This window comes from Chanodichthys erythropterus, chromosome 8 (genome assembly GCF_024489055.1).
Source record: "Chanodichthys erythropterus isolate Z2021 chromosome 8, ASM2448905v1, whole genome shotgun sequence".
NCBI lineage: Eukaryota > Metazoa > Chordata > Actinopteri > Cypriniformes > Xenocyprididae > Chanodichthys > Chanodichthys erythropterus.
This window is the reverse complement of record NC_090228.1, coordinates 1,678,644-1,807,698: the sequence shown is the minus strand read 5'-3', so window position 1 is coordinate 1,807,698 and position 129,055 is coordinate 1,678,644. Positions and strand designations below refer to the sequence as shown.

At 38.8% G+C, this 129,055-nt stretch overlaps 3 protein-coding genes and 1 long non-coding RNA gene across 15 annotated transcripts in view; 3 read left to right on the top strand and 1 right to left on the bottom strand.

Moving 5' to 3' along the window:
- ptn (pleiotrophin) overlaps positions 1-1,432 on the top strand; it is a 46,127-nt gene extending 44,695 nt beyond the window's left edge. For both annotated transcript variants that reach the window (XM_067391372.1, XM_067391371.1), the window contains exon 5: positions 816-1,432. In XM_067391372.1, coding sequence (XP_067247473.1) covers positions 816-871 — 56 coding nt within the window. In that variant the 3' untranslated portion in view covers positions 872-1,432. The remainder of the gene's footprint in view (positions 1-815) is intronic.
- Positions 1,433-7,372: 5,940 nt separating this feature from the next.
- Positions 7,373-101,314, bottom strand: chrm2a (cholinergic receptor, muscarinic 2a). Of its 11 annotated transcripts, XM_067391361.1 has the most exons (5): positions 101,058-101,314; positions 95,138-95,255; positions 93,799-93,863; positions 15,464-16,536; positions 7,373-9,071 (listed from the first exon to the last, which is right to left on the bottom strand). In XM_067391361.1, the coding sequence occupies exon 5, from the start codon at positions 9,018-9,020 to the stop codon at positions 7,527-7,529; it is 1,494 nt and encodes a 497-aa protein (XP_067247462.1). In that variant the 5' UTR covers positions 9,021-9,071; positions 15,464-16,536; positions 93,799-93,863; positions 95,138-95,255; positions 101,058-101,314; the 3' UTR covers positions 7,373-7,526. The 11 variants fall into 11 exon arrangements, with proteins under 11 accessions (XP_067247462.1, XP_067247469.1, XP_067247461.1 ...); XM_067391368.1 differs by lacking the exon at positions 15,464-16,536; XM_067391360.1 differs by lacking the exon at positions 95,138-95,255.
- On the top strand, positions 72,421-93,760 carry LOC137024159 (uncharacterized). The gene is made up of 3 exons (XR_010895650.1): positions 72,421-72,545; positions 82,993-83,067; positions 91,618-93,760. It is a non-coding gene; the product is annotated as an uncharacterized lncRNA (long non-coding RNA).
- On the top strand, positions 78,070-80,935 carry LOC137023747 (uncharacterized). The gene is made up of 4 exons (XM_067390801.1): positions 78,070-79,003; positions 79,560-79,652; positions 80,099-80,191; positions 80,349-80,935. The coding sequence occupies exons 1-4, from the start codon at positions 78,855-78,857 to the stop codon at positions 80,653-80,655; spliced, it is 642 nt and encodes a 213-aa protein (XP_067246902.1). The 5' UTR covers positions 78,070-78,854; the 3' UTR covers positions 80,656-80,935.
- Positions 101,315-129,055: the final 27,741 nt, after the last annotated feature.

Below are 129,055 nucleotides of genomic sequence, written 5' to 3'. Positions count from 1 at the left end.
CCTAAATAGGAATATTTAAAAATAATATTAATAATACAAATTATTAAAAATTCAACTAAATTATCATACCTTTTTGAAAAATTAATAGCTAATTCAAAATATTACTAAAACTACAATGAAAAGTGATTTTTCTGTCAGTGTCATATTTTCTTGTTATCATGCAAAAACAAATTACTCGAATGTATATTGTATGGTAAAATATTTACATCACAGTAGCATTTTGATTTAAATTAAAATGGTCATTTTTAATTTACACAATGAAACAAAATACTGTAATATGAAATAAAAAATAAGAAACTATGAGAATCATAATGAGAATTATTCAAAAGCAGCACGTTCAGACGCATTATCCATAATTAACAGCAAAGAGAATATGGGGTTAAATTGACATTAGTGTTACAGTGCAAAACACTTTTAATGTGCATAAAACAGGCTTCATTTTCTTAAAGCAGGGTTATTATGGTTATAACTAAAGCTAAAATCATTAAAATAATAAAATGAACCTTAACTGGAATAAAATAAAACATAAAAAATGTAACTTATTTTATTTCCGCTAGATGCCAACATTTCTCATTATCATTCAGTTTAACTTGATGTACTAAAATCACTCAAATTAAAAAAAATATAGACATTTAATATTAAAATGACCAAAACTTTAACTAAAATCAAAATGAAAACTATTAATAAAAACTGTAATAGTATCTCAATGATACTAAAATAATGCAAAATATTATTTCTTGTGTTTTCTTTTGATTTTGGACTGAAACACGAGCTGGACGTGTTTTCATGATGTTCGTGTGTGTGTCTCTCCACAGATTCACAGAAACCAAAACGAGACGGGAAGAAGAAGGAGCGAAACCCGACAGACTAGAGCAGAAACTTCATCCTGAAGCGTCTCTCCTTCTGCTCCTGGATGTGAGCGGAAGAGATGATTTCTAACAGAATATTTTTAGATCGTTTGTAGCTTTAATTTACAGCTCACAGAATAATAAAGCAATGATAAAAGAAAGACAAACGAGTCTACTAAAATCTTCAGATGAATCTTCTAACAAAAGACACAAAAGATCCTTAAAAAGAGTATAAATGAGTGCGTTCTGGGAAATTAAGTGTGCTTCCACTGTCCAAGCAAAGAAAGATAATAAATACTTTTTATGATTTTTTTATATGTAGCATTTTAAACAGTGATCATTTGATGTTTCTGAAATATCCCATATGTGGTGTGAATGAGATCATATTATTAATGTATATACTAAGAAATGAAATAATGTTTCAATAAAAACTGCACTTACATTTAAACTGTACTTGAATTCTAATTAGAATTCTGTTTGGAACCACATTCAAATTAAAAAAATCACAGTTAAAGACATTCTCAAACAAACTAATGCTTTAAAACTTGGATGTAACATCATTTCCAGTGAATAAAGAGATTAATTATTCCTGCCCATCCATAAATGAGCATGTTCCTGTGTCATTTCTTCAATGACTAAATGCTGAAATGAGCAGAACAGGTGAGTTATTATTCATCATAACAGCTTTATTTGCTAGAACTCTTCTCCAAAAGTATATCGCACATACAGCAAATCTTATAAATACACTTCATTTTTCATCAGAGATCAATCCCTTCATTGCCCTAATAAAGATCAATAACATTCATATTCATTAATAAACACATGTATTTACACGTCATCTGTGCTACACATATAGACTATTATATATTATAATACAAACGTTAAGCTGATAAACCACATGTCACATGACTGATGGAAGCCACAACTCACAGTGAATAGAAGCACGTGACACAGAAAAAGAAGCCATACTGAGTATTTACATCGTCATCTGTACAAACATCGTCACTCAAACCCAGCTGGATCATGATCAACATTTTTGGTATAAACCCGCTTTCGTGTGAGTTCGACGCTCTTTTGCGTCGCCTCTTGTTGTTTTTTTCAGAGTCTCAGGCCACGAGTGTTGCGTTTGTAAGTTACTATTTCACATTAAAACACGTCTTGAGGCTCTTTCCAAGTCCATTGCGCTACTTCTAGCTGCTTTTACGCATTACAGCCGAAACATACTCGACACAAGTACAAGTCGAACACACCAAAGTCCCTTTCAAGGAAAGTCTGTTCACTCGGCGGCCATATTTGCAACACCTCCGGGCATCTAAGACCAAGTCCTATCTATTTAAATGGGGGAATCCTGAAATCTCAAAAACTGCTTGGCGAACTTACAATTAAATAACACATTTCAAATCAGCAACAAATTGTCCCATAAATGTTGTTTCTTATGTTGAAATAGAGTTTGTTTTTCAGGCTAGACGAGTCAATGCGCGAGTCTCAGGTTTTATGGGAACCGGAGCCTCTAACGGTTGCTGCAGTGACGTGATGACTTTATAAATCAGCGATTGGCTCTTTTACTTAGAAGGCGGGAAGTATTCCGCCATTTTGCGCATTGCAGTTTTCTCCCATTCATAACAACACACCCATTCTAATGTGCAGATTTGCTGCTCAAGAAACATTTCTTATGATCAAATATGTTGAAAACAGTGTGCTTCTTCAGATTTTTGTGGAAGCTGTGACAGCTCTATATTTTATTAGGATTATTTGATGAATAGGTGTGTGTTTGCTTTGTGAGATTCAGATCAAGTACTGGATTCATAAATGGCACAAACTCTATCGCCCCCTTGAGGACTGAGGTTTGTTACCGCCACAAAAAGTTCAATGGGCCACATTGTTGGCAAAGCATCCGCGTACTTGTGTGAAGTATGTTTGCAGTCTCAGTTCTTAGATCTATTTCTTTCAAACTAACCATTAATAAACCAAAAAAGGGAAGAAAAAAACAACAACTTTGAAGTTCGCGAGTGCACAGACGTCTGCTTCAGTTGCTATGGCCACCAACACCTTCCATAAAGTCATCCAGCTATTCTTGTCTGTCGGTTCATGTCCATGTATGGCTTGATTCTTCCTCGCTGAATCCCACCGGACTGAATTTCCCACCTCATACTGTTCCTATATATAATCAGTTTACATGTCGATTAAAAAAACGTTATAGAAAAGCATCTGTGAGTAGGTAAGTCTTCTGTATGTTGTTCTTTTGTTGTTTATATCTTGATGGGTTGGTAATTGTGTGTCTTTGGCAGCCGTTCTGCTGTCAAACGGCCCGTGTGCGCGTGATTTCACACGCTAGATTTGAATTTCTCTCTCACACACTCATACATTGACTCTCCTGATGATTTAAAAACCACAAACACACAGTGCAGTTACATACAACATTACAAACACACACATACAAGAGGCTCGAGGTGCTCCAGGGACGCCCGTTATAAAACACACTCGGGCTGCGTCCGAAATCACTTACTCTTTAGCTTATTTACTTACTCTTTAGGTACTTAGGTACTTATTTTGAATAAGTAATTACTTGGTTAGGTTAAAGAGTATGTTTTATATAGTATGAATGTAATCTAGACGTTGTTGTCATTATCACGTGCCATTGCCATTCACAAATCCTCTCCCGTGGCCTCATGGGATAGTAAAGTGTCCGTCATATGCACACTTCAAAATCTTAGTAGTCATCAGTAGGTTCGCCTACTATATAGTAGGGAAGTATGCGATTTTGGATGCAGCCTTTGTATAGCTAAGTGTGTATAATGCGCTTTAAAGTATATTTCTGCACTGACCTCAGGGTCATGAGCCTGCAGATCACACACACACACACACACACACACACATACACACACACACACACACACAAGATCTGCACACGTTTGTGTTTGTCTTTCACAAAACTAACAAACAATCACGTGCACACAAACACTTTTAAGTTGTAAAAATGGACGTTTCTAAAAATTAATACAGAGAAACATAAAGGAACACTAGAATAGAGATTTGATTATATTTCGTAAACTTCAAAAGATTAGAAAATACATTCAAGCCCTTTAATGTTAATTGTGCTGTCAGTTTGCTCATGATGATGAAGATGGTTCTGGAGTTCTGAACACATACAGAAACTTTATGAAGACTGTTTTTTGGGGATTTCATATATATACAGGATTGGCCACTCTAGGTGTCACTCCAAAACTCTAAACTCTGATTGGCTATTTCTGAAATCAGAGGGCGGACCTTCAGTAAACCAGGTAGAACTTCTTTGCTTAGCAGGAACAGTCCAGAAAAGACTTCATTAACTGGATTAAATGGATTTTAGCCATCCAAAATTAACAGTGTACGTATATATTTTTTTCTAAATACCCTACAAATAGCAGTTTTCATGACACTCACTTGTTTATATGTAAGTGTTTACTTAGTTTAGCTGGACTTTGTGTGCAAATGTGTCTCCATAAATGACCTGAATCTGACAAATATTACTCATTATTTTAAAAATGCAAGTTTTCTTTGATTGGTTGAGTTTAGTTTTCTCTTTTAAATGATGAGGCTATAAAGAGACTAGAAGTCTATGGAATATCCTTATTTACAGAGCTAGATAAGTGTGTGTGTGTGTGTGTGTGTGTGTGTGTGTGTGTGTGTGTGTGTGTGTGTGTGTGTGTGTGTGCGCGTGTGTGAGTGAGTGTATGTGTGTGTGTTTATGTGCACACTAAACATGACAAAGCAGGTCACCACCAGCGGCATCACTGAGATCACAGTGGCATCCGTCCGTCTGTTTGTGTTCCCTGTGGAGTGTTTCTGTAAAGATCATCTTATCACACACTCTCAGTGCTTATCCCTCGCTGAAGGACAGACGGAATGTGAGACCAGCGTCGGCCCATTTAAGGCCCGGATTGTGCCGAACGCTCACTCTGACACCTGCGCTATCTGTCCTGCTCGCAACTAATAACACACAGAACCCGCGCATCTCTCGCGACCTCTGACCTCCACACACATGTTGGGTTTTCGTGTTTTATGGGGGCTTTCCATAGAAGTTATGATTTTTATAGTGTACAAACTGTATATTCTCTCCCCTGACCCTAAACCAACCTATCACAGAAAACTTTCTGCATTTTCAAAACATATTCTGTATGATTTATAAGCTTGTTTCTTCATGGGGACCAAAAAAATGACTGGTATTACTGTGCTTGTGGGAACATTTGGTCCTCATAACTACAAAATAGGAAATACAGACTCTCACACACACACACACACACACACACAGATTTTTCATCTGTCAGCATATTTTTTGAGCTGAATACTAATTATTAACAGTTTCTCTGTATTTTACACCCTGTCACTCATCCTACAGTAATCACTAACATTAAAATCTGCCGAAGAACAACAAAACATCATAATGCATGATAGTGTTATGTTTATGCATGTGTAAAATTGTATGTGTGAAAGTTAAGTATATGCCAAGTGAATAGGAAAGATTGAAGAAAGAGAGATAGTGCTAAAAGTAAACATGGATTATTTGGAAACAGGTTTTACTTTAAATGTGTTTTGAGGGATGGACATAACAGATGGGATGAGAACGAATGTGTCTAATATTCATATATGGCAGTATAAATACAGGACAGCTCTGTGACAAAAATGTACCATGGTAACTGCAATTTTCCAATATGCCACAGTTACAACCACGATTCCCAAAGGAAAATGCCAGATTACATCTTGCACAATTTGAATGAGATTCATGCTACTTTACTATGATTTTACAACAGTTACTGTGGTATTTTAACTGAAGCTTCGCTTACCATGGTATATTTATTAATATTGATGCAGGGTTTTTATCGTAAAAAAAAAAAAAAAAAAAAAACTATTATTAAAAACATTTGTTAATTGAAATAAAGCTCAAATAAAATAAAACCGATATTAGTAAGAAAAAAAATAAACTAAATTATAGATGTTGCTTTGGCAATGAACTGAAATAAGTTTAAGTTGAAGCACTAAAATTATTAAATTGGAAAAAAATAAAAACTAAGACTGAAATAAAAATAAATCAAACCTAAATAGCGATATTAAAAAACTAAAAATAACACTGATGCAAAATTAAGCTCGAGCTCGATTCCCCCAGCATGCATCACTGTCAAATTTATGAGCTGCATCTCTGTGATCGATTGACTGACATTTCCCATGATCCTCTGCTTTGAGCGAGGATTCTGTTAATCTGTTTTAATGATTCCAAAACAACTAATGGCGTCTCATAATGAGATGAGGAAGCTTATGCACTTTAGCCCTTTAAATTCACAAGGCATGAACCTGTGAGTTTTAATAAACCCCTTTCCGGGGTGATCACACACACACACACACACACACACTTTCAAACACATCGCCTGCAGGCGTATCATGAACGGGTCGTCAGGACGTTGCACTTCACAAAAACATACGTGTCAGACGTGCTGAATGTCATTTACAATGAGGCAGAAAGCAAGCGTTTTGGCCTTTTAATAAGATTTTTTTCAGTTTCACAAGCAGGTTTTGGAGTATCTGATGAATTAGCGCTCTCTTCATTATTCTGTACGTAGCTGGTATTTTCCTTTTTTTCTCCCAAGTGTGAGTGAACTGTTTTGTGTAAATGCAAAGCAGAGGTGAGGTGGATGCTAATGGCTGCGTGCCTGTGAGAGCCTCTTTATCCTGCGCGTCTGTTCACTTTAAAAGGTTTAGATTTGCATCCCTGGAGACCCCGAGCACTCAAAACTCATCCACTTTAACATACGGGCACACCGGAGAGCCTCTTCAACCCTCTTATTGCTCTCACAGAGCACACACACACACACAAACCCTGCAACCAGCTACCTGTCATCATAGACACTTCCATTTAATGAAGCTTTAAAGTTAACATGAGCCCGTTTACTTCCTTTACACATGTTTCTGACCTTATTTTACATAATTCATTGGTGCACATTATTAAAATTGTTTCTTTTAATGATATGGATGAAATCTTGTTGAATATTCCTGATTACACATCAGTAAACGGGCTTCATGTTGGACTTTTAATGTCGAACACACGCGCACCATCATCCAGCATGCAACCACACACACGACACGGATACAGTACATGATTATATACACGTATATACAGGTGTGATTTTATACTGAAGCTCAAACGCGTTTGGTTTGGATCTTCAGTCAGCCCTGTTGTCCCCTTATTTGTGTATTATTGAATAGTACAGACTCCAATCTGATCTATATGCTCGTATTTTTTTGTACGTTTAACATTTTTGTTTATAAATCAGATATTTTAGCACTTCTTTTCCTCCTTTTGTGACATGCATCACATCTATGTTTGCAAAGTGCTACAACAGACTATCTATATATAAAAAAACAATGAATGCAAACACACACCTGCCCAGACACGATCTGAGGACTGCATTTTCTGCACTTATTTTAGAGGAAAATCTGACTTAACCGTGTCTGATTTGTATCTGACAAAAAAATTAAAGTAGGATGACGGGTGTTGTTGGGCCAGTTTTATAATGGCCGACGACTTGAATTGGTTTTACTTCCTTATGACCTCTTCACACATACAAACACATCCACACATATACCTTAGTCACAAGAACACACACATGTAAAATATAACGCATGCACACACACTATGTTTGCTGCTCATCGGGTGGAGCGAATGTTCTTGTACTGGCAGAGCAGCAGCTGTTTGAAGGTCTTTTTGAAGGTGATGTTGCAGAGGGCGTAGCAGGCGGGGTTGATCGTGCTGTTGATGTAGCAGAGCCAGTATCCGATGGTCCACACGGTGTTGGGAATGCAGCTGGAGCAGAAGGTGTTGATGAGGACCATGACGTTGTAGGGCGTCCAAGTAGCCACGAACGCCACCAGGATGGCCATGATGGTGCGCGTGACCTTCTTTTCCCGAGAGGACGGCGCCTTTTTCTTCTTGGGCGGCTGCTTGGTCATCTTCACGATCTTCCTCGCCACGTGGTTCTGCCTCTCGGTCGCAGGGACGATCTCCACGGTCGCGTTCGAAGGCGCGTAGCAGTCTCCTTTTGGCGATTTGGTGATGATCTTGATGCACGTCAGTTTGGAGCCGCCAGCTTTGGCGCAATGCCTAGCAGGAGCCTGGTTGTCGTCCACTCTGGATGGTGCCGCGTCCTCCTTTTGATTGGTTATGCCGCCGCTGCCAGAGGTGGAGTCATTGGAGCTTTCTTTCTCCTCTGCGGGAACGCAGTTTCCTCTTCCGCCCTCTTCAGCCTCCGCTTCTCCGCTCGCTGTGGATGGCGCTTTGCCATTCTGGAGTTTGGCATCGTGCTGGTTGGCGGCGTCATCTGTTAGCTGGGTCTGTCCTCGGTCTGTTTCTTCAGCTGTTAGGTTGTTGTTGGTGGGTTTGTTGGCTGCGTTCTCACGGATCTGATTGGAAGAGGCCACATCGAGGTTGCCACCCGATGGCTTGCGGTTGTCCTTCTTGACGCGACTCTTGCTGGCGCGGGATATCTGCCAGTACAGCACCATCATGATAATGACAGGCAGGTAGAAAGCAGCTATGGCTGTGCCGAAGGTGACCGCGGCGTTGGAGAAGAACTGAATGTAGCACTCCTTCTCTGGCACTGTGCGCCCACCAACGATAAACTGCCAGAACAGGATCGCCGGAGCCCAGAGGATGAAAGACAACACCCATGCTGCGGCAATCATCATGCCTGCCATTTTGGTGGTCCTCTTCACCGGGTAGCTGAGCGGCTTGGTGACACAAAAGTAGCGATCAAAGCTGATGATCAGCAGGTTCATGACGGAGGCATTGCTAACCACATAGTCCAGCGCCAACCACAGGTCGCACACAACCGGACCTAGTGGCCAGTATCCAATCACAATGTAGACTGTGTACAAGTTCATAGAGCAAAGGCCAATGATGAGGTCAGCACAGGCCAGGCTAAACAAGAAGTAGTTGTTGACAGTCTGCAGGCTTCTGTTTACCTTGATGGAAAGCATGACCAAGATGTTCCCGATAACGGTCACCAGACTTAGTGAGCCGGCCACCAGTACAATGAACACCACCTCCACTGTCTTATATGGGCTCTCGTCCACTGTCTCCATGGTCTCGTTGCCCTCAGAGGCGTTCCAGAAGGTGAAGTTTATTGTATCCATGGTGTCCATGCTCAGGTACAGCTGGTCAGTTCACTATGGGCAGGATGTATGACTTCTGACCTATACAGGAGAGAGAGGAGATTTAGTGTTGCAAATTATGAAAAGTGATAAAACACTCTAATTGTGGTTGTTAAAAAACTCTAAAAAACTGAAAACAAACCAAGTTGGGTTGAAAATGGGCAAACACAGTGGTTGGGTTAAACAACTATTGTTTAAAAATCATTGTGTTGCTTGCTTAAAATGAACCCAAAATATGTTGGAAATAGCATTTACTGTATTAATAAGTTTAATGAATAATAATTGAGCAATAGACATTTATTAAATTGCTTATTAATAAATGTAATCCTTTTGATTATTATTGTTGCCTCTAGTAATTATGTGCCTGATTTTTAATTTCCAACCAATTTTGGGTTCATTTTAAGCCAGGCATATAGTAATTAAAAAAATAAAAAAATAGTTGGGTTAAATAAAACTACCCAGCATGTTGGGCAAACATTTAAACAACAAAAACCCAATTGCTGGGTTTGTCCATTTTCAATTCAACTTGGGTTGTTTTTCAAACCGGCATTTTTTTAGAGTGTAAGATAAGACAAATAATGCACTGTATGTAATTTACATAAATTAATTTCACAAACAGTACTGTGACTGTGACAATACCTTTGTAAAGTGATGGTATCAAAAGATAATAAATGTTATTGTTACAAATGTTATATTTACATGATTCTGAATGATTGCATGATTCCATAAGAGATTCCATTTTTTTTAAAAGGCATTAAACAAGTAGCCTGTTCACAATCAATAATTTGTCTTTTTATCACAATCAATAATAAGTCTTTTTATTAATATTTAAATATGCCTATTTGATTCTTTTAATTGTTAAGTGCTAAAATAATAATGTTTCTGCACTAGTTTTTAGAAAATATATTATGCATCAAAAAGTGAAATTATAATATTTTGGCGCTGAAATAACTGGCGCGCGCCTGTAAGGAGAAAGGGCGGGAAGCGCGTGAGGTGAGTGAGCGCCGCTCAGAGTTTACCTCGTCACAATAAGTTTATAAAGTAATAATTCTGATTTATAAAAATTAAAAATAACCGAATAACCACCTAAATAAACCCGATGAGGACATCTGCCAGTCGCACTTGTCAACAGAAAGTGATTCAGCATGGAGACAGACAGCGTTCGCCTGAGGGGATTCACGGATGTAGTGGCTCCCTGAAAAAGCTGCATAATCTCCCGTTCCAGAGCAATACATATTACAGTAAGTGTGTGATTTAATACGTTCCAGCTGTGTATTTCGCACATAGTCCGTCTAAACTTTACAATTTGAAACTAAGAAACTAATATTCAAGTCATATTTCAAAGAAACATGTGGTAAACTGGTTGGTCTCCATGGAAACAGCGGAGTAAGTTAGTTGGACCATATAAATTAATGTGATTTAATATTCGGTGTCTTCGTGTAATTGAACATTGAACCAATTATTTTTGGGCATTTTCGATGATCACACACTCGTAAAACATCTAATATCTGGTTAGAGTGCCAATTCATCATGTCAATTAAAACGTGAAGGGTATGATTTCAACTAATGTGAATAATGAAACGGATGAAAATAAGTGAAATTTTTAAGCACTGCTCGAACTTGAAAGCGTTCGTGGCTTTCAACTTCTGCTTTAAAGTCAACAAGCACGCGCACCGCGCTGTCTGATTCATCTCCAGCATTCAATTACACTGCGAGTGCGCGCGGGCGCGCACACGTCCGTTTACTCCAGTTCTGCTTTATGTACGCGCTGTCAAGAACCACAGTGGCTATGCCTATGTAGGGTTCTCGAATAGACTTATATGGTTGTTTGAAGATTAAATGTTTCATTATATGTTGCGTATTTGGTTTCTGGGTTCTTTACAGCATCAGAATCGAATTACTAAGTTCTATATAGAACTTAAAGTTATAAAAACACGTCCAGGTTACATTTCAGCCCAAAACCAAAAGAATTAGAAAATATATTATGCATCATAATGATTATGACCATTTAAGACTTTTTTTTAAAAATATAATTCTCATTGCATCTAATTAAAAATTACAGTACAAAGCTTTAAAAGTAATGCATACCTTAAAGGCAGATGTTTCCTTAAAATTTACAAAATTATTTTTTGTATCATATAACATTATATTATGTTATATTAATAACATTTTCTTCTTGTTTTGCAGTGAAGTAAGGTGATTTAGGGTGGAAATGTCTTATTCAGTTTCATGAAAATAGTGTCGGAGGGCAGAAAAATCTTAATGGTCCTAAAAATAGAAGACGCTGACATCTGTGCATCATGGATGACTGCACACAACAGGTTGTATGAATTCAGACTTGGTTCTGTAACCTTACAGCTGTTTGATCCTTTAGACTGAAAATATAAGAAAAACGACAAATTGGGACTGTCAGTTTAATCTCCCGCTTCTGGCTCAGTCGTGCCTTTCCTCTTTGTATTAAAAATCAGGATTAGAGCAAAGGAACGGTTCCCATATGAGCGCCATGGGGCAAAATTAACCTAATGCTTGTCTGTCTCTCTCTCTCTCTCTCTCTCTCTGTCTCTGTGAATGTGAATAGATACGAGTCCGGTAATGGTGATTAGAGGGAAGAGGTTATCAGTCTTACAGAGCGACAGTTCACTCTGTTTTTCTCCATTAAAACGGTGCCTTATTTGCTGCTTTTCCCCTGAACAGCCTCTGAATAACCAGAGAGAATTCACTTATCTCCAGTGCCAGAAAGCCCTAATCATGGCGTTAGCCACGGCACTAAGCCAAACTAATCCCTATAAAAACGCTCCATGTCCAGCAATCTGTGTTTTTAGAAGAGGCAAACAATGCAGACGGAGCCCGCTGTGTCTGCGGGGAGGAGTCAATAACCGCAACACGACACATCACTGCCCGCTACAGGCTATCTGCACTCCAGTACGCTACACAGTCATGTGTACACAAAGGCTCTGTTCCAAAGCCCAGTGAGCTGCCTTGCTGTCTGTATAGTCAGCTGCCTTCTAATGCATCTTAATTAACACAACAGTTTAGGGATGCTGTACATAAGCAGCAACTGTGTGCATCATATAAATAACTGTTTCCTAAGTACTCAACTCCATTAGAGTTTTATGTTAGCTTATTGATAAGTTAACCAAAAACTATTTATGTGTGTGTGTATATATATATATATATATATATATATATATATATATACACACACACACACTTTTGAATTTCTCCCTCTGGAAAAGCAAAAAAAAAAAGTTTATCTAATCTAATTTATCATTTTTTATTATAGTTTTAAGATTTCCAATTACCTTTTATTTTTATATTTGTAGTTGTCATGTTATTTTTAGTTACATTTTTATGTGCTTTTGTCATTTTATTAGTGGTTTTTTTATATATATATATATATAAATATATTGCTATTTTGGTTTAATTTATTTTTATTTCCGTTTTAGTTTTAGTTTTTATTTATTTCCAGTTAATAGTTTTAGTGCTTCAGCTTAAACTTTTTTCAGTTTCTAGATTTCATTTAGTTTATTTAATTTTATTTTGGCTTTATTTCAATTGGCAGAAATGTTTTTAATAGTTTTAGTTTTAGTTACCGATAATGACCCTGGCACACGCAAATGCATTTATATTTCAATTGAACTATTTTTTATTGATATTTCAGTATTGAATGAAATATATAATTTGAACAGTTCTCTCATTTTGACTGCCATCATGGTTCAAATATTTTACAGAGCGTGTTGCAATGCATAATGGGATCGCCTTATCCGTGAAGGACGCTGCTTCAGATTCGGCTGAAACATGAATCTTATCAGGTACTTTTTGCACACTGTAAAAAATGTTTTTTTCGAAGTTGTAAGCAAAGATTATTGGAATATGTTTTACAAGAAAACATACTTTGTTTTCTACATGCCTTTCATTTGTGAAATTTACTAGCAATTTCTGAGTGAAAACTGTAAAAGTAAAAGCAAACCCTACATCATTTTCAGTGTAGAAACCTGCATTTTTCAGAAGAGAGCTACTGTGCTGTGTTTTAGGAGACATCCTTTCTTCTGGCTTTCATCTACTTTTGAGCGCTCTCCTCTTCAGGCTGTTTGCAGGGCTCGTTTCGTTCGGCACATGTGAGATATTCTGCTTTTGGAGTCCTAAAAGCTTGGACCTGCTTGACTAATCAGGTGTAATGGAATGCATTCGAGTCATTTAAACGTCCGTATATTCTGTTTTTCAGCGGCCGGCTGTTTGTTTTATAATGACAAACTGCCCTCATTTCCACTCAGAATTATTCCACCCGATACCGCACTCATATCCCACCGCTGCCTACTAATGGAGTTCTCTGATCTCTGGTCCAAATTTGAGCCGACTGAAGCCTTATGTTGAATGACAGAATGGAGGAGTTTGCCGTTATGAATAAGTTTTGTCAGTCTTTCGGACTTTAGTCATTGAGGAATTGGCTCAGTAGAGCTGAAAATTGCCTCTGCCCTATGGGATGCACCGAGGACTGATCTCCAACTTTTACCCCTTTTCTCTTTCCTCTTTTCTATGCATTGCTTACTGTTTTCCTCTTCTATTCAGAGAGAAGGTTGTGTCTGCAGTGCAGCCGCTGTGATATATCAGTTTCTGACCACACTGATGCATATATTTACATAAACACTCAAAGCCCAGCGGCTGTCCTGACCTGTATAATAGATCAGCTCTGGTGTTTGTCTGGATTAAAGCTCTCTGGACTGGAGCCACAAAGAGCTCTTAACAAAAACAATCAGCTGATCATATTGCTCAAACCAGCATGAGCCCAAGCTAATCATAAATTTACTTCTTCTTTTTTTAAAATTAGCATTCAACAAAAGTTCAGTCAGAGCATGCTTATCCATTCATCCAACGTTCTGTTGTTCCATCCATCCATCCATCCATCCATCCATCCATCCATCCATCCATCCATCCATCCATCCATCCATCCATCCATCCATCCACCATACTGTTGTTCAATCCATCCATCCATCCATCCATCCATCCATCCATCCATCCATCCATCCATCCATCCACCATACTGTTGTTCAATCCATCCATCCACCGTTCTGTTGCTCCATCCATCCACCGTTCTGTTGCTCCATCCATCCATCATCCATCCATCCATCCACCGACCGTTCTATTGTTCAATCCATCCATGTATCCATCCATTTTAGCAGTCATGCATAGCTATTTATACATAATATTATATACATAATAATATTAATATTATTTAAATGTTTTGTCTTAATCATAAACACACTGGTTTGTAGGTCAAACTGCACTTTATTCTAGTTATTTACCAAATAATGAAGTAATAACTCTCAGGAAATAGCTTACTTCAACTTTGCAAATTAAGGTGGTTATAAATAGCTGCTTATCTCACGTCTTTGGTATCCCTTCCATTTTTAACCATTTCTAATGTATTTTAAATAGTAGATTCATACATTTTCTGAAGATTATTATAACGTTTGGTTGCCTGCTAAAGTGGTTGTTGGTGCTTTTTGGGTGGTTGCTGGGTGGTTTCTTACTGTCCAAGTCAAAAGATCTCTGATATTATCTAGAAATGACTTTCATTGAATGTTTATGGGATTTTTTTTGTCTGTATTATCAGGGAAAAGCATTAGTCCATTTACAGAAAACATGTTTATCTGCATCTCAGTTCAGGATGAATGAAAAAAGGAGCTTGTTAATTACTGTTCATATAACCTTTGCTTCCTTAAATCTGGTTTTGTCTCTGACTCAGACTGGACCCCCTGTGGCCTCAGTCTGCATTATGTTGTTATGGTCAGTGTAATCGTACCATTAGAGTCCAGAAATCTACAGTGATGTTGACTGACACACGGCACTGAGTACAGGACCAGTGTCTGTATCGACTGCAACGGTCCTGCAGCAGTCTCTGATTAGATAGTGGCATGAGATTTCGGTCTAAATGGATGAATGGTTCCTCAATGCGATTTTAATGATGTATTTCTTCTGGTGCAGAGATTGTCTTTCCTGTGCAGCTGACGGCGGTGTAAACAGGGGGAGACAATGTTTTCGGGTCTTTTTGGGTGTGTGGGTGTGTCATTTTATTGATCAGGAAACTTAATAATGTCTTCTTATGATGTTTCACAAAAAGGAAGAAATGCAAAAATGTGTTTGTTTTTTTGTTACTTTAATATATGTAGAGAGAGCTATAAAACTAACGTGGATATCAGCTCAGATCTTTTTCAGCACAGTTTGAGACATTGTTGAGATCTTTTCTGAAACATCTGGAGAAAAAAGAATCCATTTGCTCTCTGCGTAATGTAGTTACTGTCTAAGAGAAACAATTTAGATATTAATGAGATCTTTAATGTGATTTTTCTTTCCTTTAGGTCTGTGAGAGGATGTTTCCACCCTGTTATGGATATCTGACATAGATGGACACGGTTATATCCAAGTGAACTCACAGCAGGTGTGTGTGTACGTGTGTGTACAGACAGGCTGAAAGCTTAATGACAAACTGAGGAGAGGCTCTTCGAACTCAAACCTACAAAAAAAAAAAGATTCCACACAAGCTTGTTGGAAACTGTAATATTAAGTAAATATTCAAGTGTTTATAGTCAGCAGTGAGTGTTTGTGCCCTAAAACGGATGCTTGATTGTGTGTGACAGGCCACAGTAGTGTTTTCGACGTCTTCCATCTGCTGCTGTCACTCTGGACTTTTAGTGTATGACAGTGCGCTGACAAACACACTTAACGTCTCTGAATCATCCAGGAGTGGGCTGCTCTCAAACGTTTCATTCTGACATGCCGTAACTCTAACCTGAAGCCATCGAGTTTGACCTGAGAGCATCATTCCTGCTGTGCAAAAAAACTCAGGTTGTGGTGTTCACATATATTCTTTAATGCAACGATACTGAATAGATTCTGCATACTTCATCATCAGTAATAATCATACAGCAGTAATGCTAAGAAAAAGAGAAAAATCCCTCACTATCCCTTCACTGTCTTGAAAACTTAGATACTTAAAGCACTCTCAGATAATGAAAGCAATTTTTGTTTATTGCTTGTAATGTGTTTCTTTGTTCCCCTTTATTACTTTATAGTTGCCATGAACCAAAGCAGCCAGCTACAAGGTGAATAATTACTAAATTCTTAACAAAAGTACACAAGTAGTTTAATAAAAATGCACAAACAAATTTGATATTCAAAGTCAATAAACTTATTAATTAAAAATAATTGGAATCAGACTGTGAGTTGCCTAAAGATTCTCACCCCTAAAATGCATATCTGTAGAGTGTGTTTTGCTTCATACGCTGTGTGTGCATGTATGTCTGTGTGTGCATGTATGTCTGTGTGTGTGTGTGTGTGTGTGTTACGGTCTCTTGGACAGGTTAACTCAGCCCTGGGTTGTGGCGTGGGGTCTCAGCTGTGAGTGTTGGCAGATGGAGATGGTGCTCAGCAGGGGTCTGTGGACGCTGGAACAACCCATTACGGACACATGGAAACATCTGGCGGTCTGGATATCGGCTCAGGACATCTGATGCAATATTAACACACATGCACATATGTTTTTTGTTAATGCTTCTTTCATTAGATGAAATTCTTTTAACCGTTAGTCAGACGTGATTTTAAGTTGTGCATTCTTGTTTGCTATAGAGCGCATTAACGGCAATCAAATTAAAAATGATGGTGAAATATCAAACTATTCATTTAAACCTGAATTTTGAACCCAACTGCAGGTATTTATTGAAACACGCAGTGCAACAGGTGAGTATAGCAGAATTGACAGTTCAATGGCAGAATATACAGTACAATAATAATGCTATATTTTCACTAGGGAACGAGGAGTCCAAGGGACACACAGAGAATCAGACAAAGACATTGGAGAACAAGGAGATTGCTGGAGATGGACGAAGGAATATATGCTGGAGACTGGTATCACACAGAGACCTTGGCAGGTAAGTATCACATGTAACTGAGTTGTATTCAAAGGGTGGCCAGATGCTGACTGAGGGAAGGGTGATTGCAGCAGTGATGAGGGACAGGTGAGGCTGATGAGTACTCTGGGGATTGTGATGTGTGTGTGTGTGTGGAGGGAGAGCCTGGTGACTTCATCCACCCCCTCCATGGCCAGATCCAGGATGTCATCCTGATCCAGATCTTTCTTCAGGTCCTTAGCCTTCCCAGTCAACTAGGTATTCAAGATGACTCCTACACCGCCGGGAATCTAGGATCTCTCTGACTACGTACAGGGGCCCATCCTCCAGGAGCAGTGGCAGAGAAAGTTTGTCAACCAGACCAGGCTATGTGGAGAGAGATGCCTGGTTCTGGAGAGCCGTTAATTAGGGACTAGCAGTTGAGTGGTGTAGGCTTCAAGCCTGGATTTTTCACAGAGGGAGTGTTTCATTTGATGAGCGACTGGATGGAGAGTTGGATGAAATGTTCAAGTCCCATTGAAACATCATAAGTGGAGAGATGCAGCCGTAATGCTGGTTAGAGTCCTTGACAGTAGGTACTCAATGGTGCCGGCTCATTCCACTGGTCGTTAGCCAGACCAGGCTGTGTGGAGGGAGATTACTGAGGAGGATGGTGAGGCTTAAGGAGGGAGAAATGGATTTTGGAATAAATTCGGCAATGAGGTAAGAATTACAGTTGGCATGTGACTGGTTTTATCTGTTTTGTGATGGTGAAGGGACGAGTAATCGATGCAGGGCCTCAAGTCTCCATCATTTTTTGTGAGGAAGAAAAAGCTCAAAGCAGCAGGTGTTATGTATGGATGGATGTAGACTTGCTGAAGAGCCTCCATGTCATTTTACTTGGGTAGGGAAAGTTGATAGATCTTTCTGCAGGGCACTGGCTCACCAGGTAAGAGGTCAATTGCACAATCCCATGGTCTATGTGGTGGCAATTGTGAGGCTCATTGGGGCAGATGTCGTCCTGTAAGTGGCCATAACATGATGGGATTTCCAAAGACGTTGTGCTCCTGGGACTCTCAATGGTAGTGTAGTTAACAGCTAGTGAAAATGGTTTCTTGATGGGAACAGATGATGCAGGAAGAGGTTGAGTTGGAAAACAGCCAGGGAAACATTGTGAGCCCCACTTCAGGACGCCTCCAGTGGACCAGGAGATAACAGGAGAGTGATGGATGAGCCGTGTGCCCCAGAATCACATGAGCTGTGGAATTCTCCAGAACCAGGTAATTAAATGAAGAGGAAATGACATTAATGCTAGTTGCATAACTCACCAGTGGACATGGAGGTTGAATGCATCACACCACAGTACAGGCACAGTCGCTGGGTCAGCTGTTGTTGGAGCTCTGCCAGAGATAGCCAGAATGCATCTATTTGCGTAGGTTCGCTGTCTGGTTCTAGAGAGTTGGTGATTGGGGACTAGCAGTTGAGTGGTGGAGGCAGCATTTGATGAGCGACTCAGTTGGAGAGTTGGATGAAACATGTCCCATTGAATCATGAGTGGAGAGATACAGCGGCAATGCCGGTTCGAGTCTTTGATGGTTGGTAGTCAGAAGCGGTGGCTCATTCCACCGTCGTCAGCTGGACCAGGCTTTGTGGAGGAAGAGGAGTAAGGTGATACTTCGAGAAGGAGACGTGGAATGTGGAATGAATGCGGTAGTGAGGTAGGAGTTGCAGTTGGTATGTGACTGGGTTTATTTGTTTTGTGATGGTGAAGGTACCAGTAATCGATGCAGGACCTCAAGACTCCATCATTTTTTGTGACGAAGAAAAAGCTCAAAGCAGCAGGTGATGTCAATGGACTGATGTAGCCTTGCTGAAAAGCCGTCATGTCATTTTACTTGGGTAGGGAAAATGGGTAGATCTTTTTGCAGGGCACTGGCTCATCAGGTAAGAGGTCAATTGCACAAGCCGGAGATTGGGGACTAGCAGTTGAGTAGCGGCGGCTGCAAGGCTGGATTTTCATAGAGGTAGTGTTTAATTTGATGAGCAACTCGGATGGAGAGTTGGATGAAACGTTCAATTGAAACATAAGTGGAGAGATGCAGCCACAATGCCGGTTCGAGGTCCTTGATGGTAGGTAGTAAGTAGCACCGGCTCATTCCACTGGTCATCAGCTGGACCAGGCTTTGTGGAGGAAGATAACAGAGGAGAATGGTGTAGCTTCAGGAAGGAGACATGGATTTTAGAATGAATGCGGTAGTGAGGTAGGAGTTGCGGTTGGAATGTGACTGGGTTTATCTGTTTTGTGATGGTGAAGGGACGAGTAATCGATGCAGGGCCTCAAGTCTCCATCATTTTTTGTGACGAAGAAAAAGCTTAATGCAGCAGGTGATGTCGATGGATGGATGTAGCCATGCTGAAAAGCTGTCATGTCATTTTACTTGGGTAGGGAAAGTGGGTAGACTTTTCTGTAGGGCACTGGCTCACCAGGTAAGAAGTCATTTGCAAAATCCCATGGTCTATATGGTGGTAATTTTGAGGCTCATTGGGGGCAGAAGACGTCCTGTAAGTGGCCATAACATGATGGGATTTACAAAGACATTGTGCTCCTGGGACTCTCAATGGGAGTTTAGTTAACAGCCAGAGAAAGTGGTTTCTTGATGAGCACAGATGATGCAGGAAGAGGTTGAGTTGGAAAACAGCCAGGGAAACATTGTGAGCCCCACTTGATGGATGCCTCCAGTGGACCAGGAGATAACAGGAGAGTGATGGATGAGCCAAGTGTGCCCCAGAATCACATGAGCTGTGGAATTCTCCAGAACCAGGTAATTAAATGGAGAGGAAATGACATTAGTGCTGATTGCATAACTCACCAGTGGACATGGAGGTCGAATGCACCACACCACAGTACAGGCACAGTCGCTGGGTCAGCTGTCGTTGGAGCACTGCCAGATATAGCCAGAATGCGTCTATTTGCATAGGTTCCCTGCCTGGTTCTGGAGAGCTGGTGATTGGGGACTAGCAGTTGAGTGGTGGAGGCAGCATTTGATGAGCGACTTTTCGCAGGGCACCGGCTCATCAAGTAAGAGGTCAATTGCACAAGCTGGTCATTGGGGACTAGCAGTTGACTGGCGGAGTCTGCAAGGCTGGATTTTCATAGAGGGAGTGTTTCATTTGATGAGCGACTCGGATGGAGAGTTGGATGAAACGTTCAGTTGAATTATCATAAGTGGAGAGATGCAGCCACAATGCTGGTTCGAGGTCCTTGACGGTAGGTAGTCAGTAGCAGCGGATCATTCCACCGGTTGTCAGCTGGACCAAGCTATGTGGAGAAAGATGACAGAGGAGGATGGTGAGGCTTAAGGAGGGGGACATGAAATGTGACATTAGGGCTGGTTGCATAACTCACCAGTGGAGGTTGAATGCACCACACCGCAGTACAGGCACAGTTGCTGGGTTAGCTGTCGTTGGGGCTCTGCCAGAGATAGCCAGAATGCTTCTATTTGCATAGGTTCCCTGCCTGGTTCTGGAGAGCTGGTGATCGGGGACTAGCAGTTGACTGGTGGAGGCAGCATTTGATGAATGACTCGGATGGAGAGTTGGATGAAACCTTCAAGTCCCATTGAATGATGCAGCGGCAATGCCGGTTCGAGTCTTTGATGGTTGGTAGTGAGAAGCTACGGCTCATTCCACCGTCATCAGCTAGACCAGGCTTTGTGGAGGAAGGTATGCTTTACGAAGGAGACATGGAACGTGGAATGAATGTGGTAGTGAGGTAGGAGTTGCAGTTGGTATGTGGCTGGGTTTATCTGTTTTGTGATGGTGAAGGTCCCAGTAATCGACCTCAAGCCTCCATTTTTTGTGATGAAGAAAAAGCTCAAAGCAGCAGGTGATGTCAATGGACGGATGTAGCCTTGCTGAAAAGCCATCATGTCATTTTACTTGGGTAGGGAATATGGGTAGATCTTTTCGCAGGGCACTGGCTCATTAGGTAAGAGGTCAATTACACAATCCAATGGTCTGTGTGGTGGAAATTGTGAGACACGTTGGGGATAGAAGACGTCCTGAAAGTGATCATAACACAAAGGGATTTCTACAGGTGTCGTGCTTTTGGGACTCTCGATGGTAGTGGAGTTAACAGCCAAAGGAAGTGGTTTTCTTGATGGAACAAATGACGTAGGAAAAGGTAAAGTTAGGAGAAACACTGTGAGCCCCACTTCGGGATATCTCTGGTGGATCAGGAGATAATGGGAGAGTGATATAAGAGCCAAGGGCACCCCAGAATCAGATCAGAGGTGAAATTCTCCAAAACCAGGTAGTTAAATGGAGAGGAACTGACATTAGGACTGGTTACATAACTCACAAGTGGACGTAGAGTTTGAATGCACCACACCACAGTACAGTACAGGAACTGTTGTGCGTCAGCTGTCGTTGACGCCCTGCCGGAGATAGTTGGAATGCAGCTGTTTGCATGGATTCACTGCCTGGTCCTAGAGAGCCAGTGATTGGGGACTGGTGGTTGGCTGGTGGAGGCAACTCTCAGATGGAGAATTGAATGAAACATTCAAATCCCTTTGAATCATCATCATAAGTAGAGAGATGCAGCTGCAATGCTGGTTGGAGTCCTTGACGGCAGGTTGTCAGTAGCTCTGGCTCATTCCACCCACTTGTGGCTGATATAGCATGAAACTTCAAAGCGTAGTCAGTAATAGAATTTTTGCCTTGTCATATATTATAAAGTTGTTCACTTATGGAGGAGCCCTCTTATGGATGCCCGAAGACTTCTCGGAAATGGGAAATTAAGTTCTCGATGGACTGGATGGCTGGAGTGGCTTGATGCCAAATTGTCTGTGCCCATTGCAGTGCTCTCTCGGTAAGTAGAGATAGGACAAAGGAGATCTTAGCACGTTCAGTGGGGATGCAATGTGGCTGCATCTGAAGGGTGAGAGATCACTGGAGAAGAAAGCAACTGCAGTCCTCCACTGAGCCAGAGTTAGGTGGTGGATTGGCCATGGGACTGGTGGCGTAGATTGGTGGTGAAGGAGAGCTGGTGGGAGTTACAGAAGTGTCAGGTGAGATGGAAGTGGATCCAAGTATAGTGAGCACACAGCAGAGGGTATCAACCAATTCTTTGAAGGGGCCCAGTGGTGGGATTCCTGCTGAGTTCATGGTGGTATGGTCTGGCTTTCTGTGAGGATGATCCAGACTCAGTGAGATAGCGGTGAACTTAAGTGATTGAGTAAAAACAGTAATATTGTGAAATATTACTACAATTTAAAATAACTTTTTGACTTCAAATAAAAGTGCTTCACAGGAGTGGACGTTCTCTGCAAGCTTTTTTGGTGTGATTTGCTTGCCGTGACTCTCTGATTGGTGGAGTTTTCTTAATAGCATCATGGGTAATGTAGTTTTTCACCACAAATTTAGCTGTTAAACAGGTTTATGTTGAAATAATTATGCGAACTGATGGCTTTGTCAAAAGTATATACCATTGATTAACAGCCTTGTATCTCACAGTAGGTCTGTTGTTAAGTTGTAGTTAAAAATCAATTCCCCTGTGGAGACAAGAATAGAGTTTTTACTTCCGGATCTTGACTGTTGCACTATATTTATTCGTGCCCTGTGGTACACTTAAAATGTATTTTGAGCCAATGTAGTTTTTCATAATAATTTTCTAACTTTTCTATGTGGTTGCGGACTTTGATAGGTCATTTGATGAGGCCAGGTGCCTTTTTCCCAGCAGCTTCCTGGATAACGGCTTCATCCTTTTTATAAACATGCATTTCAATGTGAAGAAGGTGAGTAACACATTTGATCTTGTAGATCTAGCCTGTTGTCATAATCTCAGCATTACAATGTATATAAAAACACAGTACATCAAGAGAGTGTGGGGTGTTACAGTGGATGTGTGTGTTTGTCTCGAGGGGTAATGCTGTAGTTTGAGCCATTACAGCCTGACAGCATGCTGGTTAGCAGTGGGTTTCGCTTCTGCTGCAGCCTGGCTCCACATAATGCATTGCAATGAGGTCCACACACCCGAGCATGTGTGTGTGTGTTTGTGTCCACAGGGTCTAATCGTCTCTGCAACTGCCCACGACCTGTGATAGAGAGTCCAATCTGAAATGGGAATCTGCATAAATAGCCCTTTTTTTCTTGTTCTACTCGATTAATATATATTACACCCACCACCTATAACTTTACCAACTCATTAGATACTTCTATTAACACATCGACAACCTTAATTAACACTGCCATTACTGTAACTAGTGTATGAGCAGTTTGTTAGGCCAGAAACGTACTCTTTGCAAGTACACGAAAGCAGAAGCGGCCCGTGTTACTGTGGCTTTAAGAAACCTCAGTCCTTAAGGGGGCGATAGCAAGATATAACTTCGACATTTCATCTGCAGCATCCGTTCATATTGTCAGTACTTTTTGAGAATTGTTTGCTTTCTCTTAGAACAAAACCAACCAATATGTAAATCTCTTAATAGAACAAAACTGACCAATATTTAAAGCTCCTAATAGAACAAAAACGACCAATATTTAAATCTCTTAAGCAAACAAAATCATCCGATATTTAAATCTCTTAATAGAACAAAACCGGCCAATATTTAAATCTTTAAATGGCTAAATGTGGAGGGTCACTTGTTTTATTGTTTTATATCATCATATGGCCCTAAAACTTGGTCTATGGTAAATCACTAAGTCATTATAGACATAACAGTATGTCTGTAACAGTATGTATGTCTTTCTGCTTTGAAACTATGTGTATTGTGAAAAGCACTTCCCAAATACATTTGACTATAAAGATGTTGGCGCTTTAATTGTAGCTTGAAGTATAACGTATGTCGTGGATGTTGCTGTATATCCTGCTGTCAGCCACCGATGATGAATATTCTGCGTCTGTGTTTGAGAAGGTCAGAGGTGTGGTGTTGCGTGCCGACTTCACACACATCGAAAATACAAATCTGTGTGTTTGAGATGCACCACAGACCGTTACTGTCTAGACGGCATATATACACGAACACCAACATCGGGCGGCATGAGTCAGATGTTTAAAGAGAGGAGAAAATGTTTTTTTCTAGATTAAATGTCTCGATTTCTTAAACAGAGAAGACATGCGTGAGATTATGAGGGTGTTTTTCTTATGCACCAGAGAAGCAGGATGCTTAAGTACAAATCTCTGTCCTGGAGAATAAATTGAGATGTTAAAGAGAACTCATTTGTGATTGTTCCTTTCCTGAGGGTGTTTTCATACTGTGTTTCATTCTTCCCTAAAAACAGACGGTTGCACAAAAGCACCAGTTATGCTGCACAGCATCAGGTCACAGGAAGGAGTTTCTTCTAACGATGCCCTTGAAAAAGAGCTGCATGGAGCCGAGTGTAAGTGTGTGTTTGTGCATGGATTCGTCTAGTCATTGTTGCTGAGTTGTGTTTTCCATGTCCCGTCTCCCTCCCATCCTTGGCGAGTGGTGACGTACGGCCTGTGTGCCGCTGTAGGATGGACGACCGTGGTACTCATTAAGATCGGGAGCGATAGAGAAAATGGGAAAAGAGAAAGAGCAGAGAGGAGATAAAGCGTTTGCTTTTTGGAGTTGTTCTTCTTCGTTATTTTCACTGACCTCTTATTCTTTTTCTCTGTGTTTCTCCGTTTCTCTCATCTTACAGCGTAAATATGTGATGCATCACTTTAGAGCTGAATGTATCCAGTGCCAAATGAGATTTCAGAGGACACTGGAAAGGTAAAAAAACTCTTGCCATTGGCAGATGTTTAATAATATTAGCTGACACTTTTTATTAAAAGCAACTTCATTGTCTTTACACGTCAAAAAATAATTTTCTTACTTGGTATTTCCAGAACAAATGTCTACACTTTCTTAAATCAAGACATAAAATGACATATAGTTAAGCAAGTTTATATTTAGAACAAGAAGAAAAAAATCTACCTTTGGGGTCAAGAAAAACAACAAGTTTTGTTTTTCTGACCCCACTGGCAGATATTTGTTCTTGTTTTAAGCATAAAGTCACTAAATTTTGCTTCTCAAGTAATGTATCTTGATTTAAGAGATTGTTTAGATTTTTTACTGAAATACTAGACAAAAATGTTGAGTTAGAAAAACATTTTTTATTGTCACTTTAAGGCCAGCATGAAATGAAAATCTTCCTTTTCCTTTTCTAAAATCATTATTGATCTTATTGTGAATGATTCATCCATATGTTTAATTTAAAAACATTTTAACCTCGTATTTATTTAAGTTATAGCCATTGACTTCTCTCTGGTGATGTTTTCTGTTCTTCTCCAATCATTTATTCCAATTAACCCCCACCCCTTTCTTATAGTCGATTGCAAGCTTGCATTCAGAGTCAAAAACCAATACATATAAAGGCTGTTTCATTTTTTTGCATCATAATAAAGAAGAAAAGATCTGCCACTACTTCAGTTTCATTGTTTTTTTTAATCATTTTTTGATATGCTTTTTTGTGGCATTTTATCTTTACACACACACAGAATTTGGTGGCACAAAGCTGCCTTAAAGGAACATTCCAGGTTAAGCTCAGTCAACAGCATTAGGTTGATTACCACAAAAATTAATTTCCATTTGTCCCTCGTTAGCAGAAATCTGTGTTACAGTGAGGCACTTACAATAAGCGAATAAGGCCTGTAAATACGACTGTAAAAATGATGATCCAAACACTTTACAGTTCAAAGAATTAACAGAAGTATTAATGTAAGTACTTTTATAAATATTTATAAACTTTTATAAGCTTCATGTTTCTGCTTTTAAATCCTCCACAAAATTGCATTCACTGTATATGGTGCATTTTTACTTCTTTTTTTTTTTTTAAGGAAACGAGGGACGAGTCAACATTATACGGAGCCCCGCACGTCACCTATAGGAGAAAAAAAAACAATCCGTGCCGATGGTTTTACAATCCGTCCCCTCAGTTTATAAACTGTACCCACGAATTCTTAAACTGTTCCCTCGGTTTAACAAATCGTGCCCACGGATTAATAAACCGTACCCACGAATTTTCAATCCGTGTGCTCAGATTTCGCAAACCGTACCCTCGGTTTTTCATAATTCACAATCCGTTCCCACGGTTTTGTAAAAACTGCCGGATTTGTTGCCCCGCCTCCAATCTTTGCCGGTAGATTCAACCAGGCCACCTATTTAGGTGCGGGATGCATGCTATCCTAAATAAGTAAACTTTATTTTACCAAATTCATTTGAGAATTTCCATTATTTTTATCTTTTAAAGTCTATTTTGGGTAAAAAGCTTAGTATAATAAAAAGGTTTTTTTAAATAAAGCATTCATTAATTATTTTATGATAAACATTCTGTCTAAAGTGCACTCATTTATATACATAAATAATAAAAATAATGAATGAATAAAAATAATTGATAAAAAAATACATTTAAATAATAAATACAATAAATAATAATAATAGTTGTTGTTGTTTTTATTATTATTAGCCTATTGTTACATTTAGGCTACATGCATTTAGAAGAAAAGAGGAGCAAATTTAAGAAATTAAAAGTCAGTCACAATGGCAGGTTTATTGGGCAATAATAATAAAGTGCTAAGATTATAATAAATAAACACAAGATTTTGACGCACATTCTTATTATTCCGCTACCCGTTGATAGAGAGTCACTGCAGTTAATATAATTTGATGAAAAATACACAATAAAACAATAAGATTCATTAACACGTACCTGGCCCATGTGGAAAAAATACTATAGTAATTTTTTAGTAAATATTATAGTGTTTTTGAACCATATATAGTAGCCTACCTGAATTAATTTATTGTGGTAATTCTATTGTTGTGATAATATAACAACTAGCCTATAGTAATATAAACAAATTACTTTACCCAATATTGCACTAAGTTTTCTACAATATACACTACAGTTTACTGTACTAAAGTATATGTTCTTCTAAAATGAATCCGTGAGTACAGTTTTTGCAAAACCGTGGGAACGGATTGCGAAAGCGTGCGCACGGATTATGAATTTGTGGGAACGGATTTAAAAACCGAGGGTACGGTTTGCGAAATCTGAGCGCACGGATTGAAAATTCGTGGATACGGTTTATTAATCCGTGGGCACGATTTGTTAAACCGAGGGAACAGTTTAAGAATCCGTGAGCACGGTTTATAAACTGAGGGGACGGATTGTAAAACCGTCGGCACGGATTGTTTTTTTTTTTCTCCTATAGGTGACGTGCGGGGCTCCGTAACATTAAAGTGTTAGCTCACCCAAAATTTCATTTTTAGGTGAACTAACCCTTTAAAGGGAACCTATAATGTCCATTTCACAAAATGTAATATAAGTCTCTGGTGTCCACAGAATGTGTCTGAAGTTTCAACTCAAAATATCCCACAGATCATTTATTACAGCTTGTCAAATTTGCCCCATTTATGTGTAAGCAAAAACACACCGTTTTTGTCTGTGTCCCTTTAAATGCAAATGAGCTGCTACTCCCGGCCCCCTTTCCAGAAGAGGGCGGAGCTTTAACAACTCACGCTTCGGTTGCACAACAACAACAAAGAGGGAGAATGTCACGTAGCCAAAATGACGATAACAACTGGATGTTTCTGAATTTATGTGATAAATTTATGTAGTTGCTGTGGAGTTGATTCAACTCATCCACTAGCATGTGCCGTCATGTTTTATCTTTTGTGCAAATCCAGTCCAATTTTTCCAGTGTTGAATTGCCCCTCGTTTGTGAAGCAGCCGCCGTAAAATGACGCATGGCAAAAACACTCTACTACAACAATTCTTCCTCTTCTCTAAAGCAGCCCAACATGGCCCCGCCCCCTTTGTTGCGTGTTCTCGGGGGAGGGGTTTATGTAAAAAAGGAAGAAGCTCCTTGTAGCCGTTTGTTGTAGTCCTTAAACAGAGATTTCTTTAAAAGACAGTATCTCCCTTTGCATTGAACTTTGAGCATCGTAACTTTGCAGATGTTGTTTATGCTCAAACAGCAACATTATGCACTAATCAAAGATAAAAAAGTGATATCATAATAACCACCCCTTTAATGTTAATCAACATTATGCCACAGATGCTGTTTATTGAGCTTTCCTTGTACTGAACCATGAATACTCGTTTAAATCAACAATGAAAAGATGCCTTTGCAGTATGACCTATTACAGGGAAAGTGGCCCTGGATCGACATCATTGTAGATGTTTTTACCACTTCCTCCGAACTGTAAGTGCACAGCAGCTCGTATCGCAACTCACAGATGCTTTTGTTTGGAGGAAGACTGCGATATCTAGCACAGAAAGTTGCCAATGTCCTCGGAAAACCTGTCTGAGGGTTTTGGGATCAGCCCGTCCTGATGACAGTTAATCCCTGGAATGGAGTTTTGAGCTGATCATTGTATGCATGACCTGCAGCAGTCATAACACGGCTCACTTGATCCACTATTAACCTGACACCTTATCCAGCTCATCTCGCCTGTCCTCCTCAAACACACTCATACAGGACACATCACATTTTGAGTGGCTTAACCTTTACCACCAGGCCCGTGTCTGACATAGTGGAGTGTAAATGGAAGCGGGCAGGTCAGTAATGAGTCAGCCGTAATAAATTAATAGCCTGCTTTTGCTCAGTAACCCTCTAATGTGCTCGTGTCTCTCTGTATTCCCGGCATACGAAAATCAGCCTTGAAAATCTTTTTGTTCATCAAATGCTGAACAGAAAACTTCTCAGCTATTCACAAACCGCACCTCAATTATACTCTCTCTCCTCCTCTCCCCTCATCAATTATGCATACTGTATATTAAATACCTCACATTTGCACATCCGCTCATTTGCATAATTTCCCAGCGTCCCAGTTGACAGAAGAGCCAGGGTGAGGGGGTGATGCCATTGAACTCTGTTGTTTCCTTCACCTCTGTCTTAGTAGTCTTAAAGGAATATGCCTGTGTACAGCATCTGTGCTGTAGACAATCGATTTGACGTGTCCCTTGATGCATTGGTTTTGATGCTTTTAAACCAACAAGGAAACACAATGACATAAACAATAGCAATAAACATTTGAAATACGGAACTATCACACGTATAATCCTGACACGTGTTAGCTGCTCTAAAACTGTAGCTTTCCATGCCACAAGTGATTCATCATTTATAGCAGTTAAACTACCATTTCAAAATGAAACTGTTTTACGTCCTTAATATAATGTATTTATGAGTGAAACAGGATTTTCAGTGAGAGAAAATGTATGCAATTTTATTAATCAGGAATTGTTTAGTCAATAATGTGCACTGAATCATTCACAATAACACCAGGATCATGTATTAAGAACGTTTATAGGATTGGTTTTCATTCCATATCGACTTAAACCCAGAATATACCTTTTATTTTGATGTTGTGTGTGCTTGTGAATTCTGTGGCTGTCGTTTCATGTCCTGAGAGAGGTTTGGTATTACATTACTGCGCATAAACTCTTGACATGAGGACAGTGTTGTGTGTGAATGACAGTATTGTGCTGCGGTGAGAGAGATTTATTGGCTAGATAAAGAGGACACAAGAGAGGCTGAGCTGACTGAAGTCTGTAATATGCTCAAGGGTGATTGGTTTTCATTTTCTCTCCTCCCAGCGAAAGCGTGGAGGAGTAATGGCTTTAAAATACTGCTGTATGTTTGAGCCAGTGAGGACTGTGCAGCCCGGAGCCTGTCTGGATCCCTCCGCCACCATCCATCTGAGATCTGAGGTACTGGGGAACACTTGGGGATGCTCAAACATGGAAAATATGACACATGTGCTAACCACCATCGATAGATCAAATACTGTGCAAAGCAGCAAGATCACAGCCAATTTGAACATATTTATCCAACACAAAATCTTAAGTGTTTGCTCATTGTTTATGCCAAATCATCATCTGGTGGAAAATAAAATGATTAAGAAAAATCCTATTTTCATCGAAGGAGTCATATCTCTTATCTAAACTCAGATTAACATGGTAGGGATCATATTTATCTCTTTTTTTTCTTTACCGTCACACCCGGTTGGGACTCTGTTTATCAGAGCCTTTAAAGGTGTTTGTTTTATATGAGCTACTGACAGTGATGATGCATTACAGAGCTAGCGTGCTGGTTTTCTAATGTGAGTATTAGCATGCAGTGATTTTAGCATCCCTGAGATGCGACTGAGGCAGAGTCAGAAAGCGAGCGCTTGTGTTGGAGAAGAGGACTGGCAGCTGTCCAGCAAATAAAGTCATTTCTCAAAGCTGCTGCCAAAATAAGCCCACTAATACATGCTCATTAGGAGCCGTGCAAATAAACCAGGACAACAAGACTCCAGGGCTTCTGGGAATCAGGTGGTGTTTAAAGTCAAAATTTACTGTCTTAATAGTCAATCAAGTCACCTTTGATTTATAGGGGTGTCACGGTACACAAACATGACAGTTTGGTACGTACCTCGGTATTGAAGTCACGATTCGGCGGAAGAAAACGAAACATAAATTGCTTCTTTTTTATTAAACAGTGGTTTACTGAACAAATTGTGTCTCTCTCTTTAAATAAATTCAATTATAATTAAAATTTTCTTGGATAAAAGAAAAAATCTCAGTTAACACTGTAAACTATATACAGGGATCCCTTTCTTGCACATTATTTTAATAAAGGTTACAGTTAACAAAACTATTATATTTAGTTGCTATTTATTTTCAGATATAATAATCAACACTCAAAAATATGTAAATTGCACATAAGGCAGGTTTTGAATTAACTAATAATTTTGTAATCATTTACACAGTTACCGTCATAACTTGTTTTCATGGCAAATTTATATTAAATAATTGTATATGAAATAATTAAGACATTACTAACAGGTAAAGTAATTATAATGAATATATAAGCTTATTTAGTACATATATTTAGTAAAATGATCCCTCTAGAGTTCATTTCTCTAGTAAACTAACATGCTGTGGGCACTAAATGACTTGCCTGAAGTAAATGTAATGCTGCGTGAGATATTATTCTCAAGATGTTTTATTGATGTCTTTTTGCGGTTGAAACACTGATTGAGAGATTACACGTAAACATATCTATGCATACATAGTGGCGGTTAGCAAACAGCATTGCATTACCATGTGTGCCCCCTTCTGGATTGGAGTGTGGATCGCCTGTGACTGACTGTATTCGTCGTCTGACTGTATGCACCGAACCGTGACGTCCATACCGTGACATGTATCGTTACACACCTACTTAATACAATACAGATTGTTTCAAAGCAGCTTTACAGTAATAAACAGGAAAGTAATGATCAATGATGCAAACAGACTTAAGTTCTGCTGTAAAGCAACTCTAAAAAGACAATGGACCCTTTTCACAGACTGATGACTCGTTTCAATGGTTATCAGCATCGTAAATCCAGCAAAGTTTTTTATATTTAATTTTTTTTTCTCACTTCTGACTACCATTACTACTTTTTGAAAGTTGTAAAAACACTATGTAGTTTTTCTTCTGCTATTTAAGCAAATTGGATCACAAAAAAATATATTTAATGTACTCTTTCATTCGTCGCTCAAGAAGTTTACCCAACTCTGGTTTACCCAACTATTACGATTTCCGCTTCTGAGAAACTCAGATATGTGAAAAGGGTCAATAGCGTTATTATTCAGCTGAAGGCAGTTCAGTGTTGATCAGTTTTCGTTCGGTAATTGTGTAAATTTCATCGATTATAGAATGAGTTCAAAGCAGTTCTGTAGAAACAGTGATGTCATCATCCAGCTCAGTTCAGTTCACATCCAATAGTGTCAGTGCAGTCAAGTCAATAATATTGCTGAATATTAAGTGTCCCCAACTAAGGAAGCCAGAGGCAGCAGTGGCAAGGAATCCAGAATGGTGACAGATCAGGCGACAGAATGGAGAGGAAAAAAAAAACCTTGGGAAAAACCAAGCTCAGTCAGGGGACTAGTTCTCCTCTGGCCAAACAAACGAACATGGTGTGATTATGATTCAGGCTGCATCACGAGTCAGACTGTGGATTGATATCATTCAGAATATTTCATCCAGTTCCTTCTGGAATATACAGTCCTAGTCTTGTTGTGCAAGATTCATGTTCATTGTCCGAAGGACAAAATATTTGGCCTCATAACCTTTCATCAAAGTATAATAACTTGCTTTGCCTCACAGCTATTAATACGTCACATTACACAAGTAAAAAGAGTTGCGAATGATGTTTCATAGCTACTGTTTGAGGCAGTGTTATTTAAGTATAATAAGATACTATAACAGTTTTCATTAATATTTAGATTTTGTAGTTTTAGTTTTAGTTGACTATAATAACCATGGTTTGAGGATGGTGTTTCTTGTGGTACTTACAGTATGTCGGGCAGGAAATCCAAACGTTCGCCTATCATTCATCAACCTCATTATGGCTTATCATTTGAAATATGGCTTATCATGTAAGTAGTAGCTTGCCTGCTCGGTCTAATGTTAACCTAGATAAATGTATGCTATTATTAGACACATATCTAAGTGTTTGTGCATGGAGGCTTCGGCTTGATCACTTGCATTTTTTACCTGATTACAGCAGAAACAGGTTAAAATACATACAGATAAGAGTAATGCCTCATTCAAAACTGTAAAGGGTCTTCTTTTATTTGTGTAAACTCAAAATAACAACAAAAAGTTGTGCCTTTGTAAAATAAAGAAAATAAACAGGATGCGCTTAAAGTTTAAAGTTGCTTTAAAGTTGCACTTCAGCCACTCCTAACCAAAGCCTGCAAAGAGAAACATTTACAAGTGGGTTTTAAAATACATGAAGACTCATTCACTGACTAATGGCGAACTACAATAGATGGTCTAAATGGACGGATTTCTGTATGGTTGGTGAGTGGCCACCACATTCCAACAAGATTGCGACATCAGCAGGGAGCTAACGGGTGATTTGTGCTGGAATATTGGGATGTGAGATGGAAGATCCCTTTAGGGTCTCTGATGGTGTCAAAATGACTTATGCAAGATATGTGGAGTTTATAACTGACCATTTTCTGCTATGGTAGAAAAGGAAGGATTTCTTGTGAAATAAAAAGATTTTCATTAAGGACAATACACTATCCCATGCTGCAAAAAAACAAAAAAACACCACAGCAATAAAACTGTTTGAAAATGTATTTCTAAATAAACTGTAAATGTTTTTCTTTGTGGGCTTTGGTTAGGAGTGGCTGAAGTGCAACTTTATGCACAACTGCCAGCCTGCATGGAGGGCTTCTTGAGACTCCAGAGACACCAGCAGCTTCAAATACCTGTTCACTGCTCAACACTGGATTTTTTATATCTGTCCTTTTTATACAATCAATTTTTTTTTGACAGATACTTTCATTAATAAGCCTTTATCTGACCAAGTTATCTTGTGCTGTAAATTATTCACAAATCTTGTGATAGTTCGATAATCTCCAGTTTTCACACAATACTAGTTGTTTTCATGCCTTTTGCACAACATTGCACCATTTCATGCTTTTCATCTTCAGTAAGATCTTTCTTCCTCACCATATTGCATGAGAACTGTTACTTGCTTAATAATGTGGAACAACCTCTTTAAGTAGGGTTTCAATTTACCTAAGTAGACCTGGCAAACTACTGTCTGAGACTGATATGGAAAATAAAACAAACAAAAACACTTTCTTTGAAACGTGCATATAAGCGTGTCCACTGCTTTCTACTTTCTGCAGCCCAAAACACAGAAAACATTATCAATAAATTATTAAAATATTTAGACTCCTTGCTGTTTTTTTTACAACACATTCATAATCATTAATTTTGCCGGTGCGCTGTTTCAAGCTTTATGTGTGCGCCTGAGTGCTGATTAGGGTTTGTATTATAAATATATATAGGCAGTGTGTAAATTTTAGCGGCATCTAGCAGTTGGTTGCGAATTGCAATATAGAGAAGCTATGGTGTCCAACACAGGACAAAGATGTCATAGTCTGAGACAGAAGAGAGTAGCCAGTCAAGCAAACATGCTCTGTAGAGCAGTTTGTCCATTTAGGGTTACTGTAGAAGCATGCCGGTGCAAAATGGCGACTTAACATGTAAGGGGACCCGTGGTGTATGTAGATAGAAATGGCTCATTCTAAGGTAATAAAAACAGAAAGGTTCATCATGTAAGGTCTTTATACACCACTGAAAACATAGTTATGTATATTATATTGCATTTCTGTCAATAGATCCTCCTAAAATAAACAGTTTAAAACAAGTCCTGGCCGGAAAGTGTTTTAGTCAGTGCGGCTGGAGTATAGCACAGTCTTGATTTGCAAAATCAAATTCTCTGATTAAAGCGGCAGTGAATAAGCAGTCAGGCAGCACGCTTCATAAAAGCTCAAAACCTCGGCGAGGCTGATAGCGTGAGTGGGGTTTCATTTGAGCAGAGTAATGAGCTATTAATGGTGCTTTAAGGGCTTTCTCGTGGTGTTTGCTTTACGGCATTTGATTTGTTTGTTTGTGTGGCACCCGACCGCCTGCAGAGCTGAGACCTGTCTGTCACACTACATACTACATCTATCCGAAGTGTGTACTAAAGGAGTGGGGATGACTAGTGCAAAGAAATTGCAGTTAATATTGAGATTTTAATTATATGTCTAGAAATGGAATGTCAAGTTGAGTGCAGTGCATTGTAGATTACGGTTGGACATTTTGGCAAATCCTGGGTATTACGCCGATACTGTGCACCAGTCTTATTTTAGTATCATTGAGATACTATTACAGTTGTTCTGTTAGTTTTAGTTAACTACAGTAGTGTACAGTATGCATACTGCACCAAGTGTTGTATGCCATTCGGAACACAGCCCGTGTTATATACATATGAAGTGCACTCGGCGAGGGACTGAGTGTGAATGATTTGTATAAAGCTGTTAATGTAAATTGCGTATAGCGGGACCCTCAGGAGGCGTGCGCTCACTCTGACAGCAGGAACGCTGGCCAAGCGAGACAGGAAATCTCTTATGGGAGGGAAAATGATATTAGCCTTCGCTGCTGTGTGCTGCTGTGATTATCATATATATTAGTGCATGGTGGGTTATGGCTGTGGGCTGGAACAGAGGCTGCTTTAATGTGCAAGCGTCATGCACACTGGGGCAGATATTACAACACCAGAACTGCAGGAACAGACCTCACTCACCAGAGGTGGAGACCTACACGGCCATTAGTTAGTGAGCTGCCTATGTAGAGAGCATTTTATGCCGCAGTCCAGACGTAATTAGGATACTAACTTTTGGTCAGCATTGCATGTGCCCTTCATAGAGCGAGAATGCACTGCAATAAGCTCAGTGCAAATATTGATTATAATCATACATTAATTCAATAACAAAAACATAAAAATAGTTAGATCTAATTTTAAAAAAGCATCCATTACATAGTGTGTTCTGGCAGTATGCTGCACATTTGGCAATTGCAGGAGACCATCTGGCTATTCCATGCAGAAAGTGCACGTACACACTACATACTGCAAATATGGTATGGTAGTTTGCCAGTCTGAACATACTCAAAGTGTTTGTGTATATACTAGCCTTCTGCTTACTGCATTGTTCAGTATGTACTGTATACTGCCATATATTTTTTTAATAGTTTGTGAAACATTATGCTATATAATATGATAAATGTTTCAAACTGTAGCATGCTGTGTTGTTGTCACATGACCTTACTAAATTGCATGTTTCTGTTGTGTTGAAAATATGATTATTCCGTTTGTGTTGGGGTCATATTGAGCCACACTGGTGTCTATGCAGTATGCCAAAAAATCAACACTCAATCACATGTCTTTGATGTTTTTGTACTTAGTTGTTCTTAGACTAGTAACTGAGATTTGTTCCCCGATCTTTTGATCTAATGGACAAAATAAGCTCACACAATTTACATATGAATGCGGCCAGGACAACGGAAGAACATACGGAGAGCAGTAGCTTCTCTTGACAGCCACAAGATCATCCGAACGCAGTAAGTGCACGTTAGAAATCAGGAATGGTGAGAGAACATTGTGCTTGGTTTTTCATCTTCAAACCCAATTTGGGTCTTCGGCCTACACAGTTTAAATCCTGCCTGGCTAGTACGCTTCCCATAACGTTTATGTGTTTGGTCAGTGGTCGGAGAGTAGATGGTCTTTAGTGGCTGTTTGAACACATTGAATCACATGAGCGTCTACACTACAAAAGCAGTCCGAATGTGTTTTCGACTACCTCTGGAAGGGGTCAAAAGTGGACAAGCTCAAAACATTTTACACCCCGTTTACACTTGTATTTAGCGTTGTCCACTTGTGATCCGATCGACCAAAATGCATCTTAATACCAGGTGGAAACAGGGCAAGATTTTAATTTAAAAGATACTTTGAGACTTAAATTTTATAAGTTCTCATGTATTCATATTTTAGTTTTTGAACTTTTTTGACTCAGTTTTCCAAACTGTTGATTTTTGGTGACCTGCCTGGAAACCAATTTGGGGTCAATTTTACCACTAACACAATCATATTATAATCACAATCTTATTATAGTGTCGCAGTGTTAACTTAGTGACATGCTTATGAAAAAACGTCTCAGGTTATGACTATAACCATAGTTCCCTGAGAGAGGGAACAAGACACTGCATCCCGAAGGGGGCATTCCCATAGCGTCCCCTTTGGGGCGCAGTGTAATTTCCCTCAAAAGGGAACGTCTCAGGTTATGACTATAACCATAGTTCCCTCGAAAGGGAAATTGGAATTAGTTGTGCGCAAATCTGTCGCTTTTCACCTCACTGCTTATTTGCATAAATTACAACTTTTTCATCACTGGATACGTCCAAATTGCATTTCCAAGACAGCACTCTTGGTTTTGGAACAGAGCTACTGCATGCATGCCACTCTCTGTAGAGCTAGCACACCCTCACACACATACTTGCAGTCATATTATGGTCACCGTAGCAGTAATGATGGCTCAGGGCTGGTGGGCAGCTGCAGGCTGTGGTTTTCATATTTTCTGTGTGTGTGTGTGTGATGAGCAGCTCCAAGGTTTGCGCTGGGTCACTGCACACTTTTAGCAGAGTGCTTTCAAAACTCTCTCCTATTCTCTCTCTCTGTGACGTGCAAATCAGAGGGAAATCAAAGACAGGAGGAAAAGAGGCCTGGTGATGCTGTTCATCGTCTCCAGTTGCTGTCTCCTCTGTAATTTTTGCAGTGCCAGAGGTGTGAAGCGTAGAAAATATGCTGTTTTAAAGAAGTCGATCTGCTGGAGGCATGACTGTTGTGCCACAGAGAGGGTTTTGTCATTTATCAGAAGAGTTAGTTCGCCCAAAAATGACAATTCCATAATTTACTCACCCTCATGGTATTCAAACTAATACAGCAAAAAAATAAATAAAATTATATAATATACAACAGTTCGTTCTGGTTCTTGAATCTGATTAGCTGAGAGGTTTCACCGTTTGTATCAGTCTGCTTGAAGCAACTGTCATGGCGGCCGATCAAATCCACTGTATTTTTTTTTTACAAATACTACACTTGTTGTACCATGAACTGTAGTTTTAAGAGTAGTTTTTTGTATTTTTTATTTTTTTTGGCAAGAATGTAGTTGTTTAGACCTGAAATATGTGACTCATATTTAATCATAGCGCCTGTTTTACAATTTGTTTAGACGTGTTTGGAGATGCGAGCTCCAGGCTGTCAGCAGCTGTTCAGTGCTCGTGTACCCGCCGAGAACAGCTTCATCTCAACTAATGCTTCGGGGATTTGCCGCTGGCTCTTATAGTGGTTAAACATGAGATATGATTAATTTTTAGGTACATAAAATGGGCAATCTTTGGTCTTATTTATCTATTACTTCCTGAGATTTTTTTTTTTAAGCCTTTAAACAAAATTTCTGGTAACACTATGTATAATGCATTATATCTTTTCATAAATAATTGTAACTAAAGTTAAAAAATGCATTATAATATTTGCAGATTCCATGTTACATCTTAAATTGGCTGTTTGTCATGTGTTTTAGTATATTATTCTCTCTAAAGGTGTAATAATCAATAGATGGTTACTATTGTTCATGAGATGCATTACAAGGCATAATTAATGCATTAAAAATACTTTATAATTCCATATACATAAAGGCTTTAAGTGAACTGTTACCTCATTTTATTGATGCATTTGCCCTAATATGGTGTAAAAGGCCATACTGGCATGAGACGTAGAAGGATTGCAAAACCTGTCTAATGACATCTTTAGGAAACTTAATGATGAAATAAAAAGCACATTAAAATCATTGTGATATTAACAATGTTGTTTCATCAGCATGAATACATTTTGTCGCTTCTAAAGCAGCATGACCACCATCAAAACAGTGCTTTTGAAACAAATCCAGCATCTTAAACAATACATTTTAAAATGACCGTCAGATGTGTTTGGCCATTGCATCGAGTCTTGCTGTTTTTGTTTTTTTTCCAGCATATTGCATATTTGAGCTAAACATCTTATTATCTTTGTTTTCTCCATCGTCTTTTGTGTTTACATTCAGGTCTTGAAAAGACATGAGGGTGAGTAAATCATGACAGAATTTTCATTTTGGATGAACTATGCCTTTAATGCCTGTAGATGTGAATATCATGACCCAGTCTGCATCAGTGACTGCGATTACATGTCCAAGGATAATCCCACATTATTCGCCAGATCTCAGTTCTCAAATCCCATTTATTCCCACTGATTGAGTAATTTTGGAGAATAAGCTGTTTAAATGCCCTTTCAGCGTCCCTGTTATGAATCAGCCCTTTATCCGGGAAGAATCTGCCTATTCACAGCACTGAAAGATGCCAATCTTCATCAGAACCAGCTGCTGTTCTTCTTTGCTCTGTTTTAGTGTGCAGAAACATATATAGTACGTCCTGTTCGTTGTGCTAAAATGTCTTTGACTTTAAATGACCTCATCATGTCAAGTTCATCAATGTTCAGAATGGCATTCAGAATCCACGAGTTTCCGTTATGAGAAATAGCCATGATCTAAATGAGAGGTTATTCAAATACTGTAAACAGCACGTTGGCACCACATGAAGCATGTGATGACGGATATATTGCAGCATGATGTGATCAGAATATAGATGTGCTCATAAATTCATGCGCTTTGATTTTGTGTGCGTGTGAATTGTTTTTACCTTTTTCACCTCCAAAGACTTGAATGGGGTTATGTGTAGAGACTGTGAGCATTCAAACCTAATGCATCCATCCAAACACACTCTAAACACATACACACTTATTTTCACTGCGTTCACTCTATCCACACACACACATAGGCATTTCATATCTGTCTCTCAATTTGTTCTGTAAGGCACATTAAGAGTTTGTGTTTTGGAAAATGCAGGATGAAATCAGATTTGGGATGCTGGTCTGTTGTATCTTCATTTTCTTTACCTGCTCTTTCTGCTACATCCATCCATCCATCCATCCATCCATCTAGTCTAGTGTAATCTTTCTGCCTTTCCATCCATTCATCCATCTAGTCTTTCTGCCTGTCCATCCATCCATCCATCCATCCATCCATCCATCCATCCATCCATCCATCTATCCACCTAGTCTTTCTGCCTTTCCATCCATTCATCCATCTAGTCTTTTGTAGTCTTTCTGCCCATCCATCCATCCATCCATCCATCCATCCATCTAGTTTTGTCTAGTCTTTATGCCTGTCCATCCATCCATTTATCCATCTAGTCTTTCTGCCTGTCCATCTATCCATTTATCCATCCATCCGTCTAGTCTTTCTGCCTGTCCATCCATCCATCTAGTCTAGTCTAGTCTAGTCTAGTCTTTCTACCTGTCTATCCATCCATCCATTTAGCCATCCATCCATCCATCCATCCATCTAGTCTAGTCTAGTCTAGTCTTTCTGCCTATCCATCCATCCATCCATCCATCCATCCATCCATCCATCCATCCATCCATCCATCCATCCATCCATCCATCCATCCGCCTAGTCTTTCTGCCTTTCCATCCATTCATCCATCTAGTCTTTTGTAGTCTTTCTGCCCATCCATCCATCCATCCATCCATCTAGTCTAGTCTAGTCTAGTCTAGTCTAGTCTTTCTACCTGTCTATCCATCCATTTATTTAGCCACCCATCTATCCATCCATCCATCTAGTCTAGTCTAGTCTTTCTGCCTATCCATCCATCCATCTAGTCTAGTCTAGTCTAGTCTAGTCTAGTCTAGTCTTTCTGCCTGTCCATCCATTCATCCATTTAGCCATCCATCCATCCATCCATCCATCCATCCATCCATCCATCCATCAGTCTAGTCTAGTCTAGTCTAGTCTAGTCTTTCTGCCTATCCATCCATCCATCTAGTCTAGTCTAGTCTAGTCTAGTCTTTCTGCCTGTCCATCCATTCATCCATTTATCCATCCATCCATCCATCCATCATCCATCCATCCATCTAGTCTAGTCTAGTCTAGTCTAGTCTAGTCCTTCTGCCTATCCATCCATCCATCCATTATTGTGTCTAGTCTATTCTTTCTGCCTGTCTATTCATCTATCAGTCTGATCTTTTATCTGCTTATCTAGTTTGTCTGTGTAATTCTCTCTGTCTCTCCCATATGCAATGTGTGTTGAGGGTTGGAGTTGATCCGTTCGAGGCGTGCAGTAATCATCCACAGTGAGGGGCAGTCAGAGGTGCTTGGAGCTCAGCGAGGGGGAAATGAAGAGGTCTCAGGCTCTCAGCAGCTGCATTCTGCGGCTGCAGGATTAGCTAATGCGATTAGTTGCGTCTCACAATCAGCCGTACTGAATGCATGTTGTAATTACTGCACCTCAATGAGAAAGGTGTGTGTGTAAGATTAATGCAGGTGAGTGGCAGGCTGTGATAGATACGCTCTGCTAACGTGCTCTCGACAGCCAGGCATGTGTGTTTGCGAATGGGACTGAATGGTACTGTAGCTCATTTGCAGGCATGTGACCCAGACCCAAACTCCACATATATGCCAAATGAGGTCTGAACTGACGTTGAGGGACAAAACTGCTTATATTTTTCATGTTAATGTTATATTTTAACAATCCTACGGATACTTGACCTGCAAGATCCATAAATCAACATTACTAGTTGGCATAATTAAATTAATGGCATAAGTTAAATTAAGTGACGTCCTTTATCACAAATTTTTTTTGAAGAGCTTTTGTGACTCTTGTTATGTTGATATCATGAGACAAACATGAAAATCAGACAGAAACCAATAATAATGCACAGCCTCTCTGGGCTTCGGTCATTATTTTTGCAAAATTCTGCTTTGATGCCAGTATGGATTTGAAATCTCTGTACTATTCTACGTCTTTTGTCTTGTAAAATCAGCTCGACATATTTCCACACAGGATTTCTCACAGCTTCAGTTCCATACTGAAAATCAATGGACATGCGTATTGACTCCAGCTGAAGCGCTGCCCGTTCATTTAGCTCTGATTCAAGACATTTCAAGCTTTTTTCCACACAGTTTGAGTCTGCCTTATGCCTTCACATTTTCTTTTGGTCTGTGATGGAGCGACATCAGACATGCGCAGCTGAGAGGGAACATTGGCCGTGAATTACAAGGTGGCGTGATTACAAAGGCAGAAGAGGCCTAAATAAAGAATAAAAGAGCTATGGAATTATGTGTGTAATAATTACATCAGAAATTTTGGTGCGACAGTTATATAGGACCCTAAGATTTCTGTAACGTGGAAAAAGTGGACAGAGTAATGGAATCCAGCCATGATTTATTGTATAATGTCATGGAATTTGGCAAAATTTAGATGAATAAATCAAAAGTGGGGCTGAACACTTAATCAAATTATGATATGGACTAGTGTCTGTGAATATTAAAGCGCAAGAAGAAGCGTTTGCTAAAAAAGTCTATATGAGAACGTGAACATATGAACTTCATCTACAGAGCTGCTCTAAGAGTCACTTCAGCAGCAATTAACCATTTAATTTCAAATGTTTGGTTAAATTTAAAATTATGAGAGAAAAAAAATACTATTGAGCAGTGCAATGTACTTATCAAAGTTATAATAACAATATAATACAAGTATTTATTAAAACATATTTTTAAGCAATATCACACAATATCATAAAACATTTGATTACATTTAATGTTAAATTTATATTGATTGCATTAAAGTTTCAAAAATTAATTAAATTGCTATACATTAATTTGATTAACACTATTTTTGATAGTACATTTGTATTACATAGTAAAACACAGAATCTAGAAATATTAAAAAAGACTACACAGTATTTCTGAAAAATTAAAACATTTTATAGGGCTCTATTATTGTTAAAAAAACTAATACATTATTAAACAGGTAAAGTTTTATGAATTCAATTGATTAGGCACCCTTTTTGATTATTAAAATTGAATTAAACTAAGAAAATGGAAAACAGAATTTGGGAAAGCTTGATATGAAGAATCTCCACTGAATTATCTGTAAATCACATTAAATTGATTTTGATGTGTAATGAACCGATGAACATCTCAGATGCTCTAGCTTACTGCCGGAAAAGTCTCATCAGCATAATCTTTAATTTCGCCTCGAATAATAAAAGCAATTGCCAAATTAATAAATTTACTCAACACAGTTTTTCTAAAACATCAAGCTGATGTCCTGAAAGCACCTCAGTTCTGTTTATGAACAACACAAAGACTCATTCTGATCACCTTTCATAGAAAGGTGAAACATTTCTTTCTTAACACACTTTGCGTTTCCGCTTTCAGATCTTTATTCCCCGCGTGTCATCAGCGCACCGCCAGAAGGCCGATAGCCAACCGCTAACATTTGATTGAATTATCCCTCAACATGATGTGGCAGTAAACTGTTATTCCTCCATCTTACCAGCCCTCTGCTGTCTCGCCCCTGAGCGACGACTTTCATCCTCTCTCATTTCTCTGCTGTCATACACATACTGGCATCGTCTGCCCCTGCGATGGCTTTGGCCTTTTGCTCATTTACGTCTCTGTATTCCCGACAGGCCGTCTGGTTCCTGAGGGGAGGCCCGTGGAGGACGCTCTGCCAAATTTACGGTTGTATATAAATATATATGAGCATGTGGTTCTCTTAGATTGAAAACATATACTTGCGCGGATTGCCTGCTATGAACTTCATTCCAGGGCTAATGCTGTTTTGCCTCCCCATCTCGTCTGCTCCTTCAAAGAACGCATCCTATTTTAAGGCATGAGAGATATATGGAAAGGAAGAGGGTAAATATTTGAGAGTATTGCAGGTTTCATTTCTTGGATTAATTCAGTCGGCTGGCTGTGTGGAGTGGATTCACAGCTGGTAAGTTCATTCTAGTCCAAACAACCTAGACTAGCTGTTGTTGGCTGTCAAGGAGAGCATGCTTTTTCACTCACTCAACAGAACAAAAATATCCATGAAGTGAGTTTGGAGCATTACATTTTGAGAAACCTTGAAAGAAATGCCATTTTAAAGTCCAGTATGCATCAGACGCAGGCCGAGACTGCAGTATGTTTGACTCATACAGGCACGTGTGTCGTAGCTGCAGGCCACCTGCACAGTCGTCCTGACTCTAGAGCATCATTACACACTCGTTACACACCTGCGGACAGAGTGCAGGTCAGAGATCATGCGGTCATCTCACATGAAAGCTGCTCGTCTGTCTAGGGCCAGAATCTCTGTGCTCCCGTCCTACGCAGCATCGAAATGGACAAACTAATGCAGTTTGTGTCGCCGCCTTTATTTTGTCAATTTGGGCTAAAATAAACTACTAACCTCTAACTAAAGCCTGAAGATCTACCTGGTTATCTTTAATGTAAATTCTGATTGGATGTGTCCCGTTCGAGTTGCGCACAAACTTGCTTTATGTTGTGCCTTTGTGCGTTTTTTTGCTGCCACACGATTAAAGCTGGTGGAATTTATTTCTGTGAGCCAAACTTATGACAGGGGCTGTCCCTTTGCAGGATCCTGAGGTCAAGGGTCATGCTCAAAGATCAACCCTACTGGGGATGAACCCAACTACATTTCCATTACTAACTGGGGAAGAGCAAGTTTTGAGGAGGGGTAGTTACAGAAGCGTTGCCTCCCCCTTGTGTTTGCTCTGAAATGTCACTTTAGTCAATTAATTGGTATTTATCCCTTTTTTTTTTCTTTTTTTTTTTTGCAAAAACCTCCAAGTCCAACTGTTTGGACAACAAGACATAGTAAATCGTCAGTTTCTGCAGCAGCAAAAGGAACATTGTTGTGTTTGCTTGTTACTCTTGAAATCCTATCATTGCCACTGTAATGATGAACAAAAACATGATAAAAACTTGCAGCTCGGCAATTGAAAGCCGGCTCATACACACACGTCATTCATCTTGAAATCTTATGATTCGATATGCGTGTTCTGATTGGTTCTACTGTGAACTTAGAGGCTTTTTCTGACAAAAGGAAGTGGCGTTTAACGTTTTTTGCCAACGAACAGGTATTTCTGAATGGGCTGACGCTGGGATTTAGCGGATTTGAAAGTATTTGATGATTGTATAATATGTGCGGAGAGCATATATGATCTAATTTTTGACAGAGGTGGCATTTAGTGGCTTTTGCATCTGAACTCTTCATATATATATATATATACAGGGCTCAACGCTAAGGATTTTTTCCCCGACCGGGCCAGTGGTTCAAATTTTTGGCCCCACAACAAAAAATTAATAAAAGTAAAAGACAAGAAAATGGTCCTATAAAATAAGCATAGTTATTGTTTTCGTTGTCTTTTTTACATTTAACCTCAATAAATAGGGTTATGACACCAAAAGCTACTAGATTAACTTATTTTTTAAATATTGTTATACAAATAAAAATTAAAAAAATAGTAACAAATAATCAAATAAATTATGAGTAATAGCACAAATAAATACAAAAGAACAAACATATAAATGAAATAAATGGTGCTTTTCAAGTTTTTCCTGTAGGTTTAAACAGGAGATTTTCAGGTACAGAAATTGTAATCTAATGTTTAACTATATAACTATAGAATAGATTAAACTGTATTAAAGTTAATCAGTCAAGAGCAGTTACAGATGGATAAAAATACTTTTAATGTTAAAAATATAAAACATTAAATACTGTTATATGTAATTATATATATATATATAAAAAAAAAAATGAAGACACTTTAAATGTGAAATTAAACTCGCCAGTAGGTGGCAGCGAATCACCGTTAATGAGCAAATCGTTGAGATTCAACCGATTCATTCAAGCGGCTGATTCACTCAAGAAGTGTTGCTCAGAGATGCAAAACAATTCTGTGGACTTTGGAATTATTTTCGTTGGCGAAATAGAGCGAAACAGGCGATTTGGTGTCTTAAATGTAAGTCACTTGAGTTAGTTCTTGTTCATTAAACTGTAAGCTGAATAAAATCAATATCACATTTGTAATCATGCTAATAGACTAATAAACGGTGCTCTTTGTGTAATATTGATTAAATTTAATTAAATTATATAAATATGAAATATATACAGGGGCATGTTTGCCCCTTATCTTGAATTCTGGGTCATTATAAAAGGCATTTTAGGAGCCTAAATCACGCAGTGAAAGCGTACAGTCTAAATATGCACGCGCACTAGTCTAACCTACTAGACGTACTGCATGCGTGCACTCAATTAGTGTGTTTTTGTTTGTTTTTTGTAAAGTGAGGGACTTACTCGATAATATCAGATTGTTAAATCAACAATTACGATATCATAGACAATATATAATGCACACCCTCCAGCACTGGTCCGATCGGGCAAGTGACCGTTCCGTCTACTGTCCCGAGCGTCGTTCACATTGGCCCCGGGCCATCGGGCAGTCCTTATTGTTGAGCCCTGCTATATATATATAATTATTGGTATCATCTTGGTCACTCTCAAGATGTCAACTAATCTTATACCATTTTAGTAAATTTTTTCTGAGCACACATCCTAATGCTTAAATGCAAATATTTTGGGAAATAGGATCTGTAGTATAGTTGTGCAATAACATTGACATTAACAATAACATAATTTAAACTATTAGCATTATCCAGTCAACAGCACATTGATTGGTGTCTCCTTTCTTAATTCAACCTGGTGCTGTGTGTTTGTGATATGTATGCACTTAAGAAAAAAATATGGCTTTAGGTGTGTTTTATTATTAGCCCAGCAGGGGCGGAGTGTGTTGTGTTTTATCTATTATTCCGGCAGGTTTAGTACAGTCCCTCAGGCTGAACACTAACATCTTGTAAGCCAGCAAACAAATGCACGGCCAAACAACACATATATGTTTGAGTATGATGCATCAAAATCTCACTCTCCTTTACATACTTAGGTGTGTGTGTTTGTGTGTGTGCGTGTCATCACTAAAGGCTGTAGAGATGAATTATGGTTTTGTGTGATGAGCAGCCTCTGGGAGATGTGTGTTATTCCAGCGTGTCAGGAAATAGAGTGGGTGGACGGGTTTCTGATTAGAGCCGGAGCTAAGATAGAGAGACAGATCTATGGTTTCTATATCCGTCCCTGAACAGAGAGAGAGATGTGCCTTATCATAGACACCGACAGACACCCCGTACACTCGACTCTGTCCGTATCAGTCAGCTGAGGACCACACAAACACACACACACACACACACACACACACGTGGTGATAGCACCCATTTATCAAGCGCTGACAACTTGCATTCGACTCTGCAGGACTGCACGCTTTCTCTTTATTTTTGTCCGATGTCTCCATCGTGTCATTGTCAAAAGGGTCTGAGCTCTTGGTAATACGCTGAGTGTGTTTCTGAGCCAGATCCATCGGTACGAGAAAAACGGTAGCGAGTTACGTAAATGCATAAAAGGAGACAGATCGGCTCTTTTTTCGTTCTCAATTTTCTCCTGCTTGATTAAACTTGCTGCAGGATCAATCCTGCACTGAATCTCAAGTCAATTTTGATAGTGTCTGAAAAAATGAGCACCCTAAAACACATCAACCTCTAGGAGGCTAACTGTGTTACAGAGAAACAGAAAAATCTCTGAGACTGCAGAAACATCTCTCAGTACCTGGTTTCTTGTGAGACTGTAAAGCTTTGGTTATTAATTTGCAACTATCCCCTGATTGTAAAGTCAGCGCTCAAATCACATTAGAAATAAGCAAGCTAAAACGCAATACAGAAATCTCCTAAAACCACTGAAAGATGTTTTTCGAGAGGCAAAAGTTGCTAGAAACTGTAGACGGAGCCACAAACACCAGCTAAAACTATAAAATCCTGCATACTTTATTCTCACAGCGTAGCCTTGATTCAATCCATCACAAACTATCAGCTCAGAAATCATTGGCCACCTTCATCAGACCTACAGATCTCATTTTCCTGTCGTATTTTTCACACTTACAGGACCGAGTCACTTTGAATAATTTCAACAGACCATCAGGCCACATAACACAGAAAGGATGATGGGGGAAAAATTTGGATTTTTATGAGGAATGCATATATTATACATCATAAAGGTGTTCTTGAGGCATTTACAGTTCCTTATTATACACAACGTCATGTATTGAAAATAATTTTAATCACAGTTATGATATGCAACTATTTATATTTATTTATTTAGATATTATAGTCTATTAAAATACACAATTTTAATTCTTATAGCATTATACTTAAACCCTTTGCAACCTCAGGGTTTGTGTGATGCAATCTAGCAGTGAGGATTTATATTCAGGCTCCGTAAATCAAATCCTGATTCAGGAAGTTTGTCCTGAAGGTCAGGGCTCAAAGCTAAGGATTTCTTTTTAGATTTTTACTTGCCCTGACAAAATTCTCACTGGCTCCATCACAAATAATAAACAAATTTCAAGCTATAGCACTGTTTTCCACTAACTGTTTATGCTCACTTAAGAGATGAATGATATAACAAGCAGTTGAGATTTGCGATCTAGTACACATCGCCTTACGTGAGTGTACTGTATGTATGTGGATAAAGCTGGGTATACTAAATATTAGGGGTGTGACCGATATTTCTCGTTGAGGTGAAAAGCTGTCCATATCGTATTCAGCATCAGAAGGAAATTAGCATAGAATACGTCACCGCTACTTTTACCTTCCACTGTCGTTTTGCATTTTTTTGAAATAAAAACCATTTGGATAACAGTCACTTCAATTGTAAACTATAGACCCCTTAATCGCCTACGTCACTGTTACGTCACCGCTCTAGCTGGAGGCAAAACATAAATAAGAACTAATAGCAGGTGCGCTAAAAGTTTGAGGTTTTGACTTTAAAATGTCGTCTTCTTGTGTTTTTGGCTGCCAGAATAGAAGGAACAGCACTTTTGGTTCAAAACTAAAGTTCCCTTTCAAGGGAACTCGCGTTGCGTCGAGAAATTGACGCTGTGGGAACGCAACGCGTTATGTCGTCATGAAGCACGTGTGAAATCCGTCCAAAGGAGTGACGAGACGTCACAGGCGGGTGACGTCACGACCAGGAAACTATAAAGCACGCTCAAACAAAGCAACGCTAGCTTCTGTGTCTTCAGTAGCGCTTTGTGTGACTTGTCTGTCTTATTTGGTGTTGTTTGTGACTATCTATATCTATTTATCTATTATGGCGGAAAAGCAATTTAGATCGTGTGTGCATCCCTGCCCTCGCTACATCACGACTGGGGACACACACAATCTTTGTGTTGCTTGTTTGGGAGCGGAGCATGCACGGTCAGCACTCGAGGGTGCTGGCTGTGAGCATTGTGAGATGCTTCCTTTACGGACGCTCCGCTCCCGCCTGGCGCTCTTTGATGAGGGCGCTCAGGCTCGCGTTCCCCAGGGTTCGGGTCCCGCTGCACAGCGGCGTTCTCTATCCTGGGGCTCGCAAATGGATCTATCAGAGGGGTTTGAGACGGGCCCAGCCTTATCTCAGCCCTCACCTGATAGATCCAGTGCTTTTTCTCAGTGTCTGGAAGCACGCTCTGCGGTTCCTTCCACACTGGGTCAAGCACCGATGCTCAATATGTCCAGTTCCGAGGAGCTGGATGTGGAGAGCATCGATACTGTTGAGAGTGAGGACTCGCCATCCCACTCGCCTGCTTTTGAGGAGTTGGTGGAGGTTGTGTCTCGCGCTGTTGCCAGATTAAACATCGACTGGCCAGCAGAGAAGCAGGACGTTCGTCCTAAAAGCAAATTGGATGAACGTTTTCTGCCCTCTAGAGCGCAACCTCCGCGTCGGGGTCTCCCGTTTTTTCCAGATCTCCACACCGAGGTGGCGAGATCTTGGAAGAAACCAGCCTCATATCGGGTGCATAGTGCTCAGACCACGCACTATGCATCGATCGTGGGGCTTAAAGAGCACGGTTATGGGGCGATGCCAAAAGTGGAGGAGACGCTCGCGAGCTATCTCCCTCCACAGTCGGCGTCGTCCCTAAAGACCCCGACGCTGCCCACTAAGCCAGTAAGAGTCACCTCTGGTTTAGTGGGCAAAGCTTATTCGGCTTCTGGTCAGGCGGCAGCATGCCTTCACACTATGGGTGTGCTGCAGGCCTATCAGGCTGAGTTATTAGGTGATATTGATGAGGGCGGGGGAATCACTCCCGACGTAGTCGATGAGCTACGTCGGGCTTCAGACCTTTCTCTCCGTGCCACCAAGGAGACGGCCAGATCCGTGGGTCGTGCTATGGCAGCACTGGTGGCTACGGAGAGGCACTTGTGGTTGAATTTGAGTTCTATTAAAGGCAGTGTAGGTAAAAAATTTTTTAACAACTTTCTTCCAAATTTGTTTAAACTTTCTATATATTTCAATGCATAATTAAAATGTAAGTACTCTGATAAAAAGAGTATAAAAATCGATTGACTCTAGACCGTTTAATCTGTATTAAACACAGCTCATTATTTCCATTCGGGACGAAACATAGGATTGGCTTAGGCGGCTGTCACTCTCTCGCAACCATGGCAACCACCCTTTTGCCACACATGACCTGCCCACTTGCGCGCGCACGTTTGATTTGGGGAATTCAAGAGGAATAACGTACCAAACAATGGCAGAGAAACATCAAGCAGAATTCTCTGTACCGGCCTATGCAGTTACTGAAGGCAAACCGGGCAAAAAAAGGAAGACGGTAACAATACAAGAAAAGGCAAGGAACAAAAACATTTTGGATAAACAAAGAAATAAAACAAGAGTTAATATCGGCGTGGCTTTCCAGCGATGGCGAGAACTGAGGGAACTCAAGGGGCTGAAAAGTGACTCGTTGATGGCCTTATTTCTGCTGGACAGGTAAATCTTTCTTTTTGTATTTTAATCGTACATATTTTTTTGTTTATTTTTTCATGAAGCATGTGTCATTAGCACACGTAGCTGCGTAATATAGCTAACATAACATTACTTAGCGAGCCGTAGTAGAGACGATAAATAATCTATAGCCTAGCTCAAGATGATGGCTATAGTGTTGAATTGTGCATAATTTTGCTTTAGATAACTAAACACATGTTTAACAGATAGTAGGCCTAACGTTACTCCGCATCTAGGAACTTTTCTTAGAACTATATTTACCCTCTGTCTAACTCTTTTACCATGTTCACCTGTAAGTTTACCTGCACGTTTTTTCCGCCTTTGTTTTGTTTTTATATTCTCTACCTATGTTTCCTGATGTCTTTATCTTGTATCTGTGTGTGTCGTACACACTTTGTTGTATGTGTGTGTTATTATTTTGTGTCTGCAATGCAGTTGTGAGTTGATATTTGAGTGTATGTTACTCTGTTTATCTGTAGAACAACGTATATGTTATGAATCTTACACGAAATTCATCTTCATCACAGTGTAAATGATGGTAATGGAAAAACGTGTATCATGCAACCTGTTTTTAGCTTTGCCTTCTACATAACTAGCTCGTTAGCGATTCAAAAAAATATATATTTTAAACTTTACCAATATCAATATGCTAGCTTGATTAGTGAGTACTAAAATACATCTTGTTTGTTTATCTTCATAATTATAAAGTTATTTTTATTACATGTGATTCTGACATGATGTCATGCACTGTGCTCCTTCCTCTCCGCTCGTCTCAGGTAAATAATGCGTCTTCCAGCTCAGTGGTCGGAGTCGCGCGTTCATGTGTTTTGGGGGCGTGGCTTTGGAAGGAGCCCAGAAGGGAGGGGGTGGAGTGAATAGAAATAATGAGCTGTCTTTAAAACAGTCGTGAGAGGTCTACAGACACTCGATTTTTATACTTTCTTTTTCAGAGTACTTACATTTTAATTATGTATTGATATATAAATAAAGTTTAAACACATTTTAAAAAAAAATTTTTCATACAGTTCTTACCTACCCTACCTTTAAGGACAAAGATAAGAACTTCTTTATGGACGCCCCGCTTGCGCCCCCTGTAGTGATGCGCGGGTCGTCACATAACCCGCGGACCCCGCGGGTAACCCGCGGGTCGGGTTGGGGCGGGTAAAGAAATTGTCACTTTATTTGCGGGGCGGGTTGGGGCGGGTCATTAAAAACAAAATAAATAAATAAATCCATGTTTGTTGCGTGCAATTCCCTATAGCCTATATTAAATATTTGGGAATATCGATTTTCATATTTTATTAGGTTCTTTGATAAGGTTACAATACGAAGGCCGTAGCAACATAACTTGCGTGATGTCCCCAAACCTTTGGCGTCACGTCATGAAAGCGGCGCACCAAGCAGCTCCCGGCGCCAGCCACGACAACAAAAACGGAGAAATAAATGTGCAGATGGAAGACGAGGTGTGGGAGAAATTGAGGTCGGGAATTTACATAATTAAAAGAAAAAAAATTCAGGCTGCTAAATCTAATGTTTTGGGACCGGTTCTCAGAAATAGCTGCAGCAAGAGACAATCGAGACAGTACGTGAAGTGCAACTCGTGTGAAACTCGTGTGAAAAAATATACAAACACGAGAGCCACAAAATGAGCACTTCCAGCATGTCAAGACATATTTTCCGTGTGTTAAATAAAACAAAAGTGCAGTGGTTATGTAGCTGTAAACTGTTGGCCAATACAAATTTGAAATAAAAAATTATTAAGCCTGTTAGATGAATACAGACGCTGCTTTGTAAATGTTGAAAATGTTTATCATTATCTTGTTATTAATATGACCTGATTTATGGTTCATATTCATAATCGTGTGTTGTTGCCTGTTTACAGGGCGATGTTTCCAAGCACTTTCAGGCTGAAATAAAGGCTGTTTTCATTTATATTACAATGCCTAGTATGTAGGGTGACCACCTGGCTATTGATCTGTTGCAGGACAGTAGATGTGATTTTGCTGGACAATGCGAGACACCACGTGAGACAGATACATTTGTGAATTAAAATGTAAATAGTGATTTACACTTGTTGGCAAACTTGGCATACGCGCCGATTAATGTTTCTGCCGTTGGGTGCCCACACTACAATGTTGCTCTTATGGCAACATTAAATTCAACAGAATTTAATGTTAAATACAACAGAACATTAAATACAACAGAAAATTCTAGATTCACGGCTACACATGCAGGATGACAAATTTTGAGCGCGCAGATGTAATATCTGAGAGAGAGCGCGGGCGCGTCCAGTTAATCCGCCTGTGAGCGGAGATCGCTCGTGCATTTGATGCGCTCTCGTGATACAATAATGCGCTCTCAACATTTTTCATTATAACAACGCCATATATAACCCGCATTAAATGAACTATAAACATGAGAAGAAAGTCGTGTCTGAACGTCGCAATTTTGTATTGGTTAAAACAAATGGAGAATATCTCGTTTTTCCGTAGGTGCTCGACCATTTCCGTGTGTGGCGCTTGATCGCTGCCGTTCGTTGGAAATATTTGCCATCAGAATGGATGATTACATGCTTTAAATCATCGATTTAGGCAGCTTTGAGCAGCTCCTGAGGTTCTTATCTAGTAGGCTATGTGAGATAAATCCTGGTTGTTTACTGAGTAAACTGAGTTTATGTCCACTCTCTCTATGATTGCATTGGTTAGTTATTTTCACAGCTAGAATATGACGGCTGCACAAACAGATTTTTAAATGCCTGCCAGTCATAGTTTTTATTATATTTCTTACTGTTGTGTTGTAATTTCAGGGATAAAAAAAAAAAAAAAAAAAAAAAAAAAAACTACAGACGTAAATGAAATGCTGGACACTACTTAAGTCTTGCGGGACGCGGAACAAAGCTCCCAATTTCGGGACTGTCCCGCGAAATGCGGAACGGGTGGTCACCTTACTAGTATGTATATTTAATGGCTGCGGGTGCGGGGCGGGGCGGGTTGTAAAAATGGATACAGTGGTGCGGGGCGGGCTGGGGCGGGCCAAATAATTTCATAAAAGCGGGACCCGCGGGTTGGAAAAAAAGCCGACCCGCGCATCACTAGCCCCCTGGCCTCTTCGGCGATGCTGTTAACACGGTCGTCGAGAGGTTTCAGGAAGCCAATAAGCAGGCGGCGGCGTTCCAGAAACTCCTCCCCCGTCGCTCTTTCACCCCTGGGGCTGTTCCACAACACCATTAGCCCCAGTCATCAAAAGCCAGCTCCTCACAGCAACCGTGCCAATCAAAAGCGGAGCGTTTCTACCCGTACCCCTCCTCAGAGATTCGGGGGGTCGGGAGGGCGCTCACAGCCGCAGCCTTCAAGGGGTAAGACGGATCTGAGGAACGTCATTATCGCCAAGAAGGCTGCAGCAAAGAAGTCCTGACGCTGTGAGTGTCAGGGCTCAAATGAGGGCAGCCCCCGCTGGAGAGAAGTGGCGCACACCTCAGTATACGGTGCCCAGTTCTCTTCAGTGCCCTCAGGGGGCCGTTCTGCCAACCCTGCCACCTCGTGTGCTTCAGGGCGCGGTGGTCCCCAGCGAGCAAACACCCAGGTGTCCGCCCGGAAACGTAGCGGCCCTGGGGCGCTCGCCCCCTCTAAGGAGGGTCTCCGAACAGTCAGCTCGGCTGCCCCCTGCTGGTGCGCCGCTTCAGGGCACCGTTTTGGCTGTTCAAATTACACCAGAGGCCAGTCTCGAGAGACTGGTTCCCTTAGTAGAATATCTGACAGCATGGAGGCTACTGCCAAATATTTCTCAATGGGTCCTGCGTACAGTCGAAAAGGGGTATACTATTCAGTTCGGGTCTCGCCCACCCAGGTTCGCGGGGGTCCTGCCCACTGTGGTGGGCCCCGAGCAGGCTCTGGTTATGGAACAGGAGGTAAAAACTCTGTTGGAGAAGGAAGCCATAGAGCATGTACTTCCTCTCGACAGAGAAAACGGTTTTTACAGCCGTTATTTTATCGTTCCGAAGAAGGATGGGGGTTGCGTCCCATTTTAGATCTGCGTCTGCTGAACCAGTCAGTTATGAAGCTCAAATTCAAAATGTTAACGTTGAGACAAATCGTGTCACAAATCAGGTCCGAGGACTGGTTTGTCACGATCGATCTCAAGGACGCGTATTTCCACATCTCCATCCTTCCGCATCACAGGAAGTTCCTGAGGTTCGCTTTTGGGGGCAAAGTTTACCAGTATCGGGTTCTTCCGTTCGGCCTAGCGTTATCACCCCGCACTTTCACCAAATGCATGGATGCAGCCTTGGCGCCACTGCGTTTACAGGGCATTCGCATTCTCAATTACATCGACGATTGGCTAATTTTAGCTCAATCGCAACAACTTGCGGTTCGGCATCGAGATGTCGTTCTCGCCCACATGAGAAGGTTGGGGTTAAGGTTGAATGCCAAGAAGAGTGTTCTTTCTCCAGCTCAGAGAACCACTTTTCTGGGCGTGGTTTGGGACTCTGTTGTGATGCAGGCGCGTCTTTCACCTGCTCGCATAGATTCAATCCTTTCTACCGTAAACCGGATAAGGCTAGGCCAGTCACTCACTGTGAAACAATTTCAGAGACTGTTGGGTTTAATGGCAGCAGCGTCCAACGTGATTCCCTTTGGCCTGCTGTACATGAGACCCCTGCAGTGGTGGCTCAGGACCAGGGGGTTTTCTCCAAGGGGAAATCCATTTCGCATGATCAAGGTCACGCGGCGATGCCTACGTGCCCTCGACATGTGGAAGAAACCTTGGTTTTTATCCCAAGGCCCGGTGTTGGGAGCTCCTTGTCGTCGCAAGATGCTAACGACAGATGCCTCCCTCACGGGTTGGGGGGCGATCCTAGACGGACGCCCAACTCAGGGTCTGTGGAGCGAACATCATCTCTCCTGGCACATCAACTGCCTGGAGATGATGGCTGTGTTCTTGGCTCTCAGAGTCTTTCTCCCAGATCTCAGGGGCCACCATGTTCTTGTCCGGTCAGACAACACATCGGTGGTTGCCTATATAAATCACCAGGGAGGTTTGCGTTCGCGTCCGCTTTACAAACTGGCGCACCAAATCCTCCTGTGGTCCCAGGGGAAGTTGCTGTCGCTTCGTGCAGCATACATCCCCGGGGTTCAAAACATAGGAGCAGACGTCCTGTCAAGGCAGGGGCTGAGGCCCGGGGAATGGAGGCTCCACCCCGAGGTGGTGGAGCAAATATGGGGGATGTTTGGCCGGGCTCAGGTGGATCTGTTTGCGTCTCAAGAGACGTCTCACTGTCCACTCTGGTTCTCCCTCACCCATCCAGCTCCTCTCGGACTGGATGCTATGGTGCAGACATGGCCGAGGCTTCGTCTGTACGCTTTTCCTCCGATTGCTCTGCTCCCGGGAGTCTTAGAGAGAATTCGCCGGGACCAAGTCCGGCTCGTCTTGATAGCCCTGCGGTGGCCGGGCAGAGTTTGGTTTTCGGACCTAGTATCTCTCCTAGATGGCTCTCCCTGGGAGATTCCAGTCAGGAGGGATCTTCTGTCTCAGGCGGAGGGCTCAATATTTCACCCTCGCCCGGAACTTTGGAACCTGTGGGCTTGGCCTCTGAGGGGACCCAGCTCATAGACTCTGGTCTCTCAGCCGAGGTTGTGGGTACCATCCTTCACTCTAGGGCTCCCTCCACGAGGAAGCTGTATGCTTTTAAGTGGAAGCTGTTTTCTACTTGGTGCAGTGTTCGTCAGTTGGATCCTTTAAACTGTTCGGTTGGGGCAGTGTTGGAATTTCTGCAGGAGAGGTTCACTGCAGGGTTATCTCCGTCCACCTTAAAAGTCTATGTGGCGGCTATTGCGGCTTACCACACACCTTTGGCTGGTGGCTCTCTGGGGAGAGACCCTCTTGTCACTCGCTTCCTTCGTGGCACACTGAGGCTGAGGCCTGCAGTACGCACGAGGGTACCGGCTTGGGATTTGGCTGTGGTGCTCCAGGGCCTTTCCTTAGCTCCCTTTGAACCCATTGAGGAGGTTCCTGTTAAGTTCTTGACCTTCAAGACTCTGTTCCTTCTTGCTATCTCCTCTCTTAAAAGAATAGGAGATTTGCAAGCTCTTTCGGTTGCCCCATCGTGCTTGGAATTTGCACCCGGTATGGTGAAGGCTTTCCTTCATCCCAGACCTGGGTATGTTCCTAAGGTCCCCACCAATGTGGTGAGGCCCATAGTACTGCAAGCCTTCTGTCCTCCTCCCTTCAGGGATTCAGACCAGGAACGCCTTAATCTGCTTTGCCCAGTTCGGGCGTTGGATGCTTATGTCCACAGAGCTGCCCTGTGGCGTAAGTCGGAACAGTTGTTCATTTGTTTCGGGTCCCCTAAAAAAGGGGCCCCGGTATCTAAGCAGAGGATGAGTAAGTGGATAGTTGAGGCTATCTCACTTGCTTACGAGTCGGCCGGACTGCCATCTCCTTTGGCAGTTCGAGCCCACTCCACTAGGAGATTGGCGGCCTCTAAAGCTCTGCTCTTCGGAGCATCTTTGCAAGATGTTTGTGATGCGGCAGGCTGGTCCTCACCGCATACATTCATGAGGTTCTATGACCTTGATCTGAGCTCCACTCCTGGGGCCAGGGTTCTGTCTGGTGTTGACGAGTCACACTAGACAGGCATTGGTCATTATGGCGGCGTGGGTATTAACGTTCCCACAGCGTCAATTTCTCGACGCAACGCGAGTTCCCTTGAAAGGGAACGTCTCGGTTACGACTGTAACCTTAGTTCCCTGAAGAGGGAACGAGACGTTGCGTCGTCCTGCCATACTTCCTGCATGCTTGTCAAGCGACTACTTCAGACACTTGAAGCTAGCGTTGCTTTGTTTGAGCGTGCTTTATAGTTTCCTGGTCGTGACGTCACCCGCCTGTGACGTCTCGTCACTCCTTTGGACGGATTTCACACGTGCTTCATGACGACATAACGCGTTGCGTTCCCACAGCGTCAATTTCTCGACGCAACGTCTCGTTCCCTCTTCAGGGAACTAAGGTTACAGTCGTAACCGAGACGTTTTACCAGATCCCGCCAGACATTCCTGCACAAAAATCAAAAAGATAATTGTGGTTGAAAGTAATACGCCGTACAGACTGGACTGACACGATCATAAATAATGCTAGTGTTTGCAGTGTACATATCAGGTAAAATAATCAATGCATATGTAATGGTGTGTTGGTTTTATCTAGTACAAATCAGCAAGTTTCTGTTTTATAGGTGAAAAGTCGCCCACTTTCAGCGCACTAGCTACCTTAAATGTTAAACAAACATACAGCGACAGATGTGTGTGCCATCCTTTGAATGGTCTCTTAAAATAATCCACATTGCTAGCCATAATCATAGTTAGCCCAGCGTTAGGTTACATTAGACAAGCCTTGACAAAATTCCCTGAACCACCCGAAAGTAATTCATATGTTGTCTAGGAAATATCCAAAGCTTAAGTTAATTTACAAAAATAGCTGTCACGGTCCCGCAGAGTCAGTGACTGTACATATTCGGACAGTTCTGAACCTTCTTCTGCATCTATGTTTAATAAATCCCTCCTAAAACATGCTATCTTACACTTGTCAACATTGAGTCCAGCGTCTCTTTTTGCCTCCAGCTAATTAATGTATGTTTACAAACTTTTAAGGGGTCTATTGTAAACGAGCTGCAGAGTCGCACACAGTGCAGCAAGAATCACAGTTCACAGATCACGTGACGAGAGTAAGGCGAGATGACTAACAAGACCATGGCAGAGGATTTGTTGCGCAACAGAGCCCAAGCATCCGATAAATGTCTTATCTTGTAGAATGCGCACTCAGCACCGCCGCTCCCTATTAGTGAGTAAAACGCGAACTCCCTGATGCACGCAAATTAGGCTACCTGTCTCCCAATATCAAACCCATCTTAGGCTGGGCTGTGGTTGTAACCACCTCTTAGCTCTGGTCTCTGTTTTGGTCAGAAGTTATGGAAGCTCATAATTCATGTAGAGTTAGGTCTGAAGAGACTCGTGTGAAATCATACAGGGGAGAAGCCAGACCGTTAAGTTTGTGGCAAAACCTTTTACAGTGCTTGTATATTGTTGTCTTTCAATGAATTTGATAATTCATACTAAGAAAGTAGAATTGAAATGATTATTTTTCCAGACATGAATTTTGTTATTGAGGATTTCCTAAAAATACTGTGCAAAAATATCGCCTTGTCTTGTTCTCGTATCTTGACTCATCACACTCCTACCAAACATCCAAACTTATGTTAAAAGCTGGCTGATAATATAGTTATATTTGCCTCATACTCAGTTTAATCAGTGATGGAAGCTGTAGGAATTGACCTAAGTGCCGTTTGAAAGAGAGAAGGCCGTTAATGATTTATATAGATGTGTGCTTGTACGGCGAGCATCCAACTGTGCCACTGTGTTTCTCTCTCTTTCATATTTTTACCCTTGTAGAGGGTGAGAATGCCCCTTTTGTATGTGTGCTTTTGTTTGTGTCTGTGCGAGTCGTGATCTTTCTTTACCAACATATAGATCTCCCGTTACTATGGTGATGAGCCTCCCTTTAGCCGCGTACCAATAATGATGATGATGGAGATGATGTCATAAAAGCAGAGGCATCTCCAGGGTCCTACAGCTGCTCTTCAGAACTCAGAATGTGCTATAAACCTAACATTATAAATGAGGACACTATAGAATGTGCTTTAGTTGGCCATGTTTCAGCGTTGTTGTTATGGGATGAGTTCATCCACAATGGGAGTTACACGTTCTGACTAGCAAATTCATGTGTGCATTTGCGTGTTTTTGTGCTGTTGTAAGTTGTAATATTACTTTTATGGTGTGTATTTCATAATAATCTCATATAAGATGCATTTGAGTTCATTAACCCGCTAGCAAAGCACCTCAGTTAATCGATTAATTGTTTTACTGAGCATGATGGTTCGGTATGTACCTCGGTATTGAAGTCATGGTTTGTTACAGCAGGGGAGGAAACTAAACATAAAATAGCTTCTTTTTTCTTCTTTATATTAACCAGTACTTTATTGAACAAACTGTCTCTCTTTAAATAAATAAATTCAATTATAATTAACATTTTCTTAAATCTATCTCAGCTAATGCTGTAAACTGTATACAGGGAGCCCTTTTTTGCACATTACTATAATATTCAAGTTACAATTAACAAAACTATTAAATTTAGTTGCTATTTATTATTGTTAGATATTATAATCGACACTCAAAAAAATGTAAATTGCACATAAGGTAAGTTTCGCATGAACTAATTTTTGAAATATAGTCATTTACACAGTACTGTCATAACTTGTTTTCATGACAAATTTATTTAAACATATATAATACTAACAGGTAAAGAACATAATATATAAGGTAATATAGTGCATATATTTAGTGAAATGCTCCCTCAAGAGTTAATTTCTCTAGTGAACTAAGATGCTGTGGACTTGCCTGAGGTAAATGTAATGCTACATGAGATATTATTCTCAAGCAGTTTAATTGATGTCTTTCCACGGTTGAAACACTTAAACATGTAAACAAATTGATCAATCATCTCTTCTTCTTCTTCTGAGCTTTTTCCTGTTGTGGCAGTTAGCAAACAGTGTTGCATTACCGCACACGCCCCCTTCTGGTATGTGGATCGCCTGTGACTGACTGTATTCGTCGTCTGTCTGTATGCACCGAACCATGACATCCGTTCCGATTTAGGATGAATACATGTACGTTACACCCCTACTATGGAAATACTCGAAAGGAAAAAAATGCCCATCCCTGACTGTAACTAGATCTATTTTTGATTTTTTTCAACCACCTTCAAATAGAGACACATTTCATCCAATAAATTTGGATAAATGGATGAAATTCCCATATCACATCCAACTTCATTTTTCTTTTTCTATGAATGTCTGATTTCATTGGACATGTCAAGTTAAATGTGTTGCGGACAACGTTTCGAGTTGAATTTGAACTGCTGTCTTGGTGGACAGAGATTGAGTTAAATGGTCTTTGCTCACATGTGGATTTTGCTGCAGTCAGCAGATACTGCGACCACAGGTGTGTGTGATTTGTAAGACCCTGTATACTGAATTAAACACGAATGACTAATGACTCGTGACTTGTTCCTCTTTAGTCTTAATTACTCTATACTTGCATTCACACACACACACTGCTTTGACATCTTAATGAGATGTTGCTAAGATGCAAAAATGTTGATTAATTAAGAAGATGTAGGCACAGAGGTCATATTGTCTTGAAGTTTCTTGTCTTTGTGCCTTTCGGTCTCTTTTTTCATATTTTTTTCCATTCATGTTTTTTACAAATTTCAAACTAGGGCAAGAAAAGACTGAGCTTCAATTACACACACACATAAAGAGTAACCAAGACAGAAAGAAGTTTCATTTTGACATTTCAAACCTAATTAAAGGAGAAAGTGAAGTGATCCAAGAGAGGTCAGCAACTCATTACTATCACACACATGCATGTTTATTTTCTGCTGTAGTGGGGACTTTCCAACGGCTTCTTCATTAATAACTTTATCTGCGGGCTTTATCTAAGTAAAGGTCCATTCACACCAAGAGCGATAGCTATAATGATATCTGTAACTATGAAAATTTAATCATTGTTCTAATTCTATGAGAATAACAAAATCCACACCACAACTATAACAATAACTATAACTATAAAGTTTATAAATCTTATTTCTGAGAATAGCGCTGTCCACACCACAACTATAACGATAACTATAAAGTTTTAATAATCGCTCTATCAAAATAGCAAAGTCCACAGTGGATCACGGGCACCCAAAACTTGCAATTTATTCACATGTTTTTGATTTCAAATATAGCTATAGTTGCTCATCTTGGTGTAAATGGGTGCTAACCCAAAACTAAACTCCTTCCCTTTAAAAGAAAATGTTTTATAATACAAAAATGAACTAAAATCTAAAATAAAACTTTATTTATGAATCGTTTTTCCAATAGAGAGTTGTGTGTGGTCAGATTTAGCTCACTTGTGGAGTCAATTCTGTCCTCATAACTGAATTAACCCCCTCGCACTCACCTTATCAGTCCCTCTTAACCCCAAAATGTGTCTTTCTGGTTCATTCAGCCATTATACGACATTCATTCACCAAACACTCATTTAACAGTAGGAGAGAGAAAGTGTTCTTCCTCCTCCTCTGCTCTCTAAAATGAGAATCTGACGTTCACACATTCTTTTCATGAGCACAAAACACCATCCACGTCATTCACTGATTTACACACACTAAATTTAGACGCACAAACAAGCAGTGAGCTCAATTGCAAAGAATAATCCATATTTAGACCAACACACACACACATACACATTTATATTTACCTGTGTGTTTACTCATTTCATGTCTTAATAATCTACTTATTGCTGTGAAAATGGCTTTCATGCATATTTCATTTGCATAATGTCGCATGCACGTGATTATAACAGTGTGCTAATTAGTGCGGTTTGATATTGCAAGTATCTCTATTATGCTTATACCAACACAAAGTGTTAAAGTTTGTTGCCATTTTCTTTCAGACTGTGTAAAACTCACATCAGTGAGATTGAAAATCTCTAGCCTTGTGAGCTGAATGAGGATTTTATGGCCAACTGAAGTAAGCGTGTGCGTGTTTGTGTACATGTTCTGTTGTGTTTGACCTCTTGTGATTGACAGCTGTCAGAATTGTGCACACAGGCTGCAGGTGTTCCCTAAGCATCAGTGTGTGTGAAGTGACCTGTGGGCGTGTTTTTGCTATACTGCCTGTCCTGTAGCATTTCTATCAGGCCAGAAATGGAAGAACATGCCACTACAAGCTCCTCAATCTACTGCTGTCACAGAAATCAATACTGGCCAACACACACATTCTGGAGAACATCTCAATTTCTCTATAGACACTCTGAGATATAAAGACATCTACAGAAAAACAAGACAAAAGTAAAAAGGATCTTAATTTGAGCTTCAAGTTCATCTAAAATTTAGTAAACTAATGCCGGGTTCAGACTACACAATATTTTTGTCAGTTCCGATAGTCACTGTTTCAAATTATACGATTTTGACTTCTGAAATCTTGTCGTGTCAGACTACACGTTGCTACCCGTCCATTAATCGCTTGTCATCTTTATCAACATGCATATGCAGTCATTGAGAAGGCGGGACTATCGACTGACAGAAGGTGCCATGAGCGTAAACAAACAATGGCTAGTAGCGTTTTGCTTGTTTTAATGTTTTTCTTGTCTTCAGAAAATCCCAAAAGTGAATACATATCTGGATCTCATGGATATTTGAATTTCCTTCAAAGGGAACTGAGGTAACATTTGTTTTATTTTCCTTTTTTCACTTTGTCGAAGCAACCATAATCGCCATCATAAACACATGAGTATTGTTGCCATAGCTCCACAAACATTTCCTTTCCATGGTCTCTCTTTCGTTTCAGCATGTTTTAAAGCATGTAGGAAGGCACTTCTTTGCTCCTATTGGCCAGTGTCACATATGTGACGGAACTCGTTGTGGACGACCAAATAAAAAGTGTGTCGTTTTTATTCTGTGGCAGATACAAGCTTCCATAGATACTACACTCTAAAAATGCTGAATTAAAACCCAAGTTGGGTTGAAAATGGACAAACCCAGCGATTGGGTTGTTTTAACTCAGCAGTTGGGTTAAATGTTTGCCCAACCTGCTGGGCAGTTTTATTTAACTCAAGTATTGATTAAAATGACTATATGTCTGGCTTAAAATGAACCCAAAATAGGCTGGAAATTAAAAATCAGGCACATAATTTCTAGAGGCAACAATAATAATCAAAAGGTGAACATTTATTCAAAAAGCAATTTAATAGATGTTTATTGATTTAATTATTATTCATTAAACGTATTAATAAATGTTTGTTTATTAAACATATTAATACAAATTTTGAGTTCATTTTAATCCAGCCATATAGTAATTTTTAAACAATAGTTGAGTTAAATAATACTACCCAGCAGGTTGATCAAACATTTAACCCAACCGCTGGGTTTGTCCATTTTCAACCCAACTTGGGTTGTTTTTAACCCAGCGAGAGTACAGTAGATTTTATGCAACTTTAAATCAGCCAATAATTGTGCAGATTGCGTGACCACATGATCATTCAGTGAGTGTCCACGATTTTTAAATCAAAAGATGTTTAAAATTGTATGCCAGGCTGTCTGAAATCACAAACTTTCTAAGTAGATACTTCTTTTGAATAAGCAATTGCTACTAAAAATGACCACTAAAAAAGTGTTTCTCACTATATTCAAGAAAGTATGTGATTTCGAATGCAGCTTTAGTGTGCTTTTTCAGCTTTTCCTGCAGAAGAGAAGTGTGGGATTGTTTATGTCAACTTCTCCAGTTGTATAAATGTGAGGCAGAATGCATTAAAGCCTAAAATAAGCATTAAGCTAGTTAATTTAGCTAGATGCTAATCCTTACCCTATTTACGCTTACTTGTCTTTCTACAAAACACAAAAGTATGAACGTTCCCATCGCCACTGAAGTACATGGTATGCAAATTAGGATGCAAATCTCGTATACCTGTTTACTACATTGTTCTGTGTTACAATATTCAGAATTTATATTATGCAGAGAATGTGCCAACACTTTGCATGTTTATTCATCTGCTTTATAATAGTAAATTGACAGCAACTTACTGTGCATTTATCTTTAACCACTATACTACTACTACAAATAATTAGTTTGCATTGTAATATAGAAGAAAAGCACTTGTTTATGTTGCCAAAATGTTACTGTGATTTATATTTAGAACATGATTGTGATTTATATATATATAACCAAATGACCGTCTCACGGAGTGTGTGTGAAAGTATTTTTCTCTCCACGGTATAAAGTGTGTGTGGACGGATTCATCCATTATGAATGTCTCAGAGAAACACTGTCACCTGGACTGAGATACTCAAACACAGTCGGTCTGGTGTGTGTGTGTGTGTGTGTATGTGTCTGTGAGGTGACAGTATCTCCACCTTCAGGAAATCTCACTTTTACACTCAGCGGGTTTCGCCTTAATAAGAGGTTTTTATGACATGCACATTTTACAATATACCAGCCGTTAACAAGCACGTGTGTGATTCTAACACAAATGTGTGCAAGCAGTGACATTGCGAAGGGCAGAGTGAGTGTTGGGTAACATCCAGTTTGGAATATTCAATCCCTTTGGGTTTATTAAACACAAACACTTGACTCATGAATCTCTCTGCTGCTCTCGCTCGTAAACCTAACATGGTATTGATACTCTCACTTTTCTGCTTAATTGGTTTTATGTTCTTTAATATTATTTCTGCTTATTTCATGATTATTTGCATAAAATCTACTTTATGCAACAGCCATTTTTTGTCGAGTGAGAAATAGAGTAATGGAATTTAATTAGTGCTTCAGAAAAACCCATCAAAAAAATAAATGGACAAAGAATGTTTTATGTTTTAGGACAAAACTGGTTGTTCATGATATACAAATGTAAATTTGTTTATGTATTGTTTATTTACTAAAATAACAAAGACACATAAAATATATGCCGTTTAATGAATCGATGGAGCATCTATTGTGTTTTAGAAATAACCATATTTATTTATTTATTTATTTAATTTTAACAGTTTGACATTTAGGTTGCAAAGCAATTTTGCATAAATAAAATCAATTAGTAGTAGTAGTAGTAATAATGATAATCAATTGATGTTAAGTTTATTTTGTTATTTTGTCATAAAGCAGAAATTGAATTAAATAGAATAATTTATAATTAGTGTCATTGTAGTATAATTTATATACTATTATAGTTTTTGTTAATATTTTGAATTTATTTTATTTTTATATTTTCTGTTTTAATTTTAATTAAGTTTTAGTAATTGTGTTTTGCAATTTTTATTATTTTTTTAACATCAGTTTTAGTTTATTTCATTTTAGCCAAGTTATATATTTTATTTTATTTTTAATGGTTTTAGTTTTAGTTAATGATAATAACCCTGTCTAGAATTTGTGGAATTGAAATTGGTTCTGCATTTCAGGTATCAGTCTCTTAAAATCAGGATCAGATGATTTCTACACTTTTAGAAGGTAAGAGTTTATAGTACACTCTAAAAAATGTTGAGTTTAAAACAACCCAAGTTGGGTTGAAAATGGACAAACCAAGCGATTGGGTTGTTTTGACCCAGCAGTTGGGTTAAATGTTTGCCAAACATGCTGGGTAGTTTTATTTAACCCAACTATTGTTTAAAAATTACTGTATTGTTTGCTTATAATGAATCCAAAGTATGTTAAAATGTTCAATGAATAATAATTAAACAAAAAATCATTTATTACATTTCTAATTACATTATTATTGTTGCTTCTAGTAATTACGTGTTTGATTTTTTAATTTTCAACCTATTTTTTGGGTTCATTTTAAGCCAGACATATAGTAATTTTTAAACAATAGTTAGTTAAATAAAACTGCCCAGCATGTTGGGCAAACATTTAACCCAACCACTGGGTTAAAACAACCCAATCGCTGGGTTTGTCCATTTTCAACTCAACTTGGGTTGTTTTTAACCCAGCATTTTTTATAGGTTTATAGTTTTAGTTTGATTGTTTTTTTTTTTTTTTTTTTTTTTTTATTTAATTAACTGTTAAAAAAAATCTGGTTCTTAACTTCATTACTTCTCGCTAATGTCCGCCGTGCATATTACATTCTCTAACATGTTTTAATAAAGCCACATGTTGACACATATTGCAGTTTATTAAGTTTGTATGCAATTAAGGTATATTAATTAGGGTGTTTTGTGTATTGCATGTGTCCCAGTTCAGTTTTTTGAAACTTAATTGAGATTAATTTTCATACAACATCATGTTCTGGGCTTTCCCTGCATGTTGAATATGACTGTGACAAATATTCATGAGGTCTTGGACGTGTTGCCTGCATTACAGTTTTGCAGCTGAAGCACCCGTACAGATGGTTTTTGGCTCATTTAGAGTCAGAAACGGACAATCGAGAACTGCTTAGACTGTCTCATTGAGTGAAGGAGTCATTAACTTCTCAAACTGATTCACAACACTAACTATTGATTCCAATTCACAAAACAATGATTCATTCAATCAGTTATCAGTGTTTTGTAAACCCATTAGTGGTTAGTTCATATTGAGATCTTTGACTTTTGATTGCAGACGTCTTGGTAAATCTGAGCTCATTTTGAGACATTGTTAAGAAAGATCATAGAACCAGTAAACAGTCTCCATTAGCTCTCCGTCAGATCAGTGATTTTTCTTCTCTACCGTAACACATCTACCAGGAATGTGCTCTGAAATGTCGCATGAATTTCCTTCTGTCTTTTGGCGAACGTCTGGAATTTGATATTGGGAATGTCAGCTTCTTGTTAATGTCAGCGCTGAAATGTTTTTACTGGAGCTGAAACATGTGACCGCGGTTGGCTGAAATCCTGCAGCCGCAGGACATTAAAGGATGCCGGTCTGCTGTTTTCTTTCAGGTAGTGTTGCTGTTTTGTGTAAACACCGTTTCAAAGCGCCTTGCATTCGTAGCTTTGGTGGAGGAATGTTCCAGGTTCAATGCAACTTAAGCTTTATGGATGGTGTTTGTGGCGTAATGCTCATTTTTCCACAGAAAATTATTTGTTTATAGTAGTCCTGCTGCTAAAAGGAGGATTTCAACACTTTACTGCTCAAAAACACACTTAGTTTTTTTTAAGAAACAATTACTCTAAGTGCTTTGAAGCAAAAGTGGAGATGCACGTTAAACATCTTGCATTAATCTAAATGCATTTATACAATCTGAGTGACAAGTTGAAGTCATTTTTCTGTGGCAATCAACAGATTGAAGTGTTTTTTTAAGCCGTAATGTTCCTTGAAGAGCCATGGTAAGTTCTGCAGCTCTTGCATGTAATGCTGGTAAATCTTCTTTCCACAGAGCTCAATATGAGGGGCTCAACGCAGCTGTTTGGATAAATCTGGATAGAATATTAAAGCACAGTTTAAAATTCTGTGCATTAATCTCTCTTTCAGCGCTGATGTAAGCAGCCGCTCTGTGGGGATAAATATAATCTAATAACACAGTGGCTTTTACAGTCATTCAAATGAAACCAATTAAAAAGCCTGCGTCTGCGCAGATCGCGTCCCCTGAGTGTAAGTTTACACAGGGTTTAGATCCGACTGCTCCTACCTAAGAGATCACAACCGTCTGTCTCTCTTTCAGGGACTGAGAGATTGAGAAATCATTTAAGAAGGTTGGTGGACCTTGAAACGGAGATATGTTGCATCTATAAGCAATCTGTCATGACTTTCCACCAGCGGGAGTTATTCTCTATATCAGTGCGCACTGTTTATGAACTACCTGAAACGCCCTTCATTCTTCTGAAAAACGAACATCACAATATTCCTATCCCGCCCAAAAGGTCAGGGCCTGGTTGAGTTAGTTAGTAGTGTGTTGAAACTGGCGGTTATGGTAAGGGACGGGACATTTCCCAAACACACTCAAAGCACTTGACCAATCACAACACACTGCTCCATTCAACCAATCAGAGCATATTGTGCTTTTCAGAAGGAGGGGCTTCATAGAGACAGGAACTATGGTCACTATAGCAAACTATGGTCGTAAGTTCCGTCATTACCAATAGAGTGCAATGGGGCTTTTGGGAAACACACCCCAGAGCGTTACTGACAGACTGGGAGGAGAGGAGCTGCAACAATGGAAAATAATGAACATTCAAGCTGGAAAACCTGTTCTAGTAGAGCACAAAAACAAGACTTTGTAAACATAATAAGTCCTCTTTAAAGGGGACCTATAATGCTGCGTTCACATCGAACGCGTCTGAGGCGTCTGATTTACATGTTAAGTCAATGTAAACGCGCGTCTAGGTGTCCTGCGGTGCGAATCAAGCGTCTAGCACGGTGCGGCGCGAATTGAGTGTTCACGCGGCTGACGCGCGAATTGAGCGCCTGACGCCCAAACGCCCGAGTTGAAAAATCTGAACTTTGGCGTAAATTCGCGGCGCGTTAACCAATCAGGGACTCTGCTTTGGTAGTAACGTGTTTATGATGTGATCAGTGGTGGAGACCAGAACAAAGATAAGAGTCGCAGTGTGTGGCCACCCTGAGCTTTATGATGTGTCATCATATTTTTATCGAGACAGGAATAAAAAGGACCTTGCCTGGAAGAGAATGCGCGAAGAAATCGGACAATCTGGTTAGTTGTAAAACTTTTTGCATGATTTTAGCCGTTGATACTAGCCCACCTTCTAGCTAGCAAAAGTCGGCCGGCATAACAGAGTTAAATTGCCGCTACAGGTTTCCAGCTGACGAGATTATGTGTTTGTTCAGAGGATCTGTGCAGAAAGAGATGAAAGCCCCTCCCATGACGCGAATTCGCGTCTGAACACACTTTGTTTAGACGCGCGAATAGAGCGAATTTTACGCGCGTCTGAAGCGTCTGACTTCAAAATGTTCAAGCGTCCAACTAGACGCGTCTGGGCGTCAAATTCGCGCCAGACGCGTCTAGTTCGGTGTGAACGCAGCATAAGGCCCTTTTGACAATATGTAATATAAGTCCCCATAATGTGAAGTTTCAGCTCAAAATACCCCACAGATATTATAATAGCTTGCCAAATTTGCCCCTATTGGTTGTGAGCAAAACCACGCCATTTTTGTGTCACTTTAAATGCAAATGAGCTGCTGCTTCTCATCCCCTTTCCAGAAGAGGGCGGAGCTTTAACAGCTCATGCTTCAGTTGCTCAACAACAACAAAGCTGGAGAATCTCACGCAGCCAAAGTGAGGATTGTCAGTAACGGTGTTCAGCCTTACATTGTTCAAACCGGAGTCGACACTGATGGAGAGACTCAGGAAGAAGTTACAACTTTTAGAATGAAACTGGATGTTTCTGAATGGTTAGTGGATAAATTTATGTAGTTGCTGTGGAGTTGATTCAACTCATCCACTAGTGTGCATGTGCTGTTTTTGTTCAAACCCAGAGTTCGTTTGTGAAGCAGTCCGGCGTAAAATGATGGCATGACAACAGCTCTTCCTCTTCTCTAAAGCAGCCCAACATGGCCTCACCCCCTTTGTTGCATGTTCTCGTGGGCGGGGTTTATAAAGATTTTAGGGTAAGTGATGTCACTAACCCGGGAAGAAGCTCGTTGTAGTCCCTACCAGCCATTTGTTGTAGTCCTTAAAAGGCGATTTCTTAAAAAAATATCTCCCTTTGCATCGAGAGTTGTAACTTTGCAGATGTTGTTTATGCTCAGACAGCAACATTACACACTAACTAAAGTTAAAAAAGTGAAATCATAATCAAGGACCTCTTTAAGGCATGATGAGTGTCTGGAAATTTGTCTTGGTTTCTATTTCTGAGACATCAAGCTCATTGTTCCAATCCAATTTTCGCATTCAGTGTGGCAAAATTGTATGCTGCACTTACCACTAAAAGAAAACTTTCTGCATTTTTAGAAATAAGTATATGATTGATTTTATGTATGAATGGATTTTCCAACAAAGGACTTCCCCTTATGTACCAAAGGGAGGTCTTGTCAGATTAAGCTCACTTTTGAGGACAAATTTGTTAGCGAAGTAAACACAAACACTGTGAGCATAATGGTTTGTGTTGCTCAGATTAATGTTAATGCAGAAACTTTATATTGTCTTGAACCCTCAGAGGTGTTTAAGCATGTTTGTGTGTGTTGATATTTCCACGAGTTCCCCGGAGAGAGTGTGCCGTGCTTGTGTTGACAGCCATTCAATGCTTTGTAAATCCCCAACCAAACCTCCTGACGAGAGATCGTGCTGTGTGTCACAATTATGTTAGCTCTTATTCTGAATAAGATGAATAAATACTGGGCCTGAATGCTTTTCAAGCTGCTCGGTTCCGTCTTTTAGTCTGCATTTCTACCGATGCATATAGAACACAACCAGTGTTGTCTGTTTTGCGAACAAATGATTCAATGAGTCAGTTTTTTTGTAATGAATCTTTTCTCAAGATTAAACTCTAATGACTCACTCACTGAATCAGAACAAAAGAATCCATAGTGGAATCTTTAAGGAGAATCAAATTAAGAACCATTACATTCCTCATTTCCCATCCCTAGTCTTTTATTTCACACACAGATACAGATGCCCATTTTATCACTCAATTAAAACTGCCCTCTGTGACTTTCCTCTTGAGGAGCGGCTCTTATGGTGAGGTGAGGAAGTCAACGCAACGCCTGGATAATTTAATTGAAATATTCTCATCCTTAACCGCAAGTGTCACTTCAGAGGTCATTCAGGTTTCCCCACCCGACAGGTGTATAATAACCAGCGGTTCTTCAAACCACGCCAAAGTTTGTGCTGCTTTAATAGAGCAGTGTTATCTGCAGTATATCTATAATGATTGTACTGCTCTCGTGTTATATTTTAATTAAGTTTGATTTAATGTAATTGTGAGGAGTACAAGTACAGAGACAATGCAGTTATCATCTAACCAAACGTGCAAATAGCATATGTTATATATTAAATATTATTATGGTTCTATAAAAAAGATTTGAGGTAATGCCCTAGAATTCAATGCAACATTAACACGAATAACATGAACGGGCCTTTAGAATTAAACAGGCTGTTTCTGCCAATGCCTCTTTAAGACTTCTATATGTAAATTGGATTTTTATTAATCTCTAACCTGTTTCAGCATAGTTCATATTCAGGTCAAGTAGCTGAATATGGAATAGGTGTTGATATGTAAATGTGGGCGGTCATATGCTAATGACCTTTAGATGTGTTGTGAATGTTAATATGTGATGTTACTGCTCTTTTTATTTACAGGAATTAAATAATTAAAGGATTAAAGTCCCCCTGTAGTCAATAATTTTATCCCTTAAAACTCATCTTTGATCACCAAATTGACATAATTAAACATTTTTTCCTTCATGCCTTAAAATAGCTTGAATGTAACTCGACACCCTTGCCTCATTTAGTATACGCGGATCAATGAATGTGCAAATTAGCCCCACCTCCACTCGCTCACACCAGCTCAGAGATCCACTCGATCAACTTACTCAGGTAAACGCTGCACAATGGTATCGCTCTTTACAACATCAGACACATAACAGTAATTAATATGATTAGCCTTTTGCTTGACTATGTTATCAAACAGCTAATAATGTGTTGCTAATGTTACACAAACCATGTTCCCGTTCTTCATCGCAGAGTCAGGCAGCTGCCTTCTAACAATCGGTATCCTTACAAACGCTTTAACAACTCAGAACGTCAGTGGAGAAAGGCATATAGTTCATCATAACATCGTAATACACATCATACACCCGTCATATTGCTAAATCTACCGGATTATTTCATATAAATGACATAAAAAGTTGAGTAATTTGCATCATTGGTGGATATTACTGTCGGTCACAGAACATTTCTAACGTAAAACTGTTGTCAACACACTCTTTCACTGCTAAAAGTGAATTTGCGCTCATCTTCAGTGAACAGTAAGCCCCGCCTCCTTTCATTTGATTGGCCATCTCGATCATTTTGACATTGATGAGCGCAGTTAGACCACTGAGGCAGAGCAGCCTAAAAATATAACTTTTAAAATTTCTTGTCATCTTACAACAATCAGCAGTGCGTAATTGAGTGCACCATCAAGAATATCAAATATTGGGGGAACAATTTTGCCATTTCCAATTATTGACTTGTCCCCCTCACTGTCTATGGTGGTTACGACCCTGCAAGATATTACATTATCTTCATATAAATGTTTTTATTTTAAAAGAACAAGAAACATCCTTTTTTTCTCTGTTGTTCCATTACATTGTTCCAAGCAGCTTGCTAAGAAAACCATTGTCTTGTTTCCAGCGCAGGAACATTTGTGGGTTAATGAGGTGACTTTGGGATTCATTAGCATTTTCCATGTCACAACAGTGGCGCAGTGTTTAGTTCAGGGCATCACCATGGCAACATCTGCTCTGGGCCAGGTTATGGGATGCAGTGTAATGGTTAAAACTCAGCGCTTGTAACCAGAAGGATGTTGGTTTGACCCCAGTGAGGGGCGAGACACGAACAATCACCACTGTGCCCTTGAGCGAGACCCTTAACCTCCGTACAAACCTCTATAATGATATCACGTGCTGTTTTATGACCGCATTGCCTGGACATGTGGTGATAAAAAGAGATGAAAACTCTTGAACTGACCATGAAATCCATTTAGAAAATATTAGTCTAATAGCCTGATGTCCTTGACATCTGTCCATGACAGAGCTAGTGCTTCTCTGTACTTGATAGTGTTAAATGACTCATTTGTGTCTCTGATTTAGTTACGAGCGCCTTGGTGACATTGATGTCAAGAGTGAGATTTGAGATCAGCTTATGGTCAAAGCATTAACATTCGGATGAACGTCTCCTTGTTGCTTCAGTGGACAAAAGAACATCCTACAGGTGTGGAATGAACATGAGGGTGAGTAAATGAGAGGATATACACTACCAGGCAAAAGTTTGGAATAATTAAGATTTTTTTATGTTTCTGCTCACCAATGCTGCATTTAATAAAAAAAAAAACAAAAAAAAAACAAAACAGTAAAAACAGTGAAATATTATTACAATTTAAAACAGATGTTTTCTATGTGAATATATTGTAAACTGTAATTTATATTCAGTGATCAAAGCTGAATTTTCAGCATTGTTACTCCAGTCTACAGTGTCACATGATCCTTCAGAAATCATTCTAATATGACTTGCTGCTCAAGAAATATTTCTAATTATTATCAATGTTGAAAAGTTGTGCTGCTTCATATTTTTGTGGAAACCATGATACATTGCCATTCAAAAGTTTGGGGTGTGAAGAATTTTTTTTTAAAAAAATGATTATTTTTATTCATTAAGAATGCATTAAATTGATCAAAAGTGACAATAAAGACAAAAGATTTCTGTTTCAAATAAATGCTGTTCTTTTGAACTTTCTAATTATCAAAGAATCCTGAAAAATTAAACGTATCACAATTTCTACAAAACAATAAATACATTCAGAATTGATAATAAACAGAAACGTTTTTAAAAACAAAAAAAGAATGACAAAACAATACAATTACTAAAACTTTAAAATTAAAATCATTTAAATTAATATAAAATAGTTTTTTAACAAAAAACTATAATAGTATATCAATGATACTACAATAAAACTTATATTTCTGCTTTATGACAAAATAAAAATAAACTTTAAATAAAAAATATTATTAGGGTTAATTCTTCATGTTATCTGTGTTAATGTTGTATATTTATACAATTGTAATAATATTTAAAATATATATATAAAAAATTCTGTTATTTTTATCAAATAAATGCTTGATGAACGTAAAAGACTTCTTAAAAAAATATGCTTTATTTCAAACTTTCGACCTTTAGTGCATTTTTCCCCCTAAAAAGTTTGGAATGTTTTTGCCATTTGTTTTAATTAAATGCTGATATTGGAGAGTTTTGAGAACTGAAGTTATGAAATGTTTTCTTAGTACAATGATTTCTTCATTGGACATCTGTTTTCCCATGACACAAGGCGTTAATAGGTCGTTGGCAATAGTGAAGAACCAGGATGAGAGTGTCAGTATTGTCAGACAATAGCTAGAAGAACCTCGACTGGTCTCCAGCGGCTGTGCGTGTGTGTGCGTGTGTGTGTGTCTGCGTGTGTTTGAGAGCCAGGCTGAGGTCGGGGTCGAGGGATTGCTCTGCGAGACATAATTAAATCAACAATGAAAGATTTGCAGGGAGCAGCCCTTTAAAATTTAATTTTCTTCTTCAAGACTTTCCGCAGCAGGGAAGATCCCAGATAGACGCTGGAGCAGAAATGTGGGTTAACCAGAGGTTAGCACTAGGAAATGGTCTTCTGTTTAACCCACAACAAACAGCTCTGTTTAGGTGAACTGACAGACAAATACAGCTGCACTTCTAAACACTCGTGGAGAACGTGTGGTCCATCCTTCACAAGTTTACACTTCAGTTTAATGTCTCTGTCATGTGTTGAGTTACGCTGGCAGTCAAAGGATTGAACACATTTACTTATTCTTTATGACTAATTTCTACATCTTAGAATATTATTAAACTGTTAAACTCTGAAATAACACAACTGGCAGTCTGGGACAGGGTTATTATTGTTAAAAGAATTACTTGAAATAAAATAAATGTTAAAGGCAACATTTCTCATTATAATTACATTACTAAAATAACTAAAAATGAAATAAAAATTAATAAAAAAAAACTAGATATTAAAAAATAAATAAAAAAATGACAAAAACACACGACACAATTATCAAAAACTTGAAAATGAAAAAAAAAAACTATTCAAAATATTAATAAAAACTTATATAATTGATATTAATCAATTATATTAAAATAACACTGGTATGGGAATGATGTAGTGATCAAAATGTGTGCTACAAAAATGAAAACTTTCTTAAATTTGAGCTTCTTCTTTATCTAGATTCCAAATTCCACATTATTTAAAGTCACAGTTTGTCTGTAGAACTGATTTCAAGCATTTAAGCTGAAGTTTTTCCAGATGTGTCCAAACGTTGGCGTATTAATGAGATTCTAATGTGAGGCCACATTATCCTAAAATTAAAAGTCAACACACGACCCTGCACACTAACAGCCGGAAGAGATGACAGATAAAGCTGCTGTCTGACATCTCTGATTTTTGTGCTGAATTATTTTATAATACTTTATTGAGTCTGAGGGTTGGATGATTCAGAGATCTGCCTATAAATGAGCTCAAGACTGAACCCAATACAAAACCGCACACTCTTTTCGGCCCAAAAAATACATTGTAAGATGTTTCTAGCTACGCAAGCATAATTTCATGCATCATTCTGATAGTGTATGTGCTCAATGCATTCTTAACTTTGCCATAAATGAACATTGCATGAACTTTTTGGTAACACTTTACGATGTTTCATTTGTTAACATTAGTTAACATGAACTAAGAATAAACAATACCTCTACAGCATTTATTAAAGGTCCCATGACATGCTACTTTTTGGATGATTTTAAGTGGTCCCTAGTACTGTATCTGAAGTGTCTTTCCCGAAATTCAGCCTTGGTGCAGAATTTCAGCCACTACAAGCCCGTCCCACAATGAGCTTTCCTCAGGACGTGCCGTTTCTGGGTCTGTAGCTATAAATGCTAATGAGGAGGAGAGAGGCGGGGCAAGGTGAAGGGTGGGTGTGGCCTTAACCAGCTTGCGGCTATGGTACCATGCGCTAATGTTGACAGTGGATGTATCGCAATGGCTCGTAGAAATGCAGTCGTTCAAGCGTTTCAGTTTAAAACATTGTGTCTGGATACGGTACTTTAGTTTGTTTATGTATGCTGTTACAGTTATTATCATGTAGCTAATGCTAGCCTACGTTGTTGGCTCTTCATGTTGCTCTGATTTGCTATCGTATCTATATTATATATATAATTATCAGCTATAGACACTAACCAGCGCAACTAAATTAGTCAGACCTCTGCCATTATTACAAATACCTTTTCGGATAGGTGCCGTTGTGGAAAATGGAGACTGTCCTCCAAAAAAAATGACCCTAAAGGTAGTTTTTTAAGCACCTTTTTACGACCTATATTTACGTTTTGAAGTCATGCGCCCTCTAGTGGACATAAAAATAATGACAGTGTTGTGTTACGTCTGTCGTCATGAAATGACGTGTTCATTTAAATGCAATGTGTGGACTTTTTACACCATATCTCCTATTTCCATTTAGCAAAACTAATTTTTTATTAACGACTACTTCCACCCCCATCCCTAAACCTAACCTTAGTGATTTATAGTGCATACACACTTTATGAGCACATGTGTTCCCTGGGATCGAACCCACGATCACATGATCACAAGATTGCATACTGTTATTGCAATGCTCTGCCAACTGAACTACGCGAAACTCGAAATATGGCGCTGATAAAAGGGAACAATGCATTAAAATTAAAGTGTCCTGTTGTCGAAAGGGGCGCAATTTTAGCAAACGCTCCTGTTAACATTAGTTAATGCACTGTGAACTCACATGAATAAACAATGATCGATTAACTAACATAAACAAACTAACAAAAAATATATTGCTCATTATTAGTTTATGTTAGCTAATGCATTAATTGAAATGTTACCAACATTTAAATATTTTTTTATTGTCACTTTTCAGTTATGAAGAGCTGAGAGTTAAACTGTAAATAAAGTTCAACTGTACCTGAAAATAACACATCAGGTTATTAGTAATCTGGTTATTCTTTACAATGGTGTTGCCTAATTTTTATTTCAGTTTTATTAATATTTTGAATTAGCTTATATTTTTAGTTTTTAGTTATTTTATTATGTGCGTTTTAGGGATGTGTCACGATTTTCGAATATTCGATTAGTCGATTTAATTATAGAATATCGAATAGGTTGTGCGATTTCGTCTTAAAAAATCCTCATGTTTCCAATGGTGACACGTTCATGTAACCAGAGGGAGGCGCGCGCGCTGCCAATAACGCACCTAAAAAGCTGTTAACAGCAGAACATAGACAAGCGTGGCATATAACAGAGACGTTAAAATCAGTGTTCACACGACACACGTGCCGTCATTCAGGCTGTTCACAATGATATAACGAGTTTGGGCAGACTAAAATCAATATGGCTTGAGGTAAGCTTGCTGCGATAGTCGGTGTTGCCGGTGTTCAGGAACAACATCGGTATCATAACTTGTCACCGCTCCCGAATTGGCGCTAATTTGAAAGTGAAAGTAAAATCCCCTCAGTCATTCATGGTGCGTGTCCACAAAAAGGTGCCGGACTGGACAAAAGCGAGGCGAACGCCGCGAGCGACACTGATGGTCCACACTGGCGGAGAGCGAGCGTTTTCAGTTTATTCCTCCGGAAGCTCAACGTAGGAATTAATTGAAAGCGCTCGCTCTGCTTCGCACTGTTATGAATGGCCATGCAGATTTTACTTTCACTTATATTAACGAACATATTAATATGTTTTAGCAGATTATTATCATTATATGGCTTGAGTTAAGACAGCATATTCTCCAATGAATTAAACAGTTTATCAATATCATACAGATTGAAAGCGTGAATGGTCTCTCTCCCACTGTTTGTGTGTTGATGCGTGGGTGCGGGGGAGGGGTGCGATTTTCGAATAATAATCAAATAATTCCCAGCGATTTTCGAATATTATTTTTGCTTGAAATGCCCATCCCTAGTGCGTTTACACTGTAAAAAGTAAGTTACCTGGTTGCCTTTTGAGTTCATTGAAATAAAAAATTTGAGTTAATACAACGAAGGCGATTGGTTTAATCAACAAAAACTAAAAAATATTATATTATCTGAACCACATTAATTATTGAATTATTGATTTGACAAATGATGTGATAAATCATGAAAATAATTTATTCATTTTATTCTTTTTTAATATATTTTTTAATATTTTAATTTATTAAAATTTTAGGTGTAGTTTTGATTTCCAGTTTATAATTTTAGTGCTACAAATTAAAATTATTTCAGTATATTGCCAAGGCAACATTCCTACAATATTCATATTTTATTCTATTTATTTGTGTACTTGCCTTAATACATGGATTATTGGTGCAAAATTAATAAAACATTAAATATTTATAGTGATAACTTAATATTTTCGTTCATTAAAAACCAAAACTCTACTAAACCCCAGAATTATGCCAAAAAAACTCATTATTTTGACAGGTTTCCCAGTTCAGGGTCGGACTGCTAGGAAACACTCGACTCATTTTGTGCTCATTTTGTTCACTAGATGTAATTCAGTTTGTAAATGATTCTGGGAGACTGAGGACGCCGGGCCGGAGCACAGTGCTAAAATACAGATAACACAATGACACACGCTCTCATGCACACAGAAGCAGCTAATACTTCACTTCCTCTGAATTAATCAACTAGACAACAGTATCCATCAGTATGCAGGGAGCACGCAGTGACCTGCAAACAAAAACACGGATGCTTGAGCCGTATTGCGTGTCTGCGGCGGGATTAATCCTGCGTGCTGCGCATCTATGGGCGGCGGGCGGGGGAAATCAGGTGCGAGAGCGTTCTGTGACTGTCTGATAACTCTCGCTATTGTCCGGCCTCACGCGGTGTGACGGCTCCAATCTGCCCAGAGAACACAGAAGGTCCACGGCCGCTCTTAACACTCTGAGGTCGGAAGGTATCGCCGGCGATACCACCCCGTTTTTTTCTTATCAGTGTGAAAGAGACTCAAAATACTCCGTCAAATTTGATCATGCATACTAGTGTTATACATCATTCTAAAGTGTTAAGTGTGTACTTTTATTTGTGTACACTTACAAAAAAAACAAAATGTTGTGCTTTTCGCAAAATAAAGAAAACAAACATGATGTGTGATCTGGTGTCTGCCTCTCAGTGAAGTCAATTCTGAAATGCGTTTTAAAATGATCTGAAACTCAGCAAATACTTGTCACACAGACATGAGAGACATATCTACATAATGCTTAGAATGTCTACTTTTAAATGAAGTAAGTCAAATCAAAAATAAATATTCACAGTTTATGTAATTCGTTTGAAACCAAGGAGAGGTTCCTTCTTTTCCTTCTCACTTCATTATCTGTAATGAGCTGAGACCGCCACACCCCCGCGCCGTTCACATGGTAAATAGTTTAGGTGTAATATATGCATCGCACACGCCCCCCGGTCAGTGCCACAAAACACGAAGTGTCAACATCAGATTCACTCACTGACCGTTCATCGCGTTTTGAGGATGGCACGCTACTCCGACAAAGAGGCTCTTCAGATGATTCTGGACAGCGAGGAAGAATTCACCTTTTCCTCTGAGGAAGACTGCAACTCAGACGACGAACAGTTGCATTTCCAGCAGCGAATTGACCCCGACGAGGATATAATTTCAGAGTAAGTTGTTTACTATAATTATTTTTCTGATAATATAAAACTCGTATTGCATACTATATTGTGTCTAGTTTTGGCTTGCTTGCGAGAAATTGCCTCACAAATACCTCTCTTTTTGTAATGTATTTCGCCCAGTTTTAGTTATGCTAAAATACGGTCTTATGCCTAATGTAACTTGTTTGTGAATATCTGCTTAGGTGTAATATGATGTGATTTAGTGCAAATATATTTTAGTCTACAGTGAAATAATGTGATAGTGTCTAAACACTATTTATTTATATCGGTTTGGAGTTAGTTATCGTGCTAAAATACAGCCTAATGCCTAAAATACAGATGTTTGTGAATACAGGTGTAAATGTCTGAAATGCACTGAAAACGTGCGGTCTATGGCCCATCAACAGATAGTACTCGCGGCCTACGGCCAATCAATAGATATTTGTCTGTCCTATGGCCCATTGTCAGCACATATATATATACATACATTGTGCACCCATAATCGCTAATTGCCCATCAGTTTACTTTGGAGAATGTATGCTAATAGTTTTTTTGCTTTGTTTAGGAATGTGGCTGCTTCACGATCGCCGTCACCAGCACCGCGCAGAGGGGCACGCAGATCTCGGTCTGTTCTCAGTGCGATCGAGAATCATACAGAGTAAGTATATTTTACAGACATAACTGTATACATCATCTCATTTCAAAACGTATATGTACCTGTATGGCATTACAGAAACTGGTGTCTTTTGTTGTGCGTGGTGATAATATAAAACTCATGAGTTTTCAGACTATATTTTAGCTAGTTTTGGCTAGCTTTTGACAACTTACAGAAAATATTGCCATACAATATCACTTACAAATGTTTGTATATATACTCAAGTGTAAACACTTGTAATGTGATATTCTGTAAACATATTTGTAATATATTTCACCCAGTTTTAGTTAGTTTATCATACACATGGTCTACAGAACATCAATAGATAAAGTTTGTCTGTCCTTTGGCCCATCATCAACATGTAAACATACATTGTGCACCCATAATTGCTAATTGCCCATCAGTTTACTTTGGAGAATGTATGCTAATAGTTTTTTTGCTTTGTTTAGCAATGTGGCTGCTTCACAATCGCCGTCACCAGCACCGCGCAGAGGGGCACGCAGATCTCGGTCAGTTCTCAGTGCGATCGAGAATCATACAGAGTAAGTATATTTTACAGACATAACTGTATACATCATCTCAATTCAAAACGTATATGTACCTGTATGGCATTACAGAAACTGCTGTCTTTGTTATGCATGGCTATAGTGATTGTGTTATCAGCATGCTCACGTTTTTTTTTTTTTTTTCTCTCTACAGATGTGACAATGAAAATATCCAAGAACCTGTTCCAAAGAGGCAATCCACTCTGTCATGGAAAACACAGACGGATGTTGATATGGTTCCACATACGCTGCGATTCCTGCCCGCCCGTGAAACTGGACCACAACTGAACTCTGCTGAGTCACATTCTCCAATGAATCTGTTCAAACTCTTTTTTTACATGGTAACATGTCCCATAAAGAGTTCATGGAGCAACTTGTCACAGAGCTCTGTGGTGTGTCACAGAAAGCAGCACGAAAACGGACCAGCAGTGACCATGTACCAGTTCCAGGAGCTGAGCTGACCTCCGATGGCAGGAATGTTGCAACGGCTGGTCGCCGGAACTGTGTGCATTGCAAAGAAGTGCGTGGCAAAAAACAACTAACACCTTGGAAATGCCAGGCATGTGGTGTTCACTTATGTCTTCAGTTGAACAGGAACTGTTTTCAAGAGTGGCACAAAGATGAGTGACTGTGTTCAGATGTGTGTGCTCTGTTGACCACTGCACCACTGACCATTGAGCTGGCAAAGAACATTACTGTCCCTGTCCCCTCCATCCTGGACATTTTTCCTGCATGATCAGCTCTTACAGCTCTTACAATGGGCCAAACCACCCATCCTAGACTGTAGATTGTCTTCCACTAAATGTTATTTTATGGTAAAAATATAGTTTGTGTGTTACATAGGTATAAGTAGAATTATATAGGTTATATATTTCTTTGTTTCATGCACTACCAGTCAAAAGTTTGTACACATTTTTAATTTTTTGAAAGTCTCTTATGCTTATCATGCTCAATAAAGCTGAATTTTCAGCATCATTACTTCAGTCTCCAATGTCACATTATTTGTTCAGGCTGCCTCACAGCATTCCACTTTGATGGGCCGTTAGCCACTGGGGGAGTGTCCTTTGTCTCCCCTGGTGTGAATCACATAAATATTCATGGCCATCACCACTCCCACGCATACAGCAGTGCTGACACAAAAACTGACTTAGAAAATTCAAATCATTATATTGTTGTTTGTGTTAAAGTATTCAGAATAATCTTTACATAATTGCGTAGTAAAAATTCTAGCCTACAAGCTTGATAACTCAAAAGTCTTATGAACAACTATTCAGAATATGTTTTATGGCCTTATTGCAAGGAGATTTTTTTCCCCAAAACGTACTAACCACGCATAATCTTTATTTAAAAAAAAATGCAAACATGTATATCTATATTGCTCACATATTATTGTAGCAGAGTTTGTGCTGAATACAGCAAAATTACATGTTGGGCAATAGTATGATATAAGTAGCTGAAATAACCACAAATGTCAGGGCATGTCAAAACATCTCAAGGGCCCCAGAATCACTCAGACCTCTGGGGGTTAATATAAGCACAAACTCTTTAGAGACCGTCGTATCCATTGTGCGGCGATGCATGTCCTAGTGTGTGTGTGTCCTGGGGGAAAGTTTTCGGCTATGCCTTTGAAAAAGTGAAATTCTCATTTTGGTATGAAAAGCTGATCTCACTGTATCACCAAGACAGCAACTTTCCTGATGAAACTTTCCACCTCGTTCAGCACTTTCTATGGTGCGCTGATAGATTAAAGCCAGTCGAGAAACATAGACAGTCAGTCAGCTCCTGTTTGAGAGATAGGTGGGTGTTTAGGTACAATGCACCCAGAAATATCTGGACACTTACAGGGATACTTCAACCTAAAATGACATTCTGTCATCATTTACTCTCCCTCATGTCATTCAAAACTGTAAGCCTTACTTTATTCTGAATGCACAGTGTGAATCTTGAGCACTGGGACTGTAAAGATTTTTAAAAACAATTGAAAGCACCATATATGATTTGAATGCTTTATTCCAAGCCTTCAGAATTTAAATGAGAACTCTGTGTGAAGAACGCACCAAAATTCAAGTCATCACTTGATTAAAATCTCTATTCAAATCCCATTTACATTTGGGTCAAATTTGGTGCGTCAGCCAGGTTTGATGTCATGATTATTGGTGTCAATCCTGGCTACAGCAGAATGGAAAATAATTGGGAAAATGAGCTGATCTTCACACAAAACTAGTATACCTGTTTCGATTTATACTTACTTGCACTGACTGGTCTACCATCTGCATCTTAAATGCAGTTTAATATTAATTATATAATACTTATATACTTAGTAATATGCATGCTAGTAAGCAACTAGTTAATAGTGAGAATTGGACCCTAAACTCAAGTATTACCAAGATTTTTTTAATGTTTTTGAAAGAAGTCTCTTTTAATATTATTACAGTTTTAAACAGCTAGCTTCTATGTGAATATATAATAAAGTGTAATTTATTCCTGTGATCAAAGCTGAATTTTCGGCATTATTACTCCAGTCTTCAGCGTCACATGATCCTTCAGAAATCATTCTAATATGCTGATTTGCTGCTCAAGAAACATTATAAATGTCTTTACCTTCAGTCCTCGCTGAAAAAAAGTATTCATTTCTTTTTCTTTTGAAATGTGTCACAGTTTCCATAAAAATATCAAGCTGCAAAAATAGTTTTTTTAACATTGGTAATAATCAGAGATGCTTCTTGAACAGCAATTCAGCATATTTCAATGATTTCTAATTGAATTTAAAATAATTATGTTGTTTTCTGTCCTTTTAGAGCTCAACAGCATCTTTCTCCATTTTGAATGAGAACTCACTGCATTATCGTGGCCTTTTCAATACAGGATGGAGTGTGAGTATGACAACATTTTCATTATGAAGTGTCTAAATAGCTGCGTATGCGGATGTCGCAGGTACACAACGGTGTTACCTGTCTCAGGTGATCAGACGGAGAGCAAGACACCAGCTTTCCTCGTCTCTCTGTCTCTCTCTCAGGGTTCTTATTCGTTCACTCTCGCCACACTCTGGCAGGATAATAGCAGCCACAAATCATCCCGTAGGCTTCACTGGGCAGGAAATTGATGTTCTTTCATTTCAAAACAATGGAGAGCCTTATGAGAGGCCTGATGATGTCATAACTCCAGCGGCTGACAGGTTTGGGGGGCGCTGGGACAGCTCAATCAATCCCAGCATGCACTGGGGCTGCCATCGGAACGCAGAGCAGACATTCTCAATCAAATGCCACGGTCGAAGCGTTGTCTCACACACGCGGCCGTAACGTGGTGATGTAAAACCGCTGCAGGTCTGTAAAGTCAGTTGACGAGTGTTATAAATCTTTAAAGTTTCCGAGAGGAGTGTGTGATTTATCGCTTCGGGCCTCATTATAGCTGATGTGATGATCATTTCAAGTCAATATGACATCTAAATTGACCCTATTTACTTTCCTGGTCTTATTGAACACTTCAAAAGTGCACATTTATCTAAAATAAAAAAATTAAAAAAGCTAAATGTTTTTCTTCATAATCGTTCAAACTTGAAAGGATTTTCTTTTTTAATCTCATTACAACATGTCCAAGTCACATTTCACTCTAAAATCAAAAACTATTATATTTAGAGATGCACCAATATTAAATTTCTCCACCGATATGATAGCCGATTATTATGCATTTATGCTTCCGGAGCTCCTCCGTGAGAGATTCGAGACCAGTGCAACGCTCAACTGACGCTCATTATCACTCGCGTCACCGGCCTCTCGCCGCTCCCTCATAGCTCTCGCCCGCCCTGCTCGTCATAATATTATATTTAGAGATGCACCGATACTAAATTTCTCCACCGATACGATAGCTGATTATTCAGAGTGATATCTGCCAATAACGATACCGATAGTTTGGGGGTTCTGCCTTTTATACCTTCTTTTAAATTAATGATAATTTCATTATAATTTAGAATTAATTATTAATTGATTGACAGGATATATCGGCCATGACTATCAGCTGTTTTTAAAATATAATATAATATAATTAGAGATGCACCAATATATTAGCCACTAGTACAAACCCAATTCCAAAAAAGTTGGGACACTGTACAAATTGTGAATAAAAAGGAATGCAATAATTTACAAATCTCATAAACTTATATTTTATTCACAATAGAATATAGATAACATATCAAATGTTGAAAGTGAGACATTTTTAAATGTCATGCCAAATATTGGCTCATTTGGGATTTCATGAGAGCTACACATTCCAAAAAAGTTGGGACAGGTAGCAATAAGAGGCCGGAAAAATTTAATGTACGTATAAGGAACAGCTGGAGGACCAATCTGTACACATCTGGAAAGGCACCATCAATGCTGAAAGGTATATCCAAGTTCTAGAACAACATATGCTCCCATCCAGACGTCGTCTCTTTCAGGGAAGACCTTGCATTTTCCAACATGACAATGCCAGACCACATACTGCATCAATTACAACATCATGGCTGCGTAGAAGAAGGATCCGGGTACTGAAATGGCCAGCCTGCAGTCCAGATCTTTCACCCATAGAAAACATTTGGCGCATCATAAAGAGGAAGATGCGACAAAGAAGACCTAAGACAGTTGAGCAACTAGAAGCCTGTATTAGACAAGAATGGGACAACATTCCTATTCCTAAACTTGAGCAACTTGTCTCCTCAGTCCCCAGATGTTTGCAGACTGTTATAAAAAGAAGAGGAGATGCCACACAGTGGTAAACATGGCCTTGTCCCAACTTTTTTGAGATGTGTTGATGCCATGAAATTTAAAATCAACTTATTTTTCCCTTAAAATGATACATTTTCTCAGTTTAAACATTTGATATGTCATCTATGTTGTATTCTGAATAAAATATTGAAATTTGAAACTTCTACATCATTGCATTCTGTTTTTATTCACAATTTGTACAGTGTCCCAACTTTTTTGGAATTGGGTTTGTATATATCGGCCAATTATAAAAGCTAATTTTCCCAATATACCGGTGCATCTCTTATATATTATATTATATTATATTAATATATGTATTTATATTTAAATATATATATATATATATATATATATATATATATATATATATATATATATATATATAAAATATAATATAATATATATATAAGATATAAAATATTTGTATTTTTAACCAGACGTGTTTTAAGCATTTAAGCATTGCTTCAGTAGATGCATGTTCATTTCTCTTCCAGTCAGTTCCTGATGGATAAAGTCCATAAATATCCAGTCTGATTGTGATATATGTCACATTGCATAAGTAACACCATTGCATATTATACAGTAAAAATTTTAATCAGGCTTTTAAAGTCTGATTAAAGTCTCTCAGCGGGACAGATGTTGTGGGTTAATTATGGCACATATAAGGCACTTTAAATTCAGCAGAGAGCACTCCGCCAGGAATACCATGTGACACTCTTGGCAGAGGTGCCGTATACCACCTCGGTCTCGCTCTCCAGGGGAAAATCACAGCGATGAAGCCCTCCTGACCACTAACACGGCAGAAAACACTTCAAAGCCACCGGACACATGTGTGACCGATGGCCCTTTCCTGCCTGTCAGAGATGAGAAGGGGAAAAGCAGCGGGAAGATCTCACACATACTCAAAAACACACTTCTAGAGCATCCGGCGCGTTCCCGATCGCTCTGCTGTCAGGTTTATGGTTATGGTTGGCTGGTTGTTGAGTGATGGTGGAGTGCGAACAGACAGTGATGAAGGAAAACCGCCAATACACACACACACTGTCACCACTCAACATCGATGCCAAATCTGAGACACAAACAAGGTCATCATCAACAACACAGATGCAAAGCAGAATAGCGCCATACTCCTCATACTATTTCTGTAGTATGGACACAGTATGCACTGAATATGTAGATGGCCTCAAGGCTTTCACACAAACACTCACATGTTTCACAGAAACACAAAAGCAGCACTGCGTTCCAGTGCATGTCAGGTCTCAGCGACAGTAAGAGAAAATAAAGAGAGAGAGAACTGGAAATGATGTTGATGTTATGATGTTGAAGCAGCAGTTATTTCTATAGTTTCATATTCATAATGAAATGTTTTGACAGGTTCTCTCCTCTGAAGCGGATTGAGCTTCTGAAATGTCCAAATATCTGCGATATGCTGTTTCTTTTTCTCTGATACTGTCATTCGGATTTCTAAGGAAAACTGTAGAAAATAGAGAGATGGATTATATATGTAGATTTGTTGTTGTTGTTGCATTTCTATATTTAATTACATTTAAGCAAAATTCCCAATATTGTAATCCTTCCAAATGTTTTATTGAGTTCTTCCTTTTTTATTTTGTAATTATTGTCAATGGTCAATCATTTGTTTTCTTTTTTCATTTTATTTTCACATTTTAGTAATGTGAATTTTCAGGTAAATGTGATGAAAAAGGTTCTAAAAATAATAATAAAAAAATATATATTTCTATATATAAAAAAACAAAAATTCATTTGCTGCCTTAAATTTTTAAGTACAATCAACTTGGCTGTATAAGTCATTTAAACTTGAATTATTTTAAACTGAATTAAAAAAAATTAGTTGAATCTTGAGTTGAGTGTAACTTGCTTGCGTAACTTATCATTATGAGTTAAAGTCAACAACAGTTTCTACATGAATTATAATTTCAGTTTATTTATATTTATCTTATAGTGAAGTAGAAAAATATTGTTTCATTAAAATGTTATTAATATATTTTCTTCTTATTATAGTTTTATTAATATTAACTTTAATTTTAAACATTTAGTTTTCATGTTAATTTTAGTTAAAATTGCAATTTTTTAAAGTGCTTTTGTCATTTTTTTAAATATTGCTATTTAGGTTTATTTATTTATTTGTATTTTATTTCAGTTTTAGTTTTTATTTATTTCCAGTTAAAAATTATAGTGCTTCAAGGCAGCATTTTTTATTTCCATTTACTTTAAGTTTTTCAACTAATATTTTTTTTTTCCAGCTTTATTTCAATTAGCAGAAATGCTTTTACAGTTTTAGGTAATGATAATAACCCTGGCGCCTTCTCTGTTACGTTCTCCTGATTGTTTCATGTAAATCTGAAATCATACACACTCTGATAATGACCCAGTTCTGATTCAGTACAGACAGTGCCGAAACAAGCCGTTAGAATAACAAGGTCGTTTTTCCCACAAGCCCCAGACTGGAAGTGGTGCTTTCAGGCCCAGGGCGATGTTCTGCTGTCTGGAGATGTAAATGCCAGGACCGGTTCTGAGTGTGACAGCGCCGGAGCTCTCACTCAAAAACGCTCTGTACCTGCTCTCTGGTAATCAGAACAGGCAGATTCTGCTGTGTGGAAAACTGAGTCTCTGCCGGATCCCATACACTTTAGTATTCGAGCGTTCACTGTTTGACCAGATATAATGACAGCAGAACGGCTCAAATCTACAGATAAAACATAAACCTACAGCAGAAGTTTTGTTAAAGAGGACTTATTACACTTTTTTACATGTTCACTTCGTATTTCTTTAGTGTGTAATATTGCTGTTTGAGCATGAAAAAGTCCCACTATACAAGTGTCACTGTTTCCGAACTTCCTAAAACGGCTCTGTAACGAGGTTAGTAGTTGTGGGAAGAAGGAGGCGGGAACCGGCAAACATTCAACAAAACTTTAATTCAAAATAAACAAACAACAAAACGAAAGTAATGCCGGCAGACCCTCGCGGACGTCTGCCGGCCACACAAACATTATAAACCATAAAATAAAGTCCAGGCCTGGTCCTCTCTCGTTCTTCACTGTAGTCGCTCCTCCTTTTATGCCTCCGGAGCTCCTCCGTGAGAGACTCGAGGCCGGCACGCCTCGCAGGTGACGCTCATTATCACTCGCGTCACCGGCCTCGCGCCGTTCCCTCACGGCTCTCGCCCGCCCTGCTCATCACAGGCTCCATTGTAGTCTTGAGATTTCTTGCGTGAATGAACACGTCACAATATTCCTCATTTAAATAATTCATACGCAGAATAAAGGGGCGGGGCCTGGCTGAGTTAGTTAGTAGTGTGTTGAAACTGGCGTTTATGGTAAGGGGCGGGACATGGTCCAGCCGACCAATCAGAGCACATTGTGCTTTTCAGAAGGAGGGGCTTCGTAGAGACAGGAACTAAACAGAGCGTTACTGACAGACTGGGAAGAGAGGAGCTGCAACAATGGAGTCCTCTTTAACATCGCAAACTATAATTTCAGCAAGACTGCAGTACTTTCAGAAAGCCTTTTAGAAACAGTGCAGTGTTTTGCAGCTGTCTGTTTGTGATGTAAATTTCCATCCTTTTCATTTTAATGCCATTTCTTTGGCTGAAGGCTTTCATTTCCCTTTCAGAGCAACACTAATGGTGTAATTACAAGCCCCACAATAAGCTGGAGCATACGAAGAACTTGAACGAAAACAGTAAAATCCCTTTAAAATGAAAAAATGTTACAATATAAACAGATGTAATCTGGTGAGCAAAAACATCCAGCTGAAAGTGCTGAAGTGCACATCTTCAAACAAAACAAAATGTCTCTTAAAAAACTGAGATGTTTGGTAAAAACTACAAAAACAAACGCTATCAAGTAATCTTTCATGAATCGTATGTGTACTCATCCAAGAGATAAAAGTTTGAATTAGATGCGGAAACCAATCAAAACTGGTATATTTCATTAAAAGGAAGAGGGAAACACTTTCCAGTGCCTGAGCAACACGCACACCTGATACCATCAGAGCTTTTCAAAGTCCCTCGCTCAGCCGCGGATGTCTGTGATCTAGAACAGAGTGCTGATCTCTCAAAGTCACAGGAGTGGAGCAGAATTCAGAGGCCAATAACCCCGGCATCGTCAGCCGTATCCCGGGGACGAGCCTCTGGGGGGCTTTTAAGCGGGATGTACAAGCCCTCCGCGCTCAGTCAGATTAGCTCTGTACTAAAGCATCGCCTAAAGACCTCAAAGAAGTGATGATTCGCACAGTGTTTTAACTATAATGTACTTTACGCAACCCGTAAAAATGGCACTATGTTAAATTCGTCTCAGATATTTCTGCTGAGAAAAAGACCACAAGTGTTTCACTTTTCAATAAGGTCTCATTTGTTAACATTGCTTAATATATTAAGTAAAATGAACTGGCAGTGAGCCATATTTTTTTAATAATCTTTGTCAATGTCGACCTAAGGTAACATGAACTAACTATGATGTTGCTGCGTTTATATATGGAGAATATAATATCTCCAATTTAGTACTCAAGTCCTCGCAGTACAACGTTTCAGAGCCAAAAAGAAAGTTGGTTTTCCTTTAAATGTCTAGAGCAAACACAAACTCCGGTTGTTGTAGGACTGATCGGTTTGTCTCCAGGGTGAATCTCTGCTGTTGCTTCCTATTTGAGCCATGTTTGGTAGTGAAGAATATTGTTTCAAACTGAAGCTTGCTTCCCGTTATCGTTTCATCTGGTCGCTCATGAGTTATTGAGCGGTCATAGTGTTTGTACAGAAAACATGTAATAAAAGTTGATGATAAAAGGGATCTCCTCCGGGTGTGGGGGCCCTCAAGGTTCAATCCTAGGCCCTTTCCTGTTTTTTTCAGTTGATGGGTTAGTGGGGTTACAGGAACAATCTGCCGCTCCTGGCGTCTCCCCAAGCAATTCAGAGATTCTGTTTTCTCTGTTGTATCGAAGCCAAGCGAATCGGTTAATGCAGTGGAGAGCGAAACATTGAGTGGCTGAGTGCATGACACTGTTATTGTGTAAATACATTCACATTCACAAACACACGGGCCTTTTCTACACAAATGGGGGAATTTTTAAGAGCGTTAAAATGGCCACAACCTGTGCAAGCTCCAAAAAGGTAAACATGCATGGCAAAAAAATGATTTTCTTACTTGTGTTTTTTTTCCCCAGTACATTCATACATTCAAAAATCAAGCGTATAGCATCAATTCTGGCAGGTCATATGTTAGTCAAGCTTGCATCAGCTGACGCTCAGCTGATCCATGTCTTCCTATAGGAATACGACGCATACCACAGCATTCCTATTTAAGTTGCCTTTTCAGTTATCCTTCAGCTGCTTTCATTGTGTTGCTCGGGAGCTAATTACCCTCCACCATCTCCTCTTGTCCACAGTCAGGATTTAGCCTCTGACATTCCCTAATGTCATTGTCATCAAGAACATTAATGAATTACAGACATTAGGGGTGTAATGGTACACAGAAGTCACGGTTTGGTACGATTTCGGTACAATAGGAAAAATGGTCACACTTTAGTTTAGGGTCCAGCTCTCACTATCAACTAACTATTAACTATGACTTTTACCTCAATAAACACGTAGTTACTGTTTATTAATAGTAAGGTAGTTGTTAAAAGATTAGTTCACTTTAAAATGAAAATTACCCCACGATTTACTCTTCCTAAAGCGTCCTAGGTGTATTTGACTTTCTTCTTTCTGATGAACACAATTGGAGTTATATTAATAAATATCCTGATGCAACAGAAAACAAGTAGGAAGCTCAAGAAAGTGCTTCCATCCATCATAAATGTACTCCACACAGCTCTGGAGGGTTTATAAAGGCCTTCTGAAGTGAAGCAATGCATTTGTGTAAGAAAAATATCCATATTTAACACGTCATTAAGTAAAATATCTAGCTTCCACAAGACCGCCTTCTGTATTTAACTTACAAAAAAAGTGTAATGCCTCTCGCTTGCGTAGCGCATCCTACGCCTTCCATATTGAACTGACATGGCATCAGTTAGGCTTTTTTCGCAAGTTGAAAATGGAAGGTGGTCTGGTGGAAGCTAGATATTTTACTTAATGACGTGTTAAATATACATATTTTTCTTACACAAATGCAACGCTTCACTCCAGAAGGCTTTTGACAACCCTCCGGAGCCGTGTGGAGTACATTTATGATGGATGGATGCACTTTCTCGAGCTTCATACTCGTTGGTCGCCATTATAAAGCTTGTACGCGTCAGGATATTTATTAATGTAATCCGACTGTACCAGAAAGAAGAAGGTCAAATACACAGTTGAGTGCACAAGCCTTTCAAAGTATTCTCCTTTGTCCATGAGTGCAGAAATACGCATTCGATGTGTGTGCACTATGTAGTGGACTTTGTTTACAACTGCTCAAGTCATTCGCATATGCGCTGTTCTTCTTCTGCTCTTATTCCGTTATGGCGGTTAGCAAACAATATTGCATTACCGCTCACGCCACCTTCTGGATTGGAGTGTGGATTGTCTGTGACTGACTATATTCATTGTTTGACAGTATGAACTGAACTGTGACGGTTCGGGATGAATACATGTACCGTTACACCCCTAACAGATATCACTAATGTTGCTTCAGTTCTGTAGTATTATCCGCCAATCCAAACTGTATGCTAATTGTCAATTATCTTTGACAGAAGTGGTCCTGACTGAACTTACACTATATTACAAGTCTTCCGAAGCCAAACTTGCTGCATTGCGATGATCAAGTGACAGAAAAACCAATGTTCAACATCAATTCCAGGTAGAATAACTCTATTATTTGACTTCTAAAGACTTACAGTAGTCATTAAGGTGCTTTTCTTTTCATCACTGATTCATCAAAGCATCTCATTTTGTGTTCCACAGAAGAACTAAAGACATACGGGGTCGGAACGACACAAAGGTGAGTAAATTTCCACTTTTTAGGAGTTCAGTTACAGTGAACTGAATTGATCTGAGCAGTATTCACACACACATACGCCTGAAGTGGTGTCAGCAGGGGTCAATATTCAGTCATTTATTTCTATATTGAACGGTTGTGTTTTTTCTTGTCATTATCACCTTTTCCAGGTGAAATACTAAGCTGCTTCGGTCAAACCGTCACACGGCTCTCCATCCGTTTCTCTCCCCGTAATGAGGCAGTGGAAGAAAACGAGCGAGTGGAGGTGTAATAGATGGAGAGAGAGAAACAGAAAGAGATGAATCGCTAGCATATAGATAATTGGAAAGAGGCTCTCTGGAGAAGCGCATCAGAAGGCTTGTGTAATTAGGACGGAGGAGTGTGTGAGGAATCTAAATGTTTCTGTGTTTGGGTCTCAGGAGGGTCTGCCGTCCTGTAGAGCCACTCAGACACACGAGTCCATCTGTTTCCTGCTGGTTCACCTGCATTGAGACGCGACAACAGCTGTTCGCTTGTATAGTTCTGAGTGTATTGATCGTATCTCATCATACTCAAGTGCATCAAGCTCAATTCGTAGCACCTTAGCCAAGAGGGCCGCTATAGTGCCATTCATGTAAAGTTCATCTACCGATCAACAAAATCTCAGTCTGGAACATTTCTCTCTATTCCCACGACCAGAAGTTATGAGAGCATATATTTGTAAAGTGTTCTCTGTGTTTAAGTCTATTACACGGTGTCTCCGTCGGTTCACTCTCTGTTTTTGGAACAGTCTGTTCTGGTGCTTCAGGTCTAAAGATATCTGAATCTTATTTCGTTTGGAAGACGGACAGTAAGGCAGAATATCCAGACACAGGAATCCTGCCAGATCCAGACTGATTTACCTACGAGTTTGTGTGTGTATTGATTGCCGTAAATGCACTGGGAAAACTGGGTTGATGACCTTGTGTTGGGTCGTGTCCAGCGCTGTTAGTCCACTTTATGCACTTTAAATGAAGGATGAACGCCGGCCATGAATACTGATTTCAGTCTAACCGCACACTTAAACCATCCTTAATCCTACCAGACTTATTGATCATTTTGCTAGTTTGTCTCTCACACACAACTATATCTGTACTTGATCTTCCAGGCTTCAAATTTAAAGATGGTTCAATCACCTTCTGAGTTTGATAATCTTAGTGTTTCGGGTTTCTAGAGGACAAATGCTGAAACCCATACAAATAAAACCTGCGTTCTGCAAGTTTGCATAACACACGGGGGGTGTGAGGATGTAAAACAGGCGTCTCTGAATCTAAACACATTCTTCTAGAATCCTGCCGCTTTCCAAATGTCGTTCCTCTGATGTTGGGCCGGCCGTCAGCGAGCACACTACTTAGGGATGATGTATCCGAGCCGCCGGAGAGCGTCGTGAAGTGTGCAGGGTAAATTAAATCACGCCGCAGCTTCTGCACATTGTAAAAGCGATCTCTGAATTCAGATTTGATTATAGTTTGAGGAACTGGAACGCGTCGCTCATATTTTCGACTGGCTGTGGCGGCCCGCCGTGTTTACGCAGGGTTATGTGTCGGCATTTTACTGAATTACTGCGCTAGTGTGTTCAATTTGTTTAAACAGAGAAAGTCATGAGGATGAAAGACAGAAGCTAATGTTTTTACAGCAGAAACGTTAAACTAGATTTGTTTGTATTTAATTTCAAATGGGGATCTAGTCATCTGATGTGCACCTAAATGTCATTGTCGTCGACAAATAGGCAAGTTCGGGATTGAAATCATCACATGGTGCTCAGTGTTAGTAAATGCATGAGAATAAGTGATGCATGTAAGTTTGCAATAACAGCGAGATTGGTTGATTAATATTATATGGATATATTTAAAGGATGATTAAAATATCCAAAAACCACTAGAACAGTGTTATATGTTTTGTTGTCTTGTGTACTTACATTATCCCAAATGTTTCCAAGAATGTTTAAATCCAGAGAAATCAGCCACCGTGTCCGTGCGTCACCTATCAATGGCATCAAACCCACGTTACTCTCGATTATGTAGAAACCATTGAAGCACCAAAGACGATTTAATATATTATGTGTATTATTAGACAGGTGAGCAACTGTTTTGATACATTTATCAACACAAAACTAATCATGTTATATAGCTCAACACAGTAAGACTTATTGTTTAAATGTCGTTTTCTTGATTTACAGAGTAAATGAATGCACAGAGAATGCACAGAGTAGCATTATATAAATTTTCAACACACAAATGTATCTAAAATGATAAAACAGCGCTGCGTTACCCCACATATGCAAAGCTATGCCTTTGTTTTGAATAAGTGACCTCTAGTGGCGAAAATTACATATTGTGCCTTTAATGTTTATTAAAGATATGTTGATGCTGTCGCTAGTTACATTAATCAATAATTCAAATTTGTTGTATAGATATTTGAAGGAAATTCACTTTTTTGTGTACCATAAAAATATGTCCAAAATAATGCTATTAAAAATAATAAAAATCATGTGTTTGATTTGTTTTATTCACTCTCTCAGACAATGATAACACAATTTATCATTTAGAGGTTACTAAACTAATGTTAAACATCCTGTAAGATTATCAGTCTATGATGACTTAAATTTTACTGTTTTTCATGCAAATCTATTCAGATGATTTTGGATTATATAATCAGTGCTGGCTAGTAACTGATTATATGTAATCTAGATTACATAATCTATGTGATAAGGCTAAAAGTAAGGTCAAAAGTAATGTAAAAGTAATCTGATTTTATTACCTAAAATGTGTAATGTAACAGATCACATTACTAACTAAAAATCCCATCATGTAATTTGTACTCAGTAATTTACCCAGCATTGTATATTGATTTGGAGCTTATCAGATGACCATTTCAAAGTCGTATGGTTATGAAACGACATGAATATTTGTTTTTCAGTGAACTGTTCATTTAAATGAATAATAGCAGAGACAAAACGCCAAACGTGTATGTGAAGATTATTAGTGAATAATGATTTAAATTTGAGTCTGTTTCTCATGCAAATATACAATTCAATCAATTTTTTGAACTTATGAACTTTTTTGTTTCTAATATGACACGTTTGAGCCTGATAGATGAAGTCACATGACTGTTTGCGTTTTCACCCGATTTGGAATGTTTGTTTTTCACTGCTCCTTTAAATGAACGTTAACAGATTGGACAAAATCGGATGTGTGGAAATATCATCTCTACACATTAAGCCTTACAGTGTAAATGTAACACGAGCAAAAGCTCACCAGGGGTGCCGTGCTATTTCACTGATACACAGTAACCTCCAGGCCTCTCAAACACACACAGTTTCCTCTGTCCTGTCAGATCAGCTCGTGTCTGACAGCGTTTTGTGCCTCTGGAGTTCTGCACAGAGAATATCAGATGTGAAATGTAGAAAAATCCCTCAAACACGCCGTGTCGCTGAGAGATCACCAGAGTGTGTCAACAGACTGACTGCTCACACACACTCGCCGCCTCAGTGTGTGCCATTTAAGACAGACGCCCGTGGGGGAGAGGAGTGTGTGTCACTGCTCTGAATGTCATGAAGTAGCCTGCATGTGTGTGTGTGTGTGTGTGTGTTGCCCCTGTTGGTTCTAGGGTCACGTTGCTTGTGGTAAAATAACTGTGTATAATCTTCCTCCTTTACTGTCAGATTTTGTTTCACTATATTAGTTTGGACACATATTTTCTATGGCCTAAACCTGCCCATCACAGAAACATGTGCAAAGCACTAGATTTAAAGGGGAGCTATTATTCAAAATTCACATTTATATTGTTTTTGCACATAATTATGTGTCTGCTGTGTGTAAACAACCACCCTACTTTGGTAAATATCCATCCACCCCGTTTGTTATTGTCACAAAATGAGCCGTCCAGGAATGTGATCCAATGTGACGTCACATTGCACAGTCCCCGCCCACGTCTGGTGACGGAATCTGCCCTATTAGCTTAGCTCCTCCCCTGAGTGAGCCGTACAGAGTCCGCCATGTTTATCTCCTCACCAGAGCATTTAACAGCAGCATTCAAGTAAGAAATGTATTCTTATGAAAGTTACTAAAGTTATTCAGTCAAGAGCAATGAGTGATTTTCTGATTTTCTTTTGTTGTTTGGTTCATATTAACAGCAGTAGGTACTGTATATTATGCTACTGTCACTTTAAATTACAGATCTAATATACACATGCGATTTCTTTCCCTGCTGTTTATGTTCACATGCAGTTTAAGCACGTTTCGACAGTTTAAGCACAATAATACGTGAAAGAGAACTTAGTTTAATGCTCAGGTGACGCGCCGTCTGACAGACAGCTTTCTGTGCGCGTGCTTCAGATGTGTGCGCTCAGAAAAACATATATCAGAAGTTTAAACTAATACGGCTTTAAAATAAAAAAACGTTCATGATGACAAAGGCCTGCAATGTCAGGTGAGCATGGATAGAGATGATGATCAAAACCAAACAGATGTTTTGGCAGAGTATCTGATGCAACTGGCTCCGCCCTCTTCTGGAAAGTGTGGTGGGGAGCAGCAGCTCATTTGCATTTAAAAGTACATGCATGAAAACAGTTTTTCCTTCCACTCAAAAATGGGCATTTACAACATGCTATAATAAATGATCTGTGGGGGATTTTGAGCTGAAACTTCACAGACACATTCTGGGGACACTAGAGACTTATATTACATCTTGTGAAAAGTGGCATAATAGGTCCCCTTTAAATAAAAACATGTTTTGGCCAATTTATAAGCCTTTTATAAGCATAAAATGTCCTCACTAGTTGATTGTGATAATATTTCACTATATAAGTGAGTCATTTCAAAAGAGTCCACACACTCCACCAAAGATGAAAAAACAGATGCGAGACAAAAAACAAAACTTTACTGAAAAAAAGGCAAAGGTTTCAGTCACATGTGACCTTTTTCAATGCCAAACTACTCTTCAATTACTCTACTATATAAATATTAATAAAATCTTTGGTAGTATATCAATTACTCTAAAACAGCTCTTCTCTACATACAATATCTCAAACAACTTTCTTCACCCACAGTTTTGGACGTCCATCTTGAGGTTTACCAGCTCCACTCAGTCGTGAGTCGCCATCAGACTCTCAGTATGAGCTCAAACATTTCTCATCAGAAGTTGCTCCACATTCATTCTTACAACCGCTAACTCATTTGTGTCTTTTTATTTCTCCTCAGGAGAAACATATGAAACAAAGATGAGATAAAGTGAATGAGAACGGCATAATGTCTCCTGAGCTGCGAACGAGCAACATCTGAGCAGTAACACTCTCCTCTGGGCTGAGCTCTACAGGCTCCAGGAAACAGTAAGTACATTTGCATATCTTTTTCATTTGTCTCCCTTTGTGGAACAAATGATGGAGGTTTTGCAAACCTGCTGTGAAGATGATGAGATGCAGGAGAGAGTGTGAGAGATCATTAAAGGAACGGTTCAGCCAAAAATCACAGCCACTTTAATCTGAAGGAAAAAAGCACCTGTATATTCTGCTAAATATCTCCTTTTGTGATCCACCGAAGATCATACAGGATGAGGACATTTTGACAGGATTTACATTTTTGAGAGTAGATCTGAGATACGAAACACTGCTCCGATTTTCTCTCGCTTTTCTTTTTGACTCGACAGGAGAACAAAAACTTCACTTCACACATTAAAATGAGAACATACCATAGACTTATATATATATAAATCATGCTATAGGTCATGGGTTTGATTCCAAGGGAAACTGATGAATAAACTGATAAAATGTTAATGTGTACCTTGAATGCAATTTAAATTGCTTTGGATAAAATTGTCTGCCAAAATGCATAAATATATATATATATGCCCAATGGAAAAAAAATCAAATACTGTCATTTCACTCTGATATACATCACAATAGGGAAGAAAAAAAAGGTAGCAGTTTCCATTTCATGCCACATTTGTCTCTAAACTCTAGTTCAGTAAACACACACACATGCTTTTGCCTCTAAAATATTTCAGTCGAGGTCCTGCAGAAATCATTAGATGACTTTAAACCCAACAGATGCTCAGATCAGACGCTCAATGACATTCTTCCTCTTTTCTCGTTCTTTCTTTTAGGTCCCACTGTTGTGCATTTAGTTTCTGTGATAAACAACTAGTGCAGCAAATAAAGCAGGAGCAATGATTTCTGAACACACACACCCTCAGTACCAAAGGCCCTCAATGTAATTGACTTGCTACACTAAGTGTGTGTGTGTGTGTGTACAGGACATGCTGTCAGTCAGTCTAACTAAATGATATCAACTGCGACTCCATAAAATTATTCACCTAAACACTCTCACGGGGTCATTAACGTCACAACAATACTGTCTACATTAAACTCTGAATGGCTGACATTACAGACACACACACACACACAGGTCAGCGTTAATGAGCATGTGCTTCTCTTTGAAGCAGAAGGTGTCCATCAACGGCTCAGACTTTGACGGCCTGATTCAGACAATGCAAAAAGCACCGTAGTAAAAAGGCCACACAGACTCACGCAGCAGCTGATGTGTGTTATTGAGTGTTGATGTGAACACAACGGAGATAATTACATCTTTTCTTTCCCGGCCGCCATCAGCCACAGAAGAGTCTTAAAATAGAGGTATAAAATGAAAAGGTGTATAATGAGGCACAGGTGACATGCAGCGTCAGGCCCTTCAGCTGGACTTTAACAGTGATGCTTTGATGAACACAATATATTTAATTAATAAATAATAGGATTATATATATATATTTAATTAAAATTAAATAATATATATATAATTTATAATACAATAATATTTATATATTTTAATTATATATATTAAATTTGTAGTTATATGTAAATATATAAATTATATTAGAATGTTATTATGTGTAATATAATTTTCAATACTAAAATATGATAGAATGTAATGCTAAAATATGGGTTTTTTTTATTAATATTATGTATTTTTGTGTTATTATTTTCCTGTCTTGGCATATTTAGTATTGTGCTAGGATTGTTATATGTAATTTCTTTCTGCTTAAAGTTTATTGTCTAGTTGTGTGAATGTCAGGATCAGGTGACCCTGTCTAGGACTCTGTTTATCTGCGTTTAGCGTGACTGCATCGCATCACCTGAGATGTTGCTCCAGGTGGACTGAACCTGCAAGTGTTCTGTAAACAGTTACATCTGTGTCACGTGACATCAAGGGGGGCGGGTCATTCTACAGATCGTTTGATTGGACAAAGAAATCTGCAGTCATCGATATTTTCGGTCAGTTTTCCAGGAAGAGAGAAACTTGTTTGTACATTTATATGCTGAAAGTAAATTTAGACAACTTTTAGGAGAACAGAAGCATGTAGATGAGCTCAGAGATGCACAACTAAAGGTCACAAAACTCACATTTTGATTTAATAAGCCCTTTAAGAGTGGTAATGAGAAGCTACACTGTAATTGTGTTTTGCTAAATTAAAAATAAAAAAAACAAATGTGAGAGAATTAGGATGCACTTGAGCCATAAATTATAATGATAGTGATTTATATTTCTTGTAAAAATCAGGTTTTATTGTAGGAATTAAAATGTTTTTTCCATTTACTTGTGAACATTTGCGAATCTCCATGCGCGCTCCCGTCTGCATGTAACGCGCACTCTTCGGGACAGAACGCGCCAAGAGCTTGAACAACATCTCACGAAACCACTTCACTCTCAATAAAGCCAATAAAGTGCGCGCGAGCCGTTAGTTCCCGAGGATTTCACCTGTTCCGCTTGGTTCCTCCGCGTCTTCACGCGTGAATTTTCTATTTATCTTCCCTTTACCTCATTTTACGCACTTGTAACGAATCCACCCAAAAGCAGAGCAACAATCCATGAGTGCCAAATCCACTGATTATCAATATGCTGCTCGTGTCCTGTACAATAATCAATCCTTTCTTGAGCACAAGTGGAATCAATACCTAAATTATGAGCAGTCATGAGTGAATCTCTGTTTTTCCTCTCTGTGAAATAAATGCGTTAAAAATAGCAGATTAGAGCACCTGCCGCGTGACGCGCTTTGATTATCGACGAGAATCTGATCAATCCCACGCGCGTGCTCTGATCCATAAAGAGAGCAACAGAGGGAATAAATCAGAGATTTTACACGAAAACTAAGAGCACAAGTGATTCAACTTCATTGATTAATAACAGTTCATCCTTATCCAAACATTAGAGGCCAGTGAGTGATAATAGAGGACCGATTTATACATGATTTTCATTTCAGACTAATCAAACTGATCCTAAACAGTCAAATAATACTACATTCGGAGAATAAAACCAAACTGTTAAACGCGCATTAGATAAATCCTCCATCCCGCACCCAGTGATTTCCAAATGTCTGTTTGGTTGGAGACAAATATATGAGTTTGATCGAGTTATTTCTGTTAAAGATATGTGAACGTGCATCACTAATACAGCCGTGAACATGCGAGAAAATCGCGCGCCACAGAGACCTGTCCATCAAATCAGATGGAGAATCAGTTGTGTCCTGAAACAATGACATTTTCTTTAATAGCAGTCGACCTGTGCAGACATTTATGCATTATTTAGTTCAGATGCATGACCAACTGACCAATTAGATGTGGGCTAGTTACATAATTAGTCCGTCCAGTGTGATTAAATTAGATTTTAGATGCAAGTTCAGTGTGCAAAAGCTTTTACGCACAACTCAAAAGGCAATGAAAGCAGCCAAATGTGTTGCTTCTAAACCTCGGATGTTTAATCTGATGGCTAGATGCTTTAGCCAAAAATGTCCAGAACAATTCGAGTTGGATTGCGCGTAAATCCCGCTTGACTTCTGTAGGCGCGCGGACGGCTCTGGTTGCGCGCCGCCTAAAATGGTCTAAATGGTCTCTGCTGAATGAAGTCTTTAAGTTGCTTACGTGCTTGAGTGAGTTATGAACGAAAAAGCGCGTGAAACACGCGTTGCTTTTGGAGTCTCCATGGAGCGTCAAGTTCAACAGCTCAATGCACAGCGCTCCGCGTTTCCTGCTGCTTTCCATCGATTTCAACATTAAAACAACATTGAATGGGTTTGTGTTGATTGCACGTGCGCGTTCATTTGTTTGCAGCTATGAACGCGCGATCATGTAACAAATCTGTTGAAATGTTTTTAAATAACACGCAGCAGTCGGATAGTTTGTCCTACCTGCTCTCAGTCGCTCCCGTCGCCCGCTGGCTCGCTGCTCTCCGGGTCCGTTCGCTCGCGCAGCTGGACGTCTGAGGACATGATGCTGGACGCTCGGAGATCTTCTCGTGGGTGAACGCGAAATGAGGAGTGGAAATGAGGGGTAAGAGAGCAGGAGGGAGGGGAGGAGACGCAGGAGGTCCCTTTACAGCATCATCTCACATCATCAACACACTTCAGTTTGGAGGCGTCTAAGCTTCATCAATATCTCTTGCGGTGTTTACTGGAAATGCGTTATGATGCATCAGGCTCGGGATTTTATATTCGGGAAATGGGTAGATCGGTTCATCTCGTGGGTTTTAAGTGGATTTGATGCATGTGCGTGTGTTCAGGTAAATCGTGTCGTGTGATTGAGCGGCTCTCAGCGCGTCTGATGCTGCCGATTATGGCAAGCCAAAGTACTCACAAACGCCTGGTCGGACGACTGATTGCACACTGACGCGTCAAAAGCGCGCGTTTTGGCAGCAAAACGCGCGTCCTCGACGTGTGATTTGCGTTAAGAACGCGCGTTCTTAACGCGCGCTTTGGTATCATGGAAAACGCGCGTCAAGAACGCGCGTTTTTGTGTACCTAAACGCGCGTTCTCGACGTGTGATTTGCTATTAAAACGCGCGTTCTTGACGTGCGCTTTGGAGTGACAAAAAACGCGCGTTTTTGACGTGCGTTTATCATAACGAAAATGGGCGTCGAATACGTGCGTTTTGAGTCAGACAAAACGCTCGTTATGAACGTGTAAACAGGTAAACCAATCAGACAGTGCAAACGTGTGTTTGAAGTGTCCATCAGGCGAAGAGAACGCGCTCTTTCCTTAGTGTTCTCAAAAGTGCACGTCGAAAGCGTGTGCTCACTCTTTAGGGCTTTAAGTCTGTTATAGGTTTAGGACAGCATTATCATTAAACTCAACCAAAACAACATGGAATTATCAAGGATAAATTTGGCAGATGATTATAATTGTTGAGTTATAATCCAGTATAATTAATATGAAATATGCATATAAAAATGTAAAACTATTATTTAAAATAGCCGTGGGGGATGACAGGATAAATAGTATACCTTCGATCAAGGCCAAAACTTTGTAAGTTTGTAAGGAGCCAATAAAATACTACACCACATGTATGATCATCTTGGCTATATATTACGGTGGCGTATTGCCTCATACATAATATTTTTTCCACTCAATTATGTCGTTAAGACATCTTTTTCTCATAATAACGAGATGTTATGTCGTTAAAACGACATATTTTGTAGGCATATATGACGTGAACATATAGGCTACCTTTATCTGATCTATAATAGAGAATTTATCCTAGATCAGTGCCTTTATCACACTTCCGCACTCGAAAAGCATAAGCAAATATAGTGTAAAATACATTTCGATGCCTGTATCGATGGCAATGCCCATAGAATAATGAACACAATATTATAGCCTATGCAGTTTCTAGCCTAATAAAAGAGAAAAAAATATCATTGGTGTTTCAGTCGCATTTTATTATAGGCCTATTCAAAAATAATATAGCTAAAATACCGGTAAACAGGCCTGACACTACGGATACAACAATAATGCTATATTGTCATTGACCTATTTATCAAAATAAAACTGATAAATGAAAGTGGAGACAATAGCCTACCTCCAAAAATATCTACATTACTTTTCCAACATTTGTGTCATTATTCTTAAAAGGTTTATTGGCCTCGATGAGTCTGAGACTCCCGGTCAGAGATTGTGTCTCAGACGGCATTAAATAATTCGTGAATATTTGTAAATATTCGTGGCTCAAACAGCTGGAAAAATGACTGTGGCTATACTGCAGTTCTGTGGGTGTTTTGTCTAGGCAAGGATATTATCCTTGCCTATAGTTAACTAAAAAAAAAAAAAAACTATTCAAAACATTTATGCTAATCGAAATAAACCTGAAATTTAAGAAAATATAGCCTAAATATTAGTTAAAAATTTAAATATAATTTCCTTTCTCCCCCTGAGGCGATCCTTTCATTAACCGACAAGATTATGTTAAATTAGAATTAAACGAAATTAGAATGAGGAAAAAATCCCAGGGGTTCAGTTTTAGCCTAGGCTATATAGAAGAAACAACAAAACAGGAGGATTCATTGCATCGCATGCAGCGCTTCTGTGAACGGAGAAGAAACGACATAAAATCTTATAAAAGGAATAAATAGCTTCTTCCTATATAGCTAGGCATACACAAAATATATTAAACCTAAATAATTAACATATTAAGAAAATGAAAGAAAAAAAAGTACAAGTACAAAGTTTCGACAAGTAGACCATCTAATATGCTGAGTTTCCATTCATTTTTGAGAAGTTCATTTAAAAGGCATTGCTTGTCTTTATTTTTCAAGCAATGTTTTATTGTGTGAGTACAAATAATAGTTACAATAATAGTTATACCTACACAGATTGGAATGGTATTACTCTTATGACCATAAATGTCTGAGTATTTTAAGTTGTTTACGCTTTTATAAAAAAAAAAAAATCAAGTGAACGCGCCGGCGCCATAGACTATCAGTTTTAGTAGCTAGCCTACTATAACTTGACTTCACAGCCTGTTTATTGTCAAAACAAAATACAGTCAACCAAATACAGAAAAAGTTCCACTGCTCATTTTAAATATCTGTGTACAATCAGAGAGTTTAAATAATAAATAGGCTATAGGCTATAGCATCTAAATACTAGTGCATATGGAAAATATATATTATATTTTTCATTATTGTTCTGTTTTTCTGAATACCATTAAATTGAAAAGATTTGTAGGGGAACTAAAAATACCTAAGTAGTGGTGCCCCCCTATGGGATTAAATGCCCCTATGCCAACCTGAAGCCGGGATAGCCGGTGAAAACGAAATTTTACAAAAAAATACGATAAACATGTATTTTAAGCTATTTTCACAACAAATCCTTTAAATTGTTCTATACAAAATATAAGTATTAAATAAACATAAATTATATTGTCATTCGTTACCTACAAACAATATTTTAAAGCCTAAACTACTAAATTTTGTTATACATCCAAGTTAATTTGCACAAAGGCAGAGTTTAAAAAATAATAATAGTGTTTAAAAGATTACATGTATTGGAAAAAATATTAAAAAGAAAATAATAGCTACATATTGCCAATCTAGACAAATACAAAATAGCCTAAAGTTTGTCGATATTCTTATTGAATATTCATGAATAATACCAGGTAATTTAGAATGATTATAATTCATATTTCATTCCCCTAATATTGAAATAATCGGCCCTGTTCCAAACATGTTTTTGCGCATCTGAAGGGTGTGGTTTTGGGACATGAAAGCATTGTTTAACAACATAATAGGCGTAAATATATTTTAACGTCCAAGTGCTAAAAAACAATTGGATTTGTGCCGAATGAGAGCCCAACAGTTTCGATTTAAATAATATTTTAGGCTTTAAAATAAATATTGTTTGTAATGAATGCTATAATTTGTTTATGATTATTTTATACTTTTTATAACTATTCTCATTATGAATACCATTATAGATTTGTTGTGGAAATAGCCTAAAATACATGTTTAAAGCTTAATGCTTGTGTAATGTGTGACATAGAAGACCAAACTCAGTAAACACCATACTAAACCATACTATGTACAGCAAAGATATGAACGCAGTTCGTTTAATTAAGTGTTTTTCTCTTATAGAAAACCGTTATAAAGAAAAAGCTTAAGGTCTCTTAATGTAGCCTACTAAGTGATAGGCTATTAAAATATCAAATTCTGCACGAATACATTTTTCTGTGTAGTACCTATGCTTTCTTAGTAGGCTACAGCGTTTAATATAAGCTATGTCTACACATTTTTCTGGACATCGCTCATTGTTTCTACCTTAATAGGCTACATTGTTTAAATTAATGTTAGCTAACTACATATAGCCTATGTATGTAGGCTATATATGTCTGAAATTAGGCCATAACTTGTACAGTCACCTTTGATAACAGATTATGTACTCCAAATTGTAATGTTAAAGCATTTCCTATAAAGCTGCTTAAAACTATAGGACTGAGTATTGTGAAAAGCGCTAAACAAAATAAATGTAAATCGAACTGATATAGGCTATGAGCTCTATAGATCAGATAAAGGTATAAAGGTATTTTTCGTACACGTACAAAATATGTCGTTTTAACGACATAACATCTCGTTATTATGAGAAAAAGATGTAAAGATGTCTTAACGACATAATTGAGTGGAAAACATATTATGTATGAGGCAATACGCCACCGTAATATATAGCCAAGATGATCATACATGTGGTGTAGTATTTTATTGGCTCCTTACAAACTTACAAAGTTTTGGCCTTGATCGAAGGTATATTTATCCTGTCATCCCCCACGGCTATTTTAAATAATAGTTTTACATTTTTATATGCATATTTCATATTAATTATACTGGATTATAACTCAACAATTATAATCATCTGCCAAATTTATCCTTGATAATTCCATGTTGTTTTGGTTGAGTTTAATGATAATGCTGTCCTAAACCTATAACAGACTCAAAGCCCTAAAGAGAGAGCACACGCTTTCGACGTGCACTTTTGAGAACACTAAGGAAAGAGCGCGTTCTCTTCGCCTGATGGACACTTCAAACACACGTTTGCACTGTCTGTTTGGTTTACCTGTTTACACGTTCATAACGAGCGTTTTGTCTGACTCAAAACGCACGTATTCGACGCCCATTTTCGTTATGATAAACGCACGTCAAAAACGCGCGTTTTTTGTCACTCCAAAGCGCACGTCAAGAACGCGCGTTTTAATAGCAAATCACACGTTGAGAACGCGCGTTTAGGTACACAAAAACGCGCGTTCTTGACGCGCGTTTTCCATGATACCAAAGCGCGCGTTAAAAACGCGCGTTCTTAACGCAAATCACACGTCGAGGACGCGCGTTTTGCTGCCAAAACGCGCGCTTTTGACGCGTCCGTGTGCAATCAGACGTCCGACCAGGCGTTTGTGAGTACTTTGGCTTGCCATAGCCGATGGGTCGATTCTATCTCTGGATGGCTTGTTGACGCGCTCAGGCGCGCGAGGATTAAACGGGATTTTTGCTCAAACGTGCCGTGACCGCGCAGCGCGTCCGTGTTGCACTAAACAGCGAAAACTATTTAGCGACAAAATACCGCTACGCTTCATGTGTGACACTCCTCCCCTTATAGAAAGTGTACTGTGGCGGCACTGTGGTACATGATTAAAAAACACAAATGGTAAACGTGCAAAATCTGTTATTCCTACTGTAAAAAATGCTGGGTTAAAAACAACCCAAGTTGGGTTGAAAATGGACAATCCCAACGATTGGGTTGTTTTAACCCAGCAGTTGGGTTAAATGTTCGGTCAACCTGCAGAGTAGTTTTATTTAACTCAAATATTGATTAAAAATTACTGTATTCCTTGCTTAAAATTAACCCAAAATATGGGGTTAATTTTTTTTAGAGTGAATTATTGACGTACTTAGTACCATGGTACTATGTCCAAAAGACATGGTAGGAATCATCATATTCATATACCATGGTGATATTTCCATTATAATTATAAGAAGTAAGTTAATAAGGATCAGTAAGCAAACACCCAGAACAGAAATCACATAGCAACACCCTAGTAACCTCCTAAAACATCATAGCAACATGCTGGCACCCTGGTAATGTAGTTTCCCAGCTAACAAAAATATGGACATTCACAATGTTAAATGTTTTTAAGACGTTTCTTGGATATACAAACGTTAAAGTCCCCATGAAATGAACTTACAGTCTCTCACTTCTGCCAATATGGATCAATGATTTTGATGACATCACTCTGCACTTCTGTCCAGTCAGATGCTCTCTAGAACCTTAAACGTCCCGCCCCCTAGACGAATAGAAGCTGCAGCTGAAATCAGTCACTTGTTCACACAATTACTGTTCTATATAGTGAATGCACATAGTGCACTTTATAGGGGATACGGAACAATTCAGTGTAAATATGCTTTCCGCCGGGGCGAATGAAATCTGGTTTCACGTTAGTGTCACATGAACCACCACAGAGACACGATAGCACAGAGTGGATCATACGCGCGAGTCGGCACAGTCCTCAAAACATATCCAAACACATTTGAATTCTGCACAGAATGCTGTATTTTAAAGCGATATGGAGGAGAATAGGTTTAGAAACGGCACTTACGGGTAGAAGAGATAACACTGCCGCACCAACATAAACTACACACTTTTCAAACTAAACATCCTCAGTATGATTATGATCACTGTTTTGCTTTAGCAACAGTTTCATATTAAATGTATTAGACCGTGGCTGTCATAGGCTGTCAAATGTGGCTTTGCAGAGCTATGATGTAAACAAAACGCTATTGGCTAATTTAAAAAAGGGGAGGAGCTGCTTGATATGTCCCACCCTGTCTTTTTCAGAGAAAATTACGTCAATTGAGTAATGCTGCATTTCAAGGCACTTCAGTGCGACTTTAAGGGAACGTTCCATTTTATAATTTTGCAAACATTATGTGAACGTTACTTTTGAATGTTCTGAAAACAGTAACATTAAGAAAACGTTAGATGAACACCCAGCTACAAAGTTTTACGGGGAAAAAAAGTGTTCCATGAACAATGTTTTGATAGTGTTTTTGTGCTAATGTTTTGAGAACATCAATAAAGACCACACAAATGCTTGTTTAAGTTGGGTTAAATATGGACAAACCCAGCGATTGGGTTGTTTTGACCCAGTTGGTTAAATGTTTGACCAACCTGCTGGGTAGTTTAATTTAACTCAACTATTGTTTAAAATTTACTATATTGCTCACTTAAAATGAACCCAAAATAAGATTTTGTTAATAAATGTTCACCTTTTCATTATTATTGCCTCTAGTAATTATGTGTCTGATTTTTAATTTCCAACATATTTTGGGTTCATTTTAAACCATTCATATAGTCATTTTTAAACAATAGTTGAGTTAAATAAAACTACCCAGCAGGTTGGGCAAACATTTAACCCAACTGCTAGGTTAAAACAACCCAAACGCTGGGTTTGTCCATTTTCAACCCAACTTGGGTTGTTTTTAACCCAGCATTTTTAGAGCGTATATGCACAAAGTAACCCTGATCATCACTATGGCACTGTTAGTGTCGTTCACTGAAGCACAGATCACTAACATGTATCCCGACATCAGATTAAACCACTTTCCCCAGTCAATTAAAAGATCAAAGCAGCTCTCAGATAATACTGATGTTTTGATTGTTTATGCAGGTGTTCCCTACATAAAGTACCACGGTATTACCATAAGAATGTAACAGTTTAATATAATGGGGGTGATTTTGGAAGCCATGCAATTCTTTGAAGTACCTTATAGTCAGTAATACCATCGTGTATTTCAAAGCACCGTAGAATTACCCTAGTACAACCACAGTACGTCTTTCTAATGTGTGCTCGATTGCAGAGTGTTTGAGGATGTGAAGATTATACTGACATCTACTGGGGAAACTCTGCTGTCTATGTATTAGTAACCAGAGGCTCTAATAATATCTGAGTGTGTGTGTGGTTTGAGATGTGGTTGGTAATTGCTCAATATATAGTTGTGTACGCCAGTAGCATCCCTCACTGTGTGTTAAACACATGTTCTTGCACAACATGCAATTGGCCAAGCGATGCAACCCATACTGTTTCTCAGCATTTTCAGTCTCTCTTTAACAGTGCTGTGTTGTTTAATGAGAGGGGAAAGTAAGAGCTCGAGAGTTTGATTAGTAGGAGACAATGCAGTTAGTTTGATCTCTGGGTTTAATTAGCGTCTTCTGCATTAGTTCACATGCCAATTTAGACCACACTGTCAAGCTAGCGGCGTCCTCTCGGAATATACGTGTATCTATACTGCCACGGTCCAATCCAGGAAGGGGCTTTAATTGACAGCTGCTATTAGAAGAGCCTCTGTTCCCGCAGCCACAGCTCTCATTTAGCAAAGGAGCAGCACACAATACGCGCATACAATCAGCGCGGCTCCTCTCGCAGCGATAGCTTTGTCTGCCGCACGAGAAAAGAGCCATATGAAGTGAAGGAATGGGAGACAGGGAGAGAGAAAGACAGCCCGGAGTGATTGTGTGATTGTCTCAGTTTAAATGAACTGTCCATCAGCCGCCTGTCACTCTCTCTGGGGGCTAAGGGACCAGCCGGGGATCAGGACAAATAAAAATCAATGAGAGGAATTTGGGACCTGTTACTACTGCGTTTTTTTTTTTTTTTTGCCGGTGTGTGACACGTAAGACAGTGTTGCATAACCGTACTGATACAGTTATAAGTCAGGCATCACTATTACTAGTGTTAATCGTTCATAGACTTAGGATTTTTAACCTGATCAATAAGCAGAACAGAACACCATAGGAATTACATACTGCAGAAACCTCCATCTTTGCAACACCCTCATATTGTACACTCTAAAAAATGTTTGGTTAAAAACAACCCAAGTTGGGTTAAAAAGGGACAAACCCAGCGACTGTGGTGTTGTGTTGTAACCCAACAGTAGGGTTAAATGTTTGCTCAACCTGCTGGGTAGTTTTATTTAAAGGTGCCGTAGAACGTTTTCAAAAGATGTAATATAAGTCTAAGGTGTCCCCTGAATGTGTCTGTGAAGTTTCAGCTCAAAATACCCCATAGATTTTTTTAATAAATTGCCTATTTTGGGGCATTATTTGAAATGCACCGATTCAGGCTGCGCGGCCCCTTTAATTCCTTTAATTTAATTTAATTCCCGCCCCCGGAGCTCGCGCTTGCCTTAAACAGCATAAACAAAGTTCACACAGCTAATATAACCCTCAAAATGGATCTTTACAAAGTGTTCGTCATGCATGCTGCATGCATGCGTCGGATTATGTGAGTATAGTATTTATTTGGATGTTTACATTTGATTCTGAACGAGTTTGATAGTGCTCCGTGGCTAATGGGCTAAAGCTAACATTACACACTGTTGGAGAGATTTATAAAGAATGAAGTTGTGTTTATGAATTATACAGACTGCAAGTGTTTAAAAATGAAAATAATGAGTCTTGTCTCTGTGAATACAGTAAGAAACGATGGTAACTTTAACCACATTTAACAGTACATTAGCCACATGCTAACGAAACATTTAGAAAGACAATTTACAAATATCACTAAAAATATCATGATATCATGGATCAAGTCAGTTATTATTGCTCCATCTGCCATTTTTCACTCTTGTTCTTGCTTGCTTACCTAGTCTGATGATTCAGCTGTGCACAGATCCAGACGTTAATACTGGCTGCCCTTGTCTAATGCCTTGAACATGAGCTGGCATATGCAAATATTGGGGTCATACATATTAATGATCCCGACTGTTACGTAACAGTCGGTGTTATGTTGAGATTCACCTGTTCTTCGGAAGTCTTTTAAACAAATGAGATTTATATAAGAAGGAGGAAACAATGGAGTTTGAGACTCACTGTTTGTCATTTCCATGTACTGAACTCTTTTTATTCAACTATGCCAAGGTTCCATTTTATAATTTTGCAAACATTATGTGAACATTACTTAACATAACAGTAACATTAAGAAAACGTTAGATGAACACCCAGCTACAAAGTTTTACGGGGAAAAAAAGTGTTCCATGAACAATGTTTTGATAGTGTTTTTGTGCTAATGTTTTGAGAACATCAATAAAGACCACACAAATGCTGGGTTAAAAATAACCCAAGTTATTAATGTCTGACCAACCTGCTCAACAGGTTGGTCAAACATTCAACCCCACTGCTGGGTTAAAACAACCCAATCACTGGGTTTGTCCATTTTCAACCCAGCTTTGGTTGTTTTTAACCCTGCATTTTTAGAGTGCAGTATTTATTGCTTATAGTGTAGAACAAATGTTCTAAGAACGTTTTGCTAACATTCCTGTCGAGTTATAAAAACATTTTTAAAATGAGACCAGAATGGGAAGATTCCATTTTGTCATTCTTCAAACATTATGGCATTGTTACTTTTGAATGTTATTTGAACATTCCAAAACAAGTAGTAACATTTAAAAAACGTTGGACAAACGTCCAACTGAAACGTTTCTGAGAAAAACGTTCCGTGAACGATACATAAATAATTTTTTTGTGCTAACGTTTTAAAAACATTATTAAAGACCAGATACACTCTAAAAAAATGCTGGGTTAAAAACAACCCAAGTTGGGTTGAAAATGGACAAACCCAGTAGTTGGGTTAAATGTTTGCCCAATGTGCTGGGTAGTTTTATTTAACTCAACTATTGTTTAAAATGACTATACGGCTGGATTAAAATGAACACAAAATAGGTTGGAAATTAAAAATCAGACACATAATTACTAGAGGCAACAATAATAATCAAAAGGTGAACATTTATTAATAAGCAATTTTATAAATGTGTATTATTTAAATATTATTTAATTAACTTATTAGTAAATGTTCATTTATTAAACATAAAAATAAATGTTAATTTTCAACCTATTTTGAGTTCATTTTAAGCAAACAATACAGTTACAATAATTTTTAAACAATAGTTGAGTAAAACTACTCAGCAGGTTGGGCAAACATTTAACTCAACCACTGGTTTTGTCCATTTTCAACCCAACCTGGGTTGTTTTTAACCCAGAATTTTTAGAGAGTAACTTTCTGTTAACGCTAGTGGAAGAACAATTGTTCATAGCATCTCCAGAACGTTCTGAGAATGTTCTTTTTGGCTGGGATGTCTATTGAGAACATTCACAGCTCTCTCTTATATATGCGTGTGTGTGTTTGTGTGTTTCAGGGCTGTTAAGTGTCTTTTTTAACTCACTAATGTCTCTCTCTCAGTGTGAACAGACCCCTGGGAGACGACGGGCAAACCTGCGGACAGGCCTCACGGTCCATCAAAGTGTCCCTGGTGTCTCTGTGAGTCTCTGGCGCATTCAAGTGCTGGTTAATTCTTGCCTTTTAGTGTCAGTAAACAGAGCGCTGGATTAGAGGACAGCCATCGATCTGACCGGTGTAAGACAGAGCGAGCATCAATGCACACACTTTCACTGAGAGACAAACACTCCGGCTGAATCGCTTTGAAATCCCCATTTAGACATTATAACATTAGCACAGCGCTAAATGCCTCCAAATGAATGTGTGTTTGTCAGGAAGAATAGAGCTGTGTTGCAACTTATTCAGTCTTTCAGATTGAATTGCTTTAAAGGGGAAGCGTGTCATTTCTGTGCCACTAGTGGCACCAAACCTCACAACTCAGATGACAAAATCATCAAAAAAATCTGGTAACACTTTACTTAAAGCCTTTATATATAATGCATTATAAAAGTATTTTTAATGCATTAATTATTCCTTGTAATACACCTTATAATGCAATGCATGATCTCATGAATAACTGTAAATGTCTATTAATTTTTACACCTTTAGAAGTTATAATGTACTAAAACACATGACAATTTCAGATTCAACAAGGAATCTGCAAATATTATAATGCATTTTAACTTTGGTTACGATTATTTATGAAATGCTATAATGCATTATAACATGCATTATGAATGCCTTTATAATCCAGTAACACACACACACAGACTACCATTCAAAAGTTTGTCTGTAAGATTTTTTAAATGTTTTTGAAAGAGTCTCTTCTGCTCACCAAGGCTGCATTTATTTGATCAAAAATACAGTAAAAATTGTGAAATATTATTATAATTTAAAACAGCTGTTTTCTATGTGAATATATGTAAAAGTGTAATTTATATCCTGTGATCAAAGCTGAATTTTCAGCATCATTACTCCAGTCTTCAGTGTCACATGATCCCTCAGAAAGCATTCTAATATGCTGATTTGTTGCTCAAAAAACATACCAGATTATTATCAATGACGAGAACAGTCATATTTTTGTGGAAACCGTGATTTTTTTCAGAATTTCGTATTTAAGAATAGAAAGTTTAAAAGAACAGTTATGCGCAATATAATTTTTGTAACAATGTAAAATCTTTACTGTCAGTTTATTTACTGTCAATTTAATGTATCCTTGCTGAATAAAAGCATTCATTTATTCATTTTTATCACACACACACACATATATATAAAACACATTAAAAAAAGTATCTAAAAATGTTTATGCAGCTTTATCCAGAAACTACTGAGACATTATTCAGATTCATACTGTAGTCTTGGGTGTGTATTGCATCATTCTGTGCTGCTGAACTAAACACCCACAATCCTTTAAGGCAAAAAGTTGGTCCCAAACACAAGCGTAGAGGAACGTTTGTGAATGCTGCAGTAGAGCCGCTGTTTCAACAAACCACCGTCAGTATTCAATATTCATAAAACGCACAAAAAGTTCTACTACAGTAATTCTGAGGCAAATCGTGTTGAATTTCTTCATGATTTGAAAACAGTAGCTCCTGTCCTTCCTGTCGTCCGCCCGTCCCAGTGTTTGTTTGTTTGTTCATCTGCACAGGTTAAGCATTCATCGCTTCATATTGTGAGAGAATTGCATGTTGACAGTGAATAAACAGAAGGGCGGCGTGACATTGCTCTACTTTCCTCTGTTAAGTGATTCTGTTCTTCATAACCTCCAGCCATGTGTTGAATAATGTCAGTGTGATATCATGTGTGTGTTTTCTTATGACACAGGCCTCCAGTCTGTCTCTGACCCACAATCCCAGTGGATAAACATGCAAATAAGGAAAGTGCTGGAACAACTGTGATCAGAAAGAGAGAGATTTGAAATCTCACAGTTACTTAAAGTATTTGTGAGTACCGTTTCAGCCGTGCTTATGAATGTCTATTAAATAAACATCATTTAATTATATAGAAAAATATCAAATTAAGTGTTTTGATTGTAAATAAAGATGCACAAACACACTTCACAGTAGCAAGTTTCAGCTGTAAAACATTATAAGCAGCATTAAAGATGAAGACAGTCAGTACTGCTACTTAATAGTTTTGTGGAAATTTTATTTTTCAGGATTCATATTGATAATTTATTTGAATCAGAAATCTTTTGTCACATTATATACTGTCACTTTTGATCAATTTAATGCGTCCTTGTTGAATAAAAGCATTAATTTCTTTAAAGAAAATCCTGCTTAACCTAAAGTTTTGAATTAAGACGGTGTTTTCAACATTGATAATAATCATAAATGTTTCTTGAGCATCAAATCATCATATTAGAATGATTTCTGAAGGATCATGTGACACTGAAGACTGGAGTCATGATGCTGAAAATTCAGCTTTGATCACTGGATATAAATTACAGTTTACTATATATTCACATAGAAAACAGCTATTTCAAATCATAATAATATTTAATTATTTTTACTGTATTTTTGTTTAAAAAATGCAGACTTGCTGAGCAGAAGAGACACATTTTAAAATATTAAAAAATCGTAATTATTCCAAACGTTTGGCCGGTAGTGTGTGTAGGTGTTTATCATGAAGTACGACAGCTAGAAGAATTTAGTTACACTTTCGTCTCATAACATTAATCTCTCTCACACATGGCGGCGTGTATTCGCCCTTCTGCTGCGCTCCGCTCATTTTTCATGGACTAAAGTCTCATATTTAAATGCATTTATATATGACAGATGAAAAACCCGCAGTATGGCACACAAACGCTGCTCAGTGTGTGTGTGTGTTAATATCAGGAGACCACAAACACATGCACACTACAGTATGTGTGTGTAAAGTGCTCTTTGTTTCAGGCCTCTCATGTTCCATTAGTGTTGCCATTGTTTCCGCTAAATGAAAGCTGCTCATGTGCAGGAGGGACACAAACTAGTGTTCCCTAGATATCCATATGAACATGTTAATTGACCGGCATGTTGAATTCAGAGCTTGTTTTTCAGGAGTGACTGTGATAATGAGGTATACAGCCGCTGGGTTTGTAGGACCCCTGAGCCTCACTGAGACATTTATTAGAGTTAACTAAAACTAAAACCTTAAAAACAAAGTTCCTTGAAATAAAATAAACAGTAACTGAAATACATTTAAATATTTAATTATTTTCCTTATCTTCTCCATTGTTGCAGCTCCTCTCTTCCCAGTCTGTCAGTAACGCTCTGTTTAGTTCCTGTCTCTATGAAGCCCCTCCTTCTGAAAAGCACAGTGTGCTCTGATTGGTTGGCTGGAGCAGTGTGTTGTGATTGGTCAAGCGCTTCGAGTGTGTTTGGGAAATGTCCCGTCCCTTACCATAACCACCAGTTTCAGCAAGCTACTAACTAACTCAACCAGGCCCCGCCCCTTTATTCTGCATATTAATTATTAAATGAGGAATATTGTGACATGTTCTTTCCTGGAAGAAAAAGAGATGTTTGACGTGTGTCATTCGTGAGCTGCTTATATGATTGAGCCATTGTTGTTTTGTCCAGCCAAAGTCTATTTAGGGCAAGTCAGCCTATATTCATAACACCCCCGGGCAGCTGTTTACATTTATTTAAGTACAGCTCCTTCTTCTTTAATGGGGAAAGACTGAAATCTACATAACTATTTGTGAAAATTACACTTCATTAACATATTTCAATACAGGATTAAATTATGCCCCTTTCTCAAGATGTAGCCTAATATAAGTCTCTGGTGTCTCCAGAATGTGTCTGTGAGGTTTCAGCTCAAAATCCCCCACAGATCATTTATTTGTCAAATTTGCCCCTATTTGGGTGTGAGGCAAAAACACACCGTTTTTGTGTGTGTCCCTTTAAATGCAAATGAGCCACTGCTCCCGCCCCTTTTCCAGAAGAGGGCGGAGCTTTAACAGCTCAACAACAACTAGGCTGGAGAATCTCACGCAGCCAAAATGAGGAAAGTGTTCAGCCTTACATTGTTCAAACCGGAGTCGACACTGATGGAGAGACTCAGGAAGAATTACAACTTTTAGACGTTTCTGAATGTTAGCGGATACATTGATGTAGTTGCTGTGGAGTTGATTCAACTCATCCACTAGCATGTGCCGTCATGTTCATCTTTTGTGTTGAATTGACCCTCGTTTGTGAAGCAGTCCGGCGTAAAATAACGGCATGACAACAACACTCTACTACAACATCTCTAAAGCAGCCCAACATGGCCCCGTCCCCTTTGTTGCATGTTCTCAGGGGGTGGGGTTTATGTAAATTTTAGGGTTAGTGATGTCACCAACCCGGGAAGAAGCTAGTTGTAGTCCCTACCAGCCGTTTGTTGTAGTCCTTAAACAGAAAATATCTCCCTTTTCATTGAACTTTGAGCGTCGTAACTTTGCAGATGTTGTTTATGCTCAAACAGCAACATTACACACTAACTCAAGTTAAAAAAGTGAAATCATAATCAACCACCCCTTTAAAATCTGGCCACAACAGTATCAGAAAGTGTTCTTCTATAAGCTCAAATCAAACTAAAAAGCAGTATTTCTCAGGCAGGTTCAGATAATGCATATCTGCATTCGAAAGTAAACAAACACGTGATTGGCTCTTTTAAATTGAAGGCGGGACTTCCATTCCTAGTGGTTTCATTCATACACACTAAAAAAAACATGAGGTGTCGGATTTCATTTGGCATATTCTCACTCAGAAATTGCTAGTTAATTTCACAAGTAATTACAAAGAAACACACCGAATTAAACATGAGATCATTTTTTCCAGTGTATATGCACACAGTAATTAATAACTATATATACAGAAGAGCAGATCTTTGCAGAAATGTTTCAAACCAATTGCTCTTATTTCCAGTCTGTGTGAATTTGCGTCTCGTCAGCATTCGCGTCTGAGTCTCCTGCTGTTATCCGTGAGGAAGCGTGACAGCTCTTATCGTTCGACAGCCGATGTTTCTGTCACACAGAAGCTTTGAGACATTAAATCATGAGCACGGCAAGAGCTGAAACAGCCTCGAAGTCTCAGAAACTGACTTTCTGTTGAACGTGAGCTGGAATGTGGATAATAATGCTGTGATGTGCTTGCACTCGGGTTACCCACAATGCAACGCGGCATCAATAAATAATGTGGATTACCGAATTACCTTGCCTTTATTTACGCTGCTGTTGTTGTTGTGTTTGTCACATGGTGATTATTACGAGCTCATCTTTTTCTTAATGGGTTTTCCTGCTTGTCACGTTTACCCGTGTCCATGTTTGTTGATTATAATGGGATGGATGGTGTATTTTCACAGTGCACTGACAGCTCGCTTCCTGTGTAGTTTGTATATGAAGTATCTTCAAGTCAGAGGTGAAAACTATTTATTTATTCATTAAGAACAGTCTCACGGGGCCGCCGGCAGCTGACTGTATTGTCTATACTGTATGCTGATAGTGTGTGTGAGAGAGAGAGTGTGTGTGTTTGTGCGTGAGTGTGTGTGTGTGTGTGTGTGTAAGACACTGCCACATAACGAATGGAGTGAGTTAATGTCCACTCAGTCCGTCCAGAAGCACCTCCTCAGAGAGAAGAGCTCAGATCACTCAAATGAAGAGGAATGAGACGATGGTGAGAGTAATTAGATGAAGCGATAGATAGATGGAGTAATAGTTATTCATCTTACACTCCTGCAGTGTGTGTGTGTGCAAAATGACCTACTATTATTCATCTCGACGCTTAAATGTTATAAATGTTGTGTGTGTGGATATACAGGGCTTGACATCAACTAGTGACTAGTGGTTTTCCAAAGTTACTAGCCACTCAGCACTTTCACTGGCCACAATTTTGAAAACTGCCATATAGATATTTTTAATATTTTCTCCTAATTTGGCAGCAGGAATATTAGGCTGCTGTCACTTTAAAGGGTTAGTTCACCCAAAAATGAAAATTACTCATGTCGTTCTACACCCGTAAGACCTTCGTTCATCTTCAAAACACAAATTGAGATATATTTGATGAAATATGAGAATGACTCGTCCATAAACAGCAATATAATCAACACTTTCAAAGGTCCAGAATGGTACTAAAGACATCTTTAAAACAGGCATGTGACTCCAGTGGTTCAACTTTAATGTTATGAAGAGACGAGAATACATTTTGTGCGCAAAAAGAAAACAAAAATAATGACTTTATTCAACAATATCTTCTCTTCTATGTCATTCTCATATGCTGTTTACGTCCAGCTCTGCTTCATCACAGGCATGCATCGTGCTGATCACGTGATCAGTGTCAGCCAATACTGAGTCGGTGTTCTGACAAAGAACCTAGAAGCGCTGGACGTAAACAGCATATGAGAATGACACAGAAGAGAAGATATTGTTAAATAAAGTTATTTTTGGTTTGTTTTTGCTCACAAAAAGTATCCTTATTTTAGTTTATTGCCAAGGCAACATTTAATAACCCCGCTGGGTATAAATATTAGTTAGGGCCAAATGTCCTCACTTACAGTACATAGTGAAATATTACATTTAAACATTTTACTAGTTAAAAAAGCGTATAAATCAGCCAAAACCATGTTTTTATTTAAATCTAGTGTTTAAATCTACGTCTCTTGAGCTGTAGAAGAGCGACATCTGAGCACAAAACTTTTCAGCTCCTCTAGAAGTTTTTGCACAGAAATAGAAGCTTATTTAAACTTTTTTTCATTTAAGCTGACAGACCAGAAAGAGAAAGAGAACTTGTTAGAGTGTTGTCTCAGTGATAGTTCATTGGTTAATTAAAGTGCATTGACAGTAAAGTCTGAAAACACTTCAGTGAGTTGTAGCCCAGCAGGGTCGACTGTCTGCCGACTGAATCTTTAGACGTGTGTTTTAATGTTCAGATTCACCGTCACAAAGCCGCGAATCTCCAGCTGACCTCGTACATGCTGTCTTAATTAAATCATCTTAATTAAACATCCAGATTTCTTATTCCTCATTTAATTACTCTGTTTAGCAGACGCAGTCCGCCTCGGGTCAAAGGTCTCGCTCCACATCTGGAGCTTTTCATGTGGATGTAGTAAAACTTCTGTCCGACTTATGTTACTTTAGTTCCAGATGCTAGTGAACCGCCTAGACAGCAGTTTAAGGGAACACAAAGGCAGCCGTTCAGGACATAAATATTAATATTTTATTCAATATCAATAGAAGTATTTTATTTGTTTTATATACTGTTTTATATAGGAAGGGGTCACAAGTCAACAAGTCAACCAATAATTAACTAATTAAAAAAGGGTTGACCAGTTTTATCAATATATAATTTTATAATGCTTTAAAAATAATGATCTATTAATTAACCATATTCAGTAATTGAAATAAAAATTAAATATAATAAAATAATATAAAAATTAAATAAAATAATGAAAAAGTAAAATAAAATGAAATGAAATAAAAAATAAAATAAAATACAAAAATTTGAATCTTTCTCTTGGCAACTAACTCAAACATGTTTAAGTTGAAGTACTAAAAATTTAAATAATTGAAAGCTAAATAGAAATATTAAACAAAAAATAATAAAAATGACAATAGCACATGACAAAATTAGTGAAACTTAAAATAAAATCTGAAAATATAAAAGTAAAAGCTAATTTTAAATATTAATAATAATCATAACAGTATATAAATAATATTTAAATTATTCTGTTAGATAAAAATGCATTTGCATTTTTAAGGAGGGTCGAGTTGGAAATAGACTTATTTTAAGTTACATATTTTATTTTTATGAATTATTTATACATATTTACATATTTTTTAAAACATATTTTTTAATGATCTTAAAGTTATTTTTGACTAAAAAGTTTGCATTATTGTTTTGAATGTTAAAACACATGTGTGTTGCAAGAAGCATCGTCAAAAATCTCATCAGGTGACTTGACTAGTTGTTGATGCAACCCAGCAGAGAATTGATTATGTACTTTTCCGAACCCTGGTCATATTTTTGACAAGCATTTTTGTTCTGGCATAGAGGAGAGCATTTGAGCTTCATCCGTCCTCGACTCTCTCCTGCAGTTTCAGGCATTAGGAAGCAAAATTATTCGTGTCTGTGTGAGACAGACTCATCAGAGAGCAGAGCGGGTCTCAACGGGAGCCAATCACAGCACAGACGTGTGTGTGTGAGTGTGTGAATGTGCTCCAGTGCTTCCACTGACCGTCCAGTGAGTTTTAGATGTGAACTCGTCTGAGGTCATGCAGTAATGAAGCGCTCTCACATCAGTGCTGGTGATTCACGGCTCTTAATTGCAGCACATATCTGTAATTCAGAGCAGTGACATTAAGCGTCAGGTTTTAGAGCTAAAGGGAAATTAGTGTCTGTTATTAAAGTCTGCGTGGGACGCTGCTGCGGCTCGGCCTGAAGCTAAAGCTGCTTCTACATTCTCTCACCCTTTAATCAAAACTTAACCCCGTGTTAGCAGATACACCTGCAGGATTACCAGCTGCCCGAGGTTATAATACAGCTGGAGAGAGTTAGCGTTCCCATTCATCATACCCCAACTTTACTCATGGCTGCTCAAATCTGGTAAATATCTGCAGTTATATATGAGCAATATCACGAGTAGCCGTGCGATATGGCTCTATATATAAGCACGGCTGTGATTCGGCCGTAAGTAATCACAGCCGTGCCGATATACAGCCATATCGCACTGCTACAAGTGTGATATTGCGTTTATACAACAGTTTGACGACACAAGTGAGTAAATACAACGGAGTGTCTTTAAAAACCCTTTTGTGAGGAACTACTTCCTTCTGCCACGGATTCATATAATATCTGTAGTTTTTACTAGTTGAAATTCAATTCTTGATATCAAGAATTCGCATTTCTTCAAGTGATGACATTGTTGATATCAAGAATGAACATTTTTACTAATGGAAATGTAATTCCTGATATCAAAAACTGGCATTTTTACTAGTAGAAATCTAATTCCTGATATCAACAGTTAGCATTTTAGTGAAAATTTAATTGTTGATATCAAGAATTCATACCCTGCGAATGAATAAAAGTAAAAACAGCTTGTCCTAGTTGAGCCCACGCCTCCGTTACTAATTCTAAAACGTCACTTTAGAGTGATAGGGAGTGGGTTAAATCAGTGACATTATTAGATTTGATATATACGGCGTCTTCCCGTCACCTCCTCAACCTGCTTCCCTTAGTGAACTCCCTGAAATTTCCTAACTAACGAAATTCTGTTTTTACTGTTATATCTATTTCTTATGTGTTCCATTATTATTATGTATTTGGTTCTTCTTTATGTAAAGAACTTTGAATTACCATTGTGTATGAAATGTGCTACACAAATAAAATAAAATGCCCGCCTAGCATATCTATCTTAGATACTAGCTAAAATATTAATAAAGATAACAAAATCATTAGAAAGTACTAAAGGTTTACTGTCAATCTACGGTGTTTTTTAAGATAACGTTATAGATGCTCTTACACCAGTAGGCTAACACAAAAAAATCAACTGGGACTTCATACCTTTAATGAAATAGAGATCACGAGATGAATCCAATCCGTTGCACTTGGGTAAAATGTCCATTTCAAAACATAAAAAAAAAAAACTTTTTGTTCATGAAAGTGTAAATCCATGAAATCGTCACTATCCATCGTTTGCATTACATATCTTCGGAATCATTTGCTCTCCATCATCGTTCTTCAAGAAAGGATGCAATCTGAGCATCATTTATAATGTAAAACTCTATACTTACATATATAGGTACCAGATATCTGTATAACTCTCAAATGTTTTCTCAAACTAATGAGCACGTATCCAAAGTATAATTTTTCTAAATAGTGCAGCAGTTTTAGTTATATCCAAGCAGTGCTGTCGGAGTTGTATATCCTCTTGGTATTGTCATTGTAGTAAATCTCAGGAACAAAACTTTTAGCCAATGCCACGACGATCCAACAACGTGTGTTCTGCATGCGAGCACATGTACACAGACTGAAATTTGTCTCGAGTATGCAGCAAGCCATATATTGTATAAAATAATCCAGAAAAAAGGCACAAATACGGCTGAGATGCCAAATTCAGCGGCTGGAATTAGCTGAGGTAACATGACGGCTCACAGACAGCAGCGCCAATCCACCTGTCACTCAAGTGACCACGCCCTTAATTATGCAGAACTTTAAGGCTTAATATAATTTGAACGGATGAGTTATTTAAAAAATTCACCCCCCTCAGAGTTGTCATGAAGGGCAAAATTAGCATTATAGACCAAAACACAATTTGAACCAGAGTGTAAACATGTTTTTTTCTGTTTTAACATTATGGTCAATGAGATTCTGCTCCCTTTTGCAGCCTGTCCCTAGTGGCCAGTCCATGAATCACAGTTTAAGTTACTTCCGTAATGGCTTCACGAGAAACTGGGGGAGGTTGCCGCTTGGTTTTTACACGTATAAAAGGCAACAATTGTATTACACTGTCCAGTTTTTTCTTTGAACGATGATGTGAGCTCCTGTTGCAATTCTCGATTCGGCATAAATGACCTACAATGGTGACATTTTTCACAATCGCGAAAAATACTGCCCTAACTTCACTAATAGAAAAGCAGCGCGATATAAATAAACCCAGACTAGAACTGAACGCGGCGTGACGGCAGCTTCACATCCTCTATATCTACCTCCTCGATGGCAGGAAAGTCTTTCAATTCAGTGGAAAATCGCTCATCTTCATAACATAAAGATCACGTCCAACATATGTTGTGATTTTCTGTTTATACCTTTCTAAACCAGAACAGAAAGGACTTTTCTCCATCTCTTCCATTCTAATTTTCACTGCTTGCCCTGGTATTTTGTGCGTCGCCAGAACTACGTGATTGCAAACAACCTATATGATAAACAGAGCTGTGTTACCTCATACTCGTGACCGGAAAAGCGGAAGCGGCGCCGGCGACTGTGTCATAATAAAAGTCCCGCTTCTCGTGAGGCGTGTGTTGATCAATCGCTCCAGCTCCTCGTTCAGCTCCACAACACTTGCTCCTGCTCTGCTTCACACTACAGTATCGTTAAAAATCGCATCTGGAAGGAACCCATAGCCAATTAATAGACAAAAATCAAAAAGTCCCATGATGTGCAACATGCTCCTTTCATTAAACCTTTAGTTTTAATCTATCCTGATGCAGATTTGCGGAAATATGGACTCTAATAATCTACTGGACATAATGATTTCAAAAGAATCCAGAGTAAATCAAATATAACATTTTATTTGTCAAGTAAAAATGTCAATTTCATAGTTGGACAATTCAGAAATAATAAATGCATAACATCAGTTGAAACATCAGTCCATCACTGTGTGGGGGTCTCTGGCTACAGAAAATCCCGCCTCATGAACATGATTTCTTCCCGAGTCCTATCCCAATCCGTTGAGGTGGAGACCACATGTCCAAAGATTCCGCACTCAAACTTGGCGTCATCAAGCTACGCCTTTGTTTTGAATAGGCCTCTAGCGGACAGAAAATATTACATAGTGCACCTTTAAACATATTTTGTTTGTGTCGTTTAGGAATAAGATCTTGTGGGTATTTGAATCGAGATTAAACAGACCCTACAAACACTCGGGATCTGAATGAAACCCCACTGAAAACACCTGCTGGGAATCATGTCATAACGCAGCTCTGATCTCGCTCAGATCTCAGTGTTCGTTGGTTCGAGAGCCGTGAAAGGACGCGGTCGTGAATTGTGAATTGTTTGTTAATGCACACACTTCTATCCGTCTCTTCTGATCATCGTTGTCTTGCTCTCCGTAACAAAGCGCGGCTCTGCTGTCTCTCTCTCGGTCCGCCTGTCTCTCTACTGCTGAGTGCTTTTTAAATAACATCACCTCAATTATCGCTCACAGACGCGCCGCTCTAAAAGCCTGAGCCGCAGTCAATCGCAGTCAATGCTTACCAGAGACACACTCTTGATACACACTGCGTTGTGTATTTGAGTCTTTCTGCGTCTGAGAGGAGAGAAACAAACCCTGTCTACTGGACTACATAGGCAGCTGCCTTCTGAGTAAAACAGAACTTGATAAGTGAATTATTCAAGACAGATGGGAGACGATTGATGTTTTCCATTAGCATGTCACTAAACTAAATGCATAAAGCTACTGTATTATATTTGATGCACAAATTTCGTAGGCCTCTAAATGATCAAAACTTTGAAAACCTGCTACACACAATCTTCTGTCGACTGATCTTACTTTTTCACCTTATACATGAACGATACGTGCAGTGAGACTTTATAATGGGCAGCTATAAATGATCTATAGATGCTTTATCCTTCATCACAGACACTTTTCCACATTAATGAACAAGTAAACATGAGAGAGCGTCACACTACTAAAGTCATCAGTTCAGTGATCAATAACCAATCATGGGTGAGTGTATGATCAATAACCTGGCCTCTAGCGTGTGTGTGACTCACTCTCCCTTTAATTTATTTTTAGTTCAGTTTTAGTTTTAGATTTAGTTAAGTTTGATTATGTTGGCTTGATGGACTATTCAAGCTTCTTCTTCTTCTTCTTCTGATTTTAAACAGAATCTTCTCCTAGCTTTCAAGCTAGAACAAACATCTCAGACTGTTTCTTTTCTAGCTGATCTGACTTACGATTCTAATTAAACTGATGATCAAAACTACGAAAAGTCCTGTAGACTTTCATTGAGGGGCTCAAGACTTTCCTACGATAAATTTTATAGAGTATTTAAGCTGTTTATCGCAAGCAAAGTGTACCGACTATCCTAGGACAACATGCAAAAACATGCTAGCAACGTGCTAATTCATGCTAGCAATTTGCTAATCATGCTAGTAACATGTTAATTATGTTTGCAATGTGCTAATCATGCTGATAACATGCAAATCGTACTAGCAACATGCTAATGATGCTAGTAACATGCAAACTATGCTAGCAACATGTTAACTCATGTTAGAAATGTGCTAATCATGCCAGTAACATGCTAATCATGTTAGAAAAATGCTAACAGCATTTTAAATCAAGCTAGTAATGTGGTAATCATGCTAGTAACATGCTAATCATGCTAGCAACGTGTTAATTCATTCTAGCAATGTGCTAATCATGCTAGTGACATGCTAATCATACAATCAACATGCTAATGATGCTAGTAACATGCAAACCATGCTAGCAAACATGTTAACTCATGATAGAAATGTTAATCATGCCAGTAATGTGCTAATCTTGTTAGAAACATGCTAATTATGCGAACAACATGTTAAATTTGCTAACAGCATGGTAAATCAAGCTAGTAATGTGCTAATCATGCTAGTAACATGTTAATCATGATTGAAACATGTTAATATGTGCTAATCATGCTTGCAAAAAGCTAATTATGCTAGCAACATGTTAACAGTATGGTAAATCAAGCTAGTGGTGTGGTAATCAGGCTAGTAATATGTTAATTCATGTTAACAATGTGTTAATCATCAAAAACATGTTAGCAATGTGTTAAATTATACTACCAATGCAGGGCTGCCAACTTTTGAGTTCAGCTTAGAGTGAGATTTCGGGGGCGGGGCTTTGGTTGGGGGGAGGGGCTTATGGAGGGGCGTGGCTTGCTTTTGTACTGTTTTTTTTATGATAAACTTATGTAAAATAACTGCTCAGTGCTGCAAAACAAACAACTCCGCTAATGCTAACTTAATTCTATATAAAGTATTAGGGGTGTGACGAGACAGGTATCTCGAGACGAGACAAGATGGCAAAATACATAACTAGAAAAAATATTCTGCAGGTGTATTTGAAATGTTTTAACTAATCATCTTGTAATGAATGTCATTTCAGTTCTACTTTCTGAGTATGAATTATCATATGCAGTAAAAGACAACAATACTCAAGCACTGTAAAAGGTTTTGCCACTAACTCAACTGACTGACTTCTCTCCTGTATGATTTCAGTCTCTTTTTTTTATGAGCTTCTACAACTTTTGACCTCCTAACTGAACTCCTTTCCACAAACTGATCATAGAAATAAAAACAGTATGAATAAAAATGGTAACACTTTACAATAAGATCTCATTTATTAACAATAATGTATTAACCAACATCAACTAACAATGAGCAATATATTGCTATATTTGTCATTCATTGTTAGTTCATGAGAGTTCACAGACCATTAACTAATGTTAACAAATGAAACCTTACTTTTTGTGCTTAATAAGATTAAGAGAAAACTGTTATTCATTTTTATGGTAACACTTTAAGTGCAACCATAATCACACACTCTCAATATTCAAAGTGCAAATAAGACCAATTTTTCTTTGATACAGAGCTGAGAGATTGTTACAACTACACTGCCCAGCCTAAGATAGCTTTCATATTGAGAGATATCTGTATTCATCAGGGAGCCGCTTTCAAATGCGGGGTATTGAAATCGCGTTTGAATGCGCGCGCGCGTTTACTTTCACTTTTGTGATCGCGCGTAACTCTATAAATATGGAGCGGCAGCGACCGTTATCCAACTGAAATAAATGTTTTTTTATTTAAATACAAAGCAAAACGATAGTGGAGGCGCAATGTAAATGTAGCGGTGGCATATTCTTTCCTAATCATCCTAACACTCTGTCATGGCAACATCACAGACTACTTTTCGCCTCAACGAGAAATCTTGTCACACCCCTATAAACTATATAACAGCATATTAGTCCTATTAGTTACTAGCCTAAACTGGACGGAGACACGGAGCGCCCTGTAACTCACTGACCTGCCTGCGTTCACAATTCACACGGTGCAGATGGGAGGGAGAACAGAAGACTACACAGTTTATGGGAATAAATCGTGTATTTCCCTCACAATTGTCACAAAAAAACTCACTGTACACTGTCTGTCTGGTCTCTGCGCGTTGCTTTGCGAGATCATGCAGCGCGTTTTTTTCCCCCTCACTTCTGCACGAGTCTGCGTGAGAATATGGGGGTGTGGCGTGAGAGCGTGAGAATTGGGTCAATTGCGTGAGTCTCACGCTGAATGCGTGAGAGTTGGCAGCTATGCCAAAGTGCTAATTCGTGCTAGCAGCATGTTATAAAATGCTAACAATGTGTTAAATCATGCTAACAACATACTAATCATGCTAGAAACATAACAACATGCTAATTATGATAATAAGATGCTAGCAAAATGCTAATCTTGTTAACATGCTAAAACATGCTACCAATGTGTTAAAACAAGTTAGCAAAATGTTAGAAAAAAGCCAATAATGCTAGCAACGTGTTAAAATGTGCTAACAATGTGTTACAACATGCTAGCAAACATGCTAAATCATGTTAACAACATGTTAAAACTTGTTAACAACATGTTACATCATGCTAACATGCTAGCACCATGTTAAATCGTGCTAACAACATGCTAAAACATTTCTCTGAGTAAAACCTCCAAGCTTTTCAAAGTTATTTCAAACTCTGAGACCTGGCTTTGTCAAGCCAACACAAACTTTATTCATCTAGTTTATAATTTTAGTGTTTCAATTCGAACTTATTTCAGTTTTATTGTCAAGGCAGTGTTTCTAATTTTTGCTTAGTTTAAGTTTATAAAGTATGTGGTCGACCTCACAGAATCAATAAACCTGAACTAAACCACAGTGAACCGGACTACAGCGGGAAGAGCTTCAATCCCACAATGCATGAACTCCTTCATTTATCTCTCGCTCGCTCTCTGCTGTGTGTGTGTGTGTGTGTGTGTGTGTATCAGTTCTGCTTTAGCTGGTTTATTTTTCTCATGCACAGACACAACATTGTGTGTGTGTGTGTGTGTGTGTGTGTGTGTGTGTGTGTGTGTGTGTGTGTGTGTGTGTGTGTGTGTGTGTGTGTGTGTGTGTGTGTGTGTGTGTGTGTGATTCTGTAATCCTCTCTGCAGATTCACCAGGTCACTGATCTCAGAGCAGTCTGGATTTAAAATGCTTTTGTTACTGTTCAAATCTGAGTCAAATCCCCTCACAGCACACACACACACACACACACACACACACACACACACATGTGCTATTAAACTTTCAGAAATGTCAGTGCGGGTCACACACACACACACACACACAGTCTGTATGTACACTGTACAGTGACAGCAGCAGCACATGCAGTGATGATATTTAGTGGAGATCTCAGAAACGCCACATTTAATGACATCAATCATTAGGAAGAAAACTGAATGTGAGTTCACTGCTCTTCACTTTATTGACAAATCTGTCCAGAGAAATTACATCTGACAAAACCTTTAGGAACATTTGGGGATGTCCTTATTTAGGAAATAAAGCTGATTATTATTATTAATTTCTGAAAAAGCAAATAGATTTCTTCTGGGTCTGTGTTAGTCTGTGCTCATTATGATCATGTTTTCAGTAGGTCAAGTCATGCAGTACAGGTTGTTATTTTGTCCACTTTAGACTTTCTATTAACCATAAGTAACTTTGCAACTACATGTCAACTTATTCTAACCCTAACAGTCTAATAATACTCTGATGACAGTTAGTTGACAGCTTACTTATAGTTAGTAGAAAGTCTAAAATGGACTTTAGAAATAAAGTGTTACCAATTGTTTCAGAGCAGATTCACAGTAATAAACAGCAAAATAATACTCACACACACTCTCTCTCTCTCTCTCACACACACACACACTCACACAGAAAACTTTGCTGATGGAACTAAATGACCCCAAGCATCATGTTTTATAGTGCAGAATTAAAGTGTGTGTGTGTGTGTGTGTGTGTGTGTGTGTGTGTGTGTGTGTGTGTGTGTGGTACTGTATTCATTCTGCAGAGAGACACATGGAGTGAGGATCTTTCTAATGTCACTCGTTCCCTGCAGGGCGATAAAGAAAACGAGAGAGAGACTCATATTCATGTTTATTGCACAAGTCTCTTGAATACTGGGTTGTGATTGGTCCATCATGTTATTGTAACACTGCTGCTGTCGTAAAGACGAACGATGGAGTACAAAAAATAGCCTTTATTCTGATTCACACGGAAAACTCAGGAGATCATAGGAGAAATAAACTACCACTTAACACTGACAGGCAAACAATATCAGACAAAAGAGCCGAGGAAACTAAGGGTATATATATAGCGCAGAGAAATAAATAACTAGAATAGAAACAGATGTGACTATAATTAAGAACCATAGGAACTAATGACAGCGAACAC

Coding starts and splice junctions, on each gene's coding strand:
- chrm2a (XM_067391361.1), bottom strand. CDS start 9,020: ATGGACACCATGGATACAATAAACTTCACCTTCTGGAACGCCTCTGAG.
- LOC137023747 (XM_067390801.1), top strand. CDS start 78,855: ATGGCACGCTACTCCGACAAAGAGGCTCTTCAGATGATTCTGGACAGC. Junction 79,653..80,098: donor GCGATCGAGAATCATACAGA/GTAAGTATATTT, acceptor TGCTTTGTTTAG/CAATGTGGCTGCTTCACAAT. Junction 80,192..80,348: donor GCGATCGAGAATCATACAGA/GTAAGTATATTT, acceptor TTCTCTCTACAG/ATGTGACAATGAAAATATCC.